A 116,635-nucleotide genomic window follows, 5' to 3' on the forward strand; every position below is an offset into this window, starting at 1 on the left:
TGAAAGAAGCTACAAACCACTCTCCAGGTGATAACCTGTTTCTGAAAAATTACTTTGAAGGACAAGCTATGGGACCAAGATTCAATGGCACCCTTCTCAGCACAGGTATTTTTGGTTTTGTTTGTTTATTTGGCGGTAACCAATTATTCTTCCTTAAAAAATTGAGTTAGAACTTATAAACAGTAAATTGCACTCTTTTTGATGTAGAGTTCTGCAGTCTTTGTCAGATGCTTACAGTCATGTAGCCAGCACAACAGTCAGAATGGAGAACAGTTCCTTCACCCTCCCAAAATTCCCACCTGCAGCTGTCCTGTCTCCCATTTGCAACCTCTGGGAAACCCCTGGTCTGTTTTCTATCCCTGGAATCCTACCTCTTCCAGAATATCCTATAAATGAAATCACCCTGTATATAACCTTTCAAGTCTGGCTTCCTTCACTGAGCCTAATGCATTTGAGATTGACTCATGTTGATGTGTGTGTCTTGGTAGTAAATTCCCTTTTTTTTTTTTTTTTTTTTTTTTTTTCTGAGTAGCCTTCCCTTAGGTGAATGTACCACAATTTGTTTATTCATTCATGAACTGAAGGACATTTAGGCTGTTCCCGGTTTTTGACAGTTATGAATAAAGCCACTATAAACATTCACATACAGGTTTTTGTGTGAACCTAAGTTTTTATTTCTTTTCCTAGGCACAGGATATCTTTTCTTAGGATTGTATGTTATGTGTGTGTAATTTTATAAGAAAATCGCTTTCCAATCCAGAGGACTCATTTCGAAAGAGAACATCAGGCAAAGGTGGTTATCCTTATGGTCGTCTCAAGAAATGTCCACTAGTATCACAAAAATAAATAAATTTAGCGTAATGAGTCATTAAATGTTATCTTGAAGGGGTATTGGAGTGCTTTTCTTTTTCCTTCATTTGTGACTTTCCTCTGCCATTCACTCAGAGGGACCATTTCACAGGGGAGACTAGCACTGTTACAGCAGAGAAAGAACCTGTGGTCAGCTTCTGACTTCCAAAAAGGGTTCTTGAACATCACATAGTATATGATTCCATTTATAGGAAATATCCAGAATAGGCAAAGCCATAGAGATACAACGTAGATACTGGTTGCCGGGCAGGGGCAGCAGTGGGGGGTGGGGGTGAGAATCCGGCTGAGACTGCTAATAGGCATGGGGTTTCTTTTTGGAGTGATGACAATGTTCTATAATTAAATAGTAGCAATGATTGTACAACCTAGTGAATATACTAAAAACCAGTGAATTATACACTTGGATGACTTTTGTGGTGTATGAATTATGTTTCAATTTTTGAAAACAAGTAATGTATTATTACAAAAAAATTAGTAATTGTGGTCTAGAGAAAGGCTGAGGGATTGGAGCATGGTTTAAACTCTAGATTATTCTGAACATCAGAATGTGAGGAACACACATTATTTCCCAAGAATCTGGGCTTATTTACTTAGTGGCTCTCTCTGTAAATACAAATGACGCTCTTCCTAACAATGCTAAGAATTGGAGTCAGATTGAGGTTCTTGTCATCCACAAATGAAAGAACACGAAGTCCTCATAAAAGAAAAATGACCGAGTTAGTGGGGCATGGCTTAATGGTTATGCAAAGAACAAAACAAAATAGGATAACGTTATTTGCTACACTCCATTTAAAAAAAAAAATGTCCAGCAGGCATTTCAGTCAGCAAACAGATGACAGTTTAATTTCCTTTTTAACTTTTAGAGCCCTTAACATTAATAATAGTTCAACTGGTCTTCCCTTCTAACCATAAGAGAAACGTGAGACAGACCCAAATTGAGGAATGTTCTATGTGCCAAGGTCATGAAAAATAAGGAAAGTCTGAGAAACTGTCACAGATTAGATTAGATTCAGGAGACATGGCCACTAAATGTAACGTGGGATCCTGGATGGGATCCTGGAACAGAAAAAGGGTATTAGTGGGAAAACTTGTGAGGTCTAAATGAAGTATGGAGTTTAGTTAATATCAACGGACCAATGTTTATTTCTTATTTGTGACTACAAATGTATCAGGGTAACATAGGAAGTTAAAAACAAGGGAAACTGGGTGAAGGGTATGGGGAACTCTCTGTACTATCTTCACATCTTTTCTGTACCTCTAAAACTATTCTAAAATAAAAAGTTTAACTAAAATGTCAAAAGCTCCCTCCAGGTTCACCTCTCTTCTTTTTTTTTTTTTTAGATTTTTTTTTTTAAAGATTTTATTTATTTGAGAGAGAGAGAATGAGAGACAGATAGCAAGAGAGGGAAGATGGTCAGAGGGAGAAGCAGACCCCCCACTGAGCAGGGAGCCCGATGTGGGACTCGATCCCGGGACTCCAGGATCATGACCTGAGCCGAAGGCAGTCGCTTAACCAACTGAGCCGCCCAGGCGCCCTTTTTTAGATTTTTGAAAAAATTTATTTATTTGAGAGAGAGAGCAAGTGAGCACAAGTGGGGTGAAGGACAGAGGGAGAAGCAGACTCCCCGCTGAGCAGGGAGCCCGATATGGGGCCCAATCCTGGGACTCTGGGATCATAATCTGAGCCAAAAGCAGATGTTTAACCGACTGAGCCACCCAGGCGCCCAGTTCACCTCTCTTCTGACAGCCTTCTTTCTGTCTAGCTTACAGGTTTGGGAAGGGGGGAGGGTTAGTAAATATTGCATGAGATAATGAATGTGGGAACAAACCCCAAAGCTCTCTCTCTAAATGTAGGGTGGCATTATAAGTGATCCAAGTCCAACATAGCTACCTCATCCCTCCTAATTCCTCACTGCACCTCCCATAACAATACAAAGACTGGTTTCTCCTCATTTACTTCTCCTTTTACCAGGTACTCTGGTTTATGTACTATTTACTGCCAACTGGCAAACAAGTATTGAGCATGGCTCATAGAAAGCGCCGTGCCAGACTTGAAGGACGATGTGGAATAGCAGAAGGAATGCTCCCCATCTTGTACTTCTTTAGGGAGCTAACAGTCCACTAGGGGAATTAAAACATATGCCTTCTTCTGTACCCAGTAGGTGAGTGATCATGGATCATGGTTTGGGGTGGAAAGATACAAAGGAATGAAGAAGGCAATAAGCAATAAAAGTGAATGGTCAATGCTTAATCCACATAGTTAATTCGCTCTTTTCTTAAAATTGTCTCCACCTGGGCCTTTCTTCATTTTCTATTTTTTTCCCCAATTTTAATTTTTTTTTTTTTCTTTTGAGGGAAGAAAGGACTATAGTTCTCAATGCACTTGGTCCTTAAAGAGAGGCAGACTTGTGTAGTCATGTGTGGGGCTACGTGGCAACTGGAATTCCAAATCACTGCTTGCTACCGCGTGACCTCGTTTTTATCTGCAAAGTGGGGATGAAATAGGCCCTACTCCTAGGATTGATGTGAGGATGATGGGTTGTTGGAGGTAGAGTGTGTCAGACGGTGTGCTTGGTATGGGTGAGGTGCCCAGTCAGCACGAGCTGTTACGCCATTCTGCATGGGCAGAGAAAGGAAGGGTCGGGGAAACGGGTATAAAAGCGAAGGACCCAGGATTTTAGGCGATCATTGTAAAGCAAGTTTACAAAACTTTTTATAGTCTTAGGAAAGTGTTCACAGTATCGTGTAAAATGAGACTCACAGATACGGATGTACACCTGGAAAAAAATATGAATATTTCAAAATGTTAAATGTGGACAAAATGGATAACAGTTATCTCTGGGTGGTGGAACTATTTAAAAAATACTTTTCTCTGAGAAAGTGGAAAGGTCAACAGGAGAAAGGTGGTTGCCAAGGGCTGGGGAGACGGGGTGGGAGAATTAGTGTTTAACGGTTACGGAGTTTCAGTTTTGCAGGATGAAAAAGTTCTGGACATCTTGCACAGCAGTGTGAATATAGTTAACACTCCTAAGCTGTACACTTGAAAATGATTAAGATGGTAAGTTTAATGTTATGTTTTTTACTACAATTAAAAAAAAAAACTTTTCTATGGCAAACACAGTAGTTTTGTGTTTTTTTTTAAGATTTTATTTATTTAGTAGTGAAAAGAAGGGCCATATGCACCCCAATGTTCATAGCAGCAATGTCTGCAATAGCCAAACTGTGGAAAGAGCCGAGATGCCCTTCAACAGATGAATGGATAAAGAAGATGTGGTCCATATATACAATGGAATATTACTCAGCCATCAGAAAAGATGAATACCCAACTTTTACATCAACATGGATGGGACTGGAGGAGATTATGCTAAGTGAAATAAGTCAAGCAGAGAAAGTCAATTATCATATGGTTTCACTTATTTGTGGAACATAAGGAGTAACATGGAGGACATTAGGAGAAGGAAGGGAAAAATGGGCGGGGGGAGTTGGAGGGAGAGATGAACTATGAGAGACTATGGACTCTGAGAAACAAACAGGGTTTTAGAGGGGAGGGGAGAGGGGGTATTAGTTAGCCCGGTGATGGGTATTAAGGAGGGCACGTACTACATGGAGCACTGGGTGTTATACGAAAACAATGGATCGTGGATCACTACATCAAAAACTAATGATGTATGGTGACTAACATAACATAATAAAATTAAAAACTACAAAAAAAAAATTATTTATTTATTTGTCAGAGAGAGAGAAAGCACAATCAGGGGGAGAAGCTCCCTGCTGAGCAAGGAGCCCAATACTGGACTTGATCCCAGGACCCTGGGATCATGACCTGAGCTGAAGTCAGATGCTTAACCGTCTGAGCCACCCAGGTGTCCCACGAACACAATAGTTTTATACTTAAGGAAAAAAAAAATGAATGAAAGTTGTTGAGTTTTAAATGAAAGTCATAACTATGGCTGATTGGTGTAGCTTGTTGTGAATATTTCTCCAGTTTATTGGACCCTGACTGTCCAGGAGCAGTAAGGCTTCCTAAGTAGACATGGGTCCTCTGATTTGTTTTCCCCCTCAGGTTTCTATTGAGAGAAAACATGAGCTACAGAAGAGCGGTATTACCAAAACTTGTTTGCTTTGGCTGGTTTTCTTTCTGATCTAGGTTCAGTTGTCAGCTACTGAATCTGAGGGTGTGTCCATGCGGATGACCTGATACAGCAGCCCCTGCCCCCTTCACACCCCCTCAACCCTGCAGATTCTGCGTCAGCTGCATTATTTACAGGACCACCCACCAAAATCCTGTGCCACTGGCTGTACTTTGACCTGTAAACCTGAGTCTGAGCCAGCTGGTTGAGACAGAGGAGGCTGGGCAGGTGATCTCAGAGCAACTGTGCTGTTGCCCTGCAGTCACTTCCTAGGTCCAGGTTTCACCTAAGAAAAAAATGAGTCTCCCTCTAAGACAGGTAGTAGACATGAGCAGGTAACTCACAAAACACCAAGAACTAAAAAAATATATGAAAAGTGACCCCCCTCATCAAAATAAAAAGGGACAGAAATAACAGCAACACCTTAAAACCATTTTTTTTCCACCTGGCAATCAATTTGGCATATTTCTTTAGAAAACAGTTCCCAGGGCGCCTGGGTGGCTCAGTTGGTTAAGCAACTGCCTTCAGCTCAGGTCATGATCCTGGAGTCCTGGGATCGAGTCCCACGTCGGGCTCCCTGCTCAGCGGGGGGTCTGCTTCTCCCTCTGACCCTCTTCCCTCTCATGCTCTCTGTCTCTCATTCTCTCTCTCAAATAAATAAATAAAATCTTAAAAAAAAAAAAAAAATGAAAACAGTTCCCAGGATTTGCAAACAATTACTGATAGAGAGGTAGTTGGCCCTTCTGAAAGCAAGCTGGCAGTGCACATCAGGAACTGTAAAAATGTTTGTTCTAGAATAGAACATTCCATAAAAGGTTGAGAAAGATACAGGAATTTAGTACAAAATGAAAGTGACAATTTCAAATTAACAAGGAGAGAGAATTCCATTTCTGGCAATATTGAGGTCAGAATGACCTAGAGAATCTTCAGTTACAAAAATATCTAGGACTTCTGGAATCACTATGTTGTACATCTGAAACTAATGTAACATTGTGTGCCAACTGTACTTCAACTTAAAAACAAATCTAGGGCACCTGGGTGGCACAGTCGGTTGAGCATCGGACTCTTGGTTTTGGCTCAGGTCTGATCTCGGTATGGTGGGATTGAGCCCTGTGTCGGGTTCCATGCTGAGCGCAGAGTCTATTTAGGTTTCTCTCTCCCTTTGCCCCTCCCACCACTCTCTAAAATAAATAAATAAATCTTAAAAAAAAAAACAAAAAACAAATCTAGAGCCCTATTTACATCAATGGATACATCACCCAGCAGAAAATCAATCAAGAATGTCTTTGATGACACATTAGACCAGATAGACTGAACAGACATATACAAAACATTCCATCTAAAAACAACAGAATATACATTCTTTTCCAGTGCACATGGAACATTATTCAGAATAGATCACATATCAGATCACAAAATGAGTCTCCATAAATTTAAGAAGATTGAAACCATGGCAAGCTTCTATCATGGTATGATACTAGAAATCAATTACAAGAATAAAACTGGAAAAAACACAAATATTTGGAAGATATATGACAAACTCCTAAACAACCAGTGGGTCAACAAAGAAGTCAAAGAGGAAAAGAAAAAATACATGGAGACAAAATGAAAATGAACACACAGTGGTCCAAAATATTTGGGATGCAGTGAAAGCAGTTCTAGGAGGGAAGTTTATAGTGATACAGGCCTACCTCAAGAATCAAGAAAAATTTCAAATAAACAATCTAACCTTATACCTAAAGAAACTAGAAAAAGAAGAAAAAAGTTAGTAGAAGGAAATAATAAAGATCAGAGTAGAAATAAATGAGAAATAGAAATAGAAAAGATGAATGAAACCAAGAGCTGGTTCTTTGAAAAGATAAACAAAATTGATAAACCTTTAGCCAGACTCATCAAAGAAAAAAAAGAGGGCTCAAATAAATAAAATCAGAAATGAAAGAGAACAGTTGACACCACAGAAATGCAAAGAATTATAAGAGACTACTATGAAAAACTCTATGCCGACAGATTGGATTATAGATTACCTAGAAGAAATGAAAAAAGAAATACACAATCTTCCAAAACTGAATCAGAAAGAAGGAATGTCTGAACAGACCAGTTACTAGTAATGAAGTGGAATTGGTGATCAAAAAACTCCCAACAAAGTCCAGGACCAGATGGATTCACAGTTGAATTCTACCAAATGCTTAAAGAAAAGTTAATACCTATTCTCCTCAAACTATTCCAAAAAATAGGAGAGGAAGGAAAGCTTCCAAATATATTCTATGAGGCCAGCATTACCCCAATACCAAAACCGGACAAAGACACTGGAAAAAAAAAAAACCCAAACCAAAAATATTATAGGGCAATATCCCTGATGAACATAGATGCAAAAATCCTCAACAAAATATTGGTAAACCACATGCAACAATACATTAAAAGGATTATTCAACATGATTTATTCTGGAGATGAAAGGATGGCTCAATATTCACAAATCAGTGTGATACACCACATTAACAAAATGAGAGATAAAAATCACATGATCATCTCAATAGATGCAGAAAAAGCATTTGACAAAATTCAACATTCATTCATGATAAAAACTTTCAACAAAGTGAGTTTAGAGGGAACATACCGCAACATAATAAAGGCAATATATGAAAAACCCACAGCTAATATCATACTCAATGGTGAAAACAGCTTTTGCTCTAAGCTCAGGAACAAGACAAGGATGTTCGCTCTCACTACTTTTACTCAACTTAGTACTGGAAGTCCTAGCCACAGCAATCAGGCAAGAAAAATAAATGAAAGGCATCCAAATGGGTAAGGAAGAAGTTAAACCGTCACTATTTGCAGATGACATGATACTATACATATAAAACTCTTTAAGATTACACACACACACACACACACACACACACACAAAGCTATTAGAAGTAATAAGTTCAGTAAAGTTGCAAAATACAAAATATTCAGGCATCTTTTGCATTTCTATACACTAATAATGAAATAGCAGAAAGAGAAATTAAGAAAATAATTCCATTTACAATTGCACCAAAAGAATAAAATACTTAGAATAAACTTAATGAAGGACATGAGAGACCTGTACTCTGGAAACTATAAAACATAGATGAAAGAAACTGAGATGATACAAACAAATAGAAAGACATACCATGCTCATGGATAAGAATTCATATTGTTAAAATGTCCATACTACCCAAAGCAATCTACGGATTCATTGCAATCCCTATCAAAATATCAATAATATTTTTCACAGAACTAGAAGAAATTATTCTAAAACTTGTATGGAACCACAGAAGACCCCAAATAGCCAAAGCAATGTGAGAAAGAAGAACAAAACTGGAGGTATCACGATCCTGGATTTTGAGATATACTACAAAGCTATAATAATCAAAACAGTATGGTACTGGCACAGAAATAGACACATAGATCAACAGAACAGAGTAAAGAGCCCAGAAATAAACCCACACTTATATGGTTAATCTATGACAAAGGAGGCAAGAATATACAATGGGGGTAAGACAGCCTCTTTAATAAATTGTGCTGGGAAACCTAGACAGCTACACATAAAAGACTGAAACTGGACCACCTTCTTACATCATATACAAAAATAAACTAAAAATGGGTTAAAGACCTAAATATGAGACCTGAAGCCATAAAACTCCTGGAAGAAAACACAGGCAATAAACTCTTTGACATCAGCCATAGAAACATTTTTTTAGATATGTCTCCTCAGGCAAGGGAAACAAAAGCAAAAATAAACTATTGGGGCTACACTGAATTAAAAAGCTTTTGCACAGTGAAGGAAACCATCAACAAAATGAAAAGGCAACCTACTGAATAGGAGAAGATACTTGCAAATGATATATCTGATGAGAGGTTGATATACAATATATAAAGAACTTATACAACTGAATACCAAAAGAACTCCCAAATCATCTGATTGAAAAATGGGCAGATGACCTGAATAGACATTTTTACAAAGAGACATGGCAGATGGCCAATAGACACATGAAAAGATGCTCAACATCATTAATCAGGGAAATGCAAATCAAAGAACTACAATGAGATATTACCTTACCCTTGTCAGAATGGCTAGTATTAAAAAAAAAAGAGTGAGAAATGACAAGTGTTGGTGAGGATGTGGAGAAAAAGGAACCTTCATGCGCTGTTGGTGGGAATGTAAATTGGTGCAGCCACTGTGGAAAACAGTATGGAGTTTTCTCAAAAAGTTAAAAATAGAAATATGATCCAGTAAATCCACTACTAGGTATTTACACAAAGAAGATGAAAACACTAATTCAAAAAGATACATGCACCCCTATGTTTATTACATCATTATTTACAATAGCCAAGATATGGTAGCTGCCCATGTCCATTGATAGATAAATGGATAAAGAAGGTTTGATACACATACACGACACACATACACAATGGAATATTACTTAGCCAAAAAAAATGAGATCTTAACATTTGGGAGACATGGGTAGACCTAGAGGGTATTATGCTAGTGAAATAAGTCACACTGAGAAAGAAAAATAACCATATGATTTCACTTATACGTGTAATCTAAAAATCAAATGAATGAACACACAAAAAAAGCAGAATCAGACCTGTAAGTACAGAGAACAAACCGATGGTTGCCAGAGGAGAGGAGAATGGGAAGATGGGCAGAATGAGTGAAGGGGAGTGGGAGGTATAGACTTCCAGTTATGGAATGAATAAGCCATGGGAATGAAAGGTACAGCATAGGATACACACCATCCATGATATTGTAACAGTGTCGTGTGCTGACAGATGGTAGCTATGCTTGTGGTGAGCACAGCATAACATGTAGAGTTGTCCAATCACCATGTTGTATACCTGAAATTAAAGTAACATTATGTGTCAATTACAGTTCACTTTAAAAGTATGTATCTAGAAATGTTGGGTAAAATATAACAAAATGCCTGACTGAGCTCCAAAGTTACAAAAGGGAATGCCCCAGGGGCCAAACAATGAAAAGGAACGGAAAACCAGAGACATTAGGTGGGCTGACACCGCTGCTACCCCAGAGTGGATTATCTGTGTAATCTAAGGCTCCTGTGTTAACTTCCAGGTGAGGACAGAGCACCAAGCCCATAGACTGTGTGGGTGTGTGGGAGGGGGAGTTGAACCCGAGTCTCATGTGTAGCTGGGATCCTCGAAAGTCTAAACCTTGAGTGGCAGGTTGTCAAAATAAGAGATATTTGTATTGTCTCTTCTTTCTAAAGTCCATCAGCTGATCAATTTGGCAGGTCTATCAGTATTTGAAATGTGATTATCTCCCAAATTATAGGATATTTATAAAAATTTCCAATCATTATTAATGACTGTGTTCAATATGCTTTATTTGTAAGAGAAAAAAATGAGAAGCTGCCCCATGTCCAGCAAGAGTAGAATGGTTAAATGAATACTGTACAGCCATTAAAAGGAATGAAATTGATCTTCATGTATGAAAATGGTAAGGATGTCAAGACAACATGTTAAGATTTTTTAAAAGGCAAGCTATAGAACAACCTTATTCAACTAAGGAATCATTGCACATTATATCAAAAACTAATGATGTCTTATACCTTGACTAGTTGAGTTTAAATAAAAAGACAAAATCTAAAATTTTCTAATTTATTAAAAAAAGAACAGCATTATTCAATAGAAGCAGAATGCAGACCACACAGTAATTTCAAATTTTCTAGTAGAAATATTTTAAAATGTAAAAAGAAGTAGGTGAAATTAATTGTAATAGTGTACTTTATTTGACTCAGTATATCCAAAATATTTAAGCATGTCATCAATACGAAATTATTGATGAGGTATTTTACATTATTTTAACATAAATCTTCAAAACCTGATGTGTGTTTTACACCAACACCACGTCTCAATTTAGACAAACTACATTTCAAGTACTCGGTAGCTGCTCTTGACTAGTGGCTACAGTAAGGGATAGGCAGCTACAGAACAAATGTGTAGTATCCAAATTTTCAAACAACTTTAAAACCAGCTATATAAGTATTGTATAGAAACAGAAAACACGGGGCGCCTGGGTGGCTCAGCTGGTTAAGCATCTGCCTTTGGCTCAGGTCACGATCCCAGGATCCTGGGATCGAGCCCTGCATCGGGCTCCTTGCTCAACCAGGAGTCTGCTTCTGAAACCTCTCCCTCTCCCTCTGCCTCTCCCCTGGGCTTGTGCTCTCTCTCTCGCTCAAATAAATAAATAAAATCTAAAAAAAGAAAGAAAGAAAAGAAACAAGACACTAAAGAGAAACAAGAAATGGCTAAAACAGCCATCTCTATGGAGTGGGGTCATGGGGAAAGATGTTCAGGGCTTAGTTTATAAACATTTCTATTTGAATTTACTCTATGAGGATTTTAATTATTGAAAAAGTAAGAGGAAAAGAAAATGTTTTGGAATTAGATGGTGGTGATGGTTGTACAATGCTGTGAGTGTACCAGAAATTATTGAATCTTACACTCTGAAATGAAGAAACCAGTGAATATTTTGTTACGTGAATTTTATCTCAACTTTTCAAAAATACGGATCTAGAACAAGATTCCCAACTTTGGGTAGGGGGAAGAATAAGACGAATGAGTTAAGAGTGCTGTTGGGATTATAAATGCTTTTAATTTTTTCTAATTTTCTCCAGTACACATGTATTGCATTTCAAATGGGGGTGGTGGTAAAATAAAACCATTTAGGAGAGAAAGGTTTTCTCCCTTGACAAAATCTGTGTGCTTTGGAAACAATACCATGTTCTTGTGTTGGCAAGTACACAAAGTCTAACTCTTGTCCAACCTGTGAAGTATACACCTGTCTGTGCCATGTTTAACCGCCATTTGGTAAAACAAAGAAGCCATTTGCCTTTTGCTATAGGGTGCCAAACAGCAGAACTGACAGTCCTTTCCTTCTCTGTGTCTTTGGATGTTGTAAGGACAGGGCTGTGTGCTTGCATTTTGAAACAGAGCAGTCCTGGGTATTGAGCTCAGGTTGCCCGGCTTCCAGCTTTAGAACTTAAATTCTCTTTGACCTGGCTGGCTTCCTGTCCTTGCCTTGTGCTTCTGCTGTTCACCTGGTAACACGAGGTGGTAAATGCTTGCTTCTTTGGAGTGGGGAAGGGAATGTGTTAGATAAGTTCTTCAAAGCACCAAGAGATGAAAGGTCCAGAAAAATAAAAGGTTCTTCAACCCCACCGGAGACTCGAATCACCCAAAAGTAAATGGAGAAGAAAGAACTTATGTAACCACTCTTTGTCTTCCAATAAATAAACAGATAGGAGCTGAGCCACAGAGTCCCCGAGGCTTCTCTTAACCCTTGAATGCACGGTGTTTTTCATAGGCTCACCAGAATGCTGAGATTTCCGCTGTGCGTGCTTAGGGAAGTTGTTTTGTTTAGACCTCACCCGACATCTTATTCTCCCAATAACTCCATACCAGGTAAATGAAGGAGAATTCACAGGACAAGATGACATTGCCCAGATTTTAAATGCCTTGAAGACCCTACTGTCGTTGGAGTGGAACTTAATTTGCTTCAACTGCCTGGTTTGTTGTGACTGAAGTAGAATCTCATGGACCTGGGAAAGGAGGGCAAGATGTAGGAGGTAAATAAACAGGTTGCAGAACAAACTGTAAGCCTGATCCCTTCAGTGTTTAGAAAATCTATGAAATTATGTATCTATGTATCTATCTTGGATTTATCTATGTATTTATCATCTATCTACCTACCTAACTATTAATCCATCTTGGTGAATGGATAGAAATGGCCAAATGGTTACCACTACCTACCCCTGGGAGCGAGAATAGAGTGTATAGAGAGCAAGGGGCAAGGAAGGACTCTCACTTTTTACTTTACATGTTTCTGTATTGTTAACATGTTACTGGGTTGTTTTGTATCAAAAGAGATTTAATAAAAATTGCCAACTGTAATCATAACTACCCCTCTGACAGTCCTCGCACAAAGTGTCCAGAAAGAGTTAACACAGAGACTTCCAGATGTTTGTAGTGAGGACAAACTCCTGATTTGGTGGTGGGGGTGGGGGAAGGGTTAGAGGTGAGAAGCAGCAGAAAGTGAGGAAGGGAGGGGAGGGAGGGCTGGCCACCCAGTTCTCACCCTAACCAATAGCACAAAAGTTCCAGGCCCAACGCCCATTTGTGCAGACTATTTCAGGAGTCAAGAATTGCATCTAAGCCCATTGTCACTGTGACCTGTGAAAGAAGAACACTAAGAGAGGTTACAGGTTCGTCTCCTTAGAGGCTGTTTCTCCTTTAGTTGGAAGGTAAAATCTCAAGCCTCAGCTAATCTGGTGGTGGTAACTGGGATGTATGCTTTTTTTCTCTATGGTGTATTGACTTCTTTTTCCACAGGGCAGTAAGATGCTTATGGGATAGGGCTTTATTTTTGCTAATGACAAGATTAACACTAAATTTCTAACCACATGGAATGCTTTTTCCCGGTTCTTCTTATTTGCAGAGGGCAAGACAAAGTCTGTTGAAGCTAATATTAGGGAGACTCTTGGGTAGGCTTTGCATGGAAAGGAGGCAACACATAGTCTTTGACGGTTTCACAGTTTTCATGTCATTTCCCCTTGGTTGCACTGAGAGCAGTTAAACTTTTATGGGCATTAGGGTTGCACACAGCAAATCTCACAGCAGATAAGTAGTCTATGGAACGGTCTTTGCTATTGTTATACAATGGGTTCTTGCTTTATTTTCTATCTCAGCAAAAGGTCTTAAAACTCCCCTCCTTCACAAGAAAGCATGAGAAATGTAGCAAAACGAGGCAGTTTGGGAAGACATGCCTAGTGAAATCACCCTGATGTGTAGGTCCAAATATGGCCCCCCAGAATGGTGCTCTGCTCTTAGAGTCACAGGGACCTCCTTTTCCCCGTAGGCTCCACTAGTGATGGACCCGTATGTGATTCAGATGAGCAGCAACAGCAACCTCCCCTCCGTTCTGGATGTGCACGTCAACATTGGTGGGAGAAGCTCCTTGTTGGGAAAAATGAAAGGCAGGAAGTCCAGATGGTCAGTGAAGCCTTCAGACATGTCCAACAAAACTTTCAATCCTATCCGGGCCATTGTGGACAGCATGAAGGTGAAGCCAAATCCAGACAAAACCATGATTGCTCTGTCAATTGGTGAGTTGGGGACACTCTGGTAAGGGGCGACCGTTGTTGCTCTTACCCCCTTTCTCACGGCTGGTTGGAGATGAGAGTAGAGGGGGAGTCTGAGCACTGGGCATGGAAGAGTAACATCTTGGTGGCTCCTTTTTTTTCTCGCATGAAAAGGGGACCCTACTGTGTTTGGAAACCTGCCTACAGACCCTGAAATTACCCAAGCCATGAAAGATGCTCTGGACTCGGGGAAGTATAATGGCTATGCTCCCTCCATTGGTAAGTTTCTCCTGAGACTCTGTCTGGTGGCTTCCAAATCTTTAGTGCTCTTCTATTAGGAATAAATTTCTAGCAGTTCTCCTTGCTTCCTTGATGCATAGTTCCTAAGGAGAGGCTAAAACAAAATGGTCATTTGGATTTGGGGAAGGAGGTCTCAGAATGCTTAAACACAGCCACCAAGGTCCAGCTTCTTTCCTGGCTTCCTTTAGCACGCTGACCCCTCCTCTCTAAGCTCCCATTCACATACTTCTTTCTCAAATAGCACTCCTCTCCTATCATTGCTAATTCTAGTAGGAAGGCCTTGAGTTCGGTTGCAGCTGCTTGTCTACTGAGCCCTGTAGGTCCTAAATTAATGTACTTACTGCACCATGTAAATAGCTTCTTGGCTTTATTTCCCCTTCTCCATACATTCGTAGGTTATTTTAACTAGGGTTCTGACCGCATTCAAATGCAGTTGTAGCTGTTTCAGATGAAAGAGATAAAAACAAACTAGAATATAAGGAAGGGGGCATCCTATTGAAGAGTAGAAGGTTGTTTCTGACAGAAAGAAATTATTCTTATTTAGGTGTTTTTAAAATACAAGTTTCAGATGTACGGCTGTATAATATGACAACCGTATACACTACAAAGTGATCACCACCCCAGGTCTGGTTACCATCCATCACCATACAGTTGAGCCCTTCACCCATTTTGCCCATCCCTATTCTTACTCAGGTTTAACTGTCTCCATCTATTTAAACATTTTCACATTAAACATTTTAATAAAATCAGGGATCCTTTGACTTTATCTCAACGTGTTGCACATCTGTCTGTAATGTGCACCTAGCAACATATTCTTTTCTTTTTTTAATTATTTTTATTTTTTTATTTGAATATAGTTGACACACAATGTTACTTTAGTTTCAGGTGTTCAACATAGTGATTCAACATCTCTGTATGTTATTGTGCTCAGCGCAAGTGTAGCTACCATCTATCACCATACGACGCTAGTACAATATCATTGACTATATTCCCTATGCTGTGACTTTTATTCTCATGACTCACTCATTCCACAAATGGAAGCTGTATCTCCCTGTCCCGTTCACCCATTTTTGCCCTTCCTCCTACCCGTCTCCCCTGGCAGCCATCAGTTTGTTCTCTGTATCTATAGGTCTGATTTTGATTTTTTTTGTTTGTTCATTTGTTTGTTTTTTAGATTTCACATGTAAGTGAATTTGTCTTTCTCAGTCTGACTTATTTCACTTAACATAATACCCTCTAGGTCCATCCATGTTGTCGCAAAGGCAAGACATAATAACATATTTTTAATGTAGAATACAAATCCAGTTTCATGCTAAAATAGAATTTTTAAAAAGATTTTATTTTTATTTATTTGACAGAGAGAGAGCTCACAAGCAGGGGAGTGGCAGGCAGAGGGAGAGGGAGAAGCAGGCTCCCCGCTGAGCAGAGAGCCCGATGTGGGACTCAATTCTCGGACCCTGGGATCATGATCTGAGCTGAAGGCAGAGGCTTAACCGACTGAGCCACCCAGGCGCCCCTCTCTGAAGTGTTTTTAAAATCCCAGGGTCCTGGGATCGAGCCCCACATCGGGCTCCCTGCTCATTGGGGAGCCTGCTTCTCCCTCTCCCACTCCCCCTGCTTGTGTTCCCTCTCTCGCTGTGTCTCTCTCTGTTAAATAAATAAATAAAATCTAAAAAAAACAAACAAACAAACAAAAAAAACACTTCAGAGAGATCTGAGGGACATAACTTTTAGGTTGATTGTTTATACTTTATAAAGTTTCATACAACAAAAATAAAAACAAAGTAAGACCAAAAATGAGGTTTTATCTTATTAAAACAAGTTTATAACTTTTATATCCAAAGTATTAGGGAACTGATTCAACCTGAAAAACCAGAACCAATTTTCCATGTGACAAATATTCAAAGGATATGAACATTTCATGCCAAAAGAAATACAGATCATAATATATATCTAGGAAAAAGGTCTTCCTTATGAATAATTAAGGAAGTGCTGATTTATATAACTTCAAGACTTTATCTTTATTAAGTGGAACATTATGAAATATTGCATCTGGACTTTCTGATTGAATGGAATCTTTTTGGAAAACAATTTTGCAAAACATAATTTGTATGCTACTAACTCTACTCCAAGTTTATAAGCCAACATTTGGAAATATTGTCTAAGAATAGAATTTAAAAGAAAAAAATTGTGCAAAACCACTAATAGGTATATCATATGATCTAAAAAACTTAAAAGGGACCCAATGTATTGAATGCATTGATTGTAACTTTTCAAAAAATATAGTCCCTGGAAGGAATTTAGGAATAATCTAAATCCTGTTTTGTTTTTTTTTTAATGAAAAATAAAACATAATCACAGTAACCAAGATGGTGCAGAGTATTTTATAGTTTGGAGAATTCTCCTTGTTATTATTCATACATTTGAGCTTTTTTTTTTTTTTAAGATTTTATTTATTTATTTGAGAGAGAGAGAGCATGAGCAGGGCAGAGGGAGAGGGAGAAGCAGGCTCCCCACTGAGCAGGGAACCCACCTCGGGGCTCGATCCCAGGACCCTGGGATCATGACCTGAGCTGAAGGCAGACGCTTAACTGACTGAGCCACCCAGCCGCCCCCACACATTTGAGCTTATTATAAAAATGTAAAACATCAAGTCAATGTCTTTTCTCTGTGGTGGCTGAGAGCTAACCTGAATAGCACGTGCTCTAAGCAGGAGCAGAAGGTAGCTGGAAGCCCTCTTAACTCTAGAGCATAGTGGTCAGCTTCTCCCTTCTACTCTTTCAGGCTACTTATCCAGTCGGGAGGAGATTGCTTCTTACTACCACCGGCCTGAGGCACCCCTGGAAGCTAAGGTAAGCCTTAGACAATGTATCAGCTCTGAAGCGGTATTGGGCAATCTGTACTTTTTTCCTTGTTTCTGTCCCACAAGGAATAAGGATTGCAGGGGGAACAAAAGGTGTGGAGAATTGCCCTTCTCATATAGTGAGGCCACTAATCCATGATTTTATATATTTATATATATATATATATATATATTTAAAGATTTTATTTATTTGTTAGAGAGAGAGAACACAAGCAGGGGGAGCTGCAGAGGTAGAGAGAGAAGCAGGCTCCCCGCTGAGCAAGGATCCCGATGCAGGACTCGATCCCAGGACCCTGGCTGGGATCATGACCTGAGCTGAAGGCAGATGGTTAACTGACTGAGCCGCCCAGGCACCCCCTAATCCATGATTATATTTAATGTCATTACAGTATGATGAGGATGTTGCATACAATTTATGTGATGTCCTGTCTTAAGGAGGCTCAAAGGACTCAGAGGTCCCCCTATATTTGATTCTTTGCGAAAGATCATTAAAAAACAATAATTCATAAACACCAAATAAGTAACATTTTTTATTTTACCAGAAGGATCTTTTCTTAAATTTGCAGCTTCCCTCACTCACCTGAAGTTCACTCAGTTGGGAAGATCGAGGTACTATGGCATATCGAATCAATGGCAGTGCCAAGTGTAAATGTCCCTCTCCCTCTATTGTCTACTGTGTGTGGTTGATATTTCTTAACATAAGAGGTGCCCTCGGTCTATATTTCAGAGAAGAGTCAGGCCTCAAATTTATGGTCAAAAATAAATAAATAACCACGTGAAAAAGTCCAAGGTCAAAATGATCTTTCATGGAAGTCTGCTGAGTCACAGCTGCCATGTCCTTTTTAAAGTGATTTACTTCTTTTTTAAAAAAGATTTATTTATTTAGTTTAGAGAGAGAGAGAGAGGAAGAACAGGGAGGGGCACAGGAAGAGGGAGAGAGAGAATCTCAAGCAGATTCCCTGCTGAGCATGGAGCCTGATGCGGGGCTCAATCCCATGACCCTGAGATCATGGTCAGAGCCGAAATCAGGAGCCGGATGCTTATCCGACTGAGCCACCCAGGTGCCCCAAGTAATTTATGTCTTTTAAGTAGTCAACATTTTCAACATTTAGATAATGGATATACACAAACATTAATTTCTTTCAATTTTGGCTCAGTACAGTCTTTACTACTTTACTTAGAACTTGCAAAAGTAAGTTTATCATTGCTCCCCACTCACCCATCTGATAATCTCTTTTCTCTTGTTGCTGTGGAACCCCTAACAAAGTGAGCCTTTTCTCTCTTTACAGGATGTCATTCTGACTAGTGGCTGCAGTCAGGCTATTGAACTTTGTTTAGCTGTGTTGGCCAATCCAGGACAGAACATCCTAGTTCCGAGACCTGGTTTCTCTCTCTATAGGACTTTGGCTGAATCGATGGGAATTGAGGTCAAACTCTACAATTTATTGGTAAACAACTTTTTAATTTTAGACTCAAGGGCTCAATTATTATGTCGTAATAATATATGACCATTATCTTAGCACAGAAAGATCCGGAAGTGGGTGGTGGAGGCCACAAACACATTTTATTATTTAGAAGACACTGTTAGGTGAGTGTTCCCCCTAAATTTTTCAGAATCATCTTAGTCTCACTCTTTCTTCCTCCCCAGCCAGAGAAGTCTTGGGAAATTGACTTGAAACAACTGGAATCTCTGATTGATGAAAAGACAGCTTGTCTCATTGTTAATAATCCATCAAACCCCTGTGGGTCAGTGTTCAGTAAAAGTCATCTCCAGAAAATTCTGGCTGGTAAGTCCATCAGACTTCATTTGACAGGAGCAGATATGGGGATGGAATCCTTTATCTGTTTCCTGGAATGAGAAAAGAGTCAGTTCCAAGCTGAGGATGGAAATGGGGGAACTCCACGGGGGTCTCCAGTGAATAGTGTGCCACGGGAACGGTAGGACTTGCCTGCAAGACGAAAAAGGCAACACTTGCCTCTGCACCATTTCCATATGTGGAAGAGAGGGTTTGAAATATCCAGTTGATTAAATGGCAGATTTGTACCCTGGAAGGGTATAAGAAGAATATATAGTTCTTAAAGAGGAAAACAAAACACACAAACATGAAATGCAAAGTAAAATAAGTCCAGGTGAATATTAATTGCTAAGGCAATTCACATTAAAAATGATTTGAGTCTGTTTCTCTTATTTTCAGTGGCTGCAAGGCAGTGCGTCCCCATCTTGGCTGATGAGATCTATGGAGACATGGTAAGTCTTGGGCAGGATATATCACTATAATAATCTCATATCCAAATTATTTCATGGGACCTTTAGAGGTGGCATCTAGAATAACCAGAAGTAATTCCTAATCATTTCAGTACAGCAAATCAGTATCCCTGCACTCTAAATAAATAGATCGGGGTGCCTGGATGGCTCAGTCGGTTAAGCATCCAACTCTTGATTTTAGCTCAGTCATGATCTCAGGGTTGTGAGATTGAGTCCCGTGTCAGGCTTTGCACTGAGTGTGGAGCCTGCTTAAGATTCTCTCTCTCCCTCTCCCTTTCCCCCTCATCCCCCCACCTTAAAAAAACATACATATAGATCTACGACACCTTAGCCAGTTTTCCAAAGTCCAAAAAGCTATGAAAATCTGAAGATTTTTGAAATTCATTTGGTGGAAAAACCTGACTTGACCTGATACAAAGATATTTGTAGATGTTTTTATATATCTCACTTACAGATCTATCTATTTGTCAAAAATGTAAGGAAAGGGACAGAAATGTTAATATGCTTGATTAGGAGTGCTGTCCCAGACTGCCTTGGTGTTAGGTAATGTATGATACATGTGCTACATAACTTCTCCAAAATCCAAACAGTTCTGCATTCTGCAACATTTACATACGGGCCCAGGAATTTCAGACAAAGGGTTGTGGGCTCCTATTTTATTTTTAGATCTCTAATTCCAACAGACATTCATTCCCTAGAGCGAGCTTCATTGGGTTATACATATTCCTAGGCTAGAATCAGTGTCCTCATTGTAGGCTTCCTTTAATCCAGACCAGACACCAGATTAAATATCTTGAGATAGTCTCCTTTGAAGCCTCTTGGGCTCCCAATTATGCTTTGGGGTAGGATGAGCCCAGAAATCCAAGGCCCTGTCCCTAGTTATACAAGGTAAAGGGTGGGAGACGGGATTTGGAGGAAAATAAGCCAGAAGACAACTCTAACAAGCATCTCCTCTCCTCAGGTGTTTTCGGATTCCAAATTTGAGCCTCTGGCCACCCTCAGCAGCAACGTCCCCATCCTGTCCTGTGGAGGGCTGGCCAAGCGCTGGCTCGTTCCTGGCTGGAGGTTGGGCTGGATCCTCATCCATGATCGAAGAGACATTTTTGGCAACGAGGTAAGAACAATGTGGTGAAATGGTATGTCTAATTTAGTATACATACATGTATTTACTTTGCATGCACAGTGGTTGGGAGGTGATTTTTGCTGTAGTGTTGTTTTTTCCTTCTTCTTGGCCCTGTAGTTTCTGGGTGCCTGGAAAGATGCCCGTAAGATGGTACTAGTTATTCCTCTCCAAAACTCAGTTTTCCTGTACCTGGCTCTGTGAAGAAGTTCCATCTGCTTCTGATTTTAGGACCGCAAAAAAAGGAAACAGTAGCTCTAATGACACCTGACATTGTTTGCAGGCTTACGATGTGCCAGCGTTCAAAATACGTTATTTTAACTTAATCCTCCCGGGGCGCCTGGGTGGCTCAGTTGGTTAAGCGACTGCCTTCGGCTCAGGTCATGATCTCAGGGTCCTGGGATCGAGCCCCGCATCGGGCTCCCTGCTCGGCGGGAAGCCTGCTTCTCCCTCTCCCACTCCCCCTGTTTGTGTTCCCTCTCTTGCTGTCTCTCTCTGTCAAATAAATAAATAAAATCTTTAAAAAAAAAAAAACTTAATCCTCCCAACAACCCAATGAGGCCAGGATTAGTATTATCTACATTTTTCGGGTGAGACACATGAGGCACTAAGATGTTGTATAATTTGCCCAGAGTCACACAGGAGGCATGTGACAGAGCTGGGCTGAAACCCAAGCGGTCTGATCCAAGAACGCCACTAGGCATCATCACTTCCCCAGAGATTAAAAACCTGATGAAAAGAATGGTCAGAACAAGAATCCCCAAAGCTGGAACACTTAAGGAAGGCTAAGTAATATGTTTGCCGGGGCACTTTAGATCCGAGATGGGCTGGTGAAGCTGAGTCAGCGGATCCTGGGGCCCTGCACCATCGTCCAGGGAGCTCTGAAAAGCATCCTGCATCGCACCCCTCAGGAGTTCTACCACAACACTCTGAGCTTCCTGAAGGTAAGGGCAGCCCATGGCCTTCCACTCTGGCAGTCAGGGAAAGCCACCAGGGGAATTAGGAATAATGGGTCCTCATTTCTGGAGCAATGTCCCATTACAGGGCTTCCAAATCAGGAGGTGGCATTAGTGTAACCATCCACCCTGACATTTATCTCATTTCTGGCACTTCACTCGGCTCCGGGCCAAAAGCTTCCAGTGATTGGACTTTTTCTTGTTGACTCCTTATGCCAGCAGAACAAACGTAGGTTCCCTGCCTTCGGTGTGGGCTCTACTTTTAATGACTTGCTTTTCTTTCACTTAAATTTTGATCCTTGACATCTTTCTTCCTCCTCTTATAGTCCAATGCTGATCTTTGCTATGGGGCATTGGCTGCCATCCCTGGACTCCAGCCAGTCCGTCCTTCCGGGGCCATGTACCTCATGGTAAGTGTGTGGGTGGCAGGCATTTGCTGTAGGGCAAGCAGAAGCCAGTCTGCAGCACTCACAGAGACAACCAACTAAGCTTCTGGGCCAGTCATTTTAGGAATCCCCTTGTTCTGAATTGCCCCAATAACATGATTTAACCTCAGTGTTAAAAAAACAAAAACAAAAACACCTTTTAAAATGACTTAATTTCTCGATTCAGAAAATCGTTTTATGTATAGATACAGGGAAGATAGACACAAATAAGAGGCTTTCCACACCATTGTACTTCTCAACTAGGATTGATACTGGTTCCCTAGGGGTGTTTGGGAGTATATGGGAATTTTGTTTGTTTGCAGAATGACTTGGGGCAGGTGTGGGGGGATGCTCTTGGCATTTTGTGGACTGGGGATACTAAATCTCTTGCAATGGGTGGGATTGTTCCATGCAATCAAGAATTTCCTGGCCCATAATGCTTATATTGCCTTTTTAGAGAAACACTGGCATTCTGTTTGCAGCTCTCATTTATCATCGTCTAGGAAGGAACGCTTCAAAAAACTAAAATATTCATATAAATATATCCTCTCTTCCCTATGAAAAATTCCATGAGCTCCTAAGTGTGAGAACTCTTAGTTATCAGTAGTAGAGTTCCAAGATATTTTGTAGAGCCGCCCTACCTTAATTTCTAGCATAGGGAGTTGGCCTGTTTTCCCTCCTTCTGATAAGTTTGCCTCTCCCTGTTATTGGTATAGGTTGGAATTGAGATGGAACATTTCCCAGAATTTGAGAATGATGTGGAGTTCACGGAGCGGTTAGTTGCTGAGCAATCAGTCCACTGCCTCCCAGCAACGGTGAGTGCTTATGTCTCTCTCAGGACGTTCTCAACTGTTTCTAGAGCCTTAGGAGCTCTCCCTGAGTTGGTCCTTAACCTGATTTTTTCCTCCCCCAACAAAGTGTATTCTCATTTGATAAAATTTAAACTGATGTGTCTCATGGCCTTGATTTAAAATTTGTTTCTCCCCCATCATTATCCCATTGTACTGGGAAGAAAAGTTGTGGCTGAACATTTTAGGTGAGGGGAAATAAACTTGTCCCACAAGTCCCTTTTAAGATGAATTAACTGTTACTAGACTTAGCACCCCAGTGATGGTGTCAACTCAGAGAAGAAGCAGAGCTAAAATAAAACAAAAACATTTATTTGGTGTCTCAGAATTGCAATTTGGGGAACACAGATTTAGGCAGCAACCCAAATAGTATCCTCCCACTCCCTACCCTTCCCCTCCCCCCCAGAACAAAAGTCAAGGGTTTTTAAAGACAAAAGGGAATGCTTGTATATATTGTTTATAAAGAATTTTAGTTGATTGGTGGCAGAAAACTAATCTTGGCTGAATATAATTGGTTACTAAGGCTATCACTGAGCAAAGACTCTTACTATAGCAAGTTGCAGTAAGGAATAACTAAGGACTCTGGCTGAGTCCTTTTAAGATTCGTGGTTTAGCCCAGTTCAAAAATTCACGGATTCACCGGTGAAGAGGTGCATAAGGTCCATCTCCTTAATGACCTCCTGGGTCCATTTTAAAACCCCCTGACATAAGTGACCCCATTTCATTTCACCTTCCACAGTAGAACTGAGCGAACTGATAGCTCTGAGTAAATGACATCACTGCTTCTTGCTGATCGGGACCCTGGTCATTTTAGGGTGGTTTAGTACCAGATTCAACTGCTACAAAAATAACAGGTGCTTATTTTTGCAGTGCTTCGAGTACCCGAATTTCTTCCGAGTGGTAATCACGGTCCCCAAAGTGATGATGCTGGAGGCCTGTAGCCGGATCCAGGAGTTCTGTGAGCTGCACTACCATTGTGCTGAAGGGAGCCAGGAGGAGTGTGACAAATAGGCCCAGGTCCATTCTCTTGAGCATGTGTCCCATCCGGGGAGGGCTGGACTGGGCCTTGCTGTTCCTCAAGAGGAATCAGGTGCCCCTACTGGGAGAGGGGCCTCAAAAGCATGTCAAGGGTTCAGAATTGCTCCTGCTTTCCCCCAACTATGTCCACATACACACTCTGCATCCCAGATTCTCCTCTCACTCTGCTCTGCTGGAGTGACTCACTAATTCATGAATCCGCCCCCTCCTATATGACTTCCTCCTTTTTTCCTGAGAGTACTAGGTGAGCAAAATTTACCAGAAAGTGGTAGAGACAAGAAAAGTAAAAGCTCATGATGAGAGAAACAAAAGATTGAGAGAATTTGTGCCCCCAAACATTTCCTCATACTGTAAGTAAGAGTACACTCTCTCCAGTCAGGTCTGAGGCCCAACTCTGTTACTGCTTCACTTCAGGTATACCTCGCTTTATGCAATAGAACTATAACGAAAGAAGTTGGGGACACATATATTTGGTTTATTATATTTTAAACACATTAGGAAAATTTGCTAATTTGAAGGATCCCTTACAGAAACCTTCTTGTTGATTTTTTAAAAAAGAATTATTGATTGTACAGGGCGCCTGGCTGGCTCAGTTGGTAGAGCATGTGACTCTTGATCTTGGGGTCATGAGTTTGAGCCCCACACTGGGTACAGAGATACATACACACATAAATAAATAGAATTACTGATTGTAAAGGTGATCAATGGACTTTCTAAATTTAGATATGTGTACATCAGGGTTTCTTAAAATGAGGGCACATCTGTAACTTTAAAGAAAAAAAAAAGGAGGAATCATAGGACCTTCCAGAAATACTGTGGTGTAAGGGCCAGAAATATCCTCACTTATCATTTTTGTGGAATCATTGCTTTTGCTGTAAGGTTGATATTGATTTATTGATATATATATTATATTATCTTTTCATATGTTTTCTAAGGAACATTTATATTGACAAGATCCTTTATTTTGCCAAGGGCATAAATTATTGTTTTTCTTCTTTTTTTAAAAAAAAATAAATTTTACTAAGTATGCTCTTTTGTAATGTGGTTTTTCTCCTCTGTGGGGAATTCTTATTTCTATTGAACAGCAATTCTTATTGCTGTTCATTGTTTAGTCTGATTGATGCATTACCGACTAGGCTTCATTTATTTCTTTGTCCATGTACTGACATTTGGAGTTACTTAAGAAATACTATTCCTAAAACATCTTATTTGGGAGTTCAACTTCTGGCTTCCTACTTACAAACAAGGCAAACTAAGAAGCAACATTACAAACCTCTGGCATTTGACTTCACACTTTACACTTTTTGGGACTCCCCATCTCTGGTCCCAAATTCCTATGCTCTAGATCCACTAACCACTCAGTGGTGAATGAAACTGAAGGGGTTCAGTTGACCCAGGGAATGAGAGATATCAGACATCTTTCATTATGGGCCTTTTGCCTACAAATCCTCTTAGGCCCAGCTGACTAGTTTTTTCCTCAAGACTTCTCTTAGAGGAGGAAGCATGAAGTTATCTTGCAAGGTTGGGGGCGGGAGTATACTATAATCAGTCTGGAGATTACTCACTAAAAGAAATTTTCCTCATCTAGAAGAGGAACTTCAGGTCTCAACCCTGGCAGTCACACCCAGTTAATTTCCTTTACAAAAATAAATATCAAATATCCATATTTAGTGAGTTCCCACTAAAATTTACCTTTTAATTTTCTTTGGCAAATCCAAAGGGAACATACAACAATTGAGATGATAAAGATTTGTTTCCTGTATGCCACCAATGCCAATAATTTTCTGAAAGTGCCTGGTTCTCTTTTCCTATACCCCCCTGACCCCAACTCCCAAAAGATCTCTGTCCAGAACTATACAGGAAGACTTGGTGGTTTACACAAGACGTTTTATCTTAACGTGCATATAATTCTATCCAGTTTACTGAATTCTACTCAGACTTCTTAAACTTCCGAATTTCGTGTCTACATTTTGATAAGGGGATCAAGGAAATAACTCAAACATTAAAAAAAAATAATACATGCACACTGGGCAAATTTCAAAGGATGCAAACGAACAAAAAACAAAAACATTCCTCATGCCCGTGTCCTTCAGCCACCCAGTCCTTTAACCCCTGAGGTAATCAGTTAGCAGTTGCTGGTCCATTCTTTGAAATTATTCTGTGAATACGTAAACGTGTGTGTGTATTAAGTTTTCCTTTTTTCTTTCCTTTCTTCAAAGTAACTATTACTCAACTTTATAATTCAGCTTCCTATGGAAGACAAACAAGGGATATTTCTGAGGTGTCCATCACCTCCCGGGCGTTCTTAGATAAACAGAACTCCTAGGCGGGTCTGCTTCCAAACGAGATTAAAATTCCCCCAGGGCTAGCTTCCAGATGCTTCTCGGACAGCAGCGGCAGGAGAGAGGGTGCAGTCCGAGCGTCTCAAAAAACAATGCGTTAAAAAAAGTCTGTGAATGCACCTTTCTTTCTAGGCCAGAGCACCGCCTATCGGGTAACTGGCAAGTACCACACAGCTGATGCCACATCGTATCCCACCCCAGTCCCTAAGGAGCCAACAACACCCTGACAGGGGGCGGCAGTGGAATCGCGTGAGGAGAAACTACGGCTGCGCAGGCGCTGATGCAAGTGCGGGGCGCCCTGCAGCTCAGGGAGCGTGCGCCACCACGGGCGCCGAAGCGCTGCTCAGGGCGCAGCCGCAGAACCTGAGCAGACGGCGAGGGTCGATCTCTTTAGCAGGTGCTGGGCTTTTCTCAGTTGGGCGTTTCGGTTTTGTTTCCTCCTCCAGCTTTCCTCGGACCCGCGTCCTGTGGAGAGATTCTCTTCCTCGTTTGCTCCCTGTCTGGGCTACATCTGGCAGGACGCTTCCCGGAAGTTGACACATGCCTAGGTAATGTAAACACCTGTCAAATAAATGAACTGTGCATTTTCCTTTTCCGATGAGTTGACACATGCCTAGGTAATGTAAACACCTGTCAAATAAGTGAACTGTGCATTTTCCTTTTCCGATGAGTTGACACATGCCTAGGTAATGTAAACACCTGTCAAATAAGTGAACTGTGCATTTTCCTTTTCCGATGAGTTGACACATGCCTAGGTAATGTAAACACCTGTTAAATAAGTGAACTGTGCATTTTCCTTTTCCGATGAGTTGTGACGCAGAAGCAGAAATTGCCCGTATTTGTTGTTAGCTGACAATTGTGTGGTCCCTGGAACTTTTCTCCAAAGAATTGTGCCCTTCATGGTCCCGAGTACTCGGCGTTTATGTTCGAATCTCTCCTCAGGCAGAAAAAATGAATCCACCGCTATGCTCCACACACTCCACACATTACTACCAGGAGGGGCTGTGTTTTAAGTACCCTAGGGGTTGAATTATTGAGTCCGTAGAAGACTGAATTCCCGGTACATCTTATTCATACTCCTTTATTTTAAACAATTTGCCTATATTTACAAACAAGTTTCATAGGGTTTTCTAGAACCTGCAAATCCGGATGATTTCCATGGGTCACATTGTTACAGAGCACCTTCCAAAGAGGCAGTCACTTTCCGACATTACAATTGAGGTATATTATGTAGTAGGTGATGCCATTTCTGCAAAGGAAACAATGAGATGAACCACCAAGTGTGTCTTAATTTTTGTCAATGTTTTGAGCATGGAAAAGAATTCTTGCTCTTTGAGACATTTACTCATTTGGTAACTGAAATGCAAAGGACATCATGGAATTCAAAGTACATTATGCCCCATTTAAAAAATAAAACCACAGGAGTTCTTTGGCAGCACGTATACTAAAATTTGAACAATACAGAGAAGATGGGCGTGGTGCTAGCACTTTAAAATTGAAGAGCACATTAAAAGGCTTATACACCATGACCAAGTGGGCTTTATTCCAGGAATCCAAGAATGGTTCAACATAGGAAAACTAATCAATGTAATACACAACCACAACAAAATGAAGGGTGAAACAACACGATCATCTCTATCGATGCAGACAAAGCATTTGACAAGATTCTACACTCTCATGATAAAAACACTCAAGCTAGAAATAGAAGGAAATGACATCAACATAATAAAGAACATCCATGAAAATCCCATGGCTAACATCATACTAGTGAAAGGCTGAAAGCTTTTCCAAGGATGCCCACTCTCTCCAGTTCTACAGTTCTATTCAACCTTATGTTGGAAGTCCTAGCAGATAGGCAAGAAAAAGAAATAAAAGGCATCCAAATTAGAAAGGAAGCAGTAAAATTATCTCTATTATTAAATGACGTCATCTTATAGGTAGAAAACCCTAATATTCCATAAGAAAACTACTAGAGAAAAAAACCTACTAGAACATAACTATACTTCAATAAAAAAATAAAAATTAAAAAAGCAAAAATTAAGAAATACCTATTACAACTAACAATGGAATTCAGCAAAGTTGCAGGATACAAAATCAATGCACAAAAATCAGTTGTGTTTCTATACACTAACAACAATAGCATCAAAAAGAATAAAATACTTGGGAATAAACCTAACCAAGGAGATGAGAGGTGAAATGATGCTCAACATCACTAATCATCAGAGAAATGCAAAACAAAACCACCATGAGATATCACCTCATGTCCATTAGGATGATTACAAAGAAAAAAGAAAGGGAGGGAGGGAGGATGGAAAGGACGGAAGGAAGGGAGAAAGAAAGGAAAAGAAAAGAAAAAAGAAGTGCTGGAAAGGACGTGAAGAAATTGGAATCATTGTTCATTGTTGGTGAGAATGTAAAATGGTGCATCCACGAGGGAAAACATGGCAGTTCCTCAAAAAATTAAAAATTGAACTACCATTTAATCCAACAATACTACTTGTGAGCATATATCCACAAGAATTGAAAGCAGGGGTCAAAGAGATATTTGTAAATCTATGTTCATAGCAGCATTATTCACAAGAGTCAAGGGGTAGAAGCAATCCAGATGTTCACTGAGGGATAATGGTTAAACAAAATAGAACAGAATACTATTCAGGCTTAAAAAGGAAGGAAATGCTATAATATGGATAAACCTTGAGAATATTATGTTAAATGAAATAAGCCAGTCACAAAATGACAAATAATGTATGATTCCACTTCTATGAGGTATCTACAGTAGTCAAGTTCATAGAAACAGAAAGTATAATGGTGGTTACCAGGCATTGGGGGAGGGGGAAAAGGGGATTTCTTGTTTAGTGGGTATAGAGTTTCCTATTTGAAAGATGAAAAAGTTCTGGAGATTTGTTTTACAACAATGTGAATATACTGAAAATTACTGAACTGTACACTTACACTTAGAAATGGTTAAGATGTTAAATTTTATGCTATGTTTCCTTTCTATCGAATGAAAAATAGCAGATCCTAAGAGTTCTCATCACAAGGAAAAAAAACATTTTTTTTTTCTTTTTTGGTGTATCTATATAAGATGATGGATGTTAACTAAACTTACTGTACAAATCATTTCACAATATATATGTCAAGTTGTTATGATGTATCCCTTAAATTATATAGTGCTGTATGTCAATAATATCTCAATACAACTGGAAAAAATTGAAAGCCACAAAAATGTGAGCTTCACGAGGGCAAGGACTTTTTTGTCTGTTTTATTTTCTTGTATATGCTCAGTGCCCAGAACAGCCTCTGGGACATAATAGGTTCTCAAACCATATTGGATGAATGAGTGAGTGAATGAGAAAATACAAAGACTAATGTATTGCAGTTACTTTTTATCTTTTGGTTAAGTGAACTACAGCAAGGAGATATTAAGTTTAACTGAAGATATTACTAGTGTAGAAGGAAGACCCAGAGACGAAGATACTTAGAAAGTTTACTTTCAAAGAGGTGCAAAGAAATGGTCAATAAGCACTTGAAAAGTTGTTCAACATCATTAGCCATTAGGAAAATGCAAATCCAAATCACGATGGGATATTGCTTCACACTCACTATGATGGCTATTTACTTTTTTTTTTTTTAACATTTTTTTTTCCTTTTAAGTAATTTCTGTGCCCGGGGTAGGGCTTGAACTCATGATCATGAGATTAAGAGTTGCTTGCTCTACCAACTGAGCCAGCCAGGTGCCCGTGATGATGGCTATAATTAAGAAAATAGACAAGTGTTGTAAGGATGTGGAGAAATTGGAATATTTATCCACTGCTGGTAGGAATATAAAATGTTCAGCCACTTCGGAAAGCAGTTTGATAGTTTCTCAAAAGGTTAAACGTGTAGTTACCATATGACCTATCACTTCTACTCCTAGAGCAAATAAAACAAGAGAAATGAAAACTATGTCCACATAAAACTTTTATAAGAATGTCCATAGCAGCATTACTCATAATAGCTAAAAGATAGCAACATCCCAAATATCCATCAGCTGATGAATGGCTAAAGTGTGATATATCCATACCATGGAATATTATTTGGCAGTAAAAAGGAAGTACTGATGCATGCTACAATGAGCTTTGAAAATACTGTGCTAAGTGAAAGAATCCGGTCAAAAAAACTATATATTTTGTGTGATTCCATATATGTCAAATGTCCAGAATAGGCAAATTCATAGAGATAGAAAATAAATTAGTGATTGCCTGGAGTTGAGGGTGAGGGTATATTTGGGGGGTGGAAGGTGGGGAGTGACTGATTACACGTACAAGATTTTTGGGGGGAGGTGATGAAAATGTTCTCAAATTTATTCTTTTGATAGTTGCACAACTTTGAATATACTAAAAACCATTAAATTTTACACTTAAGTGGGTGAATTTTATAGTATGTGAATTCTATTTCAGTACGCTGTTTTTCTTTTTTAAAGGTACAAAGGAGTTAGATTTCAGGAAGATCAAGTCAAATATTTGTTTGGCATTTAAAGGAATTTCAGGTTTTTAAAAGAAAGGTAAGAAGCCCATAAAATTACCAGTTTCATTTATCTGTTCATGGTGGAAAATAGTAACTTTTTCTCATATTAGCCATATTCACAAAGATTGTGATATTATTTTAGACATTAGTATTCTAAAAGGATGACACCATTTTTTATTAGGGAGTCCACACTAGATATTACTTAGTTTTAAATTTTTTCTTGGGAGATGGAACTAGTGAGGTGACTTCATCATTGCTGATTCATCTCAGGGTACAAAGTGTTTTTCCTGATTCTGGCATTTTATAATAGAAGCAGAAAAGCATCAGTTGGGCCTCCACACTGGGAAGAATAAGGAATTTCTAGCGTAACTTACATGCTGTACTAGTGCTCTTTAAGCATTTTTGTTCATGTGTTCTCTAAATAATTTTGAATTTTGACCTTGAAATTTTTAAACATATATAAAGTAGAAACAAGAGTATAATCAACACCCATATACCCATCATCCATTATCAAGACTTTTCCATATCTTTTTCTTTCCTGCTTGTTTTCTTTGTTAAAGGATTATAAAGTAAATCCTAGGCATGTGTCATTTTCCCTCATACACCCAGTATACATCTCTAAAAACCTGATTGCTTAATCACAGTGCCACATTGCACCAAATAATCAGATCTCTTCAGTTATCTTCAAAATGTCTTTTATAGTTGGTTCATTCAAATTAGGATCCAAACAAGGTTCAAATATTACTTTTAGCTTTATTTTTTATTTTTTAAAAATTTTTAAAAGATTTTATTTATTTGAGAGAGAGAGCGCACAAGCATGGGGAGCAGCAGGCAGAGGGAGAGGGAGAAGCAGGCTTCCTGCTGAGGAGGGAGCCTAATGTGGGGCTCCATCCCAAGACCCTGGGATCATGACCTGAGCCCAAGGCAGACCTTTAACCCACTGAGCCACCCAGGCGCCCCTTACTTCTGGTTTTAGGTCTCTTAAATCTCTCTTAATCTTTTCATGCCATTGACTTGTTGCAGAAATAGTTGTCCTGTGAAATGTCCCTAAGTGGGTTTGTTTGCTTCCTTGTGGTGTCATTTAACTGGTTCCTCTAAACCCCAAATGTCCATTAAATGGAATTTAGCTCTAGAACATGCATTTTTCAACAGGGATGATACTAGAAATTTTACATTATTCCTTTTCTCTCTCAATCTTGTATTTTGAGTCCATGTTTCCCTCCAATTTTATTTTAATGTAATCCTTTATTATCCTTGAAAGTGTTGTGTTGATCATATTTCTCTTCAACAAAAATATAGACTGAAGTGGCAGACTGCTAGGTATTCTAACACCCATTCTCCACTTCTTTTCCAGTATTAAAATGCCTGGACAGGAACCCCTTTTCATGTGAATTTCTCAACTTGGGGTCCTAGACTATTCAGATAGAATACATTTGAACACCAAACCCCTGTGAAGGAATGTCCATGGTTACAGATTCTTAGGGGGAGAGTTTTTTTTTTTTTTTTTTTTCTTCTTTCCAGAAGCCAGACCAAGAAAGATTTTTTTTTTTTTTAATCCATCCTTTCATTCAACCTTAACATTTGGAGAGTCCTGACTTCGTGCAGAGTCTAAATTTTGTCTCCCTGCCTTACATGGGCCTAAGGCCTCCGCTCCTCGTGTTAAAATCCAAACCCTTGGATTGCTGAACTAGTACCAGGATAAGTGTACTCTTATTGTCCTAGTTTTCAGTCCCTCTTTACTTGTGTTCCTTGGGAGATTCCCTTATTGCCTTGCAAGTTTAGCTCTGAATCTGAAAATGTTTGTTAAATTTGATCCAGCATATCTAGGTGTTTTGAAGGCCAAATATTTTCACGTTATCTAGTTTCTGATATGGTGATAGAAATTCCCATGCTTGTAGCTCCCTCCAATCTGATGCTTCCTCCTTCCATTCTTTCCCGCAGGAATCCTTGTTCCAATGCAGATAAAATTCCCTGTCATTCCCAAATTCTTTAGAATGTTCCTTTACCTCTTTGCCTTAACTATAACTTGGCTGTTCCCCCAGAAACACTGCCATGCCTAGAGCCAGTTTGAACTCTCTCTCTGAGAGTCTTGCGATAATTATCCTTCTTTAAAATATAGGCTACATTATTTTATACCCTTTCAACATTTCTGTGGATGACCTAACTAACCCACACCCTAACCTCAAGTCCTCCTGCCTGTCTTAAACCCGAGCTGCTATAAATCCTACCCACTTTTGGCCTCCCATTCCCATAGCTGCACCTTTGTTTTTTCATCATCATCCTGAACTAGACCATTTTAGGAATCTTAAACCTTGATGCACTGTATACTCCTCTCAGCCCGCTTGCCCTCCCAACTCTCTCGCAAGTTTACACCTTGACTTTGTTCAGCCCTCTAATCTCTCCATGTCTTTCTCCTGGTCCATTCACTCTCTTGCACTGTTACTCTTCTTTCTGCATATACCCCATGGTGCAACACTCACCCACGTTCTTGCCAGCTACTTCAGCTTCTTCGATTCCTTATCTTTCTATAGCATTTACCATGCAAAGTCTCTACCTGGGATTAATCTGTGAGGCTTCTCCATCTCTATAGTTAAAATAAAAATAAGATAAATTGGTGCCAATGGTGCATGGTCTTCGGCCTCACTGGGCCCTCTGCACTGTGTCAGCAACCCTTTTACAAATACTGGACCAGTGACTCCTTAGAAGCCTTGAGCTGAAGTTGGCAGAGCACATATAAAAGGACCTTAAGGGTCTGCATTGCTGCTTAAGAAAGCCATTTACTGAACATGTTGGGCTTTATTTGAACAAGAAAAAAACTTCATTTGTGTTTGAGCCATCAAATATTTGGGGATTCATTTGTTATAGCAGCTACCGTTACCTTAATTAATGCAATAAGATATCATTTTGAATTTTTTTATTAAAGATTTTATGATTTTACTTATTTATTTGAGAGAGAGTGAGTGAGCACGTGAGTGGGGGGGGGCAGAGGGAGAGAGAAATCTCAGACTCCGTGCTCTGTGTGGAGCCTGACAGGGGGCACGATCTCATGACCCCAAGATCATGACCTGAGCTGAAATCGAGAGTCCCAATGCTTAACTGACTGTGCCACCCAGGTGCCCCCCATTTTGATATTTTAATCAGTAAGAAGAGAAAATTCTATTCAGAAACAGTAATACAAAATTTAATCCCTTTGTTTTAAAATACATCATTAATGATACAAGTAAAAATCATACATCCTCGGGGCACCTGACTAGCTTAGTCAGTAGAGCATGTGACTCTTGATCTCAGGGTTGTGAGTTCAAGCCCCACGTTGGGTGTAGAGATTACTTAAAAATAAAATCTTGAAAAAAAACATACCCTTGAATAAACATGTCTCCAAAAAAAATATGCAGTGGCCAGTAAGCTTATAAGAAGATGTTTGACATCATCATTGGTCATTAAGGAAATGCAAATCAAAACCACAGTGTAATATCACTTCTCACCCACTGAAATGACTAACAAAAACAAACAATAAGGTAACAGGTGTTGGCAAGGCCATGGAGAAATAGGAACTCTTGTATGTTGGTGGTAGGAATGTAAAATGGTATAGTTGCTGTGAAAAACAGTTTGTTGATTCCTTGAAAAGATAAACATACAACTACTAGTAATTCTACTTCTAGGTTTATATATATCCGAAATAATTGCAAAAAGGAATGTAAATAGAACCTTGTTCATAAATATCCTTGGCAGCTCTATTTACAGTAGCCAAAAGGTGGAAACAACTCAAATGTCCATCAACAGATGAATAGAGAAACAAATTATGGTATATACATATAATGGAATATCATTTAGCTATAAAAAGGAATGAAGTACTGATACATGATACAACTTGGATGAGCCTTGAAAATATGCTAAATAAAAGAAGCCAGACACAAAAGGTCACATATTGTATAATTCCTTCTGTATGGAATATCCAGAAAAGGCAAATCTATAGAGACAAAAAGCAGATTAGAGATTGTTACAGGGGATTGGGGGGGATAGGGAGTGATAACTTAATGGATATGGGGTATTCCTCTGGGGCAATGAAACAGTTTGAAATTAAGGAGAGGTGGTTGCACAACATTGTAAATACAAAAAATGCCACTGAATTGTACAGTTTTAAATGGTTAGTTGTATATTATGTGAATTTTCCCTCTAAAAAGAGATAAAGAAAAGAAAAAGAAAAGAAAACAACTATAAAACTATAAAGAAAAAAAGAAAAAGTTAAACCACCTATAATGCTCATGCCTAGAGAGGATCACTATTCCTATTTGGCTGTGCTGGATTTCCTTCTAGATTTTTTTAAAATTATGGGATTATACTAGATACATTGATTTGTAAAATATGTTATTTCGTTTAATAAATCATACATCTTCAGTATTTTTAAAATGGCACATAATAGTGATGGAAATTGTCTGTATCTTGACTGTATTAATGTTAATATCCTGGTTGTGATATTGTATTACAGCTTTATAAGATGTTATCATTATAGGCGGAACCTAGGTGAAAAGTATATTGGATCCTTCTGTATTATTTCTCTCAACTGCCTGTGAATCTACAATTATCTTAAAAAATTAATTATAAAAATATCACACTAGCCAAAATCAGTTTCTTTTTTCTTTTTTTTTTAAGATTTTATTTATTCATTATTCATTTGAGAGAGAGAGAGAGAGCACAAGTGGAGGGGAGAGGCAGAGGGAAAGGGAGAAGCAGACTCCCCACTGAGCAGGGAGCCTGATGCGGGACTCGATCCCAGGACCTGGAGATCATGACCTGAGCTGAAGGCAGACGCCTAACTGACTGAGCCACCCAGGCACCCCGAAAATCAGTTTCATTAAAAAATATAGAATATGGAACTCATGAAACTTATATTGGAAAATGGCATTTTTCCAGGCTTTTTAATTTAATTTTTTGAATAGGTGATATAGTCATAAGGCTTAGAAAATTTAAAGTATAAAGAGTCATGTAGTAAAAGTCCTCCTTTCATCGTTATTCCTCATCTCCAGTCCAACCTGCCTTATTCCCTTATGGGGTCATTGTTTTTAGTGTCTCATGTATCCTTCCACGGAATATAGGTGTATATAAACAAATTTGAATACAGGTTTATATATTCTCCCCTTAATATGAAAGATAGCATGAATCCAGGTCTTGTACTTTGTCTTTTTTCTTTAAATATACATATATGTGTATGTGTGTGCATGTATAATATATATAATGTATGTGTGTGTATGTATAATATATATATGAATTGGGGAGCTTTCCATATATGCACACAGAGAAATTTCTCTCTCTCTCTCTTTCTCCTGCTACATAGGATTCCATAGTATGGTTATATCATAATTGTTGCCTATCAATTTTGCCCATCGCTAAGGGATTAGTTAATAAATAAGTTAACTGCTTATTTGGAAGACACCAGGAGAGGAGCCCAGGGATAGAGCAACTTTCCCCATGAATCAATGGCAGCAGATGTGGAGGCTGCCAGCAGAGGCTTGTCTGGAGGGTGAATGGGAGAGCCCACCAGGTGGAAGAGAACATCAGCCATCCTCTAACATAGAATGCAGCACTTCTAGAAGTTGTGAGAATGACCCTAAGGCTCTCCCCCAGCCCACCACTTCTCCCTCAGGCTCCACACTCAGCCCTCCCCCTTCCACAGCTCCCTTCCAGTATTTCTGCCTCAGCTGCCTTCTTGTTAAGAACCATCCAATCCCAGGGGTTCCCATCGACTAACTCCTCCCTTTCTGAGGCCATCTTATCCATATTTCAGTAACCATAATTTGATGGCTCCCAAATGTACATTTCTAGTCTAGACTTCTGAACTTCAGACTTGCACATCAACTGCCTTCTCCCATCTAAAAAGTACCACCAATTCCTCATTTCCACTTGTGTCTTCCCAAATCCAGCCTTCTTCCGCTATTCCCTCTCTCAGGAAATGGCATCTCCATCCCAACGGCACAAGCTAGAAACCTAAGAGTCATCTTCAACACCTCCTTCACTTGAATTTCCCCGTATACTCTCAAATATCCCTTAGATCTGGCCATTTCCATCTCCTATAGACTGCTCACTCTAATCCACATTACCACTGGCTGCTACAATCTCTTAACTGGTCTAACAACATCTATTCTGCTCTGCCATCCTCTCAACATTGCAGCTGAAGTGTTGTTGCTTTTTAACTTGAAATCTGATTTTGTCACCTGCTTAAATAATAACTTTCCATTGCTTTTAAAATCAAACAGAATCCCTAGCATGGCCTTCGGGGTCCTCCATTGTCTGGTTCTGCCTGCTTTCCTCCATTTTCACCTTGCACCAGGCACCTGCTAGCTTTTGGGGCTTTCCTACTGCACAGTCCTTGCCATCAGCCTTTTGCTCACACTCTTCCCTCTGTCTGTATCATTAACTTTGATTCATTTTTCAAAGCACAACTCGTAGGTCTTCCGTAGACCCTCAGCTTAGGTCAGCTTTCTTTTCGTCATTGTTCTTTTTTTTTTTTTTTTTTTAAGATTTTATTTATTTATTTGACAGAGAGAGCAAGACAACGAGAAAGGGTACACAAGCAGGGGGAGTGGGAGAGGGAGAAGCAGGCTTCCTGCTGAGCAGGGATCCCAGGACCCCAGGATCATGACCTGAGCCAAAGGCAGACGCTTAACGACTGAGACATCCAGGCGCCCCTTCTTCATTGTTCTTACCTTCTTTTGTTATTATATATTTCCTTGAGTGGTTCCAACATTTGATTAACATTTGTTTCCTTCATTAGGCTGTAAGCATCCTGAGTCTAGGAACTGGCCTGTTTTTGCTTATCATTGTCACACAGCAATTAAATTCCGAATCAGTGAATTACTGCTGGTGCCATGGCAAGAGTGAGGGGCCTCTTTACCACCTGTAGCTACTACCATACCCTGGGAGATAATGTAGATCACAGTCCTATCTCTCAATTCCTGGGGATGCTGCAGAGGAGGAAGCATCCACCAGCCAAGAGCTTATTCTCTGGAGGCAGGGAGATCTGGGCCTGTTTGGGTGCTGCCATTTGCCAGCTGTGGATTCTTGGGCAAATCCCTGTATTTCTCTGAAGCTTAGTTTCCCAGTCTCTAAAAGAGGGTTACCACCTACTTCAAAAGGTTATTATTTTTTTGTCACACTCATTATGTATAATATTTTTCAAAAATATTATCTAATAAGTTGCCCATTTTGAAAGTTTTTGATTGTCCCCATAGTGTCTTTTTTCAGCCTTTCTTTGTTGAATCTAGGATCCAATCAAAATTGGATCCAATCCCATTGCATTTTGATGTCCTAGGTCTTTAGTCTTTAAACAATACACTTGTCTTTAAAAAATGTTTGTCTTTTATGATATTGGCAGTTTTGAAGTGTCCAGGCCCATTGTCTGTAGAATATCCATGTTCAGCACTTGACGGCTGCTTCATGATTATATTCAGGTTAAACAATTTTTGGCAGGAGGACCACTTCAATGATGGTTTGTACTTCTCCATACACTCCACCAGGAGGCATGGAATACCAGTTTGTCCCATGATTAGTGATGCTAAATTTAATCACATAGTTAAGGTGGCATTAACCTAACAAAGTTGTGAAGGGTATTAAATGAAGGAATGTACCCAAAGGGTCTGGCCCATAAACCTTTTTTCCTGCCCATTCCCCTTCAACCTTCACTTTGGGGCAAATACACAACATTTCTGACTATACTTTCCCACCACAAGTGCCTCTTGGGGGGATTGTTAGTTATCACTAACTTGAAACTATTTTTTAAAGCGTATTTTTTTAAAGAGTTTTATTTTTTTTATTAAAGATTTTATTTATTTATTTATTTATTTGCCAGAGAGAGAGAGTGGGAGAGAGAGAGAGTGTGAGAGTACAAGGAGGGGGAGTGGCAGGCAGAGGGAGAAGCAGGCTTCCTGCTGAGCAAGGAGCCAGATGTGGGACTTCCAGGACCCTGGGATCATGACCTGAGCCAAAGGCAGACGCTTTATCGACTGAGCCCACCCAGGCATCCCAAAAAGAATGTTTTATTATGAAACTTTCAAACAGAAAAGTGGAGAGGGTAATATAATGAATCTCAGTGTATTCACCATCCAGTTCCCTAAATTATCACCATTTTGCCAATTTGTTTCCCCCTTTTCTGGGGCATCTTAAAGCAAATCCAAGATATATAAATTCATCCGTAAGTACTTTAGTATGGTACATCATTAACAGAGACTATGTATGTCTGCTTGTATTCATATTTATACATACATATTTATACAGACATACAACACAACCATGATAACGTTGTAACATCTAACAAAATTAAAAATAACCCCTTAATGTTATCTAAAAACGAACCATATTCAAAGCTTTGGAATAACTTTTGAGTTTTATTTTTTGAGCCTCTCTTTTTCTTAAACAGAGGTCCTCAAGTGGAAGCACTGCACAGACTGTTACACAGACTTTGATCTTACCATTTTTAAAATACATTTGTTTCTCTAGGCAAGGCAGATGTGTAGTTAAAAGCACAGATGAACCAGTCTGTGGAGGGGCAGCTCAAGAATTCATAACTTTGATAAGCACCCAGGCAATGGAGACTCAGCCTATAGCTGCCTTAGAAGTTAGTTACAGTCATGAGAAATGAGAGGTGTGGTTAGAAAGTCTCAAACAGTTTTCTCATGCTTTCCTCCTGGATTTATCATGTTGATGTGGAATTTGTTCAGTCAGCCATCAGATATTTATTGAGCATCTGCTATGTGGGCAAACAAGGTGGAAACATCCTGTCAGAGGATGGACGATGGAAAAGAAACATGCATATAACTAAGACGACTTTACATACTGAGAAGCATTGTAAAGAATTATGAAAGAAAACAGACCCTAGTTTTCCTTGTTTTTTAATCTTTACCTCCCTTCCTTTTTCTTTCTTTCTCTCTCCTCTCCTTCCCCCTGTCTTCTCCTTTCTACCTCCCCTTCCCTTGGACCTTAACTAGCATGACTCACAGGCCTTACAAAGATAGCTCTCAAAAGAACTCTTTCAACAGCTACCAAAGTAAGAGTGCATCAAGAGTCATGAGAAAGAAGCATGAAAACCCCAACAGAACCCATCCATTCCAGCTGCAAAGTTTTGCAGCAGTTACAGATAAAGAAAATTGCAACTGGGAAAATATCCTAACCATAGGCCCCTCTCTTCTGTGCTCTATATATAAAGACTCCAATTCTGCTTTAGCTCTGGCAGTTACATCATTTTGAGGGACTGCCTGATACACATGAGCTAAATATCTGAGTCACTTTAACCTCTGACTCACTTCAACTCATTTTTGTTCATGGACAGAATAAATGAGACATCATTTGCAGGGAGACTTGTGGGAAAATGTCTCTGAAGAGGATTCGTTTGAGGATCTCGATGAGAAGGAGATCAGCTTGAGATAATTTGGGGTAGAATGTTCTAAGTATAAACTACAGGTGCAAAGTCCAGAAAATTGGCAGAAAGAAGAGAACATGGATAGAAGTGAGTGAATGAAGAGAGAGGGACTGTGTGGGCTGGGAAGCCCCTGGAGATTTCTCTTCTCTTTGTTTTAATGGCTTTCTGAGATGTAATTCCTATACAATTTATCCATTTAAAGTATATAAATAATCCATTTATAATGGATATTATATCCATTTAAAGTATATAATATATAAAGTATATAAATCCATATAAAGATGTAATTCCTATACAATTTATCCATATAAAGTATATAATTCAATATATAATTTAAAGTATATAATTATATATAAAGTATATAATAAAGTATATAATTCAGTATATATATAAAGTATATATATCATAAAGTATATAATTGAGCACCTGGGTGGCTCAGTTGGTTGGTTAAGCGTCTGCCTTAGGCTCAGGTCATGATCTCAGGATGCTGGGATGGGCCTGCATTGTTGGGCTCCCTGCTCAGCAGCGAGTATACTTCTCCCTCTCCCTGACTCCCCCCACCCCCACTCCTGTGCACGCTCTCTCTCAAATAAATAAATAAAGTCTTTAAAAAAATTAAGTATACAATTCAGTGGTTTTTAGTATATTCACAGCATTGTGTAACCATTACCACCATCAATTTTAGAACACTTTTTATCACCTCCAAAAGAAATCTCATATGTCATGTGGTGACTGTATGTTTAACCTTTTGAGGAACTGCAAAACATTTATTATTTGCCTTTTTGATGTCAGCCATCATAGTAGGTATCTAATTGTGGCTTTGATTTGTGTTTCCCTAATGACTAATGATTTTGAGCAACTTTTTCATGTGTGCATTAGCCATTTGTATATCTTCTTTGGAGAAATGTCTGTTTGCATCCTTTGCCCATTTTTAAATTGGATTATTTTTCTTTTTATTGTTGAAGTGTAACAGTTCTTTGTATATTCCAGATACAAGTTCCTTATCAGATGTATGATTTGCAAATATTTTCTCCCATTCTCTGGGTTATCTTTTCTCTCTCTTTTTTTTATTTTATTTTATTTTATTTTTTTTTTAAAGATTTTATTTATTTATTTGACAGAGAGAGAGAGACAGCGAGAGAGGGAACACAAGCAGGGGGAGTGGGAAAGGGAGAAGCAGGCTTCCTGCCGAGCCGGGAGCCCGATGTGGGACTCGATCCCGGGACTCCAGGATCATGACCTGAGCCGAAGGCAGTCGCTTAACCAACTGAGCCACCCAGGCGCCCCTCTTTTCTCTCTCTTGATGGTGTCCTTTGAAGCATTGAAGTTTTTAATTTTGATGAAGTCCAACTTATCTCTTATTCCTTTTGTTGCTTGTGCTTTTGGTGTCATATCTAAGAAACCATTGCCTAATCAAAGATCATGAAGATTTATTTTTATGTTTTCTTCTGAGGATTTTATAGTCTTAACTCTTATATATAGGCCTATGATTCATCTGAGTTAATTTTTGTATATGGTGTGAGGTAGGGGTCCAACTTCATTCTTTTACATATGGATATCTAATTGTCCCAGTGCCATTTTTTGAAAAGACTATTCTTTCCCCATTGAGTGGTCTTGGCACGCTTGTCAAAGGTTATTTGACCATATATGCAAAGGTTCATTTTTGGACTCTCTATTGTATTCCATTGATCTATTTGTCTATCTTTATACCAGTACTATATTGTCTTTTTTATTTTTATTTTTATTTTTATTTTTTTTTTTAAAGATTTTTTTATTTTATTTATTTATTTGAGAGAGAGAATGAGAGAGACAGAGAGAGCATGAGAGGGGGAGGGTCAGAGGGAGAAGCAGACTCCCTGCCGAGCAGGGAGCCCGATGCGGGACTCGATCCCGGGACTCCAGGACCATGACCTGAGCTGAAGGCAGTCGCTTAACCAACTGAGCCACCCAGGCGCCCTATATTGTCTTTTTTAAAAAGATTTTATTATCTATTTATTTTTGAGAGAGAGAGAGAGTGCATATGTACGTGAGTGGGGCGGGGTGGGGGCAGGGAGAGAATCTTAAGCAGGCTCCATGCCCAGCGCAGAGCCCAACATGGGGCTCGGTCTCATGACCCTGAGATCATGACCTGAGTCAAAATTGAGAGTTGGATGCTTAACCAACTGAGCCACCCAGGCGTCCCTAAGATTTTATTTTTAAGTAACCTCTACACCCAATGTGGGGCACAAACTCACAACCCTGAGATCAAAAGTTGCATGTTCTACTGACTGAGCCATCCATATTGTCTTAATTACTGGAGCTTTGTAGTAAGTTTTGAAATTGGGACTTCTTCCCCACAATATTTTAGGATCAGCTTGTCAATTTCTGCGAAGAAGCCAGATGACATTTTGGATTGTTTGCTAGTATATAAAAATAGAATTGGTATTTGTTTATTGATCTTGTATCCTGCAACCTTGCTAAACTCCTTTATTCTAATATTTTTTAGTGGATTCCTTAGGATTTTCTATATATAAGATCATGCTATCTGCAAATAGAGATCATTTTACATCTTCCTTTCCAATATGGATACGTTTTATTTCTTGCCCACTCGACCTTCATAGAACCTCCAATACATTATGAAATAAAATGGTGAGAATGGACATCCTTGTCTTATTCTTGATCTTGGGGGTGGAGGGAGCATTCATTCTTTTACCATTAGGTATGATGTTATCTGTGGGTTTTTAATAGATGCCCTTTTTCCAGTTTGAGGAAGTTCCCTACTATTTTTAGTTTATTGATTATTTTAATCATGAAAGGCTTTTGGATTTTGTCAAGTACTTTTTTTTTTACATCTATTGAGATTATCAAATGGTTTTTTGTTTGTTTCTGGTTTTTTTTTTTTTGTTTTTTTAGAGAGAGAGCATGCACTAGCATGCACATAAGCTGGCCGGAAGGGGCAGAGGGAAAGAGAGAATCTTAAGTAGGTTCCATGCTCAGCATGGAGCCTAACTTGGGGCTCAGTCTCACAACCCTGAGATCATGGCCTCAGCCGAAATCAAGAGCCACGCACTGAATCAGCTGAACCACCTACGTGCCCCAGGTTTTGTTTTTATATTCTATTAGTGTGATGTATTGCATTACTTGATTTTCTGATGTGAAATCAACCTTACATTCCTGGGATAATTCCCACTTAGTCATGGTGTACAGTCCTTCTTACATGTTGTTGGATTCAGTTAACTAGTATTTGTTGAGGCTTTTGCACCTATATTTATAAGAGATACTGTTAAGTGGGGGTTTTTGTAACATGTTTTTCTGGTTTTTGTCTCAGAGTAACACTGGCCTTATATAACAGGTGGGAGATACTTCCTCCTCTTCATTTTGGAAGAGTTCAAGAGGATTCATATTAATTCTTTAAATGTTTGGTGGAGTCTATCAGTAAAGCCATTTGGGCTTGGGATTTTCTTTGTGGGACGTTTTAAATTACTAATTCAGTCTCTTTACTTGTCAGTCTTTCCAGACTTTCTATTTCTTTTTGAGTTATTTTTGGTAGTTTGTGTCTTTCTAGGACTTTGTTCATTTTGTCTTTTATCTAATTTGTTAGCATATGGTTGTTCATAGCATTCCTTTACCATCTTTTTTATTTTTGTAAAGTCAGTAGTAATATCCCTGCTTTCATTCTTGATTTTAGTAATTTTATTTTATTTTACTTAATAATTTTTTTAAAAAAGACTAGTTTGGGTTCTATTCCAAAATAGACATTAATAGAAATACTGAAAATATTGAAGCATTGAAAACACAAATATTTGGCCTCTAATATAAAGATGAGAACTTACTCATGTACTGAGGACCAAATATACATAAAGCACTGTATAAAAACAAAGTGTTTACATTGGACATCACTTCTTGGTGAAGGTATCTGAAAAGGGAGAAGCCTGCAGTGTTGATTTGTACTCCTTATGCCACCAACACTGCCAGGTCTCTCCAAAACTTCTGTTGGCTTCTTTTTGTGCCCTTTATTTCCACTATCATCTATCACCCTAGTCCTGGACTTTTTATCTTCTCATGCAGATCATGGCAGGACTGTCCTAACTGATCTCACTGACTCCTGTCTTTCTCTGCTGAAAGCTATCCTGCTCGCCATTACCAGATTAGTCTCCCTAAAATGTTACTTTCTTGGTGTAATTACCTTCCTAGAGATCTTTAGACAGTCAGGCACTGGAAAAAAACCACCTGGCCCCTCCTTTCATAGTCACTCTTTGATATCAATATTCTCCAACAAATTGTCTTAGACAGATGATCTTTGATCTCAAACTGGCCATATTCATCCGCCTGTTTGTGTTTGCTAATGGTTTTCACCTATCTGCCAAATCTTAGGTGACCTTCAATACCAATGTCAGTTCATCTCCTTCCATAAAACCAGTTCTAATTATTGACATTTCTTTGATTTCCAATTAATACATTTGTAGAAGTTCATATTACTTGATTATATGTTCTTTAGTTTTGGGTACCAAACTATATTCCTGCCCAGTACAGTGTTCTGCAACTGCTGTCTTGAATAAGGTTTGAATAATGCAAGAATTGAATAATGATGATCTTTGTCTTAACTTTTAAATAAAACAAATTTCCGTAAATAGAATTCTCTCCACTTTAAATATGTCTCCTGCAATGTTCTCATAAACCATTTGCACCAATTGTTGCTTTTTTGCAGGGAGTATTAGAACAGAATAAAAGATAATAATTAATAACAAATAAATTTTAACTAAACAACTAAAAATAGTTCAGCATAGTCTGGACACCTTTTTTTTCTCCTTTAATAAACACATTGGGTCATATAGAGTTGCCATTTTTTTGTATGTTCAAATGGTAAAATATCATTTCGTATACAATTTCATGTAGCTCAATTTAATACATGGTAAAATTATTAATAAATTTTCTAGTTATTTCTAATTCACATATGGAATTAAAGTGAACTATCTAGTTAAGTTTAAGAATCACTTTTTTATGTATATTAATTTGACTCTTCAGTTGAGATTTTGATAAATAAGCTTCATGAGAGCTTAGGTTTAAAAGTTTTGAGGTGTTTCCTTCTATACATCTTTTTTTTTTGGGAAAATACACAAATTTCCAGGTTTTCTTAAGAAGCACATTTAAATGTAATAAGGTTGAAGTCTTGATATCTTCTTATTCATTTCCATTTTCTTTAGATATCTGTTCAGCTTGATTTTCTTAAATTTTTTATTTGCACATCCCTTTCAGGAAAATTTTTTAAAGAACTTTTTTTTTCTTTTTCTAAAGAAATCCCCTAAATAAAGGATGTAAGACTTAAACACAAAGGGAACCATGACCACCTGTGGGACTCAATAGGGATTCAACTGCCATGCTTAGGGGTCAGCATGAGTCTTAGGATTCTTTGCTTCTTATTCAATTTAGATATCAGAATGTCAATTTATTCATTTCTGATGAAAAACTGAATTGTCACTGATTGGAAATAGTAATGCAAGTGTAATCTAGCAGTTATTCTTTTTCAGAAGTCAAGCCACATGAGAAATCAAACTACAATAGGTGGTAGATTTTAAGATACTGATTCAATTTCTTTCATAATTATAAGTTACAAGCCTACTTATATTTTCTGTTTCTTCCATAGTCAATTTAATAAATTACATCTTTCTTTAAAATATCCATTTTCTCAGGGTGACTGGGTGGCTCAGAAGGTTAAGTGTCCAACTCTCGCTTTTGTCTCAGGTCATGTCGAGCCTGCTTAAGATTCTTTCTTTCCTTTTCCCTCTGCCCCTCCCCACCTAAATAAACTAAAATGTCCATTTTCTCTAAATTTTCAAATACCATAAAGTTGTTCATGATAGATTTCTATTTTTCAAGTTTCTGATTTTCTGTAATTGTATCCCTTTTTTCATTCTGTCATAGTTTATTTTTTCAATTTTAGTAATTTTAGTATTCTTTTTTTATTATTCCATCTAGCTTAAGATTGGTAAATTTTTCTGCTTAGAGATTTGGCTAAAAGCCATTTGGAACGCAATCACTAAGCAAGTATTTGCCATATGGGTGGCACTTGATTCGTTCACATGCTACACCCTGTGAACACATGCAGCTCTTCAGAAACCAGCATAAGTTGCAGCTCCTCTTGCCACAGTAATATCACTATTAGAAATACATGTCAACTTAATTTCTGAATCTCTGCTTTATCCCCTACCTCCCATCTGCCACCCCACTTGACCCAGCACTTCTGAGCTGTTGGCTTTGAGATTCAACTTCCCTTGTTTCTCTCAAACAGGAAACTTTTAAATGTTGTTTCTTTCTTATCTGATTCTTTATTTTTTTTAATATTTTATTTATTTGACAGAGAGAGAGAGCACAAGTAGGCAGAGTGACAGGCAGAGGGAGAAGGAGAAGCAGGCTCCCCGCAGCAGAGATCCCAGTGTGGGTCTCAATCCCAGGACCTGGGATCACGACCTGAGCCAAAGGCAGACACTTAACTGACTGAGCCACCCAGGCGCCCCTTACCTGAATCTTTAAACATGTCACTGTGTTTCTCAGAATAGAAGGTTCTGTGATTAGCCTTTTTTTCTAAGTATTACATGAAGAATGAGCTCTTTACATATAATACAGATAAGATCAAGGTTTCATTTATTAAACATTTAATGGATGCCAGGAACTGTGCTAGGCATCAGTTATAGCACAGTGAACAAGATAGTTTCTGCCTTCAAAGAGCTCAAAGACACATACATTGGATGGTTTTATTATATTGTAATAAGTGCTGTGATAGTAGAAATCCAGTACAGGTGACACTGAATAGAGGCCTAAGGGTCAAGCTGGGAAAAACTCCCAAAGGAGATGTTTTAGTTGAGAAGGGATTAAAAAATAACGAGCCAGAGAAGTTGGGGGTGGGACAGAATAGCATATTCTAGGTGGGAGAAAGAGCATGATCTAAGATCCAGACATATATGTAGCACACTGGTAGAACTACAAATTTGAGATGGTAGGAAAGTACAGTCTAAGAGGGAGTGACAAGGGAAGGATATAAGAGCCAGATCACGAAAGGCTATCCAAACTGTATTAAGAAATTTGGACTTTCTGAACTTTCAATACAATGTAGATTGTATTTAAGTGGGAAGCTTGGAGGCAGGAAGACCAGTCAGTGCTTCAGGAGAGAGATGGTGATGGCATGAACAAAACAGGGTGAGGATTTGGAGGGACAAAGAAACGGAAAGAAATTGAACTTAAGAAATGTTGATGGGGTAGAATTGACAGTTGTTGGTGACTGACTGGTGGAAGAAGTCAAGGGAAAAGTCCAGTTTTTTTGATTTGGCAACAGATTGAAAAGGTGCGGAAGAGACCCAGAAGGGATAAAGATGTTTGGCATGGTATAGGTTGGAGGAGGGGAAAATCATGAATGTGATGTTTGGACATATTGAGTCTGAGGTATCTTTTGAGATATTCAAGAGGCGTCGATCGGTGATTGGATTTACAGATCTGGAGCTTAGAGAAGATATACATCAAAGATATATTTATATATATAATCTGCATGTAGGTGGTTTTTAAAAACTACATGGACATAAATTAGATAGTCTAGAGAGAAAGCATAGAGTGGGAAAAGAAGAGGATCTATGTTGTGCCTTAAGTAACTCCAATATTTAATAGCTAGGTAGAAGAGAATAATTCTACAAAAAATTGAGAAGTGGCTAGAGAAATAAGAAAACTAGGATATAGTGTCTCAAGAAGGAGAAGTTCTTGATCACGTTTGTTGCTGAGAGTTCAGGTGAAATGAGAATTGGAAAATGTCCATTGAGTGAATGAATAACATGGAACTTTGTTATTGAGAGCAGTTTAGAGAAGGGGACAAAATCCAGATTGAAGTGGGTGGAGGAGGAAATAGAAGGTGAGAAAATAAAAAGCCGATGACCATGGACAACCCGTAAGAGCAGTTTGGCTGTAGGTGAGGAGAGGCCAGTACAGATGGTCCCCGACTTCTGATGGTTCAACCTAACAATTTTTTGACTTTATCATGGTGTGAAAACAATATGCATTCAGTAGGAACCATACATCAAGTTTGAATTTTTATCTTTTCTCAGGCTAGCGATACATGGTTCAGTTCTGTCGTGAGCCTGGACGGGGGCGGCGAGCTGCAGCTCCCAGTCAGCCACACCATTGCGGGGGTAAAGAGCCAATACCCTGACAAGCATTCTGTACCCATACAACCATTCTGTTTTTCACTTTCAATACAGTATTCAATGAATTAAAGGAGATATTCAGTTCTTTATTATAAAATAGGTTTTGTGGGAGATGATTTTGCCCAACTGTAGGCTAATGTAAATGTTCTGAGAATGCTTAAGGTAGGCCACGCTAAGCTATGATGTTCACTTAAGGGTATTACATGCATTTTGACTTATGATATTTTTTGACCTAGGATGGGTTTAACCCCATTGTAAGTGGAAGAAGATCTGTAGTTGGATAAGGATATGGGAACGAGAGAGAATTTTTTTCAAGATGGGAGTATACTGACTTAAAAATCCAAAGAGAAGGATTCAGTTGAGGAGAAGTTGAGTCGAGAGGGAGTGAATACTAAAAATACACAGTTCTTGAACAGGTGAGGGGATAGAATCCAAAGCTCTGATAGTGGGAGCTTCAACAGGATAGTGGCTCCTTCAACAGGAGACAGAACAGTCTCTATCTTGTAACACAATGTAAGGAGGAAGACAGAATGCTCGGGGAGCTTCAGACGTTCGCAGTGAATGAGTGGAGAAGTCCAGTATCAGATGGCTTTTTTCTCTGGGGAGGAGGAGAAGGTATGCGGCCAGAAGATGACCGGGGAAAGTTCTTATGCTGAGGGGGAAAGAGTTGTAGGTGAGTGGTGAAGTAATCACAGATTGATGTGGGCGATCATAAAGCCCCTGTGTATTAACTGCCTGCGTGCAATCTCCTCCATTCCACATTTGCCGGCCTGAGTTCGGGAGGAGGCAAAAAGAAACCAGAGTGTTGGGGTCATCAGGGTTAGGATTGCTGAAGACACCTCAGCATTTCTCACACTGGTCTTTCTCGAAACATTCTCCTGACAGATGTTAATAGGTATACTGAGGGGAAAAAAAAAAAACCTCCTTGGTCAAAGAAGTTTGGGAGAGACGCTATCTGCTCTTTTCCATTCTTAATATGCACATGAACGTATTTGAAGTTCTGAGGGTCTTGAGTTTGAAAATCTGGTTAAATTTAGTTTTGTCAACTTTTTCAAGCTCATTTGCTTTCAGAATGCTGTGTGTGTGTGTGTGTTTGTGTGTGTGTGTGTGTGTGTGTGTGTGTGTGTATAAACTGCATCTGTTAAAGTCTCATTGTTTGGTTTATCTCATCGTTTGATTAGGTAATCAGGAGTTCACCACACCCCTACTTAAAAGGACAGGAGCCTTTATCCCTTTCATCCAACATGTTTACATTATCTGTCGTTAGCCATTTAAATCCATATTGATTTAGGGTGGAACAATAGCATACTTTTTCTGAAACACACCTCATTCTTCATGAACAGCGGTGCTATGTGCCTGTTCCACTTGTTCTCAGTTCTTCTCATAAACTTGAAAAACAGTGTGTTCTTCCAGGACCATAAGAAGCAATCTTGAAATGTGGCAAGGCAAACAGGGCCAGCAGCCATCCCAAATAGTTAATAGTGCTGGCAGGGAGGGTGGCAATGAGAGTCACCTGTATTATTATTTATTACTATTATTTATTATAAGTAACATTTTCATAGGTGCTTACAGTGTGTTATTTTGCATAATCACATTTAATTATGGTTGAGCAAGGTACAAATCTTATTGGTGACAGCAAGGAACATAGTTTGGGGGGGACGACAAAAGACATGTTAACGAAAATAGAGAGGAGCTGGGGAGGGAGCTAAGTGTCAGGGACAGTGGCCTAGATCATGCATTCTCAGTGGAACTGCTGTTGCCACCAGCGGGGTAAAAAGTGGTTTGTGGGGGGCAAAAAACGTAGGTATAACAATGATTTGTGGCCCTTTGGAGGGCCATTAAAAACTGCGTAAAAATATGCAGTATATTTGTGGTATTAATAGTTCATGGTAGAGGATGATTAGAACAAAAATGTCTACCATAGGCTTGCTGAGGGGGGGAGGTAATAATGGAAAAAAGATTGGGGAGCCACGGTTTAAATCCTGTAGTGCCTGTGGCATGTGTTGACATTTGTGAGTGATTTTGTTCCCAGACATGTTAGACAGCTCATTTGTCTAGCACCGTGTCTGCTTCTGGCTTCATTTGTCCTGCCCATCTTCCCCAAGGCCCTAAATGACTATGTTTTGCCCCCATTAAGCTCTTCTCTTCTGGCCACAGCTGACCGAATTAGGGTGGATATAAGCCAAGACCAGTTATGGCCAGTGCATGACTGGTCCCAGGAAGCCTGGCTTTGTTCACTTCCTCTCATCAGGCCCTGTGATGCTGCTCTGTATTTTTATAATGTCTGCCGCACAGCTTGCTCCCTTTGAGATGACTTGAGTGGGTGCCAGAAGAGCCCTGGGGGGTTGTGACATCTCCCCAGTCAGGACACTTGGCCTGGGGGTGTACTGTTTGAGTAAGATTGAATGTGACTGAATGAGGAGAGAAGAGAAATCTGTTCGAATCATCAGCTCTTCATCTTGCATGCATTCAGCATCTGATGAATGCAGACTAGGGTTTCTTAACAGCTGTGATATTGACATTTTGGACCAGAGAATTTTTGTTGGGGGCGCAGGTGAGGGCTTTCCTGTACATTGTAGGAGGTTTAGCAGCATCCCAGGCCACTAGATGCCAGCAACACCCACTCCACCAGTGGTGACAACCAAAAATGTTTCTACACATTGACCAATGTGCCCTGGGGAACAAAATCACCTTGGGTTGAGAACAACTGATATAAACTAGAGCCATTAGAGATGGCTATAAATCTAATTGTACCAGTATGATCAGAAACGCCACAAAGGGCTTGTGATCTGCTGTTGAGCATCACCTTAATGAGGATGTTACCAGAAATGATGGAAGACAGTCCTTGAGAGAGCTAAAACCAGCGTTGTTACCAAGATAATCACAGCTACCACTTAGTGAGTGTTTGCTTATGTGCCGGATGCTTGCCACGCATGTTCCATTTATTAACTCATCAGCCCTCCCAGCAACTCGAGGACGTCAGTGCCACCATTATTCTACCCACCCTACAGTTGAGGGAACTGAGACATGGAGATGTTAAGGGACTTGCTGGAGGTCACCCAGCTGGTGATAGTAATGTCACCCAGGCAGCATGGTTCCAGAGCCCATGCGCTCATGAGCACAGAACGACTCCTTTGGAGAAGGAGAAGCAAGCCGCTCTGTACTCCAGCATCCCATAGAGATGGTTCCTAAGGAAGTTGCTAACATTAAGACAATTCAGGTGGAGGCTGGAATTTCAGAGGGGAAATCAGAGGCAGTTGAGTCTATCACTGCCTGTCCCCCTCACTGGTCTTCTTAACTCTGCACCATCACCTACTGCCCTGGCCTTATTTTCAATGTTGGGGAAACTTTTTACAGTTTTGGAAGGTTCGTAGAGGCAAGAAGCATTTGCTTGGGAGATTCTTGAGGTCTTTCTAGAGTGGCTTAGGTTTACATGTTAGAATAAGTTCACTCCTTTAGAGCCGCATATAGATTCACTTTGCTAGACCCAGCTGGCAAAGGTAACCACTCACGCATCTCAGGTGGTGCCAGAGCCCCAGAGCTCCTCGGCAGAATCAGGCGTGAGAATTCCCATCTGCCATCGATGGCACTTTATGAGGTGAGGACCACGTCCGAAGTGGGAGTGGGAACCAAAGGGAAGATGAAGTGTTGGCATCTTTCAGGTTTGGACAAAGCGAAATATTAAGCAAGTCAGGGCTCAGAGGTCCCTGGAGTTCCAGACAAATATAGACCTTCTTCCTATTCCTTCCAACCCAAGGACAGCACCAGTGTCAGGAGTCAGCAGTGTGGATACCTGGCATGTGCTGCAAAGGCAACTGTCTTGAAGCAGGAAGGCAAACAGTGCTGCTCCCCAGTGGAGGGTGTGGTATTGCCAGGCTGGCCATGAAAGGATCACCAGGGTTGCTTGATCAACATACAGAATCCCAGCTCCCACCCTGGTGGATTCCAATTCCAGCAAATCTGAGGTGTGGCATGGCAAAATGAATTTCTAACAGTAGATTCGGATGCATCACAAGACCCGGGGAGTGCTGCAAAGACTGGGAGCAACAACCTCTATCATGCGGAGAGGTGACCCGGAAGTGCTGAACAGCGCCAGCCATACTAGACCTGAGGTCCTCTGGCCGACGATCACATTAAAAGAACCCTTTGCCCAGACCCTAGGGTGATATATACAATATTATCACAACTCACACCTCACACAAGAAAGAAAGGGCTTAGTTGCTAGTTGCCTACTTTCTACAGATTCTTAAGAGCACAGTATGATGGTGAGTATTGATCAGTTTAGACTCAGTTCATATTCTAACACCAAATATTGTCTTAGCAGTTTTTTATGTGTGGGTAACACATAATAGTAAAAGTATAAAAAAATCTATAAAGATGCTTATGCTATCACGTTAGGGTCCTCTAAGAATTAGTATTTACTACTAAGTAATTAGAAAGCATAACATGGGAAACTCCTAACAGAATCCTATTTGGAATTTTAGTGTTAACGGATGGCAGCTTCACAAGTCAAAGTCTTCCATGTGATAGGAAAACACTGATGGGAAATGATGTCCACATCAGGCCCAGCCACCCCCATGAATTTAAGAGCTTGCTCTGTCGTGCAGAGATCTTATTTTGTATTTGTGATAACTGATAGCTGTGACGGCCAAGCTCACCGTAAGCATCCAATCCTGTTCTCTGTTCCCTTTTTGAATCCATCAGGAGTTCCATGGTCTCAGAGTTCATATCCCTGTGGAATGTGCTGGTGGGTTCTTTGGTGGAAGACCCATTTCCCCGGTTTTCCTGTCTCCTCCCTTTCCCACCGGGCAAGATGTGGACAGAGAAGTTTATGGATTTACTCCACTGATACTGCGTGGTGCTAAATAGGACCCCAGGCCACAAAGTCTTTGCAGTATACACGGATAGGAAAGCCAAGAAGAGAAGAAAGGCAATACTCCTTTTTCAGGGTGGAATATGCTGCTGAATCTCTTCTAGGCATGAGCAGAGACATGAAAGTTTCTCAGCTTGAGCATGTGTGGGCACAACTCATGCTCACATGTACACTAGTGTACATGTAATTAAGACTCAGAAGCCTTTGGTTAATGGGGCTGAGGCTGATGCCAGTTGGGGACAGAGCTTCTTCTACCCTCTTGGTGGACTTAGTTGGAGGGAGTCCATGTAGACAGAAGATCCAGTGACAGGTTTTTCTGCTCTTGCTCAGATCTGACAAGGTGGTAGCCCAGCAAAGTCATGGTATCATTGCAGACTTTTTGAAGTCGAGAAACCTTTCCATAAGGCAAGGTCCAGCGCCAGGCCTGGGAGACGTTGAGGGCATTCCTGGCATTAGTGTGGAAGGCATGATTACCCATGCCCTTGCCTCGAGTGATGTTGTACACCCAGGTCTGGAGGTGGGGCAAGAATTTCAGTCCCACGTATTTATACATTTGGGCAGTCTGGGCAATGGGGTCCCGGACCAGGTCCTCATAGCGAACAAGCACGTAGCGTTGCCTCAGGGCTTTGGGCAAGGACTGCACAGCCTTATAGATCTCCAGCTGGCTTTGGCAGATGACCTGCATCATGTAGTAAGGCTGATCCTCCTCCTTGACTTTCTCCCAATGCTGCCCCATCACAATGCGGCTGTCAATCATGAGTTCCCCTATGGTTTGTTCTCGAGAACGGAACACCGCCCGGGGATCCCGTACCAGGTGCACAATGTGCAGATTGAGGGAAGGGTCTCTCAGCAGTGGGTAGAGCACCTGCAGGTTGAAGAAGCGCACCTCCTTGAGCACCACGTGGCTATAGGAGCGACAGGCCTTCTCTACCACCTCAAAGGGCTGTTTACTGCACAGAAGCTTGCAGTGAGCCTGGGGTATGATCATATCCCGGGAGAAGATGTTGCAGGCAGGTGGGGAACACAGGGCCCGGCTGTTCTCCCACTGGAAGAGGCTGGACTGTCTTCGAGGACTGGGTTTTATGTAGGCATCAAAGACACTCATGTCACACAGAAAAATGGCACGGATCAGATCCCTCACTGCCATATGCAGCCTCCAGGCAGTGCTGTGTGTGAAGGTCATCCAGATGTGCCACGCGGGCTCCATCAGGTAGAAGACATCCGGGTGCTGCCCAAAAAGCTGTCCCACAAAAGAAGAACCAGAGCGCCAGGAAGACAGGACCAGCACATGCATGGGCTTGGGCTCCTCCTTTGTGGACAGGGAGTTGAAGTTGTGGCCATACAGATGGAAGAAGAGAGCAAAGATGGCCATCTGGGAAACCAGAAACAGCAGTGGCCGCATTTTTTTGGGCAGTATCGTCATGCTGAAGTGGAAGACCTTTAAGGAACAAGCAGAAGGGTTGTTAGGCTTCTGTTTTGGTGTCAGCCTTCCATCCCCTTTCTTGCCAAAGTCATTTTTCCCCCTGACCCCCAGCAAGGAGCAACGTAGAGTGCTGGGAACTTCTGGTAACCAACTACACAAATCCTTCTCTGAATCAATTCCTGTCCCTTGCAGTTAGTATGTCAATAAGATCTATTTATTTTAGGCTCTTTACTTCCTTCCTCCTGGTCTTTCTTGTCCAGTGAGCTGCCAAAAATGCCTGAATGTAGCCATATTTCATCATCTTAGAGGAATAGCTCACCCTGCCACCTTGGTGACACACACGTGTCCACATGGGCCACTTAGGCAAAGCTTAACCACAGTCTGACCAAATTTTGGTGGAATGCTCTGTGATTCCTTCTGAAACTAAGGGAGATAAGCTGACTTGGGAGGAACTACCTCAAGGTCATTGTTCACCCACCTCCCCTATCTTCAGGGAGATTGCCGTAGGCCATTTCTCATTGCCTTCCTTCATCTCAAGCAAGCACAGGCCTTTCAATCCCCTGAAGGATATGGTTGCAGGCTATAAAACTGTTTGGCTTGAGTTTGGAGTTGTCTCCTCGGGGCAGAGCCAAGTGCCCATGGTACCTGTCATTTGGTCCCCTCTGGTTTGGCATCATCCTGTGGGACTAGGGACACAAGGAACTGACCCAAGCTGACCTTACATCTGTGTAGCTAAGAAACTATCTGAATCTATTTGGCTTGAATTGTTGTCTCCTTAACAGCTGGCTCTATGGAAGTGTGCAAACCAACCTAAGAGCTGCAGTAGTGATACTTGTGGCCTGTTAGCCACTGTGCTGCTGCCGGGGGGAATGCTTAACTGCGTGACACAACCCAATCAGGGCAGCCCAGTACAGATGGCCAGGTTGTGTACTGCACAACCCTAGGGAATGCCATCTCATCAAAACTTTAAGATATTTCTTATTAAAAAATGTTCTCATAGGTGACGGTAAAGTATTTTGGTCCAACAGAATAAGAACATTAGGATGATTTTCCAGTTGTTAGATGTTAAATATCTGGAGAGGGGTGCCTGGATGGCTCAGTCAGTAAAGCGGCCAACTCTTGATTTTAGCTCAGGTCATGATATCAGGGTCCTGGGATTGAACCCCGTGTTGGGCTCCATGCTCAGCAGGGAGTCTGCTTGGGATTCTCTCTCTCCCTCTCCCTCTGCCCCTCCCCCCACTTGTGCATGCTCTCTCTCTCTCTAAATAAATAAATAAATAAATATAATCTTTAAAAAAATATCTAGAGAAATGAATTCCACTTAGTAATTCACACTAAGGCTCATACAGACTGGTGGCAACCCTCAACTTCCTTTATAATCAAGGCTCACTTTGTATGAAAAGACCATGGTTCCCAGTGACATGCTAGAATATTATTCTGAGGGTTTTTTAAGAGTTTAAGGTTAAGGGTTCTTTAAGGGTTAAGATGAATCTGGATCATTTTGGGTGACTTCCTAGCATAAACAACTATTGAGAGATAGAACAGATAGAATAGCTATTTTGCATAGTGTAAAATATTAATAGTAGCAAGGTGCTAATTTTTTTTAAACATTTTGTTTTTAAGTAATCTGTACACCCAACATGGGGCTTGAACTCATAATCCTGAGATCAAGGGTCCCATGCTCCACCAACTGAGGCAGCCAGGCACCTGCAAGGCGCTAATTTGCATATCGTTATATACCCAAGATATTCTTCCTTCCAGCTTTTTTTTTTTTTTTAAAGAATTTATTTATTTGAGAGAGAAAGAATGAGACAGAGAGAGCATGAGAGGGGGGAGGGTCAGAGGGAGAAGCATACTCCCCACCAAGCAGGGAGTCCAATGCGGGACTCGATCCTAGGACTCCAGGATCATGACCTGAGCTGAAGGCAGTCGCTTAACCAACTGAGCCACCCAGGCGCCCCCTCTTCCTTTCAGCTTTAACAAAGAAAATATATTTCTAGGGGTGCCTGGGTGGCTCAGCCGGTTAAGCATCTGCCTTGGGCCCAGGTCATGATCCCAGGGTCCTGGGATGGAGCCCCACATCAGGCTTCCTACTCAGTGGAGAGCCTGCTTCTCCCTTTCCCTCTGCTGCTCCCCATGCTTGTGCACTCTCTCTCTCTCTCAGAGAGAGAGAGAGCCAGAGTGTGGACAGCAAAAACAGGGGGAGGGGCAGAGGGAGAAGCAGATTCCCCGCTCAGCAAGGAGCCCAACATGGGGTGGGGCTCCATCCCAGAACCCTGGGATCATGACCTGAACCAAAGGCAGATGCTTAACTGACTGAGCCACCCAGGCACCCCAATAAATAAAATCTTTAAAAAAAATTTTTTTAAAGGAAAAAAAAGAAAATATATTTCTAGACAGTAATTGGAGCTGGATTTAATTTCCTGGTGACAGATCTTATCACTAATTTTTAAAAAGTTTTTAATGAGTAATAGTTACATGGTTCAAATTGTTTTAAAAAGTATCATTATCATGGACATTAAACCCACAGACTTAGAATTTAGAAGGCTTCTTCAGGCGCCTGGGTGGCTCATTTGTTAACATCTGCCTTCGGCTTGGGTCATGATCCCAAGGTCCTGGGATCAAGTCCCACATAGGTGCATCGGGCTCCCTGCTCAGTGAGCCTGCTTCTCCCTCTCCCTCTGCCTGCCACTCTCCCTGCTTGTGCTCTCTCTCTCTGTCAAATAAATAAATAAAATCTTTAAAAAAATAAATAAAAGAAGGCTTCCTACAATTCTGCATGCATGCAGGACATAAGGGGAGTGCTTACCAGCCTGAGTCTAGCCTGTCACACTGCAAGTCTTTAACAGGCGAGGGGGAAATACTATGACAAGCAGTTATGTCTGTGGATGAAGACTATAGTCATAAACTAGAAAACTTTTAGAGCTCTTTGTAAACAGGGTTAATGACATACCTTAATGACGGGTCACAGTATATTTCTGGGGGAAAGAACACCTAAGAATTTTACCAGCTGCTGAATCAGTAACCTCTTCTGTACTCACAGTTAGGATGAATCTGCTAGCTCGTGTTTGGTCATTACTGTACAGCGAAAGTCTGCTTCAGTACATGTCCGCTGTCTGCCCGTTTCCCACCTTGCCCCCAGGTAGCAACTGGGTTCATTTTGTATGTGTCTTTTCAGTTGCTTTCTGCACACCCAAGAAAATTCAAATGTATATGTAGTCTTAATTTTTCCCCCCTCTTTATAATAGAAAAAGTAGCAAGTTATACACAGCATGCTTTTTTAACTTTACAGTATGTCTTGGTGAGCTTTACATGGTAGCGCATAAAGCATTCCCTCACTCCATTTTACCACTACACAGAGTTCTATTATAAAGATACACCACAGTTTATTTAACTAGTTTCCTCATTGCTGGGCTTTTGGCTTATTTCCAGCTCTTTTGCCATTACAACAACTTCAACGATGACCTGATGTTTAAACCTCGTTACACGTGTATGTAAGCTAAATCCCCAGAAGGGGAATTGTGGAGTCAAAAAATACACGTATGTGTAGCTTTGCTATCTGTCACCCACATGGCCTTCATACTGGTCATAAACCATTCACTATATCCAGAGCTGCGGAAATTCTAGGGAGTAGATTTTCAAGGAGGAATATATAAATATAAAATATATAAATATAAAAGCAGGTTTATAGCTTGCTTCCTGAAGAGGTACAGCATGCTTTGCCAGCTCATGGGCTTCCCTTGGAAGTCCCCTGAACCTTCTGGGAAGTGTGTACTGACCCAAGCCAAACCTTGTGCAGTGGCATAGAAACCCTTCTCTTCCATTTTTTACAACAATGCATTTCCTCCTTATTGCCAAAAGGATCCAGTGAGGATCCTCTCTCCTTCATGGCCGGGATTACTTTGCTATATGCCAAGGAAATGTCAGTGAGGGGTAATTCCTTTCTTTGCCCTGAAGGTTAGAACAGGACCAGCTAAGATATGCTCTTAGGTCTTTCAAACTCAAGCCCAAGAGGAAATGATTAGAAACTAGGACATTATTAATAATAGCCCAAGATTGCCCTCCTCTACCCCCACCTCCCAAAGACTGAGGAAATGACTTTAGCAAGAGATTCTCTCCCAAAGGTAACGTGAGTATCTGGAAAAATTTGGAACAAAGATAGGAAACAACAGAGCAAAAGAGAGAAAAGTAAAGAAAGGAAGAACTTAACCTGTGCACATTTATAAGGAAACCGTGATAGAATTTTATATGCAGGGCTTGTAATCAACTCAAAAAGAAGCTAACATTTCTTAAGGATTAGGAATGTAGACCTTTCAAAGTTATACTTTTGCTCCCCAATCCTGGCTTTGGGCCAACTCAGTGTCCTGAGCAGGATCAATGGCTCTAAGTCCTCCTTGCCTACCAGTAGCTCCTGGCCTCATGCCCATTCTGTCTCAGGCTGGAGCCAGGCCTTCTAACTCCGTCCCCAGTTGTCCTCAGGCTTCAGTTGTTCACAGCTCTCAGGAATTCCCATGGAAACCCTTCGATTTCTTTCTCTGCTTTTTCTTACCATGAGCACTCACCCTGGCCAGAAAGAAAATATGCTTTTGTAAAGTGAGTCCCATGTCTTGTCACTGGGATCTAGCTACTTCCTGGATCCAGGCAGCCCATGATGGGGCTAGCCAGGACAGCCAGGGAGTACTGTAGGCAAAGCCCATGTCTGCAGAGATTGTAATCAGTAGTAGAGATGATATTGAGGGCCTGGGAGAAGTGAGCAGTTGTGGCTCCATGAAGAAAGGGCAAGTCGGGTTTTTTATGGCCATCTCCTCTCATCTAACTACCACCTCTCCCCCTGTCCTGCACTAACCTCTGTGGTCCTTGGAGTTGGTAAGTGTTTGTGAGAGGTGTGTGACACAACTCCATTTCAGAGTCCCTAGTCCACCTTCCCAAGTGTTCTTTTCCTGGCTATTCAGGTGCCAAGCTTGAATCCCCCCCTCCCCGTTGTCAGAATCCCCGGTCTGCTCATCTCTGGCCTGGCCTTTGATAGTAAGTAGCCTCTCTCTTCTGTCTCTCAAATTCCCCGTCCCCCCCATCCACTGCTGCCAAAAACTGTCTTTTCTAAAGCACAAGTCTATCAGTCCCCTCCTTGAAATCCTTCAGTAACTTTCCAGCACATACGGGATTAAATCAAAATCCCCAAGTCTTTTTTTTTTTTTTTTAAAGATTTTTATTTATTTATTTGACAGAGAGAGAGAGAGAGAGATCACAAGTAGGCAGACAGGCAGGCAGAGGGAGAAGCAGGCTCCCTGCTGAGCACAGAGCCCGATGTGGGGCTCGATCCCAGGACCCTGGGATCATGACCTGAGCCGAAGGCAGATGCTTAACCATCTGAGCCACCCAGGCGTCCCTAAAATCCCCAAGTCTTGTACCCAGGGACCTTCATGGTCTGATCTTTGATCCCCTGTCAGTCCCCTGCTTTTCAGCACCGTAGGCTCTAGACTTTACTTTCAGTTCTTTCCTATTATTTAGAAGCCCTTACTCCTGAGATTTAATTATTCTCTAAACTTTCCAGTAGCATCCATCTCTCACTCTATAGTAAATAGCTGTAGAAGAATGTTTCTACCACTGGGCTACTGTAACTTAAGGGTAAATGCTATGTCTTGTCTTATTTAAAGGTACATGAAACTTGTAAGTGATTAAGGCTTTTTAAACACTTGTTGAATAAATCAGTAGTTGAATATGGGAAGAAGAGTAATCATAGCTGGAAAGCAGATAACTGAATGAGATCCACTGAGAAACAGAAACTTGTCCTTTGCACATGGGTGTCTCTGTAGTATCAGTTACTAAAATGTAGGTGATTCTGTTGAATACTGAGCACAGAACCAAAACTCTCTCAATTGCATGGAGCAAAATATTAATAAAGTTAGAGGCATAGGTTTGATGGTATAGCACAGTTAACCTTATTCCAAAAAAAAAAAGGAGTTTCTACACCGAGTATGTATTAATGAAAACTAGAAAAAAAAAAACCCATGAACATTATTTTTTTTAAATTAATAAGAAATAAAAGCAGGGCATTTGGGTGGCTCAGTTGGTTGATCATCTGACTTTCGATACCGGCTCCGGTCATGATCTCAGGGTTGTGAAATCAGCCCCGCTCAGCCGGGCGTCTGCTTCTCTTCCTCTCTCTCTCCTTCTCCCTAAATAAATAAATAAATCTTAAAAAATAACTAAATCTTAAAGATAAAAAAAGAAATAAAAGCTGTATTGCAGAGCAAAAGACCACTCAGACTACTTCTCTTGTCTAACCAGCTCAGTTAGAAAAAGAAAAAACAGAGAAAACCCTCAGCACATCCTGTGATCACTGCCCCCCAAAATAATTTAAAAACAGGTTGCACCAACTAGGGGTGAGTGGTATTGTTCTTAAAAAAACATCACCATCATCAACATGACCTCATCTGGCAGCTTGATGACCACGGGCTGAATTATGGATGACCCCCAAATGAGTACTGGGTAGCCTTTTAGAAACAAAATGAGCAGGGGCGCCTGGATGGCTTAATCGGTTAAGTGTTTGCCTTCAGCTCAGATCATGATCCCAGGATCCTGGGATCAAGTCCTGAGCAGGGCTCCCTTCTTTGCAGGGAGTCTGCCTCTCCCTCTGCCTGCCACTCCCCCTGCTTGTGCTCTCTCTGTCAAATAAATAAATAAAATCTTAAAAAAAAAAAGGGGGGGTCACCTGGGTGGCTCAGTCAGTTAAGCGGCTGCCTTCGGCTCAGGTCATGATCCCAGGGTCCTGGGATCGAGCCCCACATCGGGCTCCCTGCTCTGCGGGAAGCCTGCTTCTCCCTCTCCCACTCCCCCTGCTTGTGTTCCCTCTCTCACTGTGTCTCTCTCTGTCAAATAAATAAAATATTTAAAAAAAGAAAATGAATTCTTAGGGAAAAAATAACAGGCAGCAATTTAAGAGTCCCGGATTCCAGCCGCTGGCACATTCCTAACTTAGATTCCCCAGTGAGATTATGCTCCCATAACCCGAAATTAGAGATGGCAGAAGATATTTTCACAAACCGAGAGATCAGAGCTGGATTGGGGAAACTGAAATCCACACATATACCTATAGACCCAGGAAAACCACGGGGATAAGCACCTGGGCAAAGGTGACCATATAGTAACAAACACTAACTAGACTGAAAGTGCCAGGAGGGTTGGACCTGGGTCCTCACCACTGCTGCATCTCCAGTGTGCCAAAAACAGTGCCTGAAACATCTACTGAATGATGACTGAATGACATCATTTGTAGAGCAGTTTTTAGTGCTTGAGGTGCCCTCGTTGATTTCGGGTAAGGAAGTGGGGGTGGGGGGGACAAGATAGTTTTATTTTGCGCATATAAACGTATTTCAATTCCAACCAGAAGTTCTAGACTGGTCTGAGGCCATACAAGACAGAAGTCTCTTCTACTTGGGCTGATGTGCCGGCCTCACAACTTAATCTTCTTTTACATCTGAATAGCATTCCACAACTTTGAAACCCCATTCAGCCACAATCATGACAGCTATCCAGTTATATATACAGGACACTGAAAATCCACACACCCGTGTTTCAGAGTAAGTAAACTGAAACTGTAACTGATTGACTCAATGGTGGAAATAGCCCTACCTGAATCAGACCCCAGGTCTTTTGAGTCTCAGGGCCGAGAGCATTCAGTGATCACATCACACCTCGCCTGAGCTCGAGAAAACCTACAGCTCCCTCCACCTCCCGTCTGCCATTCTCCAGCACCTGAGCAGAGAAGACACAGCAAATACAGAAACTTGAACTCAGAAGCCAGGATCGGAGTAAGTTAGATGAGTCAGGGGACCATCTACAAGACATCTATCAGGACAGCCCTACTGGCCTTCTAGGCTTTTTCAGATCCTTTCAGAGATGGAGCTGGGTGGGGATGAGGGAGCTGTTGGCAAGAGGCTTGTACTTTTTCAGGGAGATTCTCCGGGCGACTCTGATTTAGCCCCCCTCCACAACCCCCCTCCTCTGCCATTGCTGTTAAAATCCTTAGCTTAGCTGCAGGAGGTTTTCTGGGACAATGGCCGCGCTGTGGAGGTGTATACAGAGAAAACGCTCTCCTTACCTTGATAATAGCTTAGGCTTCTCCTGCTTTAGAGAGTCTCACTGCTAGCCAAGTTGTGCTTTTCTCTTCTGTCTCACCAACTGCCCTATCGGCTTCCTTTTCCTCCTTGCATTTTGCATAACTGTACCTACTCAGAACAAATTCCACTGCCCTCTGCCTTCTGCCAGAATAGTGACCCACCTTCCAAGATGATGTTGAGAAAGCGCTCACTCCCTAGTAGCCTTGATATTAGCAGCTTTAACACAGAGAGACTTAGCCGCTGGGAGAGTCTGCTCGCGGTAGACCGGGAGAAGCAAAGGAGGAAGCGTTCTCTCCCACAGCTGGGAGCCGGTGCTGGAAAGTAGGCTCCTTGAAGGCAGCTGAAAATGTTAACTCCCTTAGGACAGGGTAGAAAAAGAAAAAGGAGACCTGGGAGATGAGGTTGATAGGGAAATCAGGGACAATCACAAACCAAATACCCGCGAGATCTTAAGCCTTGCTCTTATACCTTAATCTTATCTCTGTTGCAAAAAAGAGGAGAAAACCTGAATGCTATTTCTGGATCGTACCTGCCTGCTCACTCCACTGGATTTAGCAGTGGAAGATAACATTTTTTTGGCCTCTGTGTCATGTTCAACATCTTCAACCCTTCTTACAGGAGATTCTAACTAGATAATTACCTAGATGTAATAACTAAATGTATGGGAGGACATAGATATATTGGCATTTAGTTGGGGTACAGGAAAAATATTACCCCCACAAGAAAAAAAGAAATAAGTTATTGAAAATTATAGCTTCTTACTAGCTGTGTGTCCTTGGGCAAATCACACAACTACTCTGAGCTACTTTACATGATTGTTGTGAGTGTAAACAATAGATGAGAATACTCAAGTAAATGTAAATTGTGGCCAAGTGTAAAAGCCACTGACTTTGCAGTCAGGCATCTGGGGTAAGTCCTTCCCACCTCTCTGAGCCCTGGAATATCAGTGTAAAATATATATCTACTTTATAGAATTCTTGTGAATGTCAGGGCAGGATTAGTGCATATAACAACCCCTAATACAATATTATGACAAGAATGACTTAAAAAGTGGTAGTTAAGGGGCACCTAGGAGGTGCAGTCGGTTAGACGTCCGGCTCTTGGTTTCAGCTCAGGTCTGATCTCAGGGTCAGATCAAGTCCCAAGTCAGCTCCCCGCTCAGCGGGGAGTCTGCCTGAGTTTCTCTCTCCTTCTTCCCCTGCTCCTCCCCCCTGCGCACGCGCGCCCTCTCTCTCCCTCTCTCTCTCTCTCTCTCTCTCTCTCGCTGAAATAAAAAAAATAAATGTTAAAAAAAAGTGGTAGTTAATCATAATACCTCTTTCTTCTTGCTCAGTTTCTGGCCCATTTTCTAGGCTTTGAAAGGGAGAGCAGGCAGAGTTATAGGAGTTCTATAGGATAATCTAGTAAGTGTCTTTGCTGGTTTCCATCAGCTGGGCCTCCCAAGGCCTTATCATTGGCACAAATGACCAGACCTGTGGTGGTGGGATTTCAATTGTGTGGCCCTCCCTCTGTCCCAGTTTCTCCCCGTCAGGGAGAAGAGACATTTCTCTTCCTCAGAGTGACTCCATGCTGGGATATACATTGAAGAGCCAGAATCAAGAGTTACACGCCCCACCGACTGAGCCAGCCAAGCGCCCCCTACAGTTTATCATCTTAAGCAAGACAATTAAATTTTCCCCAATTTGACCTTTACGGAAATAGAATCATACCACTTTCTTTTGAGCATTTCTTTATTCGTTTCATATTATCCTTGTAAAACTCATCATGTTGTTGCGTAGAGTAATAGGGGTTTTTAAATTTGTTTTTATTATCCTTGTAACATTCCATGTGTGAATATACCATAATTTGTCCACGATCTTGTTAATTGACATCTGAAGTGTTTGTAGTTTGAAGCTATGGTTGAATATTCTTGACATGTCTCCGGGCACACATTTATACACATTTATACAAGTGTCTGGGGGGTGTTTGACTCTGATTTTTTCACCTCATACTATGTAATAAGCATTTACCCATGTAAACAAATATTTATGGAAAACATTACTTCGAAAGGGTTTGTCATATGCCAACATTCTAGTGCTTGGTTGTCAGACATTTAGATTGTTCCCAGTTTCCCTATGACATATAACACTGCGATAAATATGGGGACCTTAATGATTAATGAAACACTTAGCATAATTCTCCGTACAAGTACCTGCCCACCTCTTTCCTCACAAGTAATACCACAGATCTTAGCCTCTTTAGTGTGTCACTCATATATCAGTTAGGAAGAACTTTCAGAAAGGTTGGGCTGGAAACAGTCATTAAGAAATAGGTATTCACAGCAATAAAAAACCCAGGGTATCCCAAACAGAGGGCATTCCCAGGAAGGAATTAGGAGGCACGAAGACTATGAAAGAAGAGAATGATAGGGTAGCTCTTGCTTGTTCGGAGCTGGCGACAAGCCAAGCATAGCACTGCGTGCGTATTGGGGTCATTGCATTGTCCTCTCTGCTTAGGAGGTAATTTCTGTATTTTCCAGATGATGGAATAGAGGCTTGGAGAAGCTAAACAATGTATCCACAATTACATGGCTTATAGTGGAAAAGTATGGACCCAACCTCCGGTCCGAGAGAAAGTCCAGGCTTACTCATTGACAGCTACCTCTCCCTGTGATCATGGACAGGACTAGTGAGTCTGTTCTGTTTTGCTGTCCTCCTAAGGATAGTTGATAGTTCATTCGGGGCAGAACTCTTTCTACAGTTACAGGAATAGAAATTTAACATTCAAAAAGAAGAAAAAACTGCCCCAATTCCCTGTATCACCATGTAATCCTCAGTCCTTGCAGACCTCATGGGGGATTCTACTGGCCTCATGTAAAAAGAAAAGAGAAGAGAAACTAGGTCTTTGTCAGTCATTGATGAACACCAGTAATTGTAATCCAGCCCTTTCTACTGTTCTTTTCATGCTTTTCTGAAGCCTTCCCAAATATAATGATCCCTGAAATATACCAAAACCCCTAAATAATTCATATCACCTACCATCTTTTCCTTGAGAGGAATTTGTGCTGATAGACTGCCAAGCAGCTAAAGAAAAGCCTCCTTTGGTCACTAGCCTCTGGTGGTAGTCAGCACGTTCAGATATGCGGCTTCTAAGAGTCTACAGTATTCCACAGCACCGGGAAGAAATCTGAATGCTGGTGTTCGATATCCAAGCCTTCTTGTGGAACATTCACAGGGAAAACACCATTTCTTTAAGTGAGCACCATCCATAGCACTTTTCTGTGATGAAGAACCGTTAGGTATCTGCATTGTCTAATATAGCAGCCACTACTACGTGAGATTATTGGACACTTGAAACGTGGCTAATATACCAGATTAGAAAGCTCGGTTAAGGCTGTACAGATCCCATCTCTTTTTAAGTCTCAGAAAAATCTGATGAAAGATAAAGACCATCTCTCTGTGAAAATGTACATTTGATCATCATACAAACACAAAATCAGATCCAATTGCAAGGGGTCCCTACTTAAGAATCCTGACAAAGGGCTGTATGTACTTTAAGTGCTTCTCAAAGCATGATTTCAAGAGAGTTGACTCCCAGGGACCACTATTCAGCAGAGCTTTGTGCTCCATCCCTCCCCCTTGGACTTTTGCCATCTTTAGAATCTGGAGACCCACCCACATGGTAAAGAGTCAGCCACTGAGCTAGAGTCTGATTTTCTCAGGGGTCAAGAAGAATCTTTCTGCTGGTTATACTACCCACTCCTACCTTTACCCAGACCATTGCTCCCTGTGTACTAGGACTGGAGTTTCTTCACTGCTACACTTGGCTACATGTCTTTCCTGTTCACTGACATTAAAAGGACAGTCAGGGGTGCCTGGGAGGCTCAGTTGGTTAAGTGTCCCACTTTTGATTTCGGCTCAGGTCATGATCTCAGGGTTGTGAGATCAAGCCCCATGTCAGGCTCTGTGCTGGGCATGGAGTCTGCTTAAGATTCTCTTTCTCCTTCTCCCTCTTCCCCTCCCCGCCCTCAAAAAAAAAAAAAAAGAACAGTTGGGCTTTCCTTGAGTTCCTTTTTACATGGGGGCTCCAGAATTCTACACTTTACTCAATATGGAACCTGCAATGTGAATGTCAAGACTTGAAACCTGAGTGACATTACCCTCCCTACATTGGTCACCAGCTCTGTGTTACTATGTAATAAGCATTTACCCATGTAAATGCTGGTGTTAGGCTTGACGAGGGTACAGGCTGGATTTAGAGAATGGATTCTGGAGGACTAGAGCTTTCTACTTTGGTTGAGCATCTGCGGGCTGCACAGGTTGGACCTCAGCATCCTAGAGAGCCAGCACCTCCTGAAGAAGTGTGCCAGGAAGGGAATTTCGGTTGCTATAAATCCTATTATCAAATGGACAATTGCCTTCAGTAGAACCTGCTTCCCTGAGCTGGGCCCTGGGGGCGGAGACCGGACTGGGGATCCCTTGGCCTTTATCTCTGTGTTAAAAGTATTTGTTTCAGTAGTGGGAGAACAAGTCGGATTAGGGTAGGTCAGGATGAAGGAAAAGGTAAACATGGTATTAAGTTTCTTGTTGGTTCTTACTTTCTTGAGGCCCCTTAATAGGACAGAGAGGGTGAGAAAATGGGGAATAAAGAGTCAGGAGTTCCTCCTAAACCTCAGTGTCGGTGGTGGTTCAGGAGCTGGACATTATTGGACAAGAGATGCCTTATTTGGAATTGGGCCAAGATATAATCTGAGATGAGAATTCTACCTCCAGGCTTTCAGAAGATCTCCAGAGCTTTATATAGGTGATCCATGATAGCCTAGACAAGGAGTTTCTGGGGATGAAATCTGAGGAGAGTAAAGAGATGTCTTCTGGTGGTCTCTAACCCCATGTACCACATTGGTCACCCTTATATAACTCAAATTTGCTTCCTTTTCTTTTTGTTCACAGACACTATCTTTGCTCAGGCTCTCAATTTTTCCTGCTTGAATTTCTGCCAACAACCCCTCAACTCTTCCCTCAACCTCCAATCCTACTCTCTCCAGTCTTTGCTTCACCCTGCAGCTAGAGTGATCTTTCATTGTATAGATCCAATCCCAATCACTTCTCTGATGAAATGCTGCAGTGGAGCTCATTATAGACAAGGTGAAAATTTTTTTGGCCTGCCATTAAGTACCTTTAAGAGCAGGTGTCTCTCTTCCCTCCATCCTAATCTTCATGCAATAAATTCCAGAAATATTTGTTGGTTGCCTATTACATACCAGGCTTTGCTCAAGGCCCTGAAAACTGCAGTGAATAAAAGACAAAATTTCCTGCCTTTGTGGAACTTTCATTCTACTGGATGGGGGACAAACACATAAATAAAATGTGTGGAATATCAGATTGTGGTAAGTGCTATGAAGAAAAATAAGGAAAGAAGAAGATAGAGATTGTGGTGGGGATTGTTCCGATTTTAAATTGAGGCGTCAGGGAAAGTACATTTTGGCAAGGACTTGAAGGATGTGAGGGGGGGAAAAAGCAAGAGAATATTTGAGGAAAGACCATTCCAAGCAAAGGGAACAGGCAAGTGCAGAGGTACTAAGCTAGGAATCTCAAGGAAAGCAGTGTGACTAGTCAGAATGAGTAATTGGGGAGTAAATAAGGAAGTTGAGTGTTTGTCTTTATTAGTGGGAGTTTGATTCCTACTTTGGGTGAAATGGGAAGCTACTGGAGGGTATGAATTTGAATGACTTATATTCTGAAGGGATCATCTGGGATACAGTGAGGGGAATAAACCATAACAGAGTTAAGGGCAGAAGCTAGGAGATCAGCTAGGAGGCTAGGCAAGAGACTAATGGCTTGGATCGGGGTAGTAGCAGTGAAGGTAGTAGATTCCACAATATCTATTAAAACATATATTTTAAAGATAGAGTCAAATAATTCACTGATGGATCAGATGTGGGGATAAGAGACAAGTCAGGGCTGACTCAAGGATATGGTTGCCATTTTTCAAAAATGGGAAGAATTAGGTTTGGGGTGGAAATCAGGTATTTGATTTGAGATGTGTTAATTTCAAGATGCCTATTGGACATCCAAGTAGGAATGTTGGAGTAGGCAGGTAAATACAGTCTGGAGTTCAAAGGAGAGGTCCAGCCTAGAGACACACATTTAAGGGTTGTCAAGATAGAGATAGTATGTAGAACCATGAGGCTGGATGAGAACATTCTGAAAGAGTGAGAAGATAGAGAAGAGGACAAAGGAAACCGGAGAAGGAATCGCTAGCAAGTTAAGAGGAAAACGAGGGGGCGCCTGGGTGGCTCAGTTGGTTAAGCAACTGCCTTTGGCTCAGGTCATGATCCCAGGGTCCTGGAATCGAGTCCCACATCGGGCTCCCCCTGCTCTGCAGGGATCCTGCTTCTCCCTCTCCCTCTGCTGCTCCTCCTGCTTGTGCTCTCTCTCTGTCAAATAAATAAAATCTTAAAAAAAAAAAAAAAAAGAGGAAAACGAGGGGGTATAGTGTCCTGGAAGCCAAGAGAAAAAAGTGTATCAAGGAGAAAGGAGTATTTAGTTGTGTTAAAAGCTTCAGAAAGATTAAGAAAGATATTGACCATTGGATGTAGCAAGATCGATGTTATTAATGATCTTGACTAAAGGACATTCTGTGGAGTCATAGGCATGAAAATCTGTTGGGAAGAAAGGAATTGGAAGTAGGGAAGATAGCCAACTGACAGTGTCTAAAGGGGATGAGAAATGGGATAGTAGACGGAAGTGAGGTCAAGAGACAGTTTTTTGTTTTAAGATGGGAGAAATAACAGCTTGTTTACTTATTGGTGGAAATGGTCCAGGACAGAGATGAGAATGGTTAGAGTGGTGGAATAAGGTGTACACGAGTGGAGAGTTGGCCCAAGTTAGGAGCACATATAGTTCGTCCTTATTAATAGGAGGGAAGGTGGACTGAATGAGCCTAGATGCAGGTAGGTGGGGAGATGATGTTCTGGGAGTTTGTGAACATTCTCTTTTTACTGTTTTTATTTTCTTGCTGAACTAGTTGAGAAGGTTGTCATCTGAGTCTGAGGATAGGAAAGAAGTTGTGGGAAGTTTAAAGAGAGAGGAGAAGATATGGAATGGCCATTAATGAGGATGGGTTAGTAAGTATACTCAGGTAATGTAAATGGGATTGATGAGTGACATTGAAGGCCTCTGCAAGGTATGTGGTCATAAACTTAAAGTGAGAGCAGTTGGCATAGGTGTGTGAATTTTCCAGCCATGTTCAGCTGTTGCACTTGTGCAGACATAGGTGGAGAGTTAGATTTAATTAAGGCTTGTGTTCTGTCAGAGAGTAGAATGAAGTGAGAGAGGAGAAAGGGAACCAAGGATGTATTCAAAAGAGTGATTATAATAAAAAGCCACAGAATCTAAGTAGGATAAGAGGTGAAACAAGGACATGAGGGGAATAACTGAGCTAAGGAGGAGGACAGGCTTTTTGAGGGGAGGAGGTTAAGGATTTTAGAAATAAGCATTTTGGAAGGATCATCTCTAAGGATGTTGAGATCGTGTTGGAGCTGGGTTACAAAGGGAGAGTGGCCATATGGCTGGAATGAGAGTAGCATAGTCTGGTTAACATCAGAATCAAAGTTGGTCAGTGTTAAGAAGCAGGGAAGCAGAATGGTCTGGAAGCAGAATGGGGAATATTAGAGAGTAATAGAGGACAGTGATTATTCCACTGTGGGATGTGGGAGAAAAACAGCCACCACCTGAGAGGGCTGCAGAGGAAGCAGCATCCTCAAAGGAGACCCCAGTTTCCTTTAGAGCAAAAAGGTGAAGAAAAAATTCAGAGACTTTGAAAAAAGAAGGATTTTGCTGATCCTGACAATGAATTCCTAAGGATTTCAGGAGGTGGGGGATCTGGGAAATGGGGTCAGAGAACGGGATGTACAGGGCCATTTTTGATGAAATGCAACTGATAATGAACAACCTAGGATCCTCGGCTCCTTGTGTGACTGGCATGAAGCTGGATAAAAGGAATCATGATAACAGATAATGATGGTCTCAAGGAGGACCATCATTGGTCTATTGACGTGGTCTATGGTCTCAAGGTGGCCAAACTGGATACTGTTGGGAGTCCGAGGTGCACTTGTTGATGCTTGGCAGTGATGATGTAGAGGCAGGGCAGGGGTGTTGTCTTATCCAGAGCACCTGAAACTCCAGAAAATTAGAAACTTCATCCTTGAGAGAACTAGTATTAACACTTCTGCAAATGATGCACAACATCTGGAGTCAGCTCGACTGAAGGAACTGGAGTTTTAACTAAGGAAGAAAGGAAGGTAATGGTGGTGCTTGCAGCACTGACTGGCAGGGAGTTCCTGGGTGCTGACCCAGATGACAAGGCCATTGTCGTGGCTCAGTGGTGCTGTTAGGTGCTATCTTTCTGTAGACCTTCAATCTGATGATTATTGTGTCATGGTCATAAGAAGGCTGCTGCATATCTAGGACTCACATTCTAAATTCCAGACAGAAAATGGGGAGAAGAGGTAAAGGGTACTTGCAATCTCTGAAGTTCTTCTTAGTTCATGTGGGTTGCTCTGCTAAACGTTCCTTCCCTTCTCTTTGATCTAGCTAACTTCTGTTCTCTTTCAAGATTCAACTCAAGTCAACATCACCTTCTCAGGGACACCGTTCCTTATCTCCATAGGTTGAGTTAGGTGCCCCTGGTCTGCGGGTTCATAGCCTGTGATAGATTGCAGTGCTGACCCCAGTTCTCCTGTCTCTGTACCTGTGCCCTGTGCCATATAACTCTGAGTCTAGTCTCAGCCATGCAACTTGCTTTGACCAGTGGGAGGTTTTTAAGCAGAAGCTTAAAAGTCACTTGTGTAGTTGGGCTTGTACTTCCTCTTGTGCCTGAGCCACAGCCATGAGAACATCCTGCTGGAGGACGAGAGACACATGAAGCAGAGATGAGCCATTTTTTTTTTTTAAAGATTTTATTTATTTAGTTGACACAGAGAGAGAGACAGCTAGAGAGGGAACACAAGCAGGGGGAGTGGGAGAGGGAGAAACAGGCTCCTGGCTGAGCAGGGAGCCCGAGGCGGGGCTCAAAGCCAGGACCCTGGGATCATGACCTGAGCCGAAGGCAGACGCTTAATGACTGAGCCACCCAGGCACCCCGAGATGAGTCATTTTTATGAGACCATTCTAGATCAGCCAACAGCAGCCAGGCCCTTTAGGGTGCCCAACCAAGATCAACTGAACTGCCTAGGCCACTACCCCAGATGTATGAGAAATTAACAGTTATGGTCATATATCACTGAAATTATGTGGTTGGTTGTTACTCAGCATGGCAGTGGCATTGGATCATTGCTACAGAATCCCTCGGGCATAGCTCTGCCCCAAGCCTTAGCCCTGTCCCCCCAACCAATGTTGGGGAGCTCCTTTAGAACACGGTCACCTTTTATTGTATAACTAGCACCTAGCACAGTGCCTGGCACGTAGAAAGTGCTCAGTGAAACTTGTGAAAGGAATGAATGAATGAACCTTTGTTCAAGCTTTAAAAAGGAACTTGCTGCACAACAGGTGCAAAATTACCCATAACTAAATGTGACCAAGTGAACTCACCCACAGAAAACCTGACTCAACAAGTTATGTGAAACTACAATAAAAAATAAGCTCTTATTCCAGATGAAAGTGCTTTTCTACCTCAGGTGCAATGGTCATGCCTTAAACACTGGGCACTCAGTTTTATAGTTTATTACATTGTGTAGGCAGTTTAAAGATAATCTAAATCCCATAAATATACTTTTAAGAGTAGGGTGTAAGTGGATATGACTCAGTCCTACATATCCTTACATATCCATACCAAACCACTGTAATTACTGACATTTCTTAATAATGTCAAGAAACTTGCACTGCTTTAAAAAAAAACACTATTTGAATATTAACATAAAAAAGAGAATTTCAACTAGTGGTCTGCAGAGGAAAAGATATCTAGTAACCTAGTCACGTATGGGGGTGTGAAGGTAAGAATATCATTCTTTTATTTTAATTACAGCATAATTAACATACAGTGTTATATCAGTTTCAAGTGTACTGTATTCAAGTGAATATAGTGATTCAACAATTCTATAGGTTACTCAGTGCTCATCACGGATAAGTGTACTCTTAATCCCCTTCATCTATTTCACCCATCCCCCCCCACCTCCCCTCCGGTAACCATTGGTTTGTTCTCTATGGTTAACAGTCTGGGTTTTTTTGTTTGTTTCTTTTTTCTTTGTTCATTTGTTTGTTTCTTAAATTCCACATATGAGTGAGATCACATAGTATTTGTCTTTCTCTGACTTACTTATTTCACTTCACACTATACCCTCTAGACCCATCCATGTTGTTGCAAGTGGCAAAATTTCATTCTTTTTTATGGCTGAGTAATATTTCAGTGTGTGTGTGTGTGTGTGTGTGTGTGTGTGTGTGTGTATCTCACCTCTTCTTTATCCATTCATCTATTGATGGACACTGGGGTTGCTTCCATAATTTGGCTATTATAGACAATGCTGCAGTAAACAAATTAGTGTCTTCATATTCTTTGGGTAAATACCCAGTGGTAGAATTACTGGATCACACGGTAGTTCTGTTTTTAATTTTTTGAGGAATCTCCATACTCTTTTCCACAGTGGCTGCACCAGTTTGAATTTCCACCAACAGTCCTCGAGGGTTCATTTTCCTCTACATCCTCACCAACACTTGTTTCTTATATTTTTTATTGTAGCCAGAGAGTATCGTTTTTGTGAAAGGTCAGCAATCACCTGGCATGGCATGTTTTGGGGGCTTAGAAAGTAATTTTACCAAAGAAGATTCTGCAGAGAAATAGTAAACAAGACTGGGAGTAACTAATATAATGTTAGATGTCAATTATATGTACATTTAAAAAAAAAGATTTTATTTATTTATTTGACAGAGAGAGACACAGCGAGACAGGGAACACAAGCAGGGGGAGCGGAAGAGGGAGAAGCAGGCTTCCCCCTGAGCAGGGATTCCGATTCGAGGCCTGATCCCAGGACCCTGGGACCATGACCTGAGCCGAAGGCAGACACTTAACGACTGAGCCACCCAGGCGCCCCAATATGTACATTTTTTATAAAAGGCTGGAAGTGGCGGGGCAGAATGGATTCCAATTGTGGAAGTCCTTGAATATAAGGTTAGGGACATTTTAACATTATCTTTTACTCAGAAGAGGATAAACAGCTCTTGAGCAAAGGAGTGATATAATGAAGGGTAGGGTCAATCTTAACTGCTAGATTCTAACAGTATTGTGTGGATGGCTTTCACAGGAACACATTTAATAGTCATATTAAATTTATGCTTTATGCTGGCTGCAAATGACAAGCAATTATTTTGAAGTCCTAAGATATGCTGTCCTCCTGCAGATAGTCACTTAGCCTGTTGTGTCAGGAGTCCATGAATTACTATTTTTCCCCCTCTGGCTATTGGGCTGTCTCATTTTCTTTTATTCTGCTTTTAATACACTCCCCTGTCTCTGCTTGTCCAGTTCTATAAAAAACTGTTACAGCCAGGGGTAGAAGTCAGAAGTAATACCGATTGGGACTCCATGTAGCCAATACCAGAATCAATATTGGGATAAACTTTTCTTAAGCACCTTTTCCAAGGACACATCTCACCTGGGTTTTGGTAGTATTTACCTTTTTTTTTCTTTTTAAGAATTTTTAAAAATTTTTTAAATTTTTTATTTTTTTAAAAGATTTTATTTATTTATTTGACAGAGAGAGAGAGAGAGAGAGAGCGAGAGCAGGAACACAAGCAGGGGGAGTGGGAGAGGGAGAAGCAGGCTTCCTGCCGAGCAGAGAGCCCGATGCAGGGCTCGATGCCAGGACCCCGGGATCATGACCTGAGCCGAAGGCAGATGCTTAACGACTGAGCCACCCAGGCGCCCCAGTATTTACCTTTTGGGTGTGAGGGGGTCATTGTGTTCTTGAAAAATGTTTCCTAATCCACTGATTGTATTTGCTACATGGGTGTCACTGTTCCTTTTTATTCAAGTGGAACTCGTCTCCACCTTACTCCCAATTTCACCTTGCAAACTCCCATTCAGCTTTCTAAACCCTGTTCAGAAATGCCTTGTCTGTGCAACCTTTCCTTATCCCCATGCCCAATTCTGTCTCCTCTTACCCCCCACATCCCCCGATAGAAATGATCATTCTCTGGGTTGTACGAACGTCTGTAATTATGCATATTCCTGTACGTGTCTGTCTCCCCTGTTGGACTGTAGGAGCCTTGAGGTTCCTCCCTTTTGTGTCCCCAGCACCAGGCTGGGGTACACAGTAGGAGCTCCGTTAATGTTGTGAATCCAAAGAGAGAGAACCAAAAAGCAAAAAGGAAAATTCTAAACTCTCCTAACAATTTAAGCAGAAGATTAAGGGACAACACCCAAAACCATCTCCACTTAGATTCATGTTTTTCTTCTTTAAAATGTTTGGGAATGGAGGTTTCCCATTCCCTTCCTATAGCCATCAAGGAAATGTCAGTGCTGCCCCTCAGGGGTTCCCCCGTGGACTCCTGCAGTTGTGTGCTGAGCCCTTCCCATGACACCTTGACCCCTCCCAGGGGCCCCACCAGGTGTGGTTACTTTTTCTGCCTAGCTGAGTCTTCAGTGTGGATGCTCACTTTACTCACTTTGTCCTGGTTTTCTCACATTTTCTCCATCCAAGAACTTTGTTTTCTTCCTCTTGAGGAGCTCCGTCTTCCCCACCACATCCTCCTCCAGCCACCGCTTCCTAGGAGAGCAGGCAGGAGGAGACATTGTCTGGGCTCCCTTGTGTGTTTTCTTTTACTCAATGTACATTCCTTCCAGTTTTTTCACATCTGTAGTCAGATAAGCATGAAGTGTAATCAGTAGGCAGTGAGGACTGAATGAACATGAGCACAATTTATTTAGGGGGTGAGAAGGATGTCTACACTGACAGGCTGGCTCTTTCAGCTTCTTCTAGCTTCCTACACTGGCCTAGATTTGAATCTGGCACATGGGTCTTGGGGAAGCCAAGTCACAAAGCTTCGCACACAGCCCAGTTCTCAGGGTGCCAAAAGAACCAGGGAAGGAGCAGGCAAGTTTCAAGGGCTGACTGGGGGACCAGTTGGGAGAAGTTGAGGGTGGACAGTGGGGCAAAAGTATGCTGTTAACCCCTTTGAACTCCTCAAATGTGTAGCAAAGCACGGCCCAGGTAACCCCACTGCTCTTAGCTTTAGGGTCTTTTTCCAAGTACTTTCCCCAGTGACACAGTCAGGTCATTGCTCAACCATGCCCTCCCCCACCCCTGCATTTCACTGAGGGAACAGTTCAGGTTAGAGTCGCCCCAGGCCCTAGGTTAGAAATTGTTGGAAATAGAGAGTTTGGCCTAGGAGAAGAGAACGAAGCAGGGTTGACCAGTCACCTGTGGAGGGGAAGTAGCAAAGAGATAGAAAGCACGAATGGTGATTTGTGCTTGTATTTTTCTCTAGCAAATCTCCACAAGTAGAATATTTTAAGCTAGTATAGTGGCGGTTTTCCTAAACACATAGTATAATCACATAAAACAATTATGATATCATCTTTATGGAGTCTTGAAATTAACACACATTTCTTTTTTAAAAAATGCAAATATCTTAGACCTGAAATGTTGACAGTGGTTGTAACAGTCAAGGTTGCCCTAAAAAGCAGAAGGTACCCTAAGTTGCAGTTTAGTAGGGAATTTCTTCTAAAGGGTCCACTTGTAGAAATGTAAGCAGCATTAAGGGAATCAACAAGAGAACGTGAGGTACCCGGAGTCTGGCAAAAGCAGGAAGCCCTTAACACCCACAGACCTGTGAAAGCTGAAGGTGTGGGAGAGGGGCCTCTGGACGGGAGCTGTTTCTGTGGCAGAAGCAGCCACTGCCTGAATTTAGGTGATGAGAAAGGAGGGAGTGGGAAAGAAACACCCATCCTCTGGTTTCCTACAGGTGCTTCCCATTGGCTGAACCCAACTGGAAGCCAGAAGGCAAAGAAGCTCATTGGTGCCACCCTCAGGGATCAGCCTCCCAGGGCCCAGAGGAGGGCAGAGAAGGGCGGAGAATGGATCTGGGGAAGAGGGGACATGCAGGGAATGACCAAGCCCAGTCAGCGCCAGAATGAGGGTAAGGAGAGGGAGACCGAGCGAGGCAAGTGCAGGGTGGGATCCTGCCTTTATTACAATTTAGGTATTGTGTCATCCTGGATTTTTTGCAATAATTTTGTTTTTTAAAAACTATTACATTAAAATATTATTTATCTTGATTACTGAATTTTTTAGCATCCCCGCCCCACCCCCACTCCCTTAAATTTTGTACCACTGACTTCACTCTAATCCTGGCCCTAAAGGGATTCTCTCTGGATAAAGAGATTGTGGGTGGTTTTTATTTTCTCATTTGTGCTCAACCTGTATGTTCTAATTTTTTCAAGTGAGCGTGTATTTCTTATATAATAAAAACAAATGCAAAATTTTCTTCTTTGAAAGTAGGGATCCTGAGGTGCCTGGGTGGCTCAGTCGGTTAAGCAGTTAAGTTAAGCAGCTCAGGTCCTGATCCTGGGGTACTGGGATTGAGCCCTGTATGGGGCTCTGTGCTCAGCAGGGAGTCTGCTTCCCCCTTTCCTTCTGCTCCTCCCACCTAGCTCATGATCTCTCTCTCTCTCAAATAAATAAATAAAATCTTAAAAAAAAAGAACTTAAAAAAAAGTGGGGACCCTTTATTCGTGCAACGTGGAGCAGACTCAACAAGAAAATCAAATGTTTATTGAATGAATTAAAAAACTTGTGTATCAACTCTATTTCCAAATCCTACCTCTTCTCAAGTTCTAACTCAAATGCCACTTTCTCTTGAAACATTTCCTTTTATCCCCAATCACATTGGCCTACAAAGGCCTACACAATGTGTGCATGGGCCACCCCTGTCCCTTCATGGCTCCCTCTTCCCTCCTGCCACGCACCCTCTCCCTCACTTGGTTCCTCTATATCAGCCCCCTCCTGGATATCACTCCTGGCATGTGGGGAGCAATTGATTAATATTTGGTGAATGAATGCATGAATGAATAATGTAGCCTCTTCCTTTTTTTGTATCATCCTTGACATAATCTGTTTTGTTCTATATAGGTGTGTATTTATCTTACCTCCCCTATTCTTAAGCAACTCAGGCCATCATCCTACTCACTTTGATGTGACCCTTGGTGCCTGGCACATTGCTTGGAATGTAGTCAATGATAACTACCAAAAACAATAGTAGGAAGAGCCGTTTTTTGAGTTACTATTATGAGCCAAGCCCTGTGTTAAACATTTACAGGTATCCATCACCTCATTTATTTATCTAAATGATTGTGAGGATGCAACATCCATAGAAAGACATGTGGTCATAAAAGGGACCTTCCGTTTTTAGTTGTGCTTTACAGCTAAGGAAGGTGAGGCGTAGAAAGGTTAAGTCACACGCTAGAGGTCACTTTGCTAATAAGTGGCATGACAGGAAAGTGCAGTCCCAAATTATACCAGATCAGTAGCTCTCAAAGTGTAGTCCAGGAGCCACTGGGGTTCCCAAGGCCCTTCAAGGTGTCTGTATGCTGAAAACCATTCTTGTGTGCCTACAGTGATCTGCTCAAGGCTACATGCCATGTGCTATCAAACACCTTAAAGGCAGAAGTAGGGATAAGAATTCCGCTGTCATCTGTAGGCCAGACACTAAAGAGATTTTCAAAAATGTAAAGGAATGCCAATCTTTTCACTTCATTTTTTTTTCTTTTAAGATTTTATTTTATTTATTTGAGAGAGAGAGTGAGAGATCACAAGAGGGAGAAGCAGACTCCATGCTGAGCATGGAGCCTGATGAGGGACTCCATCCCGGGTCCCGGGATCATGACCTGAGCCAAAGGCAGTCCCTTAACCAACTGAGCCACTCAGGTGCCCTCACTTCATATTTTTATGTTTTGTAAAATATGGTTGTTTTTCATAAAACATGTTATTTATGTTAACATGTAATGTGTTTATTATTGTTATTTTAAAATAAATTAAGAAATACTTAAAAATTTTATTAGTGTTAATTTCTAATATGGTCAATATCAACAGATATGGCTCATACTTAAACAAAATCTCTTTGGGGTCCTCAATGTCTTTAAGAGTATTATGGGGCCCAGGGACCAAATCGCTTGAGAATTAGATGTATTAGGTAATATTTAAGTTTCTTGTCAGCTCTGAAATTTCAAGGTTCTCCATTCATGAAGCAATTTAGGTCATACATAACTTTTGGAAGGCAGGGGCAGGGGCTCCAGGTCATGAGGCAGTCTCCGGGGCAGCTCAGAGAAATGGGGCCATCTTGGGACTGGATTCTGTGTCTAGGTTCAACTTTGTTTCACTGGTCTTGGGTACCTGGATTTATTCTGCTCTTAACTGTTCTATGGACTTCTGGAAACTCCTGTTCCTGTTTTGGACTCACCCATAACTCCCAGTTATGATTCACTTCTCCCAGACTCATTATTTTACTCTGTCCCTCATCCTGTTCTATGCTTATATGATGTGTGTCAATGTTTACCTTGACCCTTGATTAGACCTTGCTGCCAACTTTTATTTTATCCTCCAACCAGATTTATTGAACATACCAAAATTCTGTGTACAAAGTGACATGGACCTGCTGCTTCAAAACATGATCCTTTCTTACTAATATTTTGATGTCAGTCCATTGAGTGTCCAAAAGCAGCTTACTCTAAACTTAATAGAAACGTGCCCAGTGCACACTAAAGAAATGGTGTCACTACTGGAACTTTAATAGTTCTACAAGATAATTAACATTGAGCCCTTATGACAGGCTTCTGGAGAACTGATATGAGATATCAAGAAGTCATTTTGTACACTGTCCTTGTGATAACATGATGTTTCTGGATCATCATGTTTCCGTTATCTTTTTTTTTTGTAGTTTTATGGTTTTATTAACACAAATATGACATGCACACAAGCTGTCTGTTCATTTTCTTCGCTGCACAACCTGGCATTGGCATTGGTGACTCTGATTGCCAGTTGGGCTGCTCTTTCCACAATGGTTTTGTGGTTTTCGGAGGAGACATTGTGAGCAATCTCCGCACAGTAAGATTTATTGCACATCAGCAGCACTTCAAGCTCCTTGACGTTGTGGACTAGGAACTTCCGGAAGCCACTGGGCAACATGTACTTTGTTTTCTTGTTGCTCCCATAACCAGTGTTGGGCATCAAGATCTGGACCTTGAATCTTCTGCGCACCCTACTGTCAGTGCCTCTGGATTTCCATCAGTTGTGCTTAATTTTGACATATTGGTCTGACTGGTGCCGGATGAACTTCTTGGTCCTCTTTTTAACGATCTTGGGCTTCACCAGAGGTCTGAGGGCAGCCATGATGCCCAGTAACAGATGGCTGCCACCTCCGCAGGCAGCGCTGAGGAAGAGAGGGGAACCATGTTCCCATTATCTGATTCTAGACACACCACAGGAATATCAGGTCTGAGGTTGGTGTAGCTGCTTGCTGGGCTAGAACAGATATCACCCCAGCATGCTTATCTGACAGCATCCCCTGGCATCCCAGATTAAGTCCTTGTGAATCAGTGCCCAGGACTCTCAACAATGGCTGGATTCTTCATTGTGTACTCCAAGTGCTGCTCCAAGGTCATCTCCATCCTCTCTGCTGTCCATCCAGCTCCTGCCCTGATGCCAACTTTCTATACTTAGTCTTCCATAAATGAAGGTCTTACAATATCCAAACACTTCCTGGACAACGGATTAGCCCCAAATATCTTATCTCATGTTGCCCAAGGCATGTACAGGGTTACAACAGATTTCATGATTTAAATTCTTTCTCGTTGCTTACCTCTGGGGAGGTAAAGAGGTGGAAGGAAAACTTACTCTTTTTTTTTAAATTTTTTTTAAAAATTTATTTATTTGACAGAGAGCACAAGCAGGGGGAGCGGCAGAGGGAGAGGGAGAAGCAGACTCCCTGCTGAGCAGGGAACCCAATGCAGGGCTCGATCCCAGGATCCTGGGATCATGACCTGAGCCAAAGGCAGACGCTTAACCAACTAAGCCACCCAGGTGCCCCCAAAACTTACTCTTTTGTAATACCTTTTGAATTACTAGCCAAAAAATAAACTAAAACTTTGTTTCAAATGAAGCAAAAAAATAATAATCTATCCTGAAATAACTTCCTTGTTTGGCTGACATCATTCTGCCCTGGGAAGGATCATCTTGCAGGGTGGTTACAGAAGTACAAAGTGCATCACACATCACTGGACAGTGAAGAATGAATATGCATCTTGGGATGGAAACTGCTTTGGGGAGCTTTATGTTTTTGGGGTTTTTTTCCTGCTCTTCAGTTAACTGAGTCACAGTTTGATGGAGCAGACTAAGAATATTCATTGGCCTCTGTTACTTTATGAAAATGATATTTTAAAAAAATCCAGATGCACTATATAAACAATATATAGTATACACACTGGATATGCTTCATACTTTCTGTTAATTTGATGGTATTTGATATAATTGGTGATTTCTTCATGCTCTGCATGTGGAGAAAGAAGGTGCTATTTCCAACCAAGTCATTTATTTGCTGTGAGATCTTTGGCCAAGTCTTGCCCTGGATCTCCATGACCCACATCTTCCACACAAGGGGAAGACTTGCCTTTGAGGGACAGTTGGGAGGAAAACACAGATCCAGACAATAAAGTCTTTTGGAAAGTTAAGAGTACTATTTGAAACCTAAGTAGTAGTAGTAACTATTTCTCACGTTTAATTCTCAGAACACTATGGAAAGAAACCGGAAACTAGACATTGGTTCAACTTGCCAGATTAGAACAAGAAGGCCAAAGAATGTTCCCTGAATTCCAAAGCAAGTCAGTGGTGAAGGCTGCTGTATCTGCCTTTTCCCAGCCCAAGGAAATATCCTCAAAGCTGGAGGTCAGTGGTCAGTGGTCTTCAAAGTGGGAATAGCAGCATCTATTTCCAGATCCTCAACTTCGTGTGGAAGCAGGGCTGATTGCTCCCCCGGGTTCTCCTTCCCACAACTGCTTTCATAATCTGCCCTTCTGCTTGATATAAAGAATACATACTCTTAACCTGCCCTGAACTGCCCTAGGGAGTCAAAAACCTCTGGGGCACCAAACAAAGAGACACTTTGAAATATAGATTTCTGAAAAGGCTCCTTTAATAATTAATCAAAAGAAAAAACCCCACCTACCTTTTGTCTTACATTGTCTTGTACATTTTTGGGGGGGGAAGGAATTGGCCTGAATTATGACAGTCTGAATTCAGATATTGTGTACTGGCATAGTGGGTTGCAGATGACTTCACCTCTCCCATCTCTAGTTTATTGTTGAAAAAACTTTGCTCCTAGCAACAACCCTGGGAAATCAAAGCAAACATCAAATCCTCAAAATGCCTACCCCCCCATATTTAAGATAAACTGTTCCATTCGGTACATTTCATTCCATACTCACCCCAGGATGTCTTTTATGGAAAGAAAAGGTACCTCTAAAAGGGTACAAGTTAATAATGCTGATTCCTTTCAAGGGAACTATCAAATTATTCAAGATATACTGGATAAATTTGCCAACAAAAGTTTCATGTGATTTCTTTCAGATTTTCTGTGCATTAATCAATACAGTAGTTAATAAGGTACTTTTATCAAAACATGTCCTGAAATATTTATTCCAGTAGCACTCAATCCTCATCTTATTTCACTTATAAAATGTTTAAAGATGCAAGTGTTGGGCTAATTAGTGCAATATGCCTTTCTCTTTCATTGGAAAGTTCAATCATGATGTCAAGCAAAAGTAGTAAAGTTAATTCTGATTTTTATACATCATTTTCTTTTCTTTTTTTAAAAAAGATTTTATTATTTATTTGACAGAGAGGAGAGAGAGAGAGAGTGTGTGAGCACACAAGCAGGGGGAGTCGGAGAGGGAGAGGCAGGCTCCAGTGCCGAGCAGGGAGCCCGATGCAGGCCTCGATCCCAGGACCCTGGGATCATGACCCGAGCCGGAGGTAGACGCCTAACCAACTGAGCCACCCCAGCGCCTCCATCATTTTAGTTGCAAAAGCTAAATACCTGATATTTATATATGCACATGCACACATCAAAGAAATATACCTCCCTCATATGTCTTGCTTTGTAAATAACTTACAATGTTAGTTGAATATTATATTGGAACATTATAATTAAGTGATGGCAAATAGCATAATTATTTTTATAAATTATTCTAAACGTGAATAAATTAATTATATAAGAGCTGCATTATTTGAATCTTACCTGCTTTTAGTCATGTGTTGTACAAGATGTATTCCATAACTTATTCCTCAGTAATTGTTATAATATTCCTCAAAAATGCCTATTAACACATTTACTTGAATTTCAAAAGTCAGGCGGAAATTAATTCTGATTTAGTTTATTGGTTTGAAAATGAGGATCAGAGTTGACAATTAGGTAATATGGTGAGTGTTTTTCATAAGTGGAATGAGACATATCTCCAAGACTTTTTTAAAAAGTGTATTTTGGGCGCCTGGGTGGCTCAGTTGTTAAGTGTCTCCTTCGGCTCGGGTCATGATCCCAGGAACCTGGGATCCAGCCCTGCATCGGGCTCCCTACTCTGCGGGAAGCCTGCTTCTTCCTCTCTCACTCCCCTTGCTTGTGTTCCCTCTCTCGCTGTGTCTCTCTCCATCAAATAAATAAATAAAATCTTTAAAAATAATAAAATTAAAAAGTGTATTTAAAATGTGAGATGAGGAAATTATTTTTTTTAAGATTTTATTTATTTATTTGACAGAGCGAGAGAGTACAAGCAGGGGGAACAGTAGAGGGAGAGGGAGAAGCAGGCTCCCCGCCAAGCAGGGAGCCCGATGCGGGGCTCGATCCCAGGACCCTGGGATCATGACCTGAGCCAAAGGCAGATGCTTAACCATCTGAGCCACCCAGGCACACCAAGGAAATTATTTTTATTGAAAAAATATTGAATTCAAGCTATGGTGCATTAGAATTAATATTTGGTTTTTCCAATATTTTCTGAGTATATCAGATTAAACGAGGTGTCTCTTACATGAAAGAGTAACAGGCAGGGGCACCTGGGTGGCTTAGTCAGTTGAGTATCTGACTCTTGGTTTCAGCTCTGGTCGTGATCTCATGGGTCATGGGATGGAGCCTACCTCAGGCTCCATGCCCATTGGGGAGTCTGCTTGAAGATTCTCTCCCTCTACCCCTCCCCCAACCTACATGTGCACCCCCCTTCTCTCTCTCTAATAAATAAATAAATCTTAAAAAAAAAGAGTAACAGGGGCGCCTGGGTGGCTCAGTCGTTAAGCGTCTGCCTTTGGCTCGGATCATGATCCCAGGGTCCTGGGATCAAGCCCCGCATTGGGCTCCCTGCTCGGCGGGAAGCCTGCTTCTCCCTCTCCTACTCTCCCTGCTTGTGTTCCCTCTCTCACTGTGTCTCTCTCTGTCAAAAAATAAACAAAATCTTTAAAAAAAAAAAAAAAAGAGTAACAGGCATAACTGATTATAATTATATAATTCTTAATATTAACAATTATGTAATCTGATAATAATTCTTGAAGTTATTTGAGTATACTACTTTTCAGAAATTATGAAAGTGAATGACTCTAATTAGGGAAAAAATTATTTTCTGGTTTCCAATTATTTATTTTCATTAAAATTGAAGGAAGAACATGTAGTGAAATGATGGATCTAGGCAGTGATCATTAATGGCTGCTAAACCATCAGATGAAAAACTGATGGGGACCTTTGAAATGGGTAGATACAGCTAATAACACTAAACCCACGGATACAGCCTATCACACACACAAAAAAGACACCCAGACTTTAGGTACCTCCAATGAAATAAAAAGTACAAACAAACCAGCTATGAAGGACTCTTGCCAAAGTATCAAATCTGTATCTAATCAAGCCTCAAGATCTAAATATCAATTTTCAGGAAATACAGAGGCCAAGGAGATGTAATCAGCAAAATCGAGAACTTGGAAAACATATCTACAGGACAAATTACCCAATTTTTCAACAAATCAATTGCAAGGGGAAAGAAAAACAAGGAGAAAGAATCTATTGATTAAGAAAAAAGACTTAAGGGCACCTTGGTGGCTCAGTCAGTTAAGTGTCTGCCTTCAGCTGGGGTCATGGTCTCAGGGTCCTGGGATGAAGGCCTATGTCGGGCTCCCTGCTTGGCGAAGAGTCTGCTTCTCCCTCTCCCTCTGCCTCCCCCTCCCCCTCCCCCTGCTTGTGCTCTGTCTCTCTCAAATAAATAAATAAAATCTTTTTAAAAATTAAAAAAAAGACTTAAGAGGGGTGCCTGAGTGGCTCAGTCAGCTAAGCATCCATGGACTCTTGACTCTTGATCTTAGCTCAGGGCTTGATCTCAAGGTTGTGAGTTCAAGCCCCATGTTGGGCTCCATGCTGGACATGGAGCCTACTTAAAAAAAAAAAAAAAAAAGGCAAGAGAAAAATCAGCCAAATGTAATTTGTGGGCATTGTTAGAATCTTAAGTTGAAAAACCAACACTGAAATCCAAACCAAATCAAAACAAAAGTATGTATGATATAATCCAGGGAAATTTAGACAATGGCTGGATATTGGATGATTTATATTTCTTAGGTGTACTGGTTTGTTTTAAAAGTGTTCTTATTTTTAAGAGATATTTATAGAGGTATTCTCTCTATTCTCATCCCAAGATGATTCTTGGGATTTGCTTCAAAATGATCCAATAGTGGTGAAGGGGTGGGAGTGGAGGACAGACAGCAGGAAAGGATTGAAATAAAAGAAGATTGGCTATGGGTTGGTGAAATTGTCAAAGCTGGATGGTGGTCACGTGGAGATTCATTTTATTATTTTTCTACCTTTATACAGGCTTGAACTTTTCAATAATAAAAATTAAAAGATAAAAACAAATGTAAAAAAATTCATTGAAGGAGTACCTACTCTAGCTGTCAGCTGATAGATCACTAAAACTAATTATTTATGATTTATCACTGTGTGATTTTTGGGCATATACCTTGAAAAGACTGAATGACTGACGTTGGTATAACAAGCCTGTTTATATGAACAGTGCTTAGATGTGTAGAAACAAAAACAAGCAATGAGAGTTTATACTGAACTCTTTCATATTAGCAAGAGGTAATATTTATTCCTGAATGCATGAGCAAACAGGAAAAAAGAGAAAAGCCCCATCCATTCTCTTAAGAGACCTGTGTTTTCAACAATTTTTTTCTTTTTATGTTTAATAGTTGTTTATATTATTATTTCTTTTTAGAGAGCGGGTAGGGAGAGGGAGAGAGAGAATCCCAAGCAGGCCAGAGTCCCAAGCGCAGAATCTGACCTGGGGCTCGATCTCACAACCCTGAGATCATGACCTGAGCCACAATCAAGAGTTGGTTGCTTAACCAACTGAGCCACCCAGGTGTCCCAGTTGTTTATATTATTTATCAAAGTTTGTAATATTTATGTATTTTTGATCAATTGTATACTAATACCAACTGTAAAAACCGAATCCAAAAGAAATTTTTAATATTTGGAGACTTCGGGATCAGGAAAAAAAACTTTAAAAATTACACAAAGAGGGGCCTGGGTGGTGCAGTCAGTTAAGCATCCAACTCTTGGTCTCAGCTCAGGTCATGATCTCTGGGTTGTGAGATGGAGCCCGGTGTCAGTCAGTTAAGCGTCCAACTCTTGGTCTCAGCTCAGGTCATGATCTCTGGGTTGTGAGATGGAGCCCGGTGTCAGACTCCGCACTCAGCGGGGAGCCTGCTTGGGATTCTTTCTCTCCCTTGCCTTCTGCCCCTCCCCCCACCCTCCCTTTCCAAATAAATCAATCAATCTTAAAAAAATAATTAAAAAAATAAAAATTACACAAAGAGGAAATGTAATGGAAATATAATTCCAAGAAGAGAAAGGAATGATATAAGATAACTTATAGTTACAGAAGAGGTTGTTCATGTACTTTTAAAAATAGGTGATAGGGCTGGGTGCCTGGCTGGCTCGGTCGGTGGAGCCTGCGACCCATGATCTCAGGTCGTGAGTTCAAGGTCCACGTTGGGGATAGAGGTTAACTTAAAAAAATAGGCGATGGGGTATCAAATTAGAGCATTAAGATTATATAGATATATTTAAAAGAATGATGTAACAGTTTTATTTTGAAGTGTTATTTATGATACACTGGAGAGCCGCCCTCTGCGCACCCAGCAGTGCATCAATATCATATGATGTACCGGAAATTACTTCATTTGCAATTCTTCATACTTAGTTTAGAAATGTTAAATATTAACTAAAAATATGTAGGGAGACTATTTTGTTTTTTTTCTTTTATGGAATTTTTTTTATTGAGTAAAATCCACATAACATAAAATTACCATTAACCATATTAAAGCATACAATTCAGTGGTGTTTAGTATGTTTATAATATTGTGAAACCACCACCTCTATTTCAAGACATTTTCATCATCTCAAAAGGAAAGCCTATACTCATTAAGCAATAACTTAATAACCCACCTGTTTCCTGGCAACCACTAATCTGTTTTCTGTCTCTATGGATTTACCTATTCTGATGTTTCCTATAAATGGAATCATGCAATATTTGACCTTTTGTGTCTGGTTCCTTTTACTTAGCATAATGTTTTTGAGGTGTATCCAAGTTGTAGTGTGTACAAGCACTTCATTCCCTTTTATGGTTGAAAAATACTCCGTTGTCTGTATATACCCCATTGTGCTTATTCTTTCATCAGCTGATGGACATCCGTCTTGTTTACAAATTTTGGCTAATATGAATCACATTGCTATGAACATGAGTGTACAAGTATTTGAATATTTGTTTCCAATTCTTTTGGGTCTCTACCTAGGAGCAAAATTGCTGATAATTCTTTCACTTTTTGAGGAACTGCCAAACTTTTCCACAGCCACTGCACCATTTTACATTTCCAGCAACCATGGGTTCCAATTTCTCTGCCTCTTTGAGAACTCTTCTCATTTTCCATTAAAAAAAATTGTGACTAACCTGGTAGTTATAGAGTGGTATCTCACTGTGGTTTTGATTTGCATTTCCCTAATGATATTGAGCATCTATTCACGTGCTTGTTGGCCATGACTACCTAGTTTTTACAAAATTATTTTAGGAGGTGTGCAAGCAAAAATGTTATGGTCCACAGCTGTAGGCGTAAACCACTGTGTTTCTGAAGATCTTGTCTAGTACCCTTCTGTTCTCTGGCAGCATCGTGCTCTCGCCTCAAGGCTTTGTGACACTTTGTCTGAGTGACCCTTCTCCCATCTAGAGGTGCAGAACTAAAAATAAAAAATACTTTCCTTCTCAGTGGGGTGGCTTGAGGGTCTGTGCAGACTAAAACTACAATTTATTTTTTTTATTATTTTATTTTTAAAATATTTTTATTTATTTATTTCACAGAGAGACAGTGAGAGAGGGAACACAAGCAGGGGCAGAGGGAGAGGGAGAAGCAGGCTTCCCGCCGAGCAGGGAGCCTGATGCGGGGCTTGATGCGGGGCTCGATACCAGGACTCTGGGATCATGACCTGAGCCGAAGGCAGACGCTTAATGACTGAGCCACCCAGGTGCCCCTAAAATTACAATTTATGATACCAAATCTTTCTCTGCTATCTGCTAAATGAGCCCTCTTATGTTTTGAAGACATTTAATTTTGAATGCCAAAGTTAGCTAGCCTCTTGCACATAGTGAGCTTTTTACATGCTTATTTGTTTGTTTGACATGAAGTCAGAAGGGACCTTTGGCTGTGCAAACTGAGAAGGAGTGCTCTGGGAAAGACATTTCTGTGTCAGGCTGGAGGAGAGTGAGGAAATGAGGGCGCATCTGCACAAAGTTGTGCCTAGGCAGGGGGCTATGAAAGTAACAGAGAGTCTTGGAACCCTCATGTCTGCCCCGGGACAGCAGGGAGCTTTATGACTGGCAGTCTCCCCTGGATAGGTTGCTAGTTCATTGAGAACAAGAACAGCATCTTAGTCCTATATCCATATATGTTCCCTAACCCAGAACCTGGAGTATAATAGGTACACACAGGATGTTTCCTGTATTGGATTGTGCAGTGGTGATACTCTGTCCCCTGATGACTGTCGAGCCCCCTTGCCTTCCTGACGGGAATTAGGAAGAAGACATCCTGGTTCCTGCTCCTGATTCTCACTCATTCTGGTCCATCTCAGATTGACATCCTCCAAAAGCTCCCCATTACCCCCATCACTGTGTTCCTAGGACTCCCAGTTTTAACATAAAATATGCCCTATATCCTTGATCATTATTTCTAGAGGATTCCCTCTACTTCCTTTTTATTTAAATTACATTCAAGCTACCCATAGACATGGCCGTGTTTGGGACCTTAGAATCACATCCAGTCTTTTATGGTAAAGAAAAATTTGAGAGACTTCCAAATTTTTTGTTGATAGACTCTTACCCAAGATGTCTGTTGATGTGGGTTTATTCATTGCCCATTGCCTCTAAAGAAGGCTCTCCTGGGCTCCCATGCAAAGGATATAAGCCTGGTTTGACAGTGTTTGAGAGCCAGGTGGGAGAATGGGGCAGGGGGCAGTGTTGAGGCATTGCAATATTTCTCTGTTGAGTATGCAGACTTTCATTCATTTCCTTGTTTTAAATCTGCTACTTGAATCTGACCCTTTGCTATTTTCTCCCCCCAGAGCATAAGCGTATTGTTGTAGGGTTTGGGAGAAGTCTCTGGGCTGTGTACATGGGGGTAGGACCTGCAGGTCCAATTTCTGCTTGTACTTCTATCCTATGATTCATCTCCATCTTGCAAAGTATCTGATACCTGATGCCTGATTGCTGAGCCTTTCCACGGGGTGAATCAGCTTGCCCGTGGTATTACCCACGTGTCCTAGCCACCCTCCTCCCCACCCTGCTGCATGCAAGCGTTCCAGTTTTCTCTGGTTACCACTTCGCTATCCCTTTCCATCTTCCCAGACTGTGTTGGCATCTCTCCTCTGTTTTCATCTCCTGTCTCATTCTCATGTCCTTGTAGATTCCCATCCTTTTTGTACTTTCAGTATCATGTTATAGGGTTCAGGAAGTGCCTGTGTTCAGTCTGCATGTATCCAATAAACAACTATTCTTTATGGTCATCAGTTCCACACTGTGTAATACTCTGCAGCTATTAAACGGAATGATGTATCTACATGTCTGGACCTGTGAAATGGACAATATAGAAAGTTAAATGAAAAAAGCAAGTTCACATTTGGTTCTGTATAATATGAAACTGGTTTCATTAAAAACATTTTTATATTATATATACACAGTTATAAATACACACATATTGTATGTATGTATATATATATATACATATATATATATATATTCTCCTCAGCATTATCTGAGAAAACATAAATATCAGAATAAATACATGGAGCTGGTTGGATATTTTCATTTGGCAAAATATTTAAAAGGGTCTGATTTAAAGGTCTAGGCAGGAGGGTGAGTGTAAAAATTTCCTGTGGGGACATGGGAGCCAGGGAGCGCCTTTCACGTTGTGTTCTATGTGGACAGCGCCCTCTGGAGTTGCATAATGGTGGTGGCACTTCCTGGACGCTCCCCAGAGGCACCAGCTGTCATCCTCCAGAGCAGGAGCAGAGGTTCGCTTGCAAAGGAGTTGCCTCTCCCAGGTGTAACTCCTAGTGGCCTGTTTCCAGGATATGACTGTCTGGCTGTAGTTAATGATCCTCCTGAGCTGTACCAGAGAGGCCAACTCCCAAGTGAGGTGAATAATAAGCAGCAAAATTTGCGATGTCTGTTCCAGCATGTTGTGGGAAACCTGCAATTCCTCACAGAAGCAACTAACCTTCCTCCCTCCAACCACCTTCAACCCCCAACTTACAATCAAATGGGAAGATGTGGACATTTTCCAGTTAATACTCAGTGATAAAGGGTCAAAAGGAATTTAGGCACATATTCAAATACTCTCTGGCAACAGGTCTCCAGATTTTTCCCCTCAAACTTTGCTGCATATTAGAATTACCTGGGAAGGTTTTAAAACTCCCATGCCCGGAAAGAACCTATTACCTAGACAGGTGAATCTTTAACAAGGTTTCTCAATGTTGGCCCTACGACATGTGGAGCCGGGTAATTTTTTTGCTTTGGGAGGCTTCCCTATGTATTGTGGGATGTTTAGCACCATCCCTGGGCTCTATGCACTAGAAGCCTATGGACCCTCCCCCAGTTGTAACAACAAAAAGGCATTTGCAAATCGCTCAGTTGAGAATCACTGCTGTAGGGGGTGGGACCCAGGCATCCTATTTTTTTTTAAAGATTTTATTTATTTATTTGAGAGAGAGAGAGCATGAGTGGGGGGAGAGGTGGAGAGAGAAGCAGACTCCCCGCTGAGCAGGGACCCCCCGACATGGGGCTCGATCCCAGGACCCCAAGATCATGACCTGAGCCAAAGGCAGTTGCTTAACTGACTGAGCCACCCAGTCGCCCCAAGGCATCCTATTTTTAAAAATCTGCCCAGGTGATTCCAGTGTGCAGCCAAGTTTGAGAACCAGTGCTCTGATGGAGTTTCCTTTGGGAAGTGTACCCTGGTAGAAAGTCCTGGGACTTTTGGAGTCAGTTTTTATAAACTGTTATTTAATACTGATGAAATAAGAATGGGTATATTCTAAGCGAGATGAGCAGTTCCACTCATCCTATCTAGTAAGCACCTGTTTCTATCAAGAGAACTTTGGAAAACAAAGAGTCTGTGAACATCTCAAGAGCCTCGCAAAGCCCGCTGCGCCTGTGACTTATGGAGAACCTTTACAGAGTGATAATGAAAGGGACCTGAACAAATGAAAGGTCTAAGCAACACTCCAGGACCCACAAGGTGTACCTTACTGGTGCCAAGATAATATCTACTGTTGATTGGAGGTCCCCTGTGGGCCATGGTCTTGTGCTAGGGGATCTATTTGTATGTCATCAAATAAAAAGACATCTAAGTTATTATAATAGTACTAATAATAAATAGGGCTGGCTTAAGGAATAGGCATATCAAATACTTTTGAAACATGTTTTAAACCTAAGTGGTGTACATAATGTTTACACATTGTGAGTATGCTTCTCAGTCCCATGTGGCAGGAACTGTAGATTGGCTCACACAACACTCTTTCCATCCTCTTTCTACCATGGAAGCCAAAAAGCAAAAAAAACCAAAAAAACAAAACCAAACAAACAAAAAACTTGCCTTCTAGATTCTCTGCTGCTGGGAGTAGCTATGTGATATAATTTTGGCCACTAAGAATGTAAGCTCTGTGAGGACAGGAATTTTTGTTTATTTTGTTCTCTATTGGTCACAACTCACCAAATTGTATACTCAAAAAATATCCAGTTTGAGTGGTGGATTAGGAACATTGTGAGAGTGGGAGGACGTGGCTTACTGGAACTCAACATAGACCATGGCATGGCCACTGAAATGGGTCATTCATACATTCCATGGACACCGAACTACCATGAGTCACACTGTGCTGGGACTCAAGGGTGAGTAATGACCAGTCCTTGTCCTTGAAGAGATCAGACTTCAAGACAAGACAGAACATCTAAAGAAATTCTTTAAAGAGGATAAGATAAGATGTTGCTCAGGGGTACAAACTTGCAACCAGTAGTAAATAAGTCCTAGAGATCTAATGTACAATATAGTGAATATAAACAACATATTGTATTATATCACCAATTTCCCAAGAGACTAGAATTTAATTATTCCAACCACTAAAAATAAATTATAATTATGTAACATGATAGAGGTCCTGGTTGTCTCTGTAATTGCAGTCATATTACAATATGTAAATGTATGAAATTAACATGTTGTACACCTTAAATTTACACAATGTTATATGTTAAATATATTTCAATTTAAAAAACATCCAGGGGCGCCTGGGTGGCTCAGTCCATTAAGCATCCGACTCTTGATTTCAGCTCAGGTCATGATCTCAGGGTTGTGAGATCAAGCCCCACGTCAGGCTCCAGTGTGGAGCCTGCTTAAGATTCTCTCTCTCTCTCTCTCTGTGCCCCTTCCCTGCTCCCATGTGCTCTCTCTCTCTCAAAAAAAAGCCATCCAGTTTGTTGTATAATTTTATTTCAGTAATATGAAAAATAAGAGCAATTGTTAAGAAAATTAAAAGGCGAGTTACAAACTGGGAAAAAAAACAAAAACAAATTTCTTGGCCCTGCAGGAATCCTGAGAGAGTGGGAGGCACCAAGAAACCTATTTCTCTAAATTTCAAGTAAATTGCAGAGCTAGCTGATATATATCCAACCAACACTAGATGTCACCATCGTGCTGTGCAAATGTAGCTGGCGCTCCGGAGTGCTATTTAATATTTAGGACGAGGTCAGGCTTTTCAAGTGTTTGAAGGTTGTTCATTTTTTCTCCCCCATTTGATGCCAGAATATGATTACTATGGCTTTACCAAAAAACTCCCTGAGCCTTGATCTTCTCTTGTTTTATGATTCATTCTACATCTCTTGTGCTTGGTACTGCTTGGGGCCAAGCTCTAAGGAACACACCAAAGGGGGGTACCAGCCTCAGTGGTTCCTGTGAAGGACGGCCACGTGCAGAGTTCCTGTGTGCTTCTGCCTTAGACCTGTGCTTGCTTCTCCTTGGAGACCTCACAGATGCAAGTTCCACTACTAGAGCTGGAAAGAGAGCGACCCAGGGATGGGGAGCACGAGAGAAGTGTGTGCAGGTGGCACTGCCCAGGCGTGAGAAAGGGGGAGACAAGGAGCCCACCTCCTAAGGGGCTAGACACACATTTAAAATGGGGAGACTTCCGGGTCCTAGGAAACTGAACAGCCTCCTGGGTTCTGTCACCAAGAGCTGAAGCTTTAACCAAGGCTGTTGTAGTATCCAGTTGTTTGGGAGCATTCAAAACTACCAGTTTGGTACAAGAAATCACATATAACACACAGAAGTTATTGTTCCCAGTCTTTAATGATTACTGGACTTTGGTAAGAAATATCAAGAAAGAATGTATTGTAATGAACTACAAGAGGGTAATTAGGGAAAAGAGAGCTCACTTGTATCTAATTTGTTGTATTAGTAGTTAGTAATTTAGGAATTTCTGTTTAGGATAGTGTACTTCATGGGTGCATGGGGTCTTGTCCTTAGTGAAAAGAGGAATGGCTCTCCAGATATTAGAAACACAAGATTTCCCATTTGTGAGGCTATCTAGGTGAAGGCAATCACCCTATTCACAGGCTTATTTACCCTTACCCTTATACTTATGGAAAGTAACCCAGTCATCTAGGCAGAGTATGTCTCATCCATTTGCTGTATTGATGCTTTTAAGAATATTTTAACCTATTTATATTTATTGTGATAAAATTTGGTCTGACATCTGTCATCTTAAGTGCTTTTAATTTTTTATGATTATTGCTGTCCTATTTAGTCCGTTTTGCTATGTGGACTTGGCGTTCTTTGCTCTTTTATCATCCCTTGCTATTCTGGAAGATATTTCTCCTGTTTTTGTTCTACTAGTGGTACTGTTGAGATTTTAAAACATTCTTAGAAATATTTTAGGTGTAGAAAAGTGGAGTATAATAAACCTCTATGTACCTCCCCTTAGTTTTATCATACGTGAACATTTTGTTATGGCTGTTTCCCATGTTTCTAAGAACTAAAGCAGTACAGATGTAATTGAAGTCCCCTGTATTAAATTGCCTTTCCCTCTCTGTGGCTCCAGAGGCAGTTTACCATCTGAATATGGTGTTAATTGTGCCCATAGATGCTTTTAAACTTGTTATATATGGTTATTTCCGTAAACAACATAACATTATTTTGCATATTGTGAATCACATAAATGGTATATCTTTCTGCAAGTTACTTTTTATTTTATTTTATTTTATTTTATTTTATTTTTTTAAAGATTTTATTTATTTGACAGAGAGAGATAGCGAGAGAAGGAACACAAGCAGGGGGAGTGGGAGAGGGAGAAGCAGGCTTCCCGCAGCGCAGGGAGCCTGATGTGGGGCTCGATCCCAGGACCCTGGGATCAGGACCTGAGCCGAAGGCAGACGCTTAACGACTGAGCCACCCAGGCGCCTTGCAGGTTACTTTTTAAATTCAATATTGTGTAGCTGAGATTTTTTTAAAAAGATTTTATTTATTTATTAGAGAGAGAGAGAGAGAGAGCGTGAGCAGGGGGAGGGGCAGAGGGAGAGGAAAAGAGAGAATCTCAAGCAGGCTCCATGCCCAGGGCAGAGCAGGGAGCCCAACATGGGGCAGGATCCCAGGATCCTGAGATCATAACCTAAGCCAAAGGTAGCCGCTTAACTGACTGAACCACCCAGGCACCCCTGTAATTGAGATTTAAACACATAGTTCAAGTTCATTCATTTCCACTTGTGTTTAGTATAATATTTCATTTTGTGGGATAAAGCTCAGTTGGTTTAGCCATTGTCTTAATAATGGACATTAAGGTTGTTTGGAGTTTTTCGTTTTGAAAAACTGATGCAGTGAACATTCTTAGATATGTTTCTTTGTAGACATGTGAAATAATTTTTCTCTCACATACTTAGAGTTGCTGGGTCAAAATGTAGGATGAGGGAAAGTACAATGCTGGTGATGGAAGAACATGTAACTGGCAACAAGGCCTGGTTTATTTTTCTACCTTGACCATTTTCCTTTGGGAGATACTGTGTATTTCCTTTATAATAGCCTCAGCTTGTCATTGGTTAGTTGAGGTGATTGGACAATGATATTTAATAGTCCTGTGATTTTGTGATCCTGTTGCTTTTTCAGGAGCAATTCTTTTAAAAAAATTTTTTTCTATTTTAATTTTTTTAGAGTGGGGAGGGGCAGATGGAGAGGGAGAGAGAGAATCTCAAGCAGGCTCCATGGCCAGTGTAGAGCCTGATGAGGGGCCCAACGCAGGGCTGATCCCACAACCCTGAGAACATGACCCGAACCAAAATCAAGAGTCAGATGCTCATACAACTGAGCCACCGAGGCGCCCCTTAAGAGCAATTCTTAAGTGTAGTATTGTTTTCCATTTCTAAATATAGATGATGTAAACAACACTGCAAATGAATTCATAACAACAAAAGATATAGCAAAGGAAGAGATTATGCTCTCTAGTAAACTCCAGAGAAACATTTTCCAAGGAACTACCTTTCTAGAAGACTATGAACTGAAGAGACAATAGGAAATATCCATGGTGGGGGAAGATGAGGGGAATAAAAGTTTTTTTTCCAGCAGGTGTGGAGGGGATTAGAGTCTCCACTGGAAAGGTTATTTTAATCAATGTACAGATATATTTATAAGTTTCAAAGCATTCCCACTAGGGAGAAGTCCTATGAATATAGGATATGTGGGAAAGGTTATCAGCTTTAATTCAAAACTGATTCAGCACTGAAGAATGTACATGGGGGTGATACCCTTCAAACATACAGAGTGTGCTAACTCCCAACTTAGCACTAGAAAAGTCCACAGAAGAGTTTTGAAGCTATCTCAATGTAAGGAATGAGGGAAAACCTTAGATATGAGTGCAAAACTAACTTGGCATTAAGCTACACAGTGGAGAAACCCTTCAAATATATAGAATGTGGAAAAGATTACAAATATAGTTCTTAACTATATTAGACATCAAAGAATTGAACTGGAGAAAAGCCTTATGAATGTAATGAATGTGGGGAAAGCTTTCAATGTCAATGCAAATCCAATCAGGCATCAAAGAAACCATAATAGGGATAAACCTTATTTGTGTATGGAATATGGGAATGGTTTCAGCTGTAATTCTATCTTCAACATCAAGAGAATCCATACTGGGGAGAGACTATGAGTGTAACGAGTGTGGGAGAGCCTTCAGATGTAGCTCCCAATGTAGAAAGGATCAGCTTATTCATACTGTAGAGAAGCTATTTCAATGTAAAGAGTGTGGAAAAGGCTTCAGCATCAGTGGAAAACTAATTCAGCATAAAAAAATCCACAACGGGGAGAAGCCATGAATATATTAGGTGTGAGAAAGCTCTTAAACGTATAACTTCAGACTTTGTTGCATCAGAACATCCACACTGGGGAGACACCTTATGAGTGAAGTGATTGCAGGAAAGCCTTCAGGTGTATCTCCCAAGTGAGTTAATATCAGAATACCTACACTAAGGAAGAGCCCCCCACATTGTTAATGCAAAATTAATTGGGCATTCAGGCCTGCCATGGGAAGAAACTTAACAAATGTGTGTTGTATGAGAAGGGCTTTAACTGTAGTTCTTTTTTTTTTTTTTTTAACTGTAGTTCTGAAAGGACCTCCCAATTTGAGTATCTATACTGGAGAAAAACTCTACCAGTATAAGTGCTATGGGAAAGTATTCCATATCGTTATAGCAATATTGTTAAATTCCTTATTGTTAAAGCAAAATTAAGTGGGCATCATGATAGGAAGAAACTCTTTGTATGTATGAAGTGTGAGAAAGGTTTCAGCTATAGTTCTAATGGTATTATGCATTACAGAGGTGAGAAATCCAGTGACTGTAAAGCAAGAGTTACTCCCAATTTAGACAGCCTAGGGTCTACCCCGTGGAAACAAGTTCTAAAAATACATCTGGAAGGCTTCAGCATTAAAACAGAACTAATACATCACCTGACAGTCCATTCCAGGATAAAAGTCTAATAATATAATGAATGTGATAAAGGCATTATTTCTACTTTTAAATCTTTATTTTTAATGTGAAATAACTGATATAGAAAAGTACTAAAAGTAATCAATTCTCATGTACCCCCCATCTAGGTTAAGCAAATACTGGGATTTTGCCAACATTTCAAAAATATTTCACAGCTAAAGTCCTGCTTCCCCTGACCCTCCTCGCCTTCCACTTCCTCCCAGTGTAAACACCTATGCTGAGGTTACTGTGTATCATTGAACTATACATGTTTTTCTTTTTGGGCTTTTACTATATATGTAAGTTCTAGAAATTATCCATAAATATTATATATATTTATAATTTATGTATTTTTAAAAATGTATAAACATTTTGCACTGTGTCCTTTTGTCACATGCTTTTTTTAAAACTCAGCATGATTTTTATGAGATTTACATGTTGAAGCTGGTAATAGCTCTAGTTCATTTTAACAAATGAATGGAATTCTCTACAGCTAACTTACCTATTCTTACTATTTCAAGGAGTGCCAGAGTGAATATCCTCGTATGTGTTAAAGAAATGAACTCAAAGACGTCTGTAGGGAGAAAGCCAAAGCAAAGGGGTCTTCATGTTTAATAGTTGGTAAGTACATGCTACTTATATAATAGGGGTTACAGAATGAAGGTAATGACTTACAAATAGTAAGAAATCAGTAGAGGTAATATGCTCATTACATATTAAGTGAATAAACTCAATTTCCTACAACAAGCATATACTAACAAGTGTTGTTTTTTTTTTAGCAAGTAGAGCATGCCAAAACAATTTTCCACAATAAATATGTAAAAAAGTTTGCAGTAATCATAATCTCACCATTTAGAGTAGGTTCCCTAGGAGGCAAATATAAAACTTTTGTAGTCAGTGATAGTGCTGTCTCTTTATTAATGGATGCATTAGAAACTGAAATTCATTATAATAAGACAGTGTGTATTTGTAAGAGTTTAGTTTAAATAAACCAGATTTATTACAAGGTTTTAGAAATTTATAAAATCGGGGCACCTGAGTGGCTCAGTCAGTTAAGCGTCTGCCTTCTGCTCAGGTCATGATCTCAGAGTCCTGGGATCGAGCCCCATGTCAGGCTCCCTGCTCAGCGGGGAGTCTGCTTCTCCCTCTGCCTGCCCCCGGCCCCCGCTCGTACTCACTCTGTCTCTGTCTCTGTCTCTCTCAAATAAATAAATAAAAGGTTTAAGAAAAAAATCTATAAAATCACTGGGAAGGTTGAAGAAATAGATTCTGGCTTAATTTCTGGGAATGACTCCCACAGCGATACTGCAGGCCTGTACGATCAAAGGGACTCTAATTCCTGCAATAGATTTGAAACTGCCTTCTAGATTACAGCTGGGGGGCTTCTGAACAATGCTGCCTCTGTGGTGAGCTGCACACTTGAATCACATAAGTTAGTCCTGCATGAATACATCTTATCAGTGGAGCCCACTCAGAAACCCACCCGCAGGGAATATGGGACATTTGGTGTTTAGCTTTCCATCTTGCAGTACAGAAAGGCATACCAGAAGGCTGGAAAAGATGTTGAGTGAACCACTCCACAATATCTACCACATAGAGTATGCATTGATTGGACTCAGACTACACTGGTGTCCCATCTGGCTTATGCTCCTCTTTTTAATGCTTTTAGGTAACTGGTATGTAATATTTTAAAATACTTCTTTAGAGAAATGTAGGCATTGATTTCTCAAAAGCATGTATAAGAATATTCATCCCTTTCAAAGTCTCTCATTAAATACCATTGTTACTTGTGGCTTACGGTATTAACAAAATTTTAACCATAACTGAATCAGTTTTGGGGCTTATCATTTTTTTTATTCATACAAAATGACTCTCTGTGCAAGTGTGCAAGAGTTTTTTAGGTTATAGGAATATAACCTACAGGGTCATAGTGCATATATGGTTTTTCAGTTTTACGATACTGCCCGGTTGCTCTCCAAAGCATCTGTATATTCACATTCTCATAAAATATGAGTACCCATTTCCCTATATCTTTCTCACTTGTTCTCATACTTAATATTCTCTTCCTTTGGATATTTATTAGCTGTATAATGGATATTCTCATTTTATTCTTCATATTTCTTAACCTCTTTTGTATTTTCCATCTCTGCCATACTGTGCTATGGTGTGTCTGTATTGTTTCACTAAAAGTTTCATCAACTCCATCTCCTGAGCCTCTAAGAACATGAGTAGTTATCCCCCAATACTAGAATCCCCAAATACTAGAACATGAGCAGCCAAAGTGCCAAACCCCTGTCCAGCCAGAAGGGCCCCGCCCCCCCAAAGAGACTATCTGGTTGTATCAGAGCAATAGGCTTCTTGCCTAGAGTATTGTTCTTACCTAGTTGAATTTGAACTGAATTACAGAGCTTACAGTCCAACCTCATCAGGCCCTGCTATTTATCTGTCTATGGAGATGTGGGACTGGAAGCGTTTGCAGATCCCCAAGTGATGTTGAGGCCCTCAGTAACTGAGTTGAGGCAATGAGAAGAGAGATAAAAGTCGGGGTCATAATGCAAAAATGGCCAAGAAGCTTCCTACATCACTGTGAGATCTCTGATGTTTCATCTTTCTAGGATTCAGTTCCCTCAGTGGGATAATAGATCTTGAAGTGAAGAAGGCACATCTCCAACATTTTGTTCTTTGTCAAGCCAAGGGCACTGAGACAGAATAAACATTGGCGATTTTGGAGCAGTTTGGATGCTGATTATGTGTAATGGGTAAGTAAGAATACTTAAAGATGAATTTCTAGAGAGGTACCATCCAGAAGGCTGAATACATGTGTACATATAAATATGTTTGTGTGTATCTACAGTTACAGCTGTTTCCCGTTATAGAACAGCTTGCTGCCAACCATCCAGCTCTTCATTGTTGTGATGGGGCCTTTTTAATAGCCTTCTAACTTCTCTCTTGCCTGACTTAAAATGCATTTTTCACATTGTAGTTATAACTCATAGATCTACAACGAAACCAGACCTGGTCCAAAGAGCAGAACCAGCTTGAGTACAGCCAAATAAGAGAATCCCCAGATACTAGCGCTCATCCAGGATGGCCTTTGGCTTCCTCCGCCCCTTGCGAAGGTTTAAAGTCTGTGCCACCGCAAGCCCTTCGGAGAGAAAGTCGCCTCCTCCCCGCACGGGTCGGCGCGCGTCGGGGAGCCCGGCGAAATCCGGAGAAGCCCCAGCATCCTGAAGCCAAGGAAGCGCGGGTCCGGGAGACGCGCTGGCGGTGACGCACTTCCGGCGCGCCTCCTGCCATGCCCTTGCGGTCCAGCGCCAGCCGCTCACTGCGGGAGGTGAGTGCGGACTGGGAGGTTTCCGTCCCGAGCCCCAAGATGGCGGTTCCGTGATTCCCGAGGCCTCTAGGAGGCCGACCCGGGAGGGAGTCGGGCGACGGCGTGGCTATCGAGGAGAGCGGGGCGGTTTGCGGGCTGTCCGCCCCTTCCCCCCGCATTCCTTCACCCGTCGCGGCGGCCACTTCAGGAAATGGGGGCTGAGGCTGTGGGCCGCCAGTAGGTGTGGCCCCCTTGGGTGACCGACGCGCCGCAGTTCAGTCCGTTACCCCAATGAGCGTATGTTAAGTGCAGTGTAGTTCCGGTTCCGGGGATGCAGCAATGAGTAAGCCCCAGGAACTTTAAGGCTAACGGGGAAGTGAATATTAATCAATTCTGATTATACCTCTGCCCCTGCTCATAATAACCCCATTGATTTTGGGCAAAAGAACGTCCTGAACGTTCACGGGTCCCGCTTGGCCTGGCGTCTCGCAGCTTCTTCCTACTCGGTCTTGCAGCACAATCCCCTTGCCGCTGCTGCAGGCTTCTTGGCCTTGTATTTGTAAAACATGCCCCCCCTTGGCCTAGTTCATTCCATTTCTCAAGTATTCCTCGACTAGGGCAATCCCCCTGCTTTCATTGACACTGTTGACCTCATCATGGGTTTTCCGACCACCATACACCTAGCGCATAACAAAAGTAACGTCACACTTAAATTTTAGTCCAAGTTACAGGAGAACAAGAAGTTGTTTGAATCCCTAGTGCCGACCGTATTGCGGTGCACAGAGTATACCTCAATAAATACTGACTGAAAGGGCAGATATATTTGTAATTGCAGTGTAAGGTACTTGATAAAAGAATACATGCCCACCAGATCTGACTTAATTTGGATCTTCCAGGATATGACTTTAAAATTGAGTTCTGAAGGGGCGCCTGGGTGGCTCAGTCGTTAAGCGTCTGCCTTCCGCTGGGGTCAGGATCCCAGAGTCCGGGGATCGAGCCCCGCGTCAGGCTCCCCGCTCAGCGGGAAGCCTACTTCTCCCTCTCCCACTACCCCTGCTTGTGTTCCCTCTCTCGCTGTCTCTCTCTCTCTGTCGAAAAATAAATAAAATCTTAAAAAAAAAATTGAGGTCTGAAATTCTGAAAAGGAGTTAACAGGTTAAAAGGGGGGCAAGTTGGGAAAGGCTATTAGAGGCAGGGGAAATAGGTGCTAGGACGGAGTTGGGACCCAGTCAGCCATTTAATACTTGCGTAATGACAATTCTTTTAATTCGAAAAGTAGTATATTTCTAGTAAGCAAATTGGGGAAATAATTAAAATGTCACAAAGAAAAAAAAATCATCAATAAGACTACCATTCAGGGATACTGTTTTAAAATTCATATCCAGGGGCGCCTGGGTGGCTCAGTCGTTAAGCGTCTGCCTTCGGCTCAGGTCATGATTCCAGGGTCCTGGGATCGAGCCCCGCATGGGGCTCCCTGCTCGGCGGGAGGCCTGCTTCTCCCTCTCCCACTCCCCCTGCTTGTCGTTCCTGCTCTCGCTATCTCTCTATCATATAAATAAATAAAATCTTTTAAAAAAAATAAAATTTATATCCATTGAGTGGTTTTGTAGATATTTGTAAGTACACACATATGATTTTTACACAATTGAAGAGTGAAATATGAAAATTTCTCACGGCATTTGAATGTTTTCCTGTGTTGTGAAATATCCTACAGCATGATTTTTAATGGCTACTCTTTTTTTTCTGATTTGTACCACATTGTTGGATATTTAAGTTTGCATCTTTTTCATATTAGAAATAACTGTGATGAATGCTTATGAGCAGACACATCTTTGGACACATCTCAGATAAATTCCTCAAGTTGGAATTTTTAAAAATTGGTTTTAAAATTTAACTAAGCAAATTTTAACAGTACTACAGGCGTGTGGTAAGAAAAAGGATTACTTAAGATGGTATAGTAAAAAAGAAATCTCCTTCTCTTTTTGGACCCTAAGGTCCATTCTCCAGAGGTAACCACTACTAACAATTTTCTAAATGTGAGCAAATCACACACCACTGAATTTGGTATTTTATACTTATAGATAGGAATATTCTTAAGTAGGTATTTGTCTTGAGGAAATGATGGAACAATTTACATTCCTACCAGCAGATACTGGTCTCCTATATTTTGTTATTCTCCAGTATAAAGCATTATCTTTTTTTTTTTTTAAGTTACCAATTGGATAGATAGAAAAATTACATTTTATTGTTTTAATTTGCCATCTTTATACAGTAGAGGGTAAACAGCTTTTTGTGTGTTTACTGGCCACTTATAAGTGAATTGCCTATTAGTGATATTTTCTAGGATGTTCGACTTTTTCTTACTGGTTTTCTAGGGTCCTGGGCTATTAATGTTTTTTGCATATGTTGTAGAGTTAATTTCCTAGTTTGCTTTTGAGTTTTCCTTAGTCATGTAAGCCAGAAGTTTTAAAGTAGTTTAATTTGTCATTTTAAGAGTTTTCTCTTTGTTTCTTTGTCATTTGGCTTGTGACCCCACCACTGTGCTGGAACTGCTCATCCTAGACGTCTCTGCACCCTGGGATATAGACTTACTCACCTTTATTTTCTTTGGTTTTGTTTTTCACACTCAGAATTTTAGTGCATATGTAATTTATTTCAGTGTATGGTAAGAGATAATTTAATTACACATTTTTTCTTCAGTAGTTAACCAATTTTCCCAGTGTTGTTCATTGAATAATCCATCCCTTTTCCTCACTGATTTGGAATGCCATCTTTCTGATTTACTTTTATGCTTTAGTCTTTCCTGGGTCTTAGATTCTGTTTTATTGTTCTAGCAGTATGTTCTTGTACCAGTCTACTTTATTCATTATACATTTAGCATCTGGTATTGCGAGTTTTTCTTTCCTATTTTCCCTTTTTATTTAAATTTTAGTGGCTATTTTGACTTTTCTTCTGTATCAACTTTGGAATCACTTTATCAGATTTCTAAATAAATTCTGTTCATAATTTGCTTGAAAGTAATATTGGTTAGCTGCTTACAAGTATGGCTCTTGGAATCTGGCAAACTTGGCATGCAGTCCAAGTTTGGCTTAAAATCCAGGTTTGACCGTCTGTTCTTTGTGTGAACTTGGTGAAGTCTTTTAATCTCTTAGCTTCTGTTTATTCATCTGTTTGGCGGGGGGGAACCCAAAACCTAAATCTCTTTTAAAGGAATGTTGTGAGGGATAAATGAGAAGATGTGTATAAAGCATTTTAGCATGATGCTGAGCATGTACAAGCTCTTCATAAAAGGAAGTTATTACTAAATTTGTAGATTAGTTCGGAGGAAAGTCAGCATTTACAAAAAGTTTAATATTGATTGTTTCAATCCAGGAACATGTTTTGCCTTTTCATTTATGTTTGTCAATAATATTTTATATAATTTTCTTTACATAAATTTGTTATGTTTCTTATTAAGTTTATTCCTGGGTTCTTTTTTAAATTTTTAAACAAGCTGTTATATTTTAAAAGGTATTAAGGTACATGCTAAAAATTTGAACAGTTCAAAAGGCATAGAGTGAAAAGAAAGTCTTTCTTCTGTCCCAGATTCCAATTTCCCAGTCTTCCTGCACCAGAAGCAACTACTGTTGCCAGTTTCTTGCGTAGGTTCCCTGGGTTCTTTTTTTAATGTTTGGTTTGTTTTGCTTTTGTTTATTTATATTTTTGCCCTGATGTATTGTTTTACCTAGGAAAGATAGCACTACCTAGTGGTTATGAATACAGCTCTTGTGGCCTAAAATAATTACTTAAACTTTCTAAGTCTCATTTCCTTGTTTTGGTAAAATGAGGACAATAATTTTACATATCTGCTAGTATTATAATGAATGTAAAGTCTGAGTTCTGAAGCTGGCACATTGCAAGCCTAGAGTGAATGTCAGTTAATATTAGCAGCTAATACAGGTTTGCATGTTTAAAGGAAAGTCACTGATTCTTGGTTCTCTTTGCTTCTTCCCTCAGCCCCTGCCCTTCATTGTGAGGGAGCCCAGGTGATGGCAGCCATGCCCCTGAATGCCTGTTACCAGGTGAGCTGTGATTCTCTCAGATCCTTCAAGAAATCTTATTTGAAGGAATGGGAAATAAGAGGAGTGATTCGGGCAAAAGTGTTAGAACCAAAGCAGCAGGAAGGCCCTGCTTCATCCCCACAGTGGGACTGGATGATGGGAAAGAGCTGACGATGACAGATTGAGCAGCCAGAGACTCCAGAGCCCAGGAAGCAGTGGCTGGAGAGAGTGAGGAATCGGAAGTAAAGCCTCCTGCACTCTGGGGATCTCTGCTGAGCTGGAGAGCCCCCAGGTTCAGTAGGGACCCCCACAGAGGGATCCATGAGATAAGGGACTCAGGCTGGTGGTGGAGGTATCCAGTGTTCGGTAGGAGCGTTCCAGATCAACAAGGTGGCAAGATTCTTGGGAGGTGGGACCAGAGGGATGGTAGGAGGAAGAAAAGAAAAAGGGGGCATATACAATTTGTCCTCCAAAAAGAGAGCATAGTTGGGGGCTCTGGATCAGTGAGGAAAGAATTGGTTCAGGAAGGGCACATGAATGTCTGTATCAAGACTCAGTACTTCTGGTTGAGGGAAGCAGGATGCGGCAATATGAAACGTGGTACTAGGTGACAGGAAACTTAATTTCAGAGGAGATCCCTATCAGCCCTCAGGAACATTGTGACTTTGAGCTAGTCACCTAACCTCTTTGTGCCTCAGCTGACCTCCTCTGTCAGATGGCAACAATGCTACTCATTCCACGTTAGGAGAAAGATGCTGCCAGATGCCTTTCAGCTCTGCAGTGTGCTGGGTTGTTGAGTGCTACTTGATGGACTGTCTTCTTCAGGCTTCTCTATGTTGCATCTTGTCATCCATGATCTTATCCCAAGTACCAGTCCCAGATCATCCATTGTCTGGGTTCCTTTCCATTAGTATGGCCTTGCCTGGAAGCCTAATCTCGACACATCAGAGACACACAGTTCATTGTACCCCTCACACCTCCCACTCCTTCTGCACTTCCTGCCAATTGCTAGTATCCCCATGCCACCATCCCTGGTCACTGTTTTTAGATTTTTAGTCATTACTGACTCTTCACTCTCCTTTGTCACCTTGTTCATTCAATCCAAGTTCTGTTATTCCTGTCTCAGCACCCATTTGTCCCTTCTTTGTATGGCTTTCCTGATTTTCTTTTTAAGATTTTATTTATTTATTTGAGAGAGAGAGAGACAGAGAGAGAAAGCACAAGTGGGGGGAGGGGCAGAAGGAGAGGGAGAGAGACAAACAGATGGCCTGCTGAGCAGGGAGCCCGATGCAGGGCTCGATCCCAGGACCCCGAGATCATGACCTGAGCTGAAGTCAGATGCTTAACTGACTAAGCCACCCAGACGCCCCTGGCTTTCCTGATTTTATTGTCCATTTCCTGGATATTGTCAGCAAAGCCTCTCAGCAATTTTCTTTGTCTCCAGTCTTGGACCATCCTGTCATCTAACATTTTTTGCCTTTAAGACTCAGGCTCAGGTTCTTGAATTTGGAGTTTGTTGTGGTATGGTGATCCATCTAAGTGCATTAGCTCACAGAGTTGAGGTCAGATTGGCATTTTATAAAGATCTTTCTATGTGCTGGACAGAGGTGGACTTGGGGGATAAGCCTGGAATTAGGGACCATTGCCATGGTCCAAAGGACAGTTGCTGAGGACTTGAGTTATATGGTGACTAATGATGTTGCATAGGAGTCAGATCCAAGAAATATTTAGGAGATAGAATTGGCAGGATGTGATTACTGATTGCTTGCCAGAGCTAAGCAGTGACTAGGGGGATAGTTGAGAATGCTTCTTAGGTTCCCATCCAAGGAGACCAGGCTAAAAGTGGTGCTACTGGCTGAGACAGGGAATCAAAATAATGACCAGCATCAGATGTGAGCACTTACCATTTGTTTCTTCTTGTATTGAGCAGGATTAGAAGCAGCCATTTAAGGGAGGGTGACAGGTTCAGAATTGGACATATCAGAAACAAAACTGGCGTGTGGGTCACTGGGCATCTGAGGCAGGCATGTGACTGATTCCAGGACCACATGAGACCTTGGAGTGAGGATCATGTCCACACGCGGAGGACACCAAAAAGACAAGAAGGACCACATCATTGTGCTGTCTGGGAAGGAAGAGTTTGGGCTGGCAGGCGGTTTGGTTGGCAGAGGATAGTTTATCTGAGAGGTATAAAGAGAGACAGCCAGAGAGCCACCGAGCAGCGTTAGAATCAAGAAACACTTTGTCGTAGGAAGACTGCCTGGAGTTAAGGAGGCTCTTCCAACTCCAGAGTTCTTTCTGCTGGCCGGGCTTAAGCAGAGGCAGCATAGCCCCCTTTTGTTGAGGGTGGAGGGGTGGGTGGCACAATAGGGTTCGGTATCAGGTGAGGGCTGCAGGGAATGGGGCCTGTTTGGACAAACCATGACTGTTCACAGTAGGTAGCTGTGAGGATTGGGGTAGGGCAGGCAGATGTGGACATAGAACAGGGCTCAGTGTAAGTGCAGGGAGCAGGATGGATAGGCTGGACTCTGAGCAGTAAAGTGGGGACAGGCAGCAGGGACATCCCTGGCATGTCACCCATGAGAAGTACAGTTGGAGGCCAGTCATCTGTTCATAGAGTGTCTGAAAGACCAGAAGGGCATGTACAAAAATGAAGAGGGTTTACTTCAGGGAGGTGAATTTGTGAAAGATTTTGTTGGTTCCAGTTTTCTATAATGTGACATTGCCTCTTGTAATAGTAAGTCTCATGTGTAATTAGAAGCTGCTCTGACAGTGAAGGGGTCTCAGAGTTGCTGGTTGTAGGTGTGGTCATTCAGTAGCACTCAGGGCCTTGTCCTTTTACTCTTCATTTCCCAGCCATCATGGGACTGTCCCTCAGAACCTCACACTGTCCCCTGTGCTCCACACTCTGGCTCTGAGCCAGAGGATTGGCTCTGGGGCAGCAGGAACCTGTTGTTTCAGGAGGTGGTGCCCTTCGAGGACGTGGCTGTGTACTTCACCCGGACGGAATGGGCTGGCCTGTCCCCTGCACAGAGGGCCCTGTACAGGGAGGTGATGCTGCAGAATTATGGGAACTTGACTTCCCTGGGTAAGGCCATTTTGCCTTTGGGACTCAGATTCATAGGACAAGGGTAGGGTAGATTGTGGCGTGAGTCTCCTAACCTTTTACATATTTACAGGGGCAAAAACTCCTAAACCCTCAGCCCCAGAAGATGTCAGGCAGGGATGGAGGGAGAAGTCTGAGGTTAGTGTGGGTCTAATGTGGGTTTGGCCATTCTCTGGTGAGAACACTTCCCACCATAGGAGTTCTGTGCAGGGCACTATGGGAAAGAAGTATCTTCTGTTGAAGGTAGTACCTTCAGCTGTCCCGGTGGTCTAAGGAAGACTTCCCTCATTGCTTTTCTGTGCTTGCATGTGTCTCACAGGATTTCACTGACAAACTCTGTGATTTTTTACGAAGAGGTCACAAATGCTCAGTTTCCTCTTGATCAAAAATCTCCTTGGGCTTCCCCACTTTCCAGCCCACTTCTATGGGCCTTATCCTTACTGAGCCGCTTTGGGGTTTCCTTCTCTGACTGCAGACACGGGGTTATGTGGTGCCTCAAAAACACTAACATGAGACTCCCCTCCATTGCCATTTTCTGCCTCCTTTTCAGGATACCCAGTTTGCAGACTTGCCCTGATCTCACTTCTGGAAGGAGGGGATTTGCCTTGGGGTCTGGAGCCACAGGACGATCTACCTGCAGAGAATACCAGTGATGTCTCTAAAGGTAGGTGAGGCAGGTTTAGAACCATCAACCATAGTCCTTTGTTAGATGCATGGTTTGCCAGTTTTTGAGCACTTGCTGTGTGCTAAAATGGCGTTTCTTTGTTTGAGAGGCTCTGGAGGATACTAATTATGGAGACAGGGTTAGAGAGCTAAAAAAGAGAGAATGTGTTAAGTGCTGTTGGTATATACACAGCAGGTGTGGGACCCAGCAGGAGGAGTTAGAGGAATTCCCACTTAGAATAATATCAGGTGACACTCCTTCAGTGGCAGGCCACATGTTCTGCATTCAGCAGATAAGAACATTGCAGATGGGGTGGGGGGAAGATAATCTGGCTGGAGGAAAGGAATAATAAAAGATCCAGTATAATTCCTGGCATAATATAATATCTGGAAAAGGACTAGTATCTGGAATATATAAACAACTCTCAAAACTCAGCAACAAAAACAAAACAACCCAGTTAGGAAATGTGTGAAAGGTATGAACAGCCATTTCACCAAAGGGAACACACAAATGAAGAGATGCTTGACATCATTAGCCATTAGGGAAATGCAATTTAAAACTACAATGAGATATCACTACACCTTGATCATGTATGTCACCATATAATTGTGAAGAGCTTCATGGTTTGATGTGCAGGAGAATTACCTGGGGAGCGTATTTTAAAATGGACATTTCTGGGGCCCACCTGTGAGCATGCACTGTTTTATCTTTTTAAGGAAGTGTTCAGGAACCTAGGCTTAGGACTGAAAGCCTAAGCAGGACTTCCTTTTGTCTACTTCTGTGCCGTTAACATGGTGGCCACTAGCTGTGTGTGCTTATTAAACTCTTGCAGTTGAAGGGGGGCTAATTCAAATTGAAATGTCCTATAAGTATAAAATACGAGATTTTGAAGACTTAGTAAAAAAAAAAATAGTGTAAATGATCTCATTTATGATTTTTATGTTGACTTCATGTTGAAATGATAATATTTTAGATTTACTGGGTTAAATAGAATATATTATTAAAACTAATTTTACCATTTTTCTTTTTACTTTTTTAATGTGGCTCCCATAAAAACAAAATTACATATGTAGCTTGTGTTTATGGCTCACGTTGTATTTCTTTTGAACAGCCCTGCTCTACTACAGAGCATATCCTTAAGCCCTCTTATTTAGCCAACCATCCATAAGCATCGTTGGTATGTATAGAAAGCCTAGGACACAGAGGTTAAGGCAGACCCGAAGACTTCTGTCCTAGGGAACTTACTGCCTGGGAATAGGAGATGAGGGAGCTGGCAAAAGAACATGGAGCAGGAGCGGGGACCCCTGCCACCGTGACCTTGCCACCAGTGCCGTGTGGCGTGAGCCCGTGATTACTATGTTTCAGAACTGTTAACTGGACATCGTATGTAATTTGATTGGCCTGTGAGGGAAATTAAGGCATAAAACCTTGTTACATTGTTGCTGTATTACAGTTAATAACTTCGGAGGCCTGCACAAGGGTAGGGACAGGGTGATGCAGGGATAGACAGGATCGTAGAGGTGTCAGGTAGCAATGATAAAGCTTAGCGGTAAACATAAATGAGTCTTGATATAAAAATAGCTTTTATGGTGACGAGGACAGTAGACTTATCCCATGAAGTTTGAGTTTCTCTGAAACATACAGCTCCCTGGGTATAGCAGACTCTTGAGAATGCAACTCTGTGATGTTGGGACAAGGTCAAGGCTGGGATTATACAGGGTGCCAAAGTCTGGAAACCTAGGCAGGCCTACATAATGGTGTCAAAGACATCTTCAATCTATTAAAAAATACATCTACTTCCAGACTTTATGATCACCCTGTATATGTGGGAGTCCTCCATATCAGTGGTTCTCACCAGGGGCCAGCCACCTTTGTCCCCAGGGGACATTTGGTAATGTCTGGAGACATTTTTGTTTGTGCAGACTGGGGAAGGGGCTGAAACTGTATCAGGAATGGTGCTAAATATCCTCCACTGCACAGGACAACCCCACACAACAGAATTATCTGGCTGTGAATGTCAGTAGTGCTGAGATTGAGATACCTTGCTCTCTATAAAGGACTCCATGTAGCTGAAATGTCCCTAAATAGAGAGGGAGATGGGGAAGAGGATCTTAAAGATTTTTTAGGGTTGAAGAGAGAGGGAGGAGGAAGTAGAGAAAAGAGTGAGATTGAAGCTAAGGGTGGGAAGATTTCCAAGGAAGCTGGTGGGCAATGGAGTAGAAGCCCATGAGGTAAGTGGGATATGAACATGTTAGGGAAACACTTACCTTCTTTTGTGAGGTTTAGGAATGAAAGGAAGACTGTAAACAGTAGCTTTAAGGCAGTGTTTTGCAAACATTTTTTTACTGTAACCTACAGTAAGAAATACAACTTAAGTCACAACCTAGTATATATGCTTTTACAAATAACTGAAGCCAGAGTTTCAGATTTACAGCTTACCTTTCCTGTTTGCTCTGACACCTGGTATTCTCTATTAATTCTCTATTCAAATCTAGTCTGATGTCTTTCACTTCTTAAAAAGTTTCTTCTTGCAACCTGCCACATTTATTTCATGATCTACTAGTGGTTCTCAAACAGTTGGAAAAAAAAAAAAAGCTAGTCTAGGAAAGATAATTACCCTCAGGTGGACCTGAGTAGCTAAAGTCAGAAAAGGTGAAAGGGGGGCAGGGAGAGGATGTACCTGATGAGCTCCGTTAGAGAAGTGGGCAGAGCTGGGATCCAGGTGAGAGAGGGGGAGCCCTGAAGGGAATGTGGGAGATGGGTGCCACCCTGTGGGGGTGGATAGTGAGGAGGTTGAGGAGCACCTTTGAGGCAGTCTTGGTTTTCCCAGCGAGAAAGAGGTGATACTGACGGGAGGGTTAAGTGAGGGGCCAGTTGGAGGTTTAGGGAAAGTGGTGATTGCTTGAAAGTACTCTGGGGAAGCTGATAAGTTCAAATGATAGGGTTCTAGGGTATCAGGGAAGGAGGGGGTTTCTCTGTCATCTATTATTCTAATCTGGATCGTGTGACACTTGCTTTCTGCCAAACAGCAAGGGAAAAGATACATGAGAATTGACTTCCAGGTTCCACATTGTTCTGATCACTGTTTTTCAGATTGTTATTTCCCTGTTTGTTCACAGTTTCAGCTATCTCCTTGCTCCTGTTTCCCTTCTGCAGAAGCCCGCTCCTCCAAATTCACATGCACATAGGCATGTGCGGAGAACTGGGTAGATCACCCCCACTCCCTATTAAAACAGAACTTATCAGCCATTATGTTATAACATGGATCCAGTTAACTTTCAGGTCATAATAATTTTATTATTGTAGTACATAAGTTGTATGCCTTTTTTTTTTTTTTTCTGAGAGGGGGTGAGTGGGGTGGGGGAGCGCAGAGGGGCAAGAGGGAGAGGGAGAGAGAGGATCTTAAGCAGGCTCCACGCCCAGTGTGGAGCCTGACTCAGGGCTCCATCTCATGACCCTGAGATCATGACCTGAGCTGAAATCAAGAGTGGGACGCTTAACTGACTGAGCCACCCAGGCACCCCTGTATGCCTATTTATACAGATAACAAATAATTATTCAGTCATTTATTTTATCACATTTATTTAGTATCTACTGTGTGTCAGGAATTGTTCAAGACACCTAGGATACAGCAAGAAAGAAAACAAAGCCTTTGCTTTCATGGAGCTTATGTTCTAGTGGTTTAAGATCAAGGGCAGCTAATTTGTAAAAAAAAAAAAAAACAAAACCCAGAGGATAAACAGGCATTCTGCATATAATGTTATTTTGCAAATGGCATAAAAATGCTAATATCTGCTTTTAACCACAAATGTTTAATTAAGAAGAGTACAAATTGATAAAGATCAACACTTGAATATGAAATTTAACTCAGTTTTAGAAAAAAATGGATTGAATTTCAAAAAACTTAATGAAAATGTCCTCCAATCTTTGGAAATACAAATGCCAGTAGACAGCCTGTTCCTGTTGTCTTTTTCTCACCTGAGGCTTTCCTGTTCCTCAGTATGCAAAGGAGAGCACTGTGCAGTCTCCTGGGCCTTAAAGAAAACTGTGTTCTCCTCTTTCTAAGTAGTTGAGCAGACACGTTTTGAGTCCCACAACAGCACATACTCAGCCATTTCTAACAGTTAGATGGCATATGCTCAACTCTTGTAGCCCACCAGGTGTTGCCTCTTGCTCCAGATTCTGTGCTGCTTCCTCCAGAGCATTTTCAAGCATTTAAGTACTATGAAGTCACAAGTTATTGGGGACATACAGGTCTGGAGAAGCATAAGAAGCAGTCTTTTTTGTTGGGAAGTGTAGTGACCTGGATTCAAAATCTCATTTCCTATTCCACAGCTACTATTTTCTGCCTCTGTTATATTTGGCTCTTCCGGTTTAATAGGTTTATATTTCTGGCAGGCTACATGGAGTTTGGAATAGTAATCTCCGGAGGCTCTATACTTTAGTGCTCTGTTGTTTCCAGTATAATTTTCAGGTGGCATGTGTCTTCCATTTCTCATGTCAGATGCTGAGACCAACATTGACAGTGAGTCCACATCAACTCAGGGAATTTCTGAAGAAAGAGATGTGATGATATCACATGGGCTGCCACAGAGTGTTTCTCAGGAAAGTGACTTTCCAGAAACATGTGAACTGGAGAAACACCAGGAAATCCCCACAGTGAAAAATATTAAAAGAAAGGATGAGAGAATCCTCTGTGCAAGGAAACCCTTCAGATGTGAGGAATGTGGGAGATGCTTCAGCTTTTTTTCTTACTATGGTAGACACCAGAGAATCCACACCGGGGAGAAACCCTACCCATGTGAGGAGTGTGGGAAATCCTTTAATGGCAATTCTTCATTAATTCGGCACCAGAGAATCCACACTGGAGAGAAACCCTACCAGTGTGAGGAATGTGGGTGAGCCTTTAATAATAGTGCAGATCTGATCAGGCATCAGAGAATCCACAGTGGGGACAGGCCCTATCTCTGCACGGAGTGTGGAAATGGCTTCCCCAGTAGTTCTCAGTTGGTTATACACCAGAGAATCCACACTGGGGAGAAACCTTATGAGTGTAATGAGTGTGGAAAAGCTTTCGCTGTTAGGTCAACATTAAGTCGGCATCAGAGAATCCACAGTGGAAAGAAACCATATGAGTGTCTCAAGTGTGGGAAAACCTTTAGGACTTCCTCCTAGCTACATCATCATGCGTGTGCTCACCCTAGAGAGAGGCCTGTCCTGGACCTCGGTTCCTTTGGCTTCCCAACATTTTTTACCCGCTTTTCATGGTAGTTCCTGCCCTGCTTTTTTGGAAGGCCACTTAGCCCTCACTCATCAGTTGACGTGGTAGATAGGTGCAAGGGTGGAACTTGTGGCCTAGTCTAGCCCGTCAATACTGTTCCTTCACCCGGCCACAGTGATGGGTGCAGGTGACCAGGTTCATCCAGTCAGGGGCGAAACCTACCCTGGTTTTGTTGGACTTATTCTGCTGGACTCGGATGTTAGCCTTGAGCCATCATGAAGGGTGAGAAGAGGCCAGCGCTGCAGGTAAGAGAGAAATGAAGAGAACCAAATCTACCTCTGGGTTTTTCAGTGACATGAATCAATAAATTTCAATTTTTTGCTTAAGTAGTTTTGAGTTGGGTTTTCTTTCCTTGGTGATACTGAGCCATTTCAGTGTCTCACATGTTTCAAAGCCTTCAGAGTTAACATAAACTTGATTTGGCATCACTGAGTCCATGGTATGAAGAAACTTTTCATATGTGTGATATGTTGGAAACACTGTAGCTGTGATTCTGATGGTTTGCACAGAGGCAAACACTCAAGTAGTTTGAATGTGGGAAAGCCATTAACCCTCAGTTAAGCCAGGTATCCCAAATGGATGGAAGTTAAAGCAATTTAAGCACTGTAATGAAAATTTCAAGTTACTATAGGTGCTTTTCTTTGTTTTGTTCTTAAGTAGGCTCCATGCCCAACGTAGGACTCAAACTCATGACCTGAGATCAGGAGTCACATGTTCTACCAACTGAGCCAGCCAGGTGTCCCTTCAAGTTAACTATAAAACTAAATTTCTATCAGTGAATATTCTGTAGGGAAGATGCATGTATTAAATGGAAAGCCTTGTTTACTTCCTACTCAGTTTCTGACAGGAGTGGATGCTGAATTTTTCATCTTATTTTAGATCTTACAGAATGCTTCCTTTTTGACCTATCTATAGTTAATTATACTATTCTTTTCCTAATATTTAGTCATATTTATATTCTCATAATCTTAGTTGGATATGGTAGTACACATTTCTTTATATCTTGCTGGATAGTATTTGTTAATATTTTAGGATATTGTCATCTATATTCATATGTGTGATTGCCCTGTAATTTTTTTCCATCTTTGTCAAGATTTGGGAACTGAGTTATATGAGATTGCTAGAAATAGCTAGGAGGCTGTTCTTTTTCTGTACTTTAGAGAAGTTTCAAAAGCCTAGCAATTATCTGTTCCTCGGAAATTTGGAAAAAAGTCCACCTAATAATGCTGGCTGGGCCAGTCGCTTTTGTTGGGGGTAGTGTAGAGGACAAGAGATCTTTGATTACTTTATCAGTTCCTTCTATGGCATTGATCCAATTACACTGTCTATTCTTGAACGAATGTTGGTAATTTATAATTTCTTACTGACATTTACAAATCATTAGCCCTGCCTTTTACCCAGACTATCCTATTTTAAAAAAATATATTTTCAATATATGTTCCTTGGCATTCCTAAATTTGTTGGTTGACAAAATCTATATGAAGATTTTTTATTACTCATATATTTGCATGCAAAGGTTTGACATTTGTCCTTATAATGCCTAGAATAGCATGGCTGCCATGACCTTTGATTTGGTTAGGGGACTCTAATAACTGAGGAAATGGCCTTTGTTATCCATCTAAAGCAGGGTTTCTCAAACTTGACACTATCAATATTTGGGACCTGATAATTTTTTGTTGGTGCTGTCCTGTGCATTGTAGGATGTTTAGCTTACCCACTGACATCTACCACTACATACTATTTGTAACACTGCCTGACCCCAGTCATGAAAATCAAAATTGTCTCCACTGATCTAGAGAGATCCTAAAGGTATATTTTTGTAAAAATAAGGAGCAAATCCTCTTCTTTGCATGCATTTCAGTTTGTGCCTTGTTATGTCCCATGCCTCCCTGTACTGTCATCTACTTGTCGTGACAGTTCTCAATTCCAGACTTAACCTGCTGCCTGAAATCTTGCCCTGAGAAGACAGCTTTATCATCTCCTTATTTGACAGCAATCCGCCCAGTGGGGGGGACACTGGGAGGTCATCTTTTAGTAATGGACTTAAAATTGTGCAGACGCACCAAAAGTGATTCAGGCAAAGAAATGGTTGAAGTCACTTGAGTCAAGGTTTGTTTGTTTCAGTTGTTGCCCCTCCAACAGAATATTAGCGTTTTATTTGTTATAGCTGTTCTTTAATAAACACTAATAGCCAGTAACATTGTGTGTGCTTTCCTATGTTAGGTAATCCCCATTAACTGGATCCTCCCAGCAGCCTTTGAAGTAGATACTGTTATCTTGTTTCACTTAGGAAATTGAAAAACAGGTTAAATAGGTTGCCCAAAGATACAGCTAATAAGTGGAAGAGCAGAGACTCAGACCCGAGTGGTCTGACTTCAGAGCCCATGTGCAAACCATTACACAGTATTGCCCTCCTGTCTCCACTGCTTTTTTTTTTTTTTAAGCTTTATTGTATTGTTGACATACAGTTGAATCATCTTGTTGACTTCTACAAAAGGTCTTGCTGGGATTTTGATTGGATTGCTTTGAATGTATAGATCAATTGGGGAGATTTGACATCTTAACAAATTTGTTTTTCAGTCAATGAACACTGTATCTCTCTCTGTTTATTAGGTATTCTTTCATTTGTCATTATTTTGTAGTTTTCAGCATGCATATCTTGGACATATTTTGTTAGATTTATACCTAAATATTTTGTGATTTCTTTGTGCTATTGTAAGTGGTACTATTTTTGAAAATTTATTAAAATTATTTTGTATCATAGGAAATTTTATTATCAGAAATTTCAGTTTCCAACAATTGATTTTTTTTCTTTTTTGTACCTTGACTTTAATTCTGTGACCTTGTTAAAC

The 116,635-nt window shown here is 41.0% G+C and overlaps 3 protein-coding genes and 1 pseudogene across 3 annotated transcripts; 2 read left to right on the forward strand and 2 right to left on the reverse strand.

Moving 5' to 3' along the window:
- Positions 1-13,166: 13,166 nt before the first annotated feature.
- On the forward strand, positions 13,167-24,365 carry TAT (tyrosine aminotransferase). The gene is made up of 12 exons (XM_032424446.1): positions 13,167-13,289; positions 13,904-14,150; positions 14,301-14,405; positions 17,211-17,278; positions 18,579-18,737; positions 18,938-19,076; positions 19,485-19,537; positions 20,517-20,669; positions 21,491-21,619; positions 21,958-22,041; positions 22,773-22,871; positions 23,775-24,365. The coding sequence occupies exons 2-12, from the start codon at positions 13,916-13,918 to the stop codon at positions 23,913-23,915; spliced, it is 1,365 nt and encodes a 454-aa protein (XP_032280337.1). The 5' UTR covers positions 13,167-13,289; positions 13,904-13,915; the 3' UTR covers positions 23,916-24,365.
- A 1,941-nt stretch (positions 24,366-26,306) lies between these two features.
- LOC116644484 (zinc finger protein 19-like) lies at positions 26,307-114,689 on the forward strand. Its single transcript, XM_032424079.1, is given in 10 exon segments — positions 26,307-26,832; positions 30,747-30,827; positions 76,715-76,888; positions 81,531-81,687; positions 97,901-98,000; positions 99,995-100,138; positions 104,689-104,753; positions 107,694-107,820; positions 108,389-108,502; positions 113,007-114,689. Coding segments are annotated over 5 exon segments (981 nt in total). The 5' UTR covers positions 26,307-26,832; positions 30,747-30,827; positions 76,715-76,888; positions 81,531-81,687; positions 97,901-98,000; positions 99,995-100,134; the 3' UTR covers positions 113,678-114,689.
- On the reverse strand, positions 50,011-63,414 carry CHST4 (carbohydrate sulfotransferase 4). The gene is made up of 2 exons (XM_032424078.1): positions 62,762-63,414; positions 50,011-54,675 (listed from the first exon to the last, which is right to left on the reverse strand). Exon 2 carries the CDS (start codon positions 54,658-54,660, stop codon positions 53,506-53,508), a length of 1,155 nt encoding a protein of 384 aa, XP_032279969.1. The 5' UTR covers positions 54,661-54,675; positions 62,762-63,414; the 3' UTR covers positions 50,011-53,505.
- On the reverse strand, positions 79,406-80,451 carry LOC116644483 (annotated as a pseudogene).
- Positions 114,690-116,635: the final 1,946 nt, after the last annotated feature.

The sequence above is a fragment of the Phoca vitulina genome, unplaced genomic scaffold, assembly GCF_004348235.1.
Source record: "Phoca vitulina isolate PV1807 unplaced genomic scaffold, GSC_HSeal_1.0 scaffold30, whole genome shotgun sequence".
NCBI classification, from domain to species: domain Eukaryota; kingdom Metazoa; phylum Chordata; class Mammalia; order Carnivora; family Phocidae; genus Phoca; species Phoca vitulina.

Coding starts and splice junctions, on each gene's coding strand:
- CHST4 (XM_032424078.1), bottom strand. CDS start 54,660: ATGACGATACTGCCCAAAAAAATGCGGCCACTGCTGTTTCTGGTTTCC.
- TAT (XM_032424446.1), top strand. CDS start 13,916: ATGGACCCGTATGTGATTCAGATGAGCAGCAACAGCAACCTCCCCTCC. Junction 14,406..17,210: donor TGGCTATGCTCCCTCCATTG/GTAAGTTTCTCC, acceptor CTACTCTTTCAG/GCTACTTATCCAGTCGGGAG. Junction 17,279..18,578: donor AGGCACCCCTGGAAGCTAAG/GTAAGCCTTAGA, acceptor CTCTCTTTACAG/GATGTCATTCTGACTAGTGG.